This window comes from Ascaphus truei, chromosome 10, assembly GCF_040206685.1.
Source record: "Ascaphus truei isolate aAscTru1 chromosome 10, aAscTru1.hap1, whole genome shotgun sequence".
In the NCBI taxonomy this organism is placed as follows: Eukaryota; Metazoa; Chordata; class Amphibia; order Anura; family Ascaphidae; genus Ascaphus; species Ascaphus truei.
This window is the reverse complement of record NC_134492.1, coordinates 64018730-64162908: the sequence shown is the minus strand read 5'-3', so window position 1 is coordinate 64162908 and position 144179 is coordinate 64018730. Positions and strand designations below refer to the sequence as shown.

General features: G+C 48.1%; 1 protein-coding gene across 3 annotated transcripts; it reads left to right on the top strand.

Moving 5' to 3' along the window:
• The first annotated feature begins 60138 nt into the window (after positions 1-60138).
• Positions 60139-129713, top strand: LOC142504017 (putative ferric-chelate reductase 1). Of its 3 annotated transcripts, none has more exons than XM_075617114.1 (6): positions 60139-60198; positions 100287-100485; positions 119522-119661; positions 125311-125402; positions 125571-126024; positions 129075-129713. In XM_075617114.1, exons 1-6 carry the CDS (start codon positions 60142-60144, stop codon positions 129138-129140), a joined length of 1008 nt encoding a protein of 335 aa, XP_075473229.1. In that variant the 5' UTR covers positions 60139-60141; the 3' UTR covers positions 129141-129713. The 3 variants fall into 3 exon arrangements, with proteins under 3 accessions (XP_075473229.1, XP_075473231.1, XP_075473230.1); XM_075617116.1 differs by lacking the exon at positions 60139-60198 and adding an exon at positions 71206-71476; XM_075617115.1 differs by lacking the exon at positions 60139-60198 and adding an exon at positions 84120-84233.
• The last annotated feature ends 14466 nt before the right edge of the window (positions 129714-144179 follow it).

The following is a 144179-nucleotide window of genomic DNA, read 5'->3' as shown; positions in this document are numbered from 1 at the left end:
GTGTCTTCAGATTGTGCTTTTGAGCCACCGGCACTGTGGTTGTTTCGAGGGAGCCGACTGTCCGTCTCCGCGTGGTCATCGCGTGTCTGCCCTATCAGTGTTCTAACCTGTCGTTGTCTGTGCCACTGCCCCGAAAGGAGAGCGCATCTTCTATTATCACTGCAGAATATTGGTGGCACTCACCCCAGGGATGTCAGATTGGTCTAGCCAAGGGGCCCATACTTTTAGAAAATTTGTGCCGGTGTCATTGACCAGACTCGTCAATTGTTCCATCCGGCAAACATACCAAATTCTGTTCCGAATTTTCATCATCGTGGGTAAGTCTGGTTGCTTCCACAATGCCGCGAGTTCGCACCTCATGGCTGTTGCAAAATGTGCAATCAGTTTTTGTGCCGGTCTGCCTAGCCCCCGCCTGCGCCTGCCCAGCAGGAACAGCCAGGGGTCCAGGGGGACCGGTCTTCCGAGAATTCTCTCCAGCCAATTTTGGATTTCCTCCCATAAAGGTGCCACTTTGGTGCAACCCCACAGCATGTGCAGCAAGTCTGCTTGTTCCCCACATTGTTTGGGACACAATGGGGGGTAACCTTTCACAAACTTTGCTAATCGGATTGGGGTGAGGTACCACCTCATGAGGACTTTATATGCGTTCTCCTTCAGGGTCGTGCAGATCGAGCTTTTGGCCGCCGCCAGCACTATTGTGTCCCAGTCTTCGTCTTCTAGGGTCTCCCCTAAGTCGTTTTGCCATGCCTGTCTATAGGTCAGTTTGGTATCGTCTGTGGTCTCAGGGCAGACTACCGCTCTGTAGATCGTAGAAGTAAGTCCCGAGGTGTCCGTTCCCCTAGAACACAGCTGCTCAAAATTGGTACGCTTCGGGCGTTTAGGGATTTTGTTATAGAAGGCTCTAATCTGAAGGTATCTAAAGAATTCGGAATTTGGTATCCCCGTTTCAGATTTAATTTGGTCGAATGATTTTAATAGTGGGCTACCTTTCAGATGTAGAAGCCTCGTGAGGCCCTTCGTTTTCCAGGCCCCCAGGTGTCCACCCGGCATGCCCGGAGCGAAATCAGGGTTCCCTACAAACGGGGTCATATAAGTGTGCTGGGTGGTAAGCGCACATCTGAGTCTGGTGTCCCTCCAAACTGCCAACGAGCTCCTCATAGTTGCAAGCGGTATCCCTAGGGATTTTTGTACTCTCTGTGGAAGCCAGATTAAGTCCTGTAACTCCACCGGGGAGCTACATTCACGTTCCAGTTCTACCCACCTTCGGAGAACCGTCGGCAAGTGCCACTGTACGATTTGAGTCAATTGTGCTGCACGGAAGTAGGCCATCAAGCAAGGTACCCCTAGTCCTCCTCTTAGAGTTGGGCGAATTAATATATTAGCTTTGATACGGGGCTTCTTATTACCCCAGACGAATTTCACCATTGAGGACTGCAAGCGGAGGATGTCAGCCCTGACCACCTGCACCGGAAGTGTCTGAAATAGGTACAGGATTCTGGGGAGGAGGTTCATTTTAAGGCATTGGATCCTGCCGATCCAGGAGATTGCATAGCCTGACCAGAGTCTGAGATCCTCCATCAGGGTCCTTATCAGTCTGGGGTAATTGGCTTTATATAAGGCGCTATATTCTTTGGTGATATTTACCCCTAGGTATTTAATCGAGGAGGCTTGCCATTTGAAGTTAAAATTTAGTTCTATCAATTTTGCGGTAGCCTTTGGCAGGTTTAAATTTAGAGCTTCTGACTTAGTTTGGTTAATTTTGAACCCCGAGATCTTATTAAATTTGTCTAGCAGGCTGAAGACGTTTGGCAGGGAGGTAAGGGGCTTTGTTAACATTAAGATAATGTCGTCCGCATACAGGGCCACCTTGTGTGACTGGTCGTGAATTTGGATACCTGTTATATCTGGGTTATTACGAATATGTGCCGCCAAGGGCTCTATGCATAGCGCGAATAGTAGAGGGGACAGGGGGCAACCCTGTCTGGTGCCACTCTGTATCGGGAACTCCTCCGAGGGGAAGCCCTGGTGCCGGACCCTCGCCCTCGGTTCATGATACAGAGCTAGAATGGCGCTCAGCATTCTCCCTCCCACGCCGAACTCCCCAAGCGTCTCTTTAAGGTAGGGCCAATCAATTCGGTCAAAGGCTTTTTCGGCATCTAAGCTAAGTGCCATAGACGGGCTATTCTGTTTCTGGGCCAAATCTATTAAGTCTATGATCCGTCTAGTATTATCAGCCGCTTGCCTCCCGCAGATGAACCCTACTTGATCTGGGTGGACCAGCTTGGGCATTACCGTGTTTAAGCGGTTTGCCAATAGTTTGGAAAAAATTTTAGTATCTGAATTGATTAGTGATATTGGCCTATAGCTCTTACAGTCAGCTGGGTCCTTCCCTGGTTTGGGGATCACTGATATGGACGCTTGGAGCATTTGGCTCGGTATAGGGGCCCCATCTAAGAATGAGTTGTATAGCCTAGTCAGGTGAGGGACTAATAATTTCCGAAATTTTTTGTAATATAAGTTAGAGAAACCATCGGGGCCTGGGGCCTTCGATGACTTCAGTGATTTGATTACCTCAGATATTTCCTCACCTGAGAAATCCACCTGCAGCGCGTCCCTTTCCAATCTGCTCAATCTGGGCAAATTTGCCTCTTTCAGAAACGTCTTCAGCTGTCTATGAGTGGTCTCGCAATGGGAGACCTTCGCCCCATCATATAGGGTCTCATAGTATGTTTTGAACTCTTCGACAATTTGTTTAGGGTCAGAAGTGAGGCCACCTTTATTAGTTCGAATTGACTGTATGTGGAAGTTATTACTCCTATTCTGGAGTTTACGGGCAAGCGGGGTATCTGGCTTGTTGGCACGTTCATAGAATTTCCGTTTAGACCAAGTCAGCTCCTTCTCAGCTCGGGAGGCCATCAGTAAATTTAGTTGCGTCTTGGTGTCTAGCCATGCCTTAAGGGTTTGGGCTTGTTTCTTTTGTTTGTGTAGGGCGGAGAGGGTTTTTAGGTCTGATTGTAAGGGGGGGGGGAGGGGGGGGCGAGGGGGGGGAGGGGGGGGAGAGGGGGGGGGAGAGGGGGGGGGTAACCGCAACCTTGGTCTGTATGTCTAATGCGTTTGTCTGAGATTGTTGTAGAGCTGAGTGCTCATGCTTCTTGCATTGACTTAATGCGCAGGAGGGGGGGGGAGGCAAGGGGGGGAGGCAGGAGGGGGGGGGTGCGTGTGGGCAAGTCGCTGGTAAGTTTGAACGTGGGGGGGGGGGTGTGCTTGTGGGCAAGTAGCTGGTAGGTTTGAACGTGGGGGGGGGGTATGCATGTGGGCAAGTAGCTGGTGGGTTTGGACGTGGGGGGGGGGGGTGTGGGCAAGTAGCTGGAGAGTTTGAACGTGGGGGGGGGTGTGTGTGTGTGGGCAAGTAGCTTGTAGCCATAAGTAGCCGGTAGCCATAAGTAGCCAAGCGCTCCCGGTTTCCACCTCATCATTTACAGCCGGGGAAGGGAAGGGGAGGGGAAGGGCGAGGGAGAGATCGGCTGTTGCCGCTATAGTCCTATCTCTATCCCTGCCAGGACTGCACATCCGGTTCCGGTGGCAACTGGCATCCGGAGGCCGGAGCATCGCGGGATTTCCTGTGTCCGGTCGGGTGTGCCCCATCCAAGATGGCCGTCTTGCTGCTTCCGGTGACGTCCTTCCGGGTGCCATCATTGAGTCGCTGGACGTCGGGGGAAGCGGATGTCTCCTCGTGGGCTCTTCCCGCCAAACGACCTTCACTTCCGGTAGTTGCTGGTGATCCCTCCATGCGGTCTGGCGGCGCCATCTTCTTGGTCTTGCGTGTCACGGGGATTTCCTGGAATTCTTTTCCCTCGTTACAACCGGCACTTCAGGTAAGAGGCTCCTCGTCTATTATTCTTCTTTTAGGAGCAGTTGTCCAGAGATCTCCGGTCAGTGCTGGGACGTCTGCAGTGCATTTCGTGCACTTTTTCAGGGTAGTTCTGGTGAGGGTCAGGGAAAAACTAGGGCCTAACTGTGGCCAACTCGACTTTGTCCTTTAGGGCGCCACTCTACACCTCCTCCTCCGTCGCCCGGGTCTTGCGATTTTTGGGGCTCGGGGATTTTTGCCACTCAGCAGGTGGACTCCGCTCCCTGCTGTTATTGGAGACAGGGCCGTCCTCCAGACCTAGGTTGCGGAGGAACTCTGGGGCTTCCTCCGGCTCCTTCATCGAGATGGCCTTCCCATTCCGCAGGACCAGTAGTCCAAATGGGAAGGTCCACCTGTATCTTACTGCCCTGTCCCGCAGTATTTTCGTAACTGGTTGGAGCTTCTTACGGCGAGACAGGGTAATAGGGGAGAGGTCCTGGTATAGTTGGATGGCTGTGCCTTCGAAACTGCATGCCTCGGGGCCCCGGGCTGATTGGAGCGCAGCTTCTCGGGTGCTATAATAGTGCATCCTGGCGATAATGTCTCTAGGGTGGTCGGGGGCCACTGGCCTACTCCGGAGGGCCCGGTGGCAACGGTCCATTGCCAGCTCTAACGCAGGTACCCCCGGTAACAACACAGACAACCAGCGGGTTATAAAGTCTTTAATATCCGCCACGTCTTCAGAGATGCCTCTGATGCGGAGGTTGCTTCTGCGGTCTCTGTTCTCCGCGTCTTCCTGCCGCTCAGCCAACTCCGCTATTTGCGCCTGCAGGTGGTTAGCTCTCTTCTCCGCCTTTCTCGCTGCAGTGTTGGAGGCCGCCATGCTGTCTTCTAATGCCCCAGTGCGTTCTCCCAGGCCTTGGATTTCTTGTTTGAGCTCTTGTATTTCGGCACGGAAGAGCGACTTCATATTAGCATAGAGCCGGTCGAAGTCGCATCTTCGTACCGGGAGCTGGCCTGCCGCGTCCTCTCTCTCCTCCTCCCGATCGGAGTCGGATCCCGCTATGGAGCCCGGCGCCATTTCAGCCTCGGCCCCCCGCGTTGCGGCTCGGCTCACATACTTGCGCATGTCGCCGGTAGATTTTTTTTTGGTATGTTGTGGGGCCATCCTGATGTGTTCCCCTGTTCGTGCGTAGTGTTTATTGTCGGGAAAAATGATTTTTAAATGTTGGTCTGTCGTTGTTTTATGTGGCGGGTGCGGGAGCTCTCAGCTTAGGCTGCTACTCTCCTCGTCATCGCGCATGCGCCTCCCGCAGTGAGGCTTTTAAGCTCGGCTATGGACGGATTCAAAACACAATGGCAAGATTCCAAAAATTAAAGACAGCCGCATGAAGTTCAAAGCTAAAGACATACTTTAATTTCAAAAGGCACACATCAAAATAATACACCCCCAAATACAGTACATAAAAAGCACACAAATCAACCATGTGCAGTCAATCGCACAAGGTCGCAGACAAAAGCTACAGTAAGATGTTTTTTGCAGGCTTGTGGAGAAAAAAAATTACAATAAAAAAAAATTCTTAATTTTTTTTTGGTCACTCACTCAGGCAAGCAAGCAGTGGTGGGCGAAGTTACAGGTGCATGCGCAAGCAGGAATGTGATTGAAACCAGACACACGTTCAAAGGAATGGTGTGGGAGAGATGTGCTGCATTGCACAGAAGATAAGAAGTTGAAATACCCTGCAGTGCAGTTAATTATCCTGAGCGAGGGGAGAGCGCTGTATATGCAGAAATGTGACACTGTTACAGTACTGTACACGCCTATGCGTTTCAACAATTTTCAAACGAGACATACTGTACAGTACAGCACTGCAAATGCATGTATACTTTAAATATGTGTAACGGGTTTTCTGAACCGGCCTGACCCACCCAATCTCACATTGGCCCCTGTGGTCTAACCGGTCCCCATTACAGTGTGATAGTGTCTGGTGGTGCACCTGTTGGCAACAGGACTCCTGAGTCTCCCGCATGATGGTGTGTAGGGAGGACCCGTCCAGACAGGCAGCTGAGGTAGTGTGCTGAGTCCTACCTAGTTCCAGTGCAGCGCCTCCACCTCATCAGGGTCCCTTCGGTCACTTGGGGATGGTCCTGGCGAGGAACTCCTCTGTGGTGCTCCTCTCTGTACATTCACTCCACACATGTACACGAGAGGGTTTGTGATTAAGAGCATCTTTATTGGTTGAGGTGGGCTAGCTGCCCCTCGCAGTAGCTTCTCTAGCCACTCATCATCATTCAGTGCTTCCCTTTGAAAGGTGTAATTCTCCTTTAATAGGGATTCCCTATCCCAGCCGGGATGTCCTTACTCTGTGCCAGGTCCCTGGACACAGTCTTCCTACTCAGCTACTATAACATAACGCTACTCAGACTTCTGGCAGAACTACTCAGAACCACGCAGGACACAGAACTAACTTTTAGACACAGTGCTGTGCCTTATGTACACTCTGGAAGCTGACACACCTCTGACCTCACTAACCATGGAGTCAGAGCCTGTGACCACTCCCATCCATACACAGGGCACCCCACCAGGGTGTGAGGGCAAACCTCCATAATTACTGCTGGCATGCCCACAACTTTCCAGGCCTTACTGTCAGCAGGAGAGATGACTGTAGCCATTTTACATGACCGCTACATATGCAAATTTACAATTACTGCGCGTGCACAAACATACTGTGTACTGACGTAGGTTGAACCGCGAAGGTATTAGACTTCCAAGACAACAGCTCGCAAACGCCCCCTGAGTTTTTACACGGCATTGCAGTATTGCAGACAGCGAGAATAAAATGCTAATATCACGAGCGCGAAAATAACGCAGTTCACTCCGGGCGAAAACAACACAAAACCGCACATAACCGGGATAATCTGAAAATCGCGGATCTAGCCGATTTAGACTTAAGGCGGTCGCCACTGTACCCCCGGGTGACAAAGACCCGAGGCCCGAGGGTATAAATCCAGAACATCTCCCTACGATTGAGGGTTGCTTCTCTATTACCTCCCCTAGTCTTGGACAGAATCTGCTGAGCACCTTCATCACCCCATCCCTTAAAGGGCTTTTATTAAATACGAAAGTGCCTGGCTGGGCACGGGTTGTAGTACTCTGGAGTCATAAAGCCTGACTCGACCCCCTTTTCTCTCTCCCCCCCTTCATCTCTCCACCCCATTCTGCGCTCTCTCTCTCTCTCCCCCTTTCCTGTATCTCTCCCTCTTTCCTCTCTCCCACCCCCTCTGTGCTCTCTCCCCCTCATCCTGTCTCTCTCCCACCTTCCTGTCTCCCTCCCCTTCCTCTCTCCATCCCCCCTTCCTCTCTTTCTCCTTCCACTCCCTCTCTCTCGCCCTCTTTCTTTCTCGCCCTCGTCCCCTCTCTCCATCCTTCCTCCTCCTCTCCCCCCTACTCCCCCTCCCTGACTCCCTCCCCATTTCCTCTCTCCCTTCTCCTCTCTATCTCCAACCCTTCCTCTTTCTTTATCCCTCTCTTTTCCCCTCCTTCTCTCTCTCGCCTTCTTTCCCTCTCTCCCTCTTCCCCTCTCTCCTCCTCTTCCTCTCACTTCCTCTCCCCCCTACTCCCCTTCTCTCTCACTCCCTTTCTCTCTCCTCTTCATCTCTATCTCCTCATCTCTCTCCCGCCCTCATCTATAGCCTCTCATCCCCCCCATCTCTCTCCCTCCCTCCCATTACTTTCCTTTAATATAGTAGCTTACGATGTCCCCAATTCTTTCCGTCTCTCTCTCTCTCTCTCCTTTTCCAGCATTCTTACTTTCAACTCACTTCCTCTCTTTCTTTCTTTGACTGATTTCTGTATAACCGTTATAGCTGCTTTAAGGTGCAAAAAGAAATGAATTAATAAATAACCATGCATTGATTCAACTGATGATTACTGTAAGAAATATTACGCTTTCTGATGGGTGTGCAGGACTACAGAAAGGAAAAAACCTGGGCACTGCGGATTTCTGCTTAAAAAATGTATTTGTGAGCCAATGATGTATGACGTTTCGGCCTCAAGGTCCTTTCTCAAATGCAAATGGCATAGTGAACAAACAGCATTAAAAAGTTCCTTAAATAGACCCCACCACATGTGTCTTTAATTGTCTCTGACAGCCTTCCTTCAATGATAGTCCGTCACTTTTCAGTGATGCATGGGCAGTTCCTCCTCCTCATTTGTTGATCCTTCTCTCCCAGTCAGTCTCATGATCTCTGTGATGTCATTATCGTGCGTCCTCAATCCTATTGGTGCCGTGACGCGCGTGACGTCATCACGTTCCTAGTCCAGTGTTGTCCCGCCTCCTTGGTGTGTTGCCATGCCCTTCCAATGATGCATGAATATTCTACGCTTCTTCCAGACGTGGGGCGGTGCTTGCAATCCGATTGACGTCACCAGTGACTAGAGCCTCCCCTTCATGTGTTGCTCCTCCTCCGTGACACTTCGTTTTGCCCTTATGATGCTGCATGTATTCCAGACTTGGGGCAGTGCTTATAAATTAGTGTCTCCTCCCCGATTGATGTCATCAGAGATTGAAGTCTCCAAAATGTGTCCAGTATTGGAAATGTCAGTGAACAAAAAGGAGGCTTTTAGAGAAACATCCATTCTACCCCATGAATAATTCGGAAGACTTAGAGTGCAATACTTAACCCAATTACAAATTAAAATCTGCATTTTCTTTAAAAGATGCTTTTTATAAAACGAAGCTTTAATTTAAAATAATCAAAAAAACTGCAAAGGTGTGTATGATATGATGTCCCATATGAGTAACCATACAAACCAGAACACCAATCAAAGATTTCCAACAGCAGCAGGTACAGGGTCATCTCTCCGTAAGAAAGCAACCTAGGGATAGATTGTCATTAAGCCCTCTCGGAAAGACTGTATCCAACGTGAATATCCAATAGGCTTCACGTTGTAATAAAAGTGCATCCCTATCCATCCCTGACATGCTGTTTTTTTACTTGTTCTATACCCATTATTCTGAGTGAAGTCACTGAGTGTCTGAATTCTCTGCAGTGTTTAATCAAATCTGTTTCCTCAGTTGCATTATTGATCTTACTTTTATGCTCAATATATCTTGTTTTAAGCATACGTTTTGTCTTGCCTATATAGCATAGACCGCAAGGGCACCTGATCTTATAAATAACCGACATGGTAGTACAAGTTATTCTCCCTTTGATTTTGTATTTCTTCCCACTCCTGGGGTGGGTGAATTCGGTACCCGTATTGAGGCTGTTACACACTGAACAGTTGCAACACCGATAGCAACAAGGCTTTGGGTTATCCAAGAAATGGGGCACAGTAAAAGCCTCCTTTCTGTCTGCGCTAATCAATTTGTCCCCTCTGATATGCGAATCTTGGTTGCAATCTGCAGGCCTCTTTAAGGGTACTATCACTATTTAGGATTTTCCAGTGTCTCAAAATGGTTTGTCCTAAAAACTTACTGGCTGTCGTATACTTTGTTACAATTGTTATCCTCTCTGGATCATCCTGCTGTCTGGTATGCACAATCGGACGAGTGAACGCCTTCTCAACCGCTGACTTAGAGTGCCCTCTGGAAAGAAACCTAGATTTAATCTCCTCATATGTCTCTTTAAGTTGAGCCGGTCTGTCAACAATTTTTGAGGCTCTAACTTTCTGTGAGTATGGCAACATCTGTTTACGAGAATCAGGGTGAAAACTTTTTGCATGCAATGTGGCGTTCCTGCCTGGGGGTTTCCTATATAAATTGGTGTTTATTTTATTCCCACTTTTAACTAGCAACACATCTAAAAATGAAATTTGTGTGCCGCTCCAATTTTTTGTGAATCTTACAGGGGTTTCCAGTGCATCTAGGTAATAAAAAAATTCCAGGAGTTCATCTGATGTTCCTTCCTAAAGAAAGAACAAATCGTCAATATACCGACAGTAGTACAGTATTTTTAGGAAAAATGGAGAATCGTAAATATTTTTCTTTTCAAAATCAGTCATAAATAGATTGGCATATGAGGGTGCCACATTACTTCCCATCGCCGTCCCTGATATTTGCAAATAAAAATCCTTTTCAAAACGAAAATCATTTTTATATAAGATAAAATGTAGCAACAACAGAATATTATCAACTGGGTGTCCCATAAATTGTGCCTCGCTCAGCCTTTGTCTCACTACATTCAGACCACCCTCATGTGGTATAATGGTGCAGAGATTAGTAACGTCCATTGTCACCATGAGGTAGGTCTTAACCCCAAGATCTAGCGCTCTTATCTAGTCCAAGAAATCAAAAGTGTCCTTTACATAAGAGTCCTCTTTCACCACCAGGGGCTGTAGAAAAGAATCTACATAAATGGCCAGTAGTTTGTTGATAGAATTAGTCGCCAAAATAATTGGCCTCCCTGGTGGATTATAGAGGCTCTTATGTATTTTAGGTAAAGTATAAAAAAGTGGTCTGCGTGGATTTTTCATAACCAGGAACTCAAACTCTTTCTCCTGCAACCAAGAATTACCCATTCCCAAGACCAGAATATTCTTCAGCTCCATCTGATAGCCCATAGTGGGATCTCTTTCTAACTTCATGTAACACTGCTCATTGCTGAGTTGTCTCATAACTTCTGCCCGGTATTGCGAGTAATTTTGTAGAACCAGTGCCCTCCCTTGTCTGCTTTTTTAAAGACTAATTCTTTCTTATCCATCAAATCTTTTAGAAGTTTATTTTCCCCTATTGAGAGATTGTAGGCGACATGATGGCTCTTAGCATGATACACCCCTAGATCTCTTTTTACCAATCCCATGAAAATGTTAACCGAGGGATTTCTGTGTGGTGCAATAAACTTGGATTTTACTTTACATACCTGCTGTTGTTGCTGCTGCTGTGGGTTCTCTGCTGTGTTTGGCAACCTACTGGAGAAAAAAAGATTTGAGGTTAAGCTTTCTCTCTAGTTTGAATAATTTGACCTCACTGTCGAATCGACTGGGTAGGGTAGTGGGTGCAAAAGATGGACCTTTGGACAGGATGTTGATCTCCGCATCTGTAAGTAGATAATCCAACATATTAATTACAAGGTTCTGTGGGTGTTCTGTTGCCGTGGGCGCAGCACTGGTGGGGTCCTTATGCTGCCCTCGTCCCCTCCTTGTTTTTATTCTTTTTGTTTTTTTAACATTACTATATCAAATACACCACCCACCCCCTGTGCCCCCAACAACGCCCCTAACATACAGTACATTTTTTCTATGCACAGGAATTATACTACATGGCCCTATACTATGGCCCTCGGGTGGTCCCCGCTTGCCTGCAGTACCAATTCTGTGCCCCAAAAAACAAATAAAAAATACATAAATACTTTTAAATAAATACACCCCCCCGCACCCTAAGGCCTTGCCTCCGCTGCCTGCTACAGCGTCTGCTGTGGCAGACGCTGCGCTCACGAGAGCCCTCCCCACAATGGCACCGGGCCCGCTGCGAGGGGGGGCCGCAGCGCTCGCGCGAGAGCTACTCCTGCTCTCAATAGAATTGAGAGCAGGAACTCGCGTCGAGCGGCTAGGCACGTCCCCCGGCGGTTCAGCCAATGAGGGCGAACCTGCCGGGTGACGTCATGGCCGCGCCCCCGTCACTCCTCCACCACGCCCCCCCCCCCGGTCTCTGCTCCTGCAGTGAGCTGCAGACCGGGGAATCGCCGGAACGCGCAGCCAAAAGCGCGGCCGCGCATTACAGCGCCGTGACCGGGGCCTTAGCCTTAGACATACAGTGCAGTATCCACATATGGATAATAGTGTATTTGCCTATTTAAAATACAATAAGCAGCAGAAATAAAATAAATACATCTTGCACTCACCCCTGCCAGGCACCCACGATGAAGGTCATCCTCAACCGAGTTTTACGCATACACAATCAATTACAAAATGGCGACGCCCTGCAAAGGGAGTCGCCGGAGACCCTGGCGACCCGCTCGCACCTTCCACAACCCCCACCGCAACTGACGCGCACCTGATCGCTCCCCCCAGCATCACCGCCGAGCAGCCGCAGTGCCCCAGACCGCAGGCAAGGGGAACAGGAGGGGAAACACCAGGCTACACATTAGAGCTCAAAGTAACACCATCAACCAAATCTAACTTCCAAAAATAAGCCACTCTTAAAAAGCTCAAGCCCCCCCTGAAATAAACTATTGAAAACAATACTAAAAATTTCATCTAACTAAATAAAATTAAAATTTACATTGCAGAAACAACCAGCAAAATAGATTAAAAATATATCAAGCCAAACAAGCATTTGCAATACAAGCATTGATTGTCCCTGTATGTATATATATCCATATGGATATATGTAGTAGTTTTCCCTGTGTCTTGAAATCAGCTCTGCTGTGCAGAGCTCAAGACCGGTCAGCTCCAAAGGTCAGCTCTCAGTCAGAGCTAAGGAGTCACTTCCTGTCTCAAAGGCAGGCTTTTTGTAAACAATCTAATCAGGCAGGTGGTGTTTAGTAATTAACTACCACACTGCTAGATTAAAGGCACATTACTGAACAGGGATAAGTCCCCTGTTACATACCTCCCATGTTTGTGGGAAGCTCGGGCTTACCACGGCCAAAGCCCATCCTTCCACTCTCATTCTAGATATCTCTGTGACTTGAATGAGAGTGGATGGAGGAAGAGAACCCTCTGTCCCGCTGGGATTGGAGCCCTTTCTCCAGTTTATTTTTGTCTCCTCCCGAAGATGCTTGAGATCAGCACTCCTCAGTCGCTCGAGGAGGACTATTTCCACATAAAGTCTTTTTATCGCGTGCGCGGTCTTGAGATTTCTGTTGCGTCAGGCACTCCTCTTTTTGTAGACAAAGTGTATGGCAACAGTTGTAGAGCAGTTAGGACTAGCCCTTAGAGTTATCTGCTCTTGAAGTGGTCTTTCTGCAGCTTCTCCACACCACGGAGTCGCCAGTTCAGCTTCTTCAGCTAAGGATTCTTCTGGCTTTGATTCTGCACTCCTACCTCTGTTTGTTGCCTGTTGGGCAGCTGTAGGTTTGGCTAGTGCTTTCTTTGGTGCCTCAAACTTTGTAATTTTGTTTTGAAGTTGCGTGGAGTCCCCAACTCTCACTGTACCCTTGTCCTTGCGGGCATTAGTTACTGTGGGATACTGGTGCTTGGGCAGTGCTAATACCTTTTTCCGTATTGGAGGAATCTGTATCAGAGTCTCCTTCATATTCTGGAGCTCTGTAATTTTTGTCGTCAAGGTTGCCGCTGCATCTGTTTTCTCCTTGGTGTACTGACTCAAGGGAATGGAACAGTCTCTCTGTCTCTCCAGCTCTTGCTCCAGTTTCTGAGCCTTCTCACGCTCCCTCTCATACAGAGTCACCTGGTATCGAAGCTCCGATTCCAACGATGCTCTGAAGACATGCAGCGTAGCCTTTAGCTCCTCATACTGCTCTGTGGGGACGTACTGGGTATTCAGACGTTCCTGCAGCGCTTGTACCTCTTTAGCAGCCTGCAGTTTTTCTTCCTGTAGCGTTTGCTGCTTCTCCTCAGCACACTGGAGGTGTGTACGCAGACCTTGCAGTTGGTTCTGCAGTCGGTGCTCTGCGTCAAACTTTTCCTTGACTTCTGTTAACTGAAAATTTTCTTCTTTCAGTTTTAAGTTTTCTCTTTTCAATCTTGAATTTTCTCCTTTTTCAGTCTCTGTATTCTTCAGGGCCTCTTTGCAGTCCTCCTTCCATTTACGCACATCTGCTTTGAGAATGACACTCTCCTGGCGTGAGACTTCCTTCTCTTGGTTGAGGGTTTGAAGCTCCTTCTGAGAGACTTTGAGATCTGTTTCAAGATTACCAATAGTTTCTTTAGTAATGTCCAGCTCCTCAGTGAGACTGTGTAGTTCCTTTCTGGAAACTTCAAGGTCTGTGCGGCAGCTGTTGGTCTCATGATGTGAGGCATCCAGTGCTCTGCGGAGTGTCTGAACCTCTTTCTGAGATACGTCCACCTCTATCCGGACACTGTTGACCTCCTGTTGTGAGGCATTCAGCTCTATGCGAAGAGTGTGAACCTCTTGCTGGAAGACTGTCATCTGCTTCAGCGCCTCCTCATACTTCCGCTTTAGCGTAGCCACCATTTTATCAGATTGGCTCTGATTTTCATCCATGGCGGAGATAGTAGCCTTTGCAGTATCTAGCTCAGTCTTGAGATCCTCCAATTCGGTCTTGGCCGCAGCGTAAATTGCGAGCACAGTCTTCTGTAGCTCAGCATTATTTTTTCTCTCTCTTCCTAATTCTTCACAGAGCAGATCACAGTCATGCCTGGCAATTTTCAGGGCGTCTTCAGGGCTGGTCAAGGGATCGTCACTCACTGGTTCTGGCTCCACTTCCCTGGAATGACTAGTTGAGGGCTCCTCACTGTTGGCACCGGACAGACACTTCTTTGGGGTACACGACTTCTGCCTTGGGCCCTCTGGACATTCGGTTACCCGCGGGACGAATTCTCCATTTTCTCTAGGCTGCAGGGCAACACGGTCCCCCTTTTCCTCCACAGGATCTGCGGATGTGTCTGTTCCTTCCACGGTAAGTGAAGAACTGCTTTTCTTTTTCCGCCTTTTGATTTGGATGACACCGTCCCTTCAGGGATATTGGGGTCTCCATCTTCATTTGAAATTTTAGCAGATTCATTATATACGCCAGGCTTTTCTTGCAGCTGCTTTAGCTGACAGAAATATTCGGTGATCCACTACTCCCGCTCTGTCTCCTGCTGATCATATTCGTCATCAAAGGGAGCGGTCTTTTCTGTTCGTGTCGAGTTCAGGCACCCCCACCATTCTTGGGGTGTTTTGTGGGTGTGACTCGGTTCGGGTTCCCCGTAAGAGATGTCTTCCTCTTTATTAGACTGGAAGGGCCACTCTTCCGTGGGGTAGGGTTCATTACAGGAACGCTACATCTTGTCCTCCATTTTTAGGCTATCAGGTGTAATTTTCTTCCTGACCTCAGGAGGCGCTATTGCAGCTGTTGCCACTGTATTTGCTAGAACCCCCAATTGTGGTAGTCCTACAGATGGGCATATTTTGCTTGTAGTGGTCGTAGCTCTCACAGGCATCTCTGTAGACTTTTCTTTCTTGGGTAATTTTTTTTTTCAATATCAGCAGTACTGTGCATGCATTTTCTTTTATCAGGTATACAAGATGTGCAGTTGCTAGGTAAAAAAGTCTATTTGCTATACACCATTTACTTGCTAGGTGCAATCCCTACGCTTCAGCAACAGAATTTGGTTTTCTGCCTGAGTTCAGTAATTTTCAGTCTCATCTTTGGGTATTATGGCATTCACACTTCACACTTTGGGTGTCTGTTTTGCTCCCAAGATAATAGGCATACTTTTTTACTTGCAGAAAAAAAAACATTCTTTGCAGTGGACTCAACACTCCGCAATTGGCTTTGAAAAACCTTTTCCTTTATAGGGCAATTTTACACTCAGAATTTGTTTGCTAAAAATTCCCCTGCTTCAGCACAGTCTTGTATCAATTTTCACACTTTTCTGCATATACTCCATTCACAGCTGGTAGCCCTATGCGGTGTGGCAACCTTTATTTGCAAAATCAGTACCATTCGTGGGTCACCATCTGTATTCACTGCTTCAGCGAAACTTTTGAAAACAACAAACACCTATCCCTTTTAAGGGCTGACTCACTTCTTGAACCCTGACTATGGCTGGAAGGCAAAACCCCTATTTCAATTACCATATTACGCTTTGTGATAGGCAAATAAAGTTTTAGCTGCTTCAGCAGTCTCTCTCCTCTTGGGATTGGGGCAAAGAATCCATCTGTGGTTTTGTAAGTTTCAACGCAGTGTAAGTTTCAGTGGTGTGTCCCTTTAACTCTGATCTCTGCTGCATGAGTTTTTTTTTTTTTTTTTCCCTCAGACTGTTTGTAGGCAAAAAGCATAAAAAAAAATTCACATTAAAATCTCCGGTCCTTTTTAACTACAAGGACACCTCTTGTCCCACCTCGGACACCATATGTAGATGGACGTTCACAGAGGTACACAATTAGGAGGCTTTATAATGTGAAATTAAAATAGGCTTTATTGTGCCTTTTCCTTTTCATCAGGAAATTATCCAAACACAGGGGGGGGGGGGGAACAAAGCTTCCATTCACTTGGGAGTTTTTCTAGTGAAATCCTATGCAATTAGTTCACATCTCCATTAGTTAAGCATGTCTTGCAGCCCCAAAACATATAGCATGAAAATAAGCAGATATAAGCAGTCTCTTAAGAATAAAAGTCTTATCTGTTTCTTGGAGGGAAAATCTTTTCACTTCCTGGTTCAGCTTCAGGTGTAGTAGTTTTCCCTGTGTCTTGAAATCAGCTCTGCTGTGCAGAGCTCAAGACCGGTCAGCTCCAAAGGTCAGCTCTCTGTCAGAGCTAAGGAGTCACTTCCTGTCTCAAAGGCAGGCTTTTTGTAAACAATCTAATCAGGCAGGTGGTGTTTAGTAATTAACTACCACACTGCTAGATTAAAGGCACATTACTGAACAGGGATAAGTCCCCTGTTACAATATACCTAAATACAGGGGCAATAAATGGTCAAAAAACAATTCAATGACATTAAAATTCAAAATGCATAACAACCATATATTTTCCCTGTATGTATGTACAGCCATAGGGACATACATGTAACGCTTGCGCGAACCCACAAACAGGACAAGACCCCGGGACTGAGGTGGGAAGGTGCCCGGCAGGTGGCAGTTGGCGTTGCCGGGTCTGGGCAGGAGAAAGAGGGTTAATCCAGTGATTCTTGCCGAGTCCGGGGTTATAGAAAGCTGCGTAGTTGAAGTCCGTAAGCCAAAGGTCTGGGAGTAGAGAGGTACATGTCGTCGAGGGTAAGCCGGGATCAGAAAGCCAGAGAAGGTCCGTAAACAAGCCAGGTCGGTACACAAAGGGTTAACTCTGCAAAACACACTGGAGAGGCTTCACACACAAGGTTCACACAAAGGCTACACTTAGTTATGCTCAGCAATGCAACTGAGCACTAGCAGGATATTTATACAGGAAGGAAGCCAATGCATAGGGGGTGGAGCGGATCAGGGCCCCAGCGGAGAACAGGATAGGTCGCAGGAGACGAGGGCTCGTTAAGGCTTGACTCGCAGCTGGGGATCATTGCGCGGCGTCGCGCGGGCACACCGCGCACGGAGGAGGTGCGGTGTGTAGGAGGGGGCAGAGCAAGGCTCCATGGTGTCGCATAAAAGGAGCGCGTGCGCGCGCTCTGTAACAGGAGCGGGGTAGCGCGCACGAGTGACAAGGGGAGCGGAAGCAGCAGCGGTACTTTGGTTAAGAGAGGAGGGAACACGTCACAAGGGGCGTGTTCCCCGGTTCCTCACAGTACCCCCCCTTGAGGATCGAACTCCGGACGATGGAATGGCTTGTCTGGGTATCTGGTGTGGAACCTTCTGAGCAAGCCTGGTACGTGGATCTGATCCTGGTGTCCCGCGATGTGGGGGACGGCGGCAGGGGGTTCCGGGGGACCCGGCGGACCCGGCAGCGGTAGGGAGAGCGCCCCGATCGGAGGGCGCTCTTCCGCTGCTTCGGCGCGCGCCCGTCACCCTCGGGCGCGCGCCAGGCTACTGCTGCGGCCAAGAACGGGCAAATGCTCGAATAAACTTGGCCGCAGCAGTAGCTAGTGTGGCAGAATTAGGAAGACCTTTGAGAGGTATGAAGTGCACTTGCTTGGAAAATCTATCCACTATAACCAGAATCGTTTTCATACCGTTAGAAACTGGGAGTTCTACAATGAAATCCATTGAAATATGTGTCCAAGGATGTTCCGGAATAGGCAGTGAACGTAGCAGACCAGACAGCTTATTACGGACGGACTTGTTTTAGAGCACAGACTGAACAGGAACTGACAAATTCTTTGATATCGTCCAACATTTTGGGCCACCAGAAGGTGCGTCTAATTAGATCCGCAGTCCTCTTCGTCCCTGGGTGACCAACTGACCTGGAAGCATGACCGCATTCGAGAATCTTCCGGTGGAATTTTGATGCAGCATAAAGGCAACCTTCGGGGACCTCTAATCCCTCGGGAAGTTGAGTCTGAGCCTCTAGGATCTTGTCCAGGATATCAAAAGAATTTGCTGAAATTATGTACTTTGATGGAAGATTTTTTTCTGGAATGTCTTCGGATTTATCCTCCGTGATAAAATGTCGAGATAAGGCATCCGCCTTCAGGTTCTTAGTACCAGGGATATAAGAAATCACATAATTAAACCTTGAGAAAAATAGTGCCCAACGGGCCTGACGTGAACCGAGACGGCGAGCACCTTCAATATACAGTAAATTCTTGTGATCGGTTAGGATTAGGATAGGTCAGGGGTCATCAAACTCTTAGTCCAAAAGAGCCAAATATGCATAGAACAACGATTTAGAATTTTTCAAAGAGCCACAAATATATTTTTACAAGTACGGTTGATTTAAGAAGACAGTGAATTGCTAACACATTATAAGTATTTATTTATTATGTGGAGAAGGTTTCCAGAATACAACTAAAGTAAATATTCAAAAAATATATTTCTTGACATTGTTAACATTATAAACCTTTACAATTTAACAGAAAAAAAATTACACACAATGCACAAGCATTCCTTAAAACTAATGCGAACAATGTCCTTGCATTTCCTTGGAAAGTTTATGTATGTTTGGTATGTTCCCTTATGTTGTCTGCAATAACAGATAAAGAAAACACACCATTGCGCAGTATACAGACTCAATTGCCCCAACCTGAAGAGGAAAATCTTCCTCCACCTTGATCTCCACGGGCCCCTCGTGGTTCCTAAGGTGGCTCTCTTCAACTCGTCTGCGTCGTCCCAGTAGCAGCATACACCGCAACAACCGTGGTTGGAGAAAATTGAAAGACAGCCTAGTGTACTCCGCAAATTTTATTTAACAATGTTAAAAAGCAGCGCTGTTACACTCACATTTTGCGAGGGCAAACATGCCGCTCAAGAATGCCGTCCGCAGCCTGTGTCCACTCGATGGTGTGTTGTTCACGACGTCGCGCGCCAACCGATGACGTCAGCGGCGCAGCGCCCGAAGTTCTCCCCACACCACGAGATGCAACGCAGGTGACAGCTTACAATGTGCACTGTACTAGGCTCCTCCTCTCTACGTGGAGATCAAGGTGGAGGAAGAGAGCCAAAGAACAGATTCTCTCCCCCGAATTAACAAGAAAATATCCTGTAAGTAGGGATTTTCCTCTTCAGGTTGGGGCAATTGAGTCTGTATACTGCGCAATGGTGTGTTTTCTTTATCTGTTATTGCAGACAACATAAGGGAACACGCCTAGAGGAAAATCTACCTCACATTGTTGATGAATCATTCTACTACCAGGACTGACTTTTCAAACAGGACTGTCTTTCGATATGGTACTGTAATTATCATCACCACACTTTGCGCCGGGGACATTTTTTGTATTTGTATCTGTATGGTATTGGATTTGAACAATCCATTGTTTATTGCCCCCTTGGCTGCATATGTAATCACATTGTAATCACTCAATTGTTGTTATCACACCAATAGTCTATCACTTGGATCAAGCGCTGGTAGAGAGTTTTTTTTAGTTAGTTTTGTATTCATGTTTGGTATGTAACTTGTAGTTTTTAATTTTAAGCACAACTTCAAGTTCTCATCAGTTATTTGGCTTCTTAATATACTCTTTATATGATTCATGCTTGAAAATGATTGTTCACATATATGTAGAACCGAAGATGGTAAGAACAGCAAATGTAAAAAAAATTTCAACTGATCATATGAGTTCGGAAGGCTATTCCAAGTATTAAAAATCATTGTGTCTGCCTTGTGTAGATCTTTTAGAGCAGCCCACTTGTGTTGTGAAATTAGATTGCTTTTTTCTTTCTCTAGATGTTCAAGTTCAGTATCAAAACGTACAAATTTGGATCTCCATAACTCTTTGCTCGTTAAGTTCACCAATTGCATTTCAAAAGTGCCCTTGTCAATATCAAATGGAGAAAAATTTAATTCGTTGACATTGGCAGTGAGAGGATTTGTAACAAAAGCTGGGGTCGCTTTACTATTTTTAAATTCCTGAAATCTTGGCAGAAAAGATTCCCTCATATTTATAATAGCTGTCCTGAAATAATCAACGTTAATGAGTGCATTGTTTTCTCGGCGATATTTTGACAATTCTTCAAAATGAATTAAGGTTCCCCTCTCTAAATCTTCAGCAAAAAGAACCAATTTCCTTTCGAACGAATTCACTTCTTCTAGCATCGAAAACGTAGTGTGTCCTTTTCCTTGTAATTTACGATTGAGCTGATTTAGTTGTGATTTGATGTCCACCATGAAATAAAATTTTTGCAACCACTGGTCGTCAGTTATTTATAAACCAGGGAAAGATCCGCAGATTGCCAAAGTTATAGACCAATCTCCCTCATTAATACGGATGTTAAATTCTACGCCAAACTATTGGCCAATAGATTAAGTCATATCCTGCCCAGACTCATTCATCCAGATCAAGTCGGTTCTATAATGGGTAGACAAGCTGCGGACAACACCCGACGAATCATTGATCTGCTAGAAATAGCCACTAATCAGAAATTAAACGTTATGATGTTGAGTCTGGATGCGGAAAAAGCGTTCGACAGGATTGACTGGCCATACTTAAAACAGACGCTCGGGGCTTTCGGCTTTGGGGAAAGGGTGAGTAGGGCGATAATGTCGCTATACTCAGGCCCCGCTGCCAAGGTCATACATCAGGGGTTCCCCTCTAATCTATTTCAAGTTAAAAGTGGCACACGACAGGGGTGCCCGTTATCCCCCCTGTTATTCGCCCTATGTATGGAGCCTTTGGCAGCGCAGATCCATAACAACCCGGATATATCAGGGATTACGGTACATTCACAAGCACATAAAGTTGCCCTGTATGCAGACGATATAATGCTGCTGATCTCCAAGCCTCTAACCTCCCTGCCGAACCTATTTGACCTGTTGGATAAATTCAATAGAATATCAGGATTCAAAATAAACCAAACCAAATCCGAGGCCCTGAATATCAGCCTCCCAAAAGAAACCGAAAAGCTACTGAGTCTGAACTTTAATTTTAATTGGCAACCAAAACATATTAAATATCTAGGAGTCTACATCACCAAAGATTACAGGGGCATCTATGACGCTAATTACCCTAAGCTAATTAAGACACTGAACGCAGATTTAAAAAAATGGATGCCCTATAAGATCTCCTGGATAGGTAGGATACATAGTGTCAAGATGAATCTCCTCCCTCGTATCCTATATCTGTTTCAGACTCTACCGGTGCCACTTAGACTGAAGGACATACTCTCACTTCAGTCTGATATCTCTGAGTTTATCTGGGGAGGGAAAAAACCGAGAGTAAATAAGACAATTATGAAAAAAAACACACGGACAGGAGGCCTAGCGGTACCTTGCCTGGTCTCTTATTATAAGGCTGCGCAATTGTGTCAACTCACACAATGGCAGACCAACCCTGCACTGAAAAGATGGGTGGATCTGGAAAAGAGGGCTTGTGCCCCATTAGAGATAGATAATTTGCTATGGTTACCCAAAACAGCTATTAAATGGGCTGAACGGCCGCTCTCTTCGGTGGCCAACTCATTGTCGGTTTGGGAGACCGCGAAACATAAACATGCCCTGACCTCAAGACGCTCCATGATGTCCCCTTTGTGGGGCAATCCTGACTTTGCACCGGGACTAGTGGCAAACGCCGCAGGGCATTGGAAAAGATACGGATATCTTAGGCTAAGAGATCTGGAAGGTATACCAAACAGGGTTAAATCATTCGAACAAATCCGGTCTGAGAAAAATGTCCCACACTCCGAATTCTTCCGCTACCTCCAGGTCAGAGCGTTCTTTGCCAAAAATTCTCCCTTCCCACCCCTAACCACTTTCGAAAAGCTCTGTCTGACGAAAGCAGACACACAGGGACTTACATCGCAGATTTATAAAGAAGTGGTCGGTTCTGGGAGCTCACAGCAACGACAAAAACTGGCGTACCAAGTTAAATGGGAAACAGATTTAGGGGAGGAATTGGAGGAGGATGACTGGATGGCTATCTTAGAGGCTACTGCTAAGAGCTCCATATGCACCACTTTGAAGGAGAATGCATATAAAGTACTGATGAGGTGGTACCTCACCCCATTAAAATTATCAAGGTTTGTCACAGGATACTCCCCGCTGTGTCCCAAACAGTGCGGAGAATCGGTGGACCTGTTGCACATGCTGTGGTCTTGCCCTCGGATCTCACACCTGTGGGAAGAGATTAGACATTGGATCCAGAGGATTTTTGACCTCACAATTCCCCCTGATCTGTGGCTGTTCCTGTTGAACAGACCATGGAAGGGCCTTTCAAAATCAGGCAATAAACGAGTTGCACATTTTGCAACAGCAACGAGGTGCGAGATTGCAGCTATGTGGAAACAACCAGAGATCCCAAATATCCCTAAAATTCGGAATCGATTATGGTACATATGCCAGATGGAAAAATTGACGAGTCTGGTCAATGACACTGGCAACAAATATCTAAAAGTCTGGACGCCTCGGCTGGAACAGACAGACATCCCGGGGGTGGAGGTAGCCACGATTTGGCATTGATAATCCCAAGTGCATTCTCGTTCAAAGAGCGCGGACCGGATTACGAGACCTAGTTGAGGGCATACCTTGTGAACACTGCGGGCGGCCCAAGAGGCTTGCAAACAAATTGTCCATAGCAAGTCAGCCAGCCACTTATGGGAAAGAGGCTGAGTAGAGTGCCTGCGCCCCCCCCTCTCTCCCCCTCCCCCTCCCCCCCACCCTCCCCCCCGAATTTTAATTTTTGATTCCCCCAAGGTTAAATTGCCTAAAGATCCCGGCTGGTATCAGAGACATTATGTTTACATGTGAGCACTAGTTGCACCAGTGGGAGAGTCTAAAAGTATCGTAATTGATTGTAATATGGTGATTGTTCATGTTATTTGTATTGCGATGCTATTTATACTGAAAATTTTCCAATAAACTTGAAGTTATAAAAAAAAAAAACATCACCTCTTGAAAGCCATCGCACTTTGTTATGCAGGAAAAGGTCTTGATATTCGTTATCCATTTCACTCAGAAACTCTTTAAATTGACGATGGGTAAGCGCGTTTGCCACAATGCTGTTGGTAATCTTAATGACCAATTCCATAACTTTACCAATTTCTTCTGGAAATGTCTGTGCACAAAGCGCTTCTTGGTGGTTTATACAATGGAACGTAAGTACCTCGTGATTAATTTTTCCTTTTAAAATTGAAACAAATCCTTTTCTCACCCGTCATACTTTTTGCCCCATCGGTTGCAATTGACACAATTTTATTTAGTGGGATGTGATTTTTTTTCCATGCATTCAGTGACAGCTTTTGCTATGTCCTCTCCACGCGTTTGGCCCTTGAGTGGCAATAATCCCAGAAGTTCTTCTTTAGGACCCCCAGATGTTACAGCACACAAAAAGGGAAACTTGGGCTGTGTGCTTTATGTCGCAAGACTCATCTACCGCAATTGATAAATATGAAGCAAATTTTACGTCTTCAACTTGTTGGTTGGTCACATTTAAAGACATTTTAACAGTTCTATATTTTACTGTATTTGCAGATAACGGTAACGCTTTAATATTTTTTAGAATCTCTTCTTTGTTTTTAAAATTCTGAAAAAGTACTTCAGATGCATTTATAAAACAAGTTTTTATGTACTAGCCATCTGTGAATGGTTTTCCTCTCTTAGAGATTTCCTGACTCACGATACTCACGATACAGCTTACAAGATTAACATTATTGGAAGGTTTCATCCATGAACTAAATACAGAACTTGATTTTTCATATTTTTTCTGAAGTTCTTCAACTGCTTTCTTTCTTGTGTCACCGACAGTATATGTGCTCGCGAATGAGCCGTGTTTTTTCGTGAAGTGTCTCTCCAAATTTGACTTCTTGTTATGCGCCAGTTTTTCTTGGCAAATAAGACAGGTCGGAAGGCCATCTAAGTTCGAGATAAACGCGAAAGACTCAGTCCATTCCATTTGAAATTCACGGTGTTCATCTTCTGTTTTTCTTTGTTTCTTTTTTGAAGCCATGTTGGAGGGCGTCTAATTTTTTTTATTTAAATATTAAATATAATAAATACATGATTATAAATGTAATATTTTTAAATATTAAAAGCATGCATGAGACGCTTGCATTTTTTATATAGAAAATTATAATGGCAATAATACCTGTGATGAGCAGACTTATAACTTGTAATACAACTTGGTTGAGGTGCGGATTCAAAATTAATGTACATATAAAAAATACTCCCACCTCGCCAACAGATATAAAATATACCCCCAAGCCCTCCCCCCCCCATCACATCAGGCTGCCCCCCCATCACTATTCCCCCCCCCCATCACATCAGGCTGCCCACCCATCATTATTCCCCCCATCACATCAGGCTGCCCCCCATCATTATTCCCCCCATCACATCAGGCTGCTGTTATGCTGTGCTCACCACGGACAAGGAGGGACCCCGAAACTGAGGTGAGATGGGTAACAAACTGCACCCACAGCCACGGGGACACGCCTGGAAAGTGGAAAATAGGCGTCTGGAACCGTCTGGAAGTATAAGATAAAGTAAAATACTCGCCAGACGAGAAGGGAGGTTCCAGAAGATAGGTGGTACCGAGAGCCTGGGGTCCAGAGCCGGGAGGTAGGTCGGAATCCGCAAGCCGAGGTAAAGGGGTTGGGGAGTCCAGGAGGTCAGGATACAAACCAAGGGTAGAAGTCCAGAGCGGATCCACAGCCAGGCCGGTTCGGAACACAAGGGATCACTAAGGAGACAAAGAGACAGGAACTGAGGCAGGCACGACCCTGGTTAACACAGGTGATACAAAGCTATGCTCAGCCAAAGAATGAATGGCTGAGCAAGGTATAAGTAGGAGGAAGGACCAATAGGGAGAGGGGGAGTAACGAGGGAGCGACCCCAGGGAAGATAGGGATTGGTAGGGAGAAACTTACCACAGCTGCGCTAGATGTGCAGCTTGTGAGCGGTGCACGCGCATCAGGCGTGTGCGCCGTGCGGGAGAGGCGCGCACGGCCTCAGCTGGGGGCGGGAACTCCTCCTGAGGGAGGACGTAAAGGTCCTCGGCCGTGCGCGCGCATGCGCGAGATCAGTAGCCGCCGCGGGAAGCGGAGAAGATGGAAGATCCCACCCGCGGTGGCATTATTCCCCCCCCCATCACATCAGGCTGCCCACCCAACACATCAGGCTGCCCCCCCATCATTATTCCCCCCATCACATCAGGCTGCCCCCCCATCATTATTTCCTCCCCCATCACCCCATCACATCAGGCTGCCCACCCATCATTATTCCCCCCCATCACATCAGGCTGCCCACTTCTGTCTCTGCCGGGGTGTGTATGTGGGCTCCGCTCCCGCTCTCTTCTCCATTGGACCGCCCCCCCCGGCCCCCGATCATAATTTTATTCATTCCCCCCCTCCCGGCTCCCGATCATCATCTTATTCATTCCCCCCCACCCCCGGCCACAAATGCCGTCCTTACATTTTTGCAGGATGCAGACTTCTGTCTCTGCCGGGGTGTGTTGGCGGGGTATGTGGGCTCCGCTCCCACTCTCTTCTCCATTGGACCCCCACCCCGGCTCCCGATCATCATTTTATTCATTCCCCCGGCCCCCGATCATCATCTTATTCATTCCCCCCTCCCCAGGCCACAAATGCCGTCCTTACCTTATTGCAGGATGCACACTTCTGTCTCTGCCGGGGTGTGTGGGTGGGGTATGTGGGCTCCGCTCTCATTGGACCTACCCGGCCACCGGCCAGTCTCCAAGCGCCGTGCTCGAGGCCGCCGTCACCCACGCGCTTTCTTCTGCATCGTGCCTGCCCTGCAAATCTAAATCATTAGGAGAGCCGCACAAAAGTGCACCAAGAGCCGCAAGTGGTTCGCGAGCTGCGGTTTGACGATCCCTGGGATAGATTGTTCTGTTCCCTCGAGAAGGTGCCTCCATTCCTGTAATGCGAGCTTAATAGCTAACAGTTCTCTGTTACCTACGTGGTAGTTTTGTTCTGCGGGGGAGAATTTCTTGGAGAAGAAGCCGCAAGGATGTAGTCTATCCTGAGGGGAACGTCTTTGTGAAAGCACTGCTCCAGCTCCGATGTCGGAAGCATCAACCTCTAGTGTGAAAGGGAGGGTGTGATCAGGGTGCTGCAATATGGGAGCGGAAGTGAAAGCCTTTTTAAGAGATTCAAAAGCCTGACAAGCTTCTGAGGGCCAAGAAGTGGAGTCTGCACCTTTCTTGGTTAGACCAGTAATTGACGCTACAGTGGCAGAAAAATTACGAATAAACATGCGATAATAATTGGCGAAGCCCAGGAACCTTTGAATGGCTTTAAGAGAATTACAGTAGGCGGGGCCATTCTAACACTGCCTTGAGTTTTTCGAGATCCATAGAAAAACCTTTGCTAGAAATAATGTAACCCAAAAAGGAAGTAGAAGTCTGGTGGAACATGCACTTCTCCATCTTGGCATACAAACGATTCTCATGAAGGCGGGACAGTACAAGCTTGGTATGCTGAATATGCTCTGACAGGGACTTTGATAAAATAAGAATGTCAACGAGGTACACTACAGTATAACAAAGGAATTGAGAACATCTCGGAATATCTCGTTTACGAACTCTTGAAAAACTGCTGGAGTGTTACAAAGTCCAAAAGCCATCACTAAATATTCATAATGGCCGTCACGTGTATTGAAAGCCGTCTTCCACTCATCTCCTTGTCTGATCCTAATAAGGTTGTAAGCACCACGGAGGTCTAGTTTGGAGAAAATGGTAGCCCCTTGTAGACAATCAAAAAGTTCAGATATGAGTGGCAAGGGGTAGCGATTTTTCAAGGTGATCTTGTTTAGTCCCCTGTAGTCTATGCAAGGACGGAGAGAGCCATCCTTTACAAAGAAGAAACCAGCCCTGGCTGGGGAAGTGGAATTTCTTATAAAACCCTTCTGTAAGTTTCTTGGATATATTCGGACATGGCTTTAGTCTCGGGAATGGACAAAGGGTAGGACTTAGCTTTGGGAAGGATGGCACCGGGAAGAAGGTCAATAGGGCAATCAAATGGGCGCTGATGGGGAAGAACCTCAGAACGAACTTTATCGAACACATCAAGAAACTCGGAATACCCTTCGGGAAGAGAAGTCTGAAAAAAATCAGTAGCTTCCAGACCTGCTAGGGAGAGTGTAGTAGGGGCTGACAGATTCTTGGAAAGGGAAGGCCATTTGATAGGTTTTTAGTCAGTCCAATCAACCAGGGGATTGTGTAATTGTAGCTAAGGGAGGCCCAGAATTACCTGCACAGAAGGGGAGTGAATAACATCCAAGGATATCTCCTCTTTATGGCCATAATCCGTGGAGAGGGTAAGAGTAATAGTCTCCAGGGAAATAAAAGCTGGCTGGAGGGGACGTCCGTCAATAGCTTCGAGACCGATGGGCACCGACTTCTTCACTAATGGAATTTTATGTTTGGTTGCAAATTCTTGATCAACAAAATTTCCCCCAGACCCGGAGTCGATGATGCGGAGGCGGATACGCGGAAGTCAGGACCCTCGAGAAGAATAGGCAGCATTATTCTCTTTGGCAAGTTTTCCTTAAGAGAGAAGAAAGAGGCAATGGAACCCAGTGAGACCCTCTCATACCTTATTGGGTGTTGACAGTTTTCCGGGCTTGTGGGACAGTGAAGAGCCATGTGCCCAGGAAGTCCACAGTAGAGGCACAGACCCTTGTGTCTTCGACGTTGTTTCTCAGTAAAGGAAAGTTTATGACTTACCACAGGCATAGGTTCGGGAGGCTCAGGAGCCATTCTGTTAGTGGTAGGAAAAACAGGAGCAGACGGTAAAGGAGAGGAAGATCGGGTATGGTGGCACTCAGTCCATCTTTCTTGGAGGCGTTGATCAACCCTGATACATACAGAAATGAGGTCCTCCAGCGCGGAGGGTCGTTCATGAGCAGACAGCTCGTCCTTTAAAGTCCCGGAGTGACCCTGCCAGAAGGCTGCTGTCAAGGCCTCATCGTTCCAACCAGTCTCTGTGGCAATGGTCCGGAACTCAAGAGCGTATTTTGCTACTGTCCTGTGCCCCTGTGAAATGTGCAATAGAGATGAGGCAGCAGTGACCTTTCAGCCTGGGGTATCAAAAACCTGTTGAAATACCTTCTTGAAACTAGCAAAGTTCTGAGTAAGTTCATGTCAAATTCCCAGATGGGGGAGACCCACGCCAGTGCATCCCCTGTCAGTAGGGCAATAATATACGCGACTTTGGATCTGTCTGAAGAGAAGCGGGAAGGGGTTAATTCAAATTGGATGTCGCACTGATTAAGAAATCCTCTGCATCCTAACGGATCTCCAGCATAACGGCTAGGAGTTGGAAAACGGGGCTCCAGGGGTATAGTTCCCTCAGTAGGAGGAGCATGAAAGGTTGGTGGCCTAAGGATACGAGACGGGGTTAATTGTAAAGAGACTGTAGATAGCTGTTGAGCTAATTCAAAGACTTGTTTGTCCAACAATTGGAAGTGCTCAGCAATAGAGGCTGCAGCTTGGCCCACCTCAGGGGGGTCTATGTTTGTTGGGCTGAGCATACTGTAACGCTTGCGTGAACCCACAAACAGGACAAGACCCCAGTACTGAGGTGGGAAGGTTTAGAGCCACACACCCACAGCAGCGGGAGCGTGCCCGGCAGGTGGCGGTTGGCGTTGCCGGGTCTGGGCAGGAGAAAGAGGGTTAATCCAGTGAAACTTGCCGGGTCCGGGGTTATAGAAAGCTGCGTAGTTGAAGTCCGTAAGCCAAAGGTCTGGGAGTAGAGAGGTACACGTCGTCGAGGGTAAGCCGGGATCAGAAAGCCAGAGAGGGTCCGTAAACAAGCCACGTCGGTACACGAAGGGTTAACTCTGAAAAACACACTGGAGAGGCTTCACGCACAAGGTTACATAGTTACATAGTAGATGAGGTTCAAAAAAGACGTACGTCCATCAAGTTCAACCTATGCTAAATTTAGACCACAGATACTTTACCCTATATCTATACTTACTTATTGATCCAGAGGAAGGCAAACCTAAAACCCCATTAAGGGGAAAAATTAATTCCTTCCTGACTCCAAGAATTGGCAATCGGATTAATCCCTGGATCAACATCCTTCCCATGTATACTTATTTGGTATATCCCTGTATACCTTTCCCATCTAAAAAGATGTCCAACCTTTTTTTGAACAAATCTATTGTATCTGCCATCACAGTCTCCATGGGTAATGAATTCTACATTTTAACTGCCCTTACTGTAAAGAACCCTTTCCTTTGTTGCTGGTGAAATTTCCTTTCCTCCAACCTTAAGGGATGGCCCAGAGTCCTTTGTACTGCCCGTGGGATGAATAGTTCTTTTGAAAGCTCCTTGTATTGTCCCTGAATATATTTGTATATAGTTATCATATCCCCTCTTAGACGCCTCTTTTCTAATGTAAATAAATCTAATTTAGCTAGCCTCTCCTCATAAGTTAGAATGTCCATCCCCTTAATTAATTTGGTGGCTCTTCTATGCACTCTCTCTAGTTCCATAATGTCTTTTCTTAGGATTGGTGCCCAAAATTGTACTGCATATTCAAGGTGTGGTCTTACTAATGCTTTGTAAAGGGGCATAATTATGTTTACTTCCCTTCCATCCATTGCCCGTTTGATGCAAGATAAGGTCTTGTTTGCCTTTGCAGCTACTGCATGACACTGGGCACTATTGCTAAGCCTGCTGTCTACAAGGACTCCTAAATCCTTCTCCATCAAAGATTCCCCCAATATATCTCCATTTAATTTGTAAGTCGCCTTTTTATTCTTGTATCCCAAATGCATAACCTTACATTTATCTGTATTAAACCTCATTTGCCATTTACCTGCCCACGTTTCCAGTCTCTCCAAGTCCTTCTGAAGAGAAATTACATCCTGCTCTGATTCTATTACCTTACACAATTTAGTATCATCAGCAAAGATGGAGGCTTTGCTCTTGATCCCAACCTCAAGGCCATTAATAAACAAATTAAAAAGCAGGGGTCCCAGTACCGATCCTTGAAGTGTACGGATGTATGCTGTTTCACTGTTGGGTATGCTGTTGCTGCACTTAAAGAATAAAGACCAGTTATTGTTTTATATTCCTGCCTGAGGCTGCAGTTCTTCAGGAAGAGGAGGGGGTGGGGGAGTGGGGAGTGTTTTCCACAGGGGACTGCAACTATCTAGGCCCTGTGGGAATGGAGGCGCTGTACCACCGAGAGAAGAACTAACCCAGTACCAAAAGCCTGTCCTATTTATCGCCACTACCACTGGCGAATGCTCAGTGCCTTCTGTGAGCCTAACAGGTGGCACCAACAGAAGGTAACAGCAGTAAATTTCCCTTAGAGCGTGGGAACATGTGTTACATTGGAAGGCGCTGCTGAGATTACCATCAGGACAGGCTTTCCAGAGAAAGAATGGAATATGAGCTGAGGGAGAAGTGAGTTCAGTCACTGTACCCTAGCTAAGTATACCCCAGCAGAGTGAGCTACGCCCTGATGTACGGTCCAGGGGGCTCTAATACCAAAAATCCTAGTTCATGTCAGAATCAGAGGTGCTTGAAACCCACCGTATCAGGGCCGCTGCAAGAGGAATTATGGGTGGTAGACCTGGGATTGCTGGGGCTCTTGAGATGTGAGAGGCCAGAATCGCCTGTAGGGGAAACCATCACGTGAATATCCAAAATAAGTACAGTATGTGTGGGTAGTGTCTGAGGAGGGGCTCTTGAAATTCAAGAGGCCAGAACCTCTGTTTGAAGAGCTGCAGCAATACTATAGCGGTCCCCAGCACAGGGAGCTACGTGTGGTAGTGTCTCAAGCGGGCTTTATGTTATCTTAAGGACCGGATCCCCGTGAAAGAGAGCTACAGCATGTGAAATAGCGGTTCCTGCCAAAACGGTAGAACCGCGTGGCAAGATTTGCAGTGTTGAAAGCTTTTTTTCAGTGCAAAACTATCTGGGTTTGACTTGAAACCAAAGCTCTGCCCACTGTAAGGGCTGGTTTTGGCGTGAAAGATGGAGCTGCGCCCACAGTTAGTGCCTGGACTCCTGGATCCGGGTAAAGAGAATAGTCCAGGCAAACGGTCTTATCACAAAGAAGAAAATTTAATCCAGCATAAATCCAACGTTTCGGCTGCACACAGGCAGCCTTTGTCAAGGTGAGAGCCGAAACATTGGATTTACAGTATGCTGGATTAAATTTTCTTCTTTATGATAAGACCGTGTGCCTGGACGATTCTCTTTACCCTGATACCACTTGGGGACCTGGCAGGACGACCCCCTTTGGTCAGTGGGCACCGGCAGGTGACATTATAGTGCTTCATTGATTGTGTGCCAGGACACCTCTTTCTATGGACTCCTGGATCCACCAGGGGGAGGAGGCACAATACTAATCAACTATTGAGTGTCACCACTAGGGGCATAGCTAGACATGAACTACCGTGCCCTCGGTTGCACATGGTGAGGTCAAGGAGCAGCAGGAGCTATACTAGACTGTTCTGCTTACCACCACGAACATGGTTGAGTGTGCGGTATCCCACCCTACACCCTACCCGGAGACTTATTGTTGGTACGTGAATGGAGAAAACTTCCTCCAGTGCATTTGTCCCAGCAATGATTGCCCAGGCAGAGGCATGAGTCTGAAGTCAAAATGCCAAAGATGTGGGACTCCCTACCTTAAGCCCAAGGTGTCGGCACCATCCATGCCGGGCCAGACAGAGGTGCGGGTCTTCTACAACACATTGTGAGTTGGAGAGAATTTGTGCCACCCTGAGCGGAGAGTAGAGAACGCGGCCTATCTACAAACGTATGAGGTCTGGACTGCAGAATCGGGAGTGGACGCTGCAAGGGAACTGTGTGTCCCTGCACAAAACTACCTATGAGACTTACCTGGAGAGATGACCGTCCCAGAGGAGGTGGACGCACTTCCGTCGGTGGTGTAAGAGCGGGACCGCTGCTTGCCGAGTGCCGTCAACGTTGCCAAGGTGTGCTGGTCATCTTCTCCATCCAGAGGGTCTGAGGCTGCGTCAGAGGAAAGTGAAGAGGGGCTCTGTAGGCGGACGCTCACAGAGGTATACAAGGGAGACTGGTTATGGTGAAATTAAATAAGGCTTTTATTGCGCCTGTTTCCTTAACATCAGGAAACAATCCAAACAAGGGTAAACAAAGCTTCTATTCACTTGGGAGTATTTCTAGTGAAATACTATGCAATCCACCACTCCCTTTAGATAAGCATGTCTCCCAGCCCCAAACATATAGCATGAAATGAACAGATATAAAAAGGCTTATAAATGAAAGTCTTATCTGTTAGCTGGGCTTCTGTAGGGGAAGCATCTCTGCTCTCTTGGAACCGCACCCTTGTGTGCACAGGAAATGTCAGGCTCAAGGTTAGAATCTTGCCCCCTTTGTCTTGTGATCAGCTTGTCGCTCAAGACATCTGCCCTTCCTTGGTTCAGCCCAGTTGTGGACTAAAAAATCTCTGCTCTGTCTCCAAGTTCAGCTCAGGTGTGAGCTAAGGAGTCTCACTTCCTGTCTCAAAAGACAGGCTTTTCTAAGCAATCTAATCAGGCAGGTGGTGTTTGTTAATTGACTACCAGCAGTTAACCACTACACTGCTGGATTAGAGGCACATTACCTGAACAGGGATAACTCCCCTGTTACATACCTCCCCTGTTTGTGGGAAGCTCGGGCTGGCCACGGCCAAAGCCCATCCTTCCACTCTCATTCTAGATATCTCTGTGACTTGAATGAGAGTGGATGGAGGAAGAGAACCCTCAGTCCCGCTGGGATTGGAGCCCTTTCTCCAGTTTATTCGCGTCTCCTCCCGAAGTTGCTTGAGATCAGCACTCCTTAGTCGCTCGAGGAGGACTTTTTCTAAGTATAGTCTTTTTGCTATGTGCGCGGTCATGAGATTTCCCTCGCATCGGGTGCTCGTCTTATTGTAGGCAGACTGTATGGCAGTAGTTGCAGAGCGTTTAAAAACAGCCCTTTGAGTTTTCTGCTCTTGAAGCTGTCTCTCTGCCCTTTTCCCACTCAATGGGGTTGCTAGTTCAGCCTCTTTGGGATTAAGTTGTAATTCCACACCCACTTCCAGAGAATGTCCCATCTTTTCAGCATCATCAGCTAAGGATTCTTCTGGTTTTGATTCAGCACGTGTACCTTCTTTTATTGCCTGTTGGGTGGCTTAAGGTTTTGCTAGTGCTTGTTTAGGTGGTTCACATTTTGCAACCTTGTCTTTCAGACGAGCGGTATTCCCAGCTCTCACTGTACCCTTGTCTTCATGGGTTTTTGTGGCTTTGGGATACTGACGCTTAGTCAGGGTCAGTACTTGTCCTTGCAGAACTTTCATCTCATCCGCGAGAGATCCCTGTTTTTTGAGTACGTCTTGCAAGTCTCTTCTCAGGGAATTTATCTGCATTCTTTGCTTTCTCTGAGCTTGCTTTCACATTTTTATTGCATTGTGAAGCACTATGAACTTCTTTGCTTGGGCCACAGTCACTTGTTTCAGTTTCTGGACCTTCTTGTGCTCCCTTTTGTGCTGAGTCACCTGGGTTCTAAGCTTGGCCTTTAGCGTTGCTTTGGTGACGCTCAGGGTAGCCTTCAGTTTCTCATGCTGCTTTGCGGGGACATACTGGGTAATCAGACGTTCCTGCAGCACTTGAATTTCTTTAACAGCCTGCAGATTGTCTTCCTGCAGAGTTCGCTGCTTCTCCTCTGCCTTCTCGAGGTGCGTACGCAGACCTTGCAGTTGGTTCTGCAGTCGGTGCTCTGATTCTAACTTCTCACCTTCCAAAAGTCTACACTGGCGACACACTTTATTCGAGCTCGGCTAGTCCCACGAATTCGGGTATACCCGGGTGTATTGAGGTTTGTGACTGTTTTCTGCCCGAGTGCATTGAGGTATTTTCCAGGCAGGGATTGAAGCATTTTATTCCCGCTGGCTGCAATACTGCACAGTATATATATATATATACTGCATTACAATTCATGAATTTATGCCATCTGGTAGACACACGAAGCATTTAAATCCTAATCATTATCATTTAACAGATCAGCCGCCCGTCAGCCAGGCATGAACCCAGGCTGGGAAGGCAAACGCAACGGGGCTTGTCAGAGGTGAGGAGCGGCGCATTCCAGGTATCTGCCAGGTACATACTGGGTATTTGCTCGAATAAAGTGTGTCGGTGCAGTATTTATTTCTTTACGCTCGTGCAGCTTTTCATTTTTTTCCTTGACGTCGTTTGTCGTGACGTCATGCAGTCCTCCTTCCATTTATGCATATCTGCTTTGAAAATGACAGTCTCCTGGCATGAGACTTCCTTCTCTAGGTTGAGGGTCTGAAGCTCCTTCTGAGAGACTTGGAGATCTGTATTAAGATTGACAATCGTTTCTTTAGAAACGTCCAGCTCCTCAGTGAGACTGTGTAGTTCCTTTCTGGAAACTTCCAGGTCTGTGCAGGAGCTGTTGGTCTCATGATGTGAGGCATCCAATGCTCTGCGGAGTCTCTGAACCTCTTTCTGAGATACGTCCACCTCTGTCCGGACATTGTTGACCTCCTGTTGTGAGGCATTCAACTCTACGCGAAGAGTGTGAACCTCTTGCTGAAAGACTGTCATGTGCTTTAGCACCTCCTCATATTTCCGCTTCAGCTTAGCCATCATTTTATCAGATTGGCTCTGCTTTTCATCCATGGCGGAAATAGTAGCGTTTGCAGTATCTAGCTCAGTCTTGAGATCGTCCAATTCTGCCCTGGCCAAATAGTAAATTGTGAGCACATCTTTCTGTAGCCTCATGTTATTTTTCTGTAGCTCTGTGTAACCATCTTTCTTTTGTTTCAATTGTTCACGGAGCATATCACAGTCATGCCTGGAATTTTTCAGGGCATCTTCAGGGCTGGTCAAGGGATGGTCACTCACTGGTTCCGGCTCCACTTCCCTGGGATGGTTGGTTGAGGGTTCCTCACTGTTGGCACCGGACAGACACTTCTTTGGGGTACACGACTTCTGCCTGGGGCTCTCTGGATATTCGGTTAACCGCGGGATGAATTCTCCATTTTTTCTAGGCTGCAGGGCAACTCGGTCACCCTTTTCCTCCACAGCATCTGCGGACGTGTCTGTTCCTTCCACGGTAAATGAAGAACCGCTTTTCTTTTTTTTTTTCCGCCTTTTTGTTTTGGATGACTCCGTCCCATCAGGAATACTGAGGTCTCCTTCTTTATTTGATACTTAAGCAGCTTCATTATATACGCCAGGCTTTTCTTGCAGTTGCTTTAGCTGACAGAAATATTGGGTGATCTGCTGCTCCCACTCTTTCTCTTGTCGACCATATTAGTCATCATAGAGAGCGGTCTTTTCTGTTCGTGCTGAGTTCAGGCACCCCCACCATTCTTGGGGTGTTTTGTGCGTGTGACTCGGTTCGGGTCCCCCGTAAGAGATGTCTTCCTCCTTATTGGACTGGAAGGGCCACTCTTCCATGGGGTAGGGTTCATTACAGGAACGCTGCATCTTGTCCTCCATTTTGGGGCTCTCAGGTGTAGTTTTCTTCCTGACCTCAGGAGGTGCTATTGCAGCTGTTGCCACTGTATTTGCTAGAACCAATTGTGGTAGTCTTACAGGTGGGCATATTTTGCTTGTAGAGGTCGTGGCTCTCACAGGCATCACTGTAGACTTTTTTCTTTTTCTTGGGTAAGTTTTACAATATCCAGCAGTACTGTGCATGCCTTCTCTCTTTAGGTATTCTGGATGTGCAGTTGCTAGGTAAAAACTTCTGTTTGCTTTACACCATTTACTTGCTAGGTGCAATCTCTCTGCTTCAGCCAAATAATGTGATTTTCTGCTTGAGTTCAGTTTCAACTTTGGGTATTATGACATTCACTCTTCACACTTTGGGATACCTTTTACACAGCTCAGCAATTCCTTTTTTCTAGTAGGCAATTTTACCCTCAGCACTTGTTTACTGAAAATTCCCCTGTTTCAGCACAGTCTTGCATCAATTTTCACACTTTTCTGCATATACTCCATTCACAACTGGTAGTCCTATGCGGTGTGGCAGCCTTTACTTGCAGAATCAGTACCGCTCGTGGGTCACCATCTGTATTCACTGCTTCAGCTAAACATTTGAAAACAACAAACGCCTATCCCTTTTAAGGGCTAACTCACTTCTTGAACCCTGATTATGGCTGGAAGGCAAACCCCCTATTTCAATGACCATATTACACTTTATTGTGATAGGCAAATAAGGTTTACCAGCTGCAGCAGTCTCTCTCTCTCTCCTCTTGGGATTGGGGAAAAGAGTCCATCTGTGGTTTTGTAAGTTTCAGTGCAGTGTAAGTTTCCTGCCTGGGTGTGTATCACTTTAACTCTGGTCTCTGCTGCATGAGATTTTTTTTTTTTTTAATGTTGCTCAGACTGTTTGTTGGCAAACAGCATTAAAAATAATTCACAGCCAAACCCCGGGTTCCTTAACTTCAAGGACCACCTCTCTCGTCCCACTTCTGACACCATATGTAGGCGGACGCTCACAGAGGTATGCAAGGGAGACTGGTTATGGTGAAATTAAAGAAGGCTTTTATTGCGCCTGTTTCCTTAACATCAGGAAACCATCCAAACAAGGGTAAACAAAGCTTCTATTCACATGGGAGTATTTCTAGTGAAATACTATGCAATCCACCACTCCCTTTAGATAAGCATGTCTCCCAGCACCAAACATATAGCATGAAATGAACAGATATAAAAAGTCTTATAAATGAAAGTCTTATCTGTTAGCTGGGCTTCTGTAGGGGAAGCTTCTCTGCTCTCTTGGAACCGCACCCTTGTGTGCACAGGAAATGTCAGGCTCAAGGTTAGAATCTTGTCCCCTTTGTCTTGTGGTCAGCTTGTCGCTCAAGACATCTGCCCTTCCTTGGTTCAGCCCAGTTGTAGACTAAGGAATCTCTGCTCTGTCTCCAAGTTCAGCTCAGGTGTGAGCTAAGGAGTCTCACTTCCTGTCTCAAAAGACAGGCTTTTCTAAGCAATCTAATCAGGCAGGTGGTGTTTGTTAATTGACTACCAGCAGTTAACCACCACACTGCTGGATTAGAGGCACATTACCTGAACAGGGATAACTCCCCTGTTACAGGCTCTCCATCGTGATGCTCTGGCCGGAGTGTCATCCAAGTGCTGCCGCCGTGGTGGTGCAAATCACCAAGGGTGAGCGGGAACTGTATCCTGTATCTGTGATGTTATCGGAGGCGACGGCCCTACCCAAGCGGAGCATCCCCAAGGCCTTGGATGATTCTCGTGAGGCGGAGTTGGAGATGCCTGCTCCCATCTGGGAGGACCACACAGATGCCGAGGACCAGCGGAGCGGTGAGGATGCATTCCCTTCCCAGGTTCCAGAGATGGCAGGATACTTCCGCTCAACTGGGACCAGCGGAGGATTCACAAAGGATTCCTTTGTGGGTGTACCGGGTGGTACTTCCTGCCCTTCAGCCGATATTACCACCCTTCCGGTGCAACCAGATGTCGTCAGCACAGAGGCGGCTACCGGTACAGTTGAGGACATTGAGACACCTGCTCCGTTGAGTAAAGCCCCGACTGATTTATTTTTGCGACGGCACCGCCACTGAGTCAAGGGCCAAGGACGTAAGGCCCCTATGGACCCTGACACGCATAAAGTGCTGGCAGTAATGGGCCGCGGTAGGCGTAACGTGACTGAAACACCCAGAGATATTGCGAAGCCTAAGACCTCCATAGACATTGCACGGGACTCAAAGATGTAATTAAATCTTTCCAGGACTGGAAAAGCTGAGCTGGGTTTGATGATGATGATCCTTCAGGGGGAGGGATGGCTCAGTATATTACTTTCTCAAGAGATTGGTCATATCGGTCAGAGATCAGGAACACTCTCTAGGGCAGTTTCTATGTTTGATGTATCTGTATCAAATGTGGGATAGGTATTATCATGGTGGGACCCCATTTTTCAAGGGTATGTTCCCCATATGAACCTGTAGACCACCAGCATCCTATATGCTCCACCATCTCCCTGTTAAGACCCAAATGTATTGCCTCAGTTGTGGCCCCTATATGAAAGGAGTGTGTCCCAAAACTTGATGCTCAACCCCCACTCTAACCAGGCACTTCTTAAGTACGCCAACGTAAAAACGGCGAGCCAGACTGGTGTATCAAGAAAGCACCATCCCCCCTTGTCCTTAATGCACCAACATCAAACGTACTGGGCATAACTGACTGTGATGAATCAAGTCTGGCACTATTTAACGCCCCTTTCCTATCAGTTCAGTTTTGGACCCACAAAGGATGATCTGGATCCTAGTTCTGATGATGCAAAAATCACTGACCAATAAGTCCCCCGGACAAACTTTTGATGGCAAAACCATCTCCCGTACTCAGAAATCTTCAAAAAACACGAACGTGGCGGCTGCTCTTAACAAGGTGGCATCGTAGGCCGTTTGGCAAACACCATCTGTTTCATAGAGCAATTTCTTTAATAGGTGATGCAAACATCACTGACCGATGACCAAAATGCGCTTGCGTGCATCCAGCCCTGGAAATATTCTTCGAACCAGAGAATTCTTAGTGCTTTCCCCTGAACTTTGAGAAAAATGCCACTTCCGCTCAAAATGCACTGACTGTGGGATTGTCATCCCGTGCCGGTACTTACGCACGGACAAAGATATCAGCATGGGAATTCCAGAATGGGGCGGGTTCCACTGCCTCCATGATCTGCAGTACCCAGCCCAAGAGCTTGGGGCCACTGATCCCACCACCAGCTCCCTCATAGTTCGGCTAACATGCTCCACAGGCTAGGCGTGCATCTTGTTCCGGTGTCTTCTTCCCTTGGCGTCAGCCTCCTGAAGAGACACCCGAGATCAGATCAGATCATTTGTACGCTTTGATAAAGCGCTTTTCTTCATGCTTTGCCATTGTGCCTATTAAATAATCTTTCATTTATGCATCCAGCTCTCACCTCATTATTGCTCTGGTCTACTATTTTTTCAATCTTCACTAGCCTCCGGGACAACTGTAACTATTGCGTTCTTTGACCCTGGTATATGCACTGCCTAAAACCGATGTTAAAATGCGGAAAAAAATAACGAATTACAGGAAAATAATTGTATTAACCACCGCAAGTACCCCTGAGTTGTCGGACTGCAAAATTATATGTGGATATTTAAGGATATCGCCCCAAAGCTTCACAGTGACCACTGCAGGGACCAGCTCTACCTATTACAGGGGATTTCTGCCCCTCATCAATCCACCCACTCTGCGCACCAACAATCTGCTAAAATCGTGCCACAACTGATGGACCCAGATGCATCCATGGAGAGCTGGAGATCCCGATCTGATTAAAAACCAGCTCCCAACCAAACAGATCTCCCATTGTGAGATGGCAAATAAACATTTCATATCATCAATTCCTCCTTCAGAACTTTTCGCAAAATGATGGTGTTTCCGAACCCCCCACCCCAAGCCAGGCGCCTTGAGAACAGCCTGTCCATTGGGAGCATTTTGTGCATGGAGGCTAAATCAGGGGTACTCAACTCCAATCCTCAAACCCCCCAAAAATGTGAAATTTTAAGGATATTCCATCGTCAGCACAGGTGGCTCAGAGGCTCAGTTTTCCACCTGTGCTGAAGCTGGATGGCAATACAAGGATACTAAAACAAGCGCTAGACCAATGTGCTAAAACAGTGCAGTGCACGAAAAAAGCTGTGAACAAACAAATAATAAAGTCCCCAGCGCTAAAGTCCAAGATACCGTGATCTTTAAGGCAGTCTCTAGTCTTTAAGATGGTGGTTGGGCTCTGGTTTAGATGCTCCAGATGGGATAGATGTCCTTGATGTAGATGGATACACCGTCTGAAATAACAGATAAGCAGACACACCTGATTGCGCAGTGTGTTATAGCAATCAGAGCCCTATCTAAGATGTGAAAGAATCCTACTCACATAATCAACGCCAATATGTTCAGTGGAGAGGATCTGTGCTTGCTCCCCTTCTAATCCGCTCCTCACACAAACCCCACGTGGAGACAGCTTACAGGAGACAGCTTACAGGATACACCCTCTATCTTCAATGGCGTCGGGGATGCGTCCGTTAACGACACCTCCACCAATGTGAGACAGGAATACGTACAAGATAGTGTAGTATGAACAGACCTTTAATGCTTAAAACACTATAAAACGTGATAAAATACACTCACATGGTGCAATAACAGATGGTATTGCTCAATATGCCGTCCGCAGCTTGCATTTCCTAACACCACACCGGAGAGTATCACTGCACACAGACACGCTGTCGACTTGGCGTGTGACGTCAGTGCTTTAGGAAGCTCTCCCTGCTGCAAGGTCCCCTAGGCCTTAATATTGAGTTTGACCTTGCAGCCTTTTTGAAGGACTCTTAATCTATCCTTGCCAAGCAGAGTGGGATATTTTATGTAAAACATTCAGGGATTGCATTTATTGAATATATTAATTTTATAAAATGTGATCTATACCATGATAATTCATGGCTGTTTATATATAATTATGATTGTTTTATTAATTTATTTTATTTGTTCTTAATTTATCCGTTGTATTGTTCTCATTCATTGCATAATATGTGGGTGTTTATATGCAGTATGGCAAGGCATTAACCCCGATCACGCTGTTAGTGTCAGAGCTGATCCTCCTTGATCAACATTGCAGCTAAGCCCCACCCCTAGTAGGAGGATCTCTCCATTTGGGTTTGCATATAAGGCATCACACACTAAGCTCCACCATCCCCTGACGAAGTGACCACGTGTCACGAAACGCGTAGGGAGGAGGAGCTTAGTCATTGAACCATCCCAGCCACTGTAGTCCTGCCGCAGGGAGAGCTTCCTAAAGCACTGACGTCACACGCCAAGTCGACAGCGTGTCTGTGTGCAGTGATACTCTCCGGTGTGGTGTTAGGAAATGCAAGCTGCGGACGGCATATTGAGCAATACCATCTGTTATTGCACCATGTGAGTGTATTTTATCACGTTTTATAGTGTTTTAAGCATTAAAGGTCTGTTCATACTACACTATCTTGTACGTATTCCTGTCTCACATTGGTGGAGGTGTCGTTAACGGACGCATCCCCGACGCCATTGAAGATAGAGGGTGTATCCTGTAAGCTGTCTCCTGTAAGCTGTCTCCACGTGGGGTTTGTGTGAGGAGCGGATTAGAAGGGGAGCAAGCACAGATCCTCTCCACTGAACATATTGGCGTTGATTATGTGAGTAGGATTCTTTCACATCTTAGATAGGGCTCTGATTGCTATAACACACTGCGCAATCAGGTGTGTCTGCTTATCTGTTATTTCAGACGGTGTATCCATCTACATCAAGGACATCTATCCCATCTGGAGCATCTAAACCAGAGCCCAACCACCATCTTAAAGACTAGAGACTGCCTTAAAGATCACGGTATCTTGGACTTTAGCGCTGGGGACTTTATTATTTGTTTGTTCACTGTTTTGTATCAGGTTTTGGAATTACCTGTTATTATTGTCACCTAGCTGCTTTTTTTCTCTTTTTTCTCTTTTTTTCTCACAGCATTGTGCAAGTCATTTTGTTATCATTTTGATGTTGCACGAGCACTTATCGTTGTTTTAGCACAAATTGCTATCACTTAGCTTAGTGTAGGTTAGCGCTTTTGGAGGGGTTAATTTCATTGTTTTGCGCACGAAAAAAGCTGCCTGGTTTTCTACTATGGGAACTATCTCAAAAATACCCAAAAAACAACATGAAAATACAAATATAGAAATACAACCTGGCGCATGTGTACATAAATTATGTGAATAAACAAAATAAATGTATATAATCCATAAAAGGATATGGGTGACTGAAGTGAGTAGAGTCCTTTCTTCCAGACTTGAGTGGTTAACGAATAGAGAATGGACTCAGTTCTCAAAGCACGCAGAGAAGATTTTCCTCTTCACAGCAAATACTGTCCTATAGACTGAGACATAAACCGGGGACAAAACATTGCGCAGTATTGTTTTTCAGCATTGAAGTCCTCACATATGAAACTCAAACAAATGCCCACTTATTAGAGGTAGGTAGGCAGCATGCAGTGGAGAGAAACTGTATATGGGGTCTTCTAGGTCCAAACGTTTTCAGGGTCACACGAACCCCACGTGGTGTCCCCGATTCCGATGGATGTAAAAAGAACCTCCTTCTCAGGAAAGATATCTCCTGAACCTGTCCCAAAACTCCTGTATCTTAATAGGAGAAGCTGCATCTGAAGATATTTTCCTCTTGTTTGCTCCTAATAAATGAAAAGGAGATGAACGGTTGGGGCCTCTCTGTATCCACAAGGAGCATGAATCGCTCCCCAGGATCTTCTCAATCCTTCCTCCGTTGCTGCTCCCTTCCTCCGTTAACACACGAGAACACTTCTCTGCTCCCGGCAGGGATCACAAGCCTAGGTTTGGATGACACATTCATTGTGCTGAAGCTGGGACTGATTGAGCCACCTGTGCTGGAGCAGGGATATCCATAAAACCTGACCTGTTGGTGGGGATTGAGGACTGGAGTTGAGCACCCCTGGACTAAATTACGTAAAAGTGACTGAAGCGTATGTAAAGCGCTAGATCAGTTAGATCCTGTGAGGAGTTTTTGCAATATGAGCAGATGCACCATATTGACGAGTCGCTTTCAATGCCCAAAAATTTTATTACAGGCACAAGATGTCCCGGTTTAGTCTGAACAGTCCCGGTTTGTTAAACTTTGTCCCGGGTCACGACTTTTATCTTAAATGTCCCATTTTTTTTGCAACAGCGCCGGCCGCGTATGCGCGCTTGCCTTTCATATATTTGTGTTTGTAGGGCATGTTCTATAAATACGCTTGTGTTGTGCCCCATTTGTCTGACCTGCGGCCACGTGTTCAGCGAGTGAGATAGCACCGATCATAACCGGGTGTGGGACTTGGCGCCCGGCCTGAGCATATAGACGTGAGTCTAAGGAAACGAACGAGGGGTTACATACTGTAATACTTACGAAAGAAACAAAACACAGTGTAGGTTGTCCTCCTCATTGAGGCCTTTTGGTTATAAGGTATCCAGTGTATATATCCAATAAGCTTCCCTTTTAATAATAATAATAATAATAATAATAATAATAGCATGTTCTTGTATAGCGCTGCTAATTTTTACATAATGCTTTACAGAGACATTTTGCAGACACAGGGCTCGATGCAGTAAGGCCCGATAAAATCTTTTCTCCAAGTGTGGCGGATAGGTGGGGATCGGCCTTTTTTTGGTGATTTGCCCTCGCAGTATTCAGTAAGGGCCGAATCCTTCCGATCCCTGCCGAAGCACTGCGAAAGCAAAGCTGCAGATGAGCCTGTGCCGATACAGCCTGGCTCCCGATAAGCCTTCTGATAGGCCTTTGGTGGCGATAGATGTTTGCAGCAGAGAGAGACAAGCCGCTCTCTCAGCGCAAACATCTGCAACAAATAAAGTATTTTTTTTTTTTCCCAATGTTTTTATTAGGCAGTTAGTTAATACAACATTCTCGACAGATATCATAGCCTAACAATTTTCCAAAACATCTTTTTTTTTTTTGGGGGGGGGGGGGTAAAAGAATGGCAACCGAAGTTGTCAGGGAAAGAGGGGAGTGCCTTCTTAGAGGGGAGGCAGAGGGGGGGGGGGTGGTATGGGTGGTGAGGGGGTGTGAGGGAGGGGGGGGAGGTGGGGAATGGGGGGTGGAGGGGTTTTGTCGACCCACTTGGCTGTTGAAGTTTTTCTGATGAGAGTCGTTTGAGTGTTCCCTTATGGAGGGGGGGTGGGCCTCAGACCCACCTGGGTTGGTTGGTGCGCTCTGGTAAATTGGAACCAGGATTCCCAGATACCCTCAAAGGCCGGAGTTTTTTGTCTAATGTGGGCAGTGAGTCGCTCCATGGTCATCACTTCCCCAACTCTTTTCTTAATCGTGTTTAGCGCTGGAGTGGTTGTTCTCCTCCAGGAGGCCGCAATACAACATCTCGCCGCAGTGAGAATGAAGGATATTAATTTCCTGGTGGGTCGAACAATATTCGACATAGGTGCGGCCAACAGGAAGGTCAGTGGTTCAATAGGAACTTCTAGGTCGGTGACCTCTTTTATCAGAATTTGGACCTTGGCCCAGTATTTCACAATTTCTGGACAGGTCCACCAGATGTGGGCCATGTCCCCTCTATTACCACAGCCTCTCCAACATTGGTCTGATGCCAGAGGGTAGATCTGGTTTAATCGTGCTGGGGTAAGATACCAGCCAAACATGATCTTATAAATGTTTTCCTTGATTGTGGTGCAAAGGGAAGTTTCTGAGGCTGCCTGCCAGATTTCCTCCCAAGTCTCTCTTTCAATATTAACGTTTAGATCAGCTGACCATCTGAGCATGTAATCGTGCTGTGTGGGGGACGTTGAGCGCATTAAGATGTTGTATATGTCCGAGATAAGTCCCTTCTGGTAAGACTTGTCCTCACACAGGAGCTCAAACGTAGTGAGAGTGGGGTATTCTGGATGAGGGCATGCAGCTCTGACAAAGTTTCTAATTTGTAGGTATTTAAAGGTGTCCAATTCTGTGATTGTAAATTTGTTCCTCAGTTCTTGGTAGCTCAGGAGCTTCCCTAGGCTCAGTACGTCGGCAATCGCCTCTATACCCCGTGTGTGGAAGTAGGCGAACAGTTTAGATCCGCATCCTGGGGGGAATTTGGGGTTATTAACGAGGGGGGTGAGTTGTGAGCTTGTGGAGGAGAGGTTAAATTTATGTTTGCATCTGGACCAGGTGTCCCACGTGAAACGTGAGGCCTGTAGTTTCAGGTTGTGTAAATGGCCATCACCTCTGTTCAGGCTCCAGAGGCAGGCTTGCAGAGAAGGCAATTTGGCACATCGAGTTTCCATTCCCACCCAGCAACATCGGGTCGGGTCTGAGTTCCACATTACTACCTGCCTGAGCTGAGCGGCTAGATAGTATTTATATAGATCAGGTACCCCCAACCCTCCTCTGGATCTAGTGGTCATCAGGACTGATCTGGCGACCCTGGGTCTCTTGCCCTGCCAAATGAAGTGGAGTAGTTTATTCTGTATAAATTTTAGATCGGCGGCCGGGACCTGGATTGGGAGGGTCTGGAATAGGTAAAGCATTCTTGGGAGTATATTCATTTTGGTAGAGATCATCCTCCCGATCCATGAGATCTGATAACCTTCCCACCGATCTAGATCTTTTTTGATCTGGTCCCATAGTTTCGGGTAATTATCCCTATATAGGTCCCGATAGTGTCTAGATACATTAATTCCCAGATATTTAATGCATGAGGGACACCATCGGTAGCTAAAATTTAGTTTAAGAAGTTTGACTACGGGGTCGGGGAGGCTAAGATTTAGGGCCTCTGATTTGTCGCTGTTTATTTTATACCCTGAAACCTTTCCAAACTCCGTCAGTTCCATCTGGAGGTTGGGGAGGGAAGTTAGGGGTTTGGTCAAGGTCAGGATAATGTCGTCAGCGAATAGGGAAATTTTGTATTGTTCAGTGGCAATGGGGATACCTTGGATGTTCGGGTTTTGTCTTATTTTAGACGCCAGTGGTTCAATCGTGAGAGCGAAAAGGAGAGGGGAGAGGGGGCAACCCTGTCGGGTGCCATTTCTAATGTGGATTTGTTCCGGTCCTCCGCCAGATAGTTTAACTGAGGCGGATGGATTTTGGTAGAGCGCTTGGACACCCATAAGGAAGGAGTCCCTGAATCCGATTTTTTTTAATGTTTGATTTAGGAATAGCCAGTCAATTATGTCAAAAGCCTTCTCTGCATCCAAACTTAATAGCATAGCTTGTGAGTCTGTGAGATGGGCATGGTCGACTAAGTTAATGATTTTACGGGTATTGTCTGAGGCCTGGCGGCCCAGAACAAACCCGACGTGGTCCATGTGTACTAGTCTCGGGAGGATTGGATTAAGTCTGTTCGCCAGTATTTTACTGTATAGTTTTAGATCGTTGTTCAACAGTGAGATTGGTCTATAGCTACCACATTGTGTGGGGTCCTTCCCTTCTTTGAGAATTATAGCCAGATTGGCGGACGACATCGAGGATGGGATAGGACTTCCTTCCAGAAATGAGTTGAACAATTGTAGTAGGTGGGTGGACAGGATGGGGAGAAACTTCTTGTAATAGGCATTCGTGAAACCATCAGGGCCCGGTGCTTTAGAGATTTTGGAGGCCTTAACGGCCCTTTCTAATTCTTCCGCCGTTATTGTGGCGTTCAGGAGAAGGTTTTCCTCCTCTGTTAGTGAGGGGAGGTCGCATTCAGCTAGATAGTCAATGGCAGCCGATAGCTCCTTCGGGTCTGGGCTAGCAGAGTGAGCCCTTAGGTTGAATAATTTAGAATAAAATTTAGTAAATTCCTCTGCAATTTTTTTTTCGTTATATAGAAGCTCACCAGCACTATTCCGGATCGCCGTTATTTGAGATCTTTTTTGTATGCCTCTTAGCCTGCTAGCAAGAAGTCTGTCGGCCTTGTTCCCTTTATCATAATACCTCTGACCCGTCCATTTAAGAGCTTTCTCAACATTGTCCATTTGAATTATTCTTAAGTCGCTTCTGGCGGAAGTCAACTGTTTATAAATTTTCCGGGAGGGGTTATTTTTATGTTGTTGTTCTAGGCTGATTATTTTGTCTGTTAGCTCTTTGGTTTGTTTGAGTTTAGTTTTTTTCCGATGGGAGGCAATCGAGATGAAATGTCCTCTGATTGTCGCCTTATGGGCTTCCCACAGGTTTGCTGGAGAGGCGACAGTGCCTATATTTATCCGGAAATATTCCTTAAGGGATTTTTTGAGCTCCCGTACTGTCTCCGAGTGATTCAGTAAGGAGTCGTTAAGTCTCCAGCAATATGAGGTTGTTTTCACGAATGGAATGGACAGGGTCATGGTGATAGGAGCGTGATCTGACCACGTAATTGGGCCAATATCGGTGTCTAAGGCGGCTTCTAGGATGTTCTTGGTAGCAAGGAAATAGTCTATACGGGAATATGTCTGGTGAGGGGCCGAGTAAAAGGTATAATCCCTTTGCCCCTGATGCTGTGTTCTCCATATGTCCAAAAGTGAGAAGTCCCCCATAATGTCCTTAAATTTTTTCCCCAGTCTTTGTGACTGGGTGGAGTGTTGTCGCCCTGGGAGGCTTGATTTATCTTCTTTGGGGTTGAGAGCCATGTTTAGATCGCCTGCAATTAGTAGTGAAGATAAGTATTGGGGGTCAATTTCATCCAGAACTGTTTTTAAGAAATCTGTCTGGTTCTCGTTTGGGGCATATAGGTTAATAAGGGCGATTGCCGAGCCTGAGAGCGAACCGTAGACCACAATAAATCTTCCCTCTGGATCTGCCTGGATTTTAGTTAGATTAAATGGGGTACCCTGACGAATCAGAATGGCAACCCCTCTGCGTTTACTACTGTATGAAGAGAAGTAGCTCAACGGATACTAATGCTGGAATGTTTTGGGCGGTTCCTGAGACGTGAAGTGTGTCTCCTGGAGGAAAACAACATCGCCCCCCAACCTCTTAATTTCCTGTAGGGCCAGGCGTCTTTTTTTGTTATTGTGGAGGCCCTTGACGTTTAGGGAAACAAACCTTAGATCTTTTTGGTGGGACATTCTAGTTGGTATTAGTGTTTGCTGTGCGTAAACTCTGAGTTGCAGTGATAGCTGAACAGCCAAATGGGGCGGGGGGTAGGGTGGGAGGGGATCCGCTGGGATAGGGTCAGCGGGGGTAAGAAGGAAGGAAGGTAGACCCTATTGGGGTCTGGAAAGTTTGAAACCGGTCTGACTTACAGGCCGGTTAGGGTGGTATAAGACCCTAGGGGGCGGGTCCGACGACAGTCTCCAGTGAAGGTGGGCCGAGGAGAGACCCTTAGCTATTGGGAGTTACCGCCGACTCATCTGACTCATGTGTGTCCCAGGTGATTGGACTTATTTCCTGCGTGTGCTTTGTGGAGGATTGGAGGATGGGGGGGGGAGGGGGTAAGCGCTGGGTGGCCCCATACTGAGGGTGGGCGGTAGGGGAGGGGAGTGAATGGGTGGGGGGGGAGGGTTCAGGGGTAGGCGGGAAAAGGGTCAGTTCATGGGTAGAATCCGCATAGTGTGCATCCAACCTCTACGCTGCATATCAGGTGAATATTATGTGTACGTTAACAGATTGGTTAGGTGTGTACAGGGTGGGAATGAACCTGTGATCTCTTGGGCACTCCTGGGGCGGTGAGGTTCGGGCGTGTCTCCTCCGGGGAGTGTTCCTTTGGGGAGAAAAGAAGGGGGCGGAGGGGGGGAGGGATGGAGGAAGGATGGGAGAGGGGGGGGGGTGAAGGGGAGTGGGATGTGGGTGGAGAGGGGGTTGGGGGGGAAGGTCAGGGATGAGAAGAAAAAAAAAAAAAAAAAAAGGAGGGGAGGACAGTTCGGACATTTATCCTGCTTATTTTCCATCATAGACATTATACCTCTTAGTAGGCGAACAGTATATTTACAGATCTAGACAGTTTGATTATATACAGTATTGAGCTAAAGCAGCTTGCTCTTGGGCTTCCTTGGAGTGGTGAGAATCAAGTGTTTCTCGACAGGGAGGTGAGCCTTGGGCGGGGAAGGAGAGGGGGGGGGAAAGTTAATTATAGGGATAGGGAGGTGGGCTGGAGAGAGGGAGGAGGGGGGGCTGGGGGGGTGGTGGGGCTGGGGGGGGGGGGTGGGGAGGCAGAGGAGGGGAGTGGAAGGGGGAGGGGGTTGGGGGGAGTAGGTATGGGGGGGCAAGGGGGGTGGGGTAGGGGGTGGGGAAGGTGTAGAAGCTTTTCGCATAGATATTCTGCAACAGAAACATTTCATGCAATAAACCGTATATCAAACAAACATAGCGTGTGCAGTGTTAGTCTAGTTAGACATTTACATAATCCCGTACATTTCGGAGAGGAAACTATTATCTCTTTGACTCCTGTTGAGCAGGGAAGGTCCAGGGAGGGGGTGGGTATGCGCTGGGAGGGAAGGGGGGGGGGAGGGGAAGAGGGGAGGTAATGAGGGAGGGGGTATGGGAGGAGAAGGGGGGGAGGGGATGCAAGGGGGGAGGAGGAAAAGGGGGGAGGGAGGGGGGGGAGGTAAGGGGGACGGGGGGGAAGGAGGTGAGGAAGGGGGGGGGGGGCTGGGGGGGAGGGGGCGGGGCTGGGGGGAAGGGGGGGAGGGGGGGGAGGGGCTAGGAGGGGGGAGGGGGGGGGGCTGGAGGGGAGGGGGGCAGGGGGGAGGGAGGGGGGGGCTGGGAAAACAAAAAGGGGGAGGGGGCTATGGGGGAGGGGGGCAGGGGGGGCTATGGGAAAGGGGGGCGGGGGGTAGGGGGGGCTGGGGGGGAGGGGAGGGGGGGGGAGGGGGGGAGGGCTGGGAGGAAGGAGTGGTGGGTATGGGGGGGCAGGAGAGGGGGGGGTAGGGGGGGGGAGTGGAGGTGGAGAGGGGAGGGGGGGGCTGGGGGAAAGGGGGGGAGGGGGGGTGGCTATGAGGAAGGAGTGGTGGGTGCGGGGGGGTAGGGTAGGGGAGGGAGGGGGTGGGATGGGTGGGGGGGTTGAAGGGACTTTTCGTGTTCATATTCTGCACTAGGTACATTTCATGCACTATACCGCATATCCGGCAAACCAGGCGAATTCGAAGTTAGCCTAATTAGACATATACATGTTCCTATACATTTTTGGGAGAGAGAGTTATCCCCACTTGGAGTTCTGCAGAGCAGGTGAGTTCCAGGGTAGTTTACCACAGGGGTGCTCCCCATCTGTGTAGGTAAGGCAGCTGTAGGGGGTGGTATGTACCTGCAGGAAGGGAGGGAGGGGGGGGGAGGTAGTGAAAGGGGGGGTAGGGGGAGAGGGGAAGGCAGGGGGGGGAAAGGAAAAATGAGGGGAGGGGAGGGCGGGGGGGGGGGAGGAGGAGAGGGGGAGGGAGGGGGGGGTGAGGAAAGGGGGGAGGGGGTTGAGGAAAGGGGGGCGGGGAGGGGAGGGGGAGGGGGGGAGGTAGGGGCCACATCCAGGTTAATGTGCTGTGGGGGTGAGTCTCTCAAAGGTGGGTGCATTGAGGTGCTTCATCTGTACCAACCCGGTCTTCTAATGATCATCTGCTGGATATCTGCTCAGGTTTGTACAGTCCGGGTTCTTGTCTGGGGGGGGTGGGGGTAGGGGGAGGGCAGTCACGGGCAGGGGGAGGCGGGTTGACAGGACTCCCCGCGAGAGCGGGGGGAGAGAGAGCTGGGGGATCCGGAATCGGGAACCAGGAGTCAGGCGTGGGCGGGGAAGGAAAGGGATGACCGGGATGTAGGCATTGGTTGGAGTCTGCTGATCCTCGCGGGCAACCGTAGACCCGCTCTAGTGAATCCCTCGTCGCGGGCGGGAACCTGTCGCATCCTCCGATGACGTCAGCTGGTGCTCGTCTGGGGCAGCGGGGAGCGTCTTGTTGGTTTGAGTCCTCCCCCGACGCCATCTTGTGGAGACAGCCAGGCAGCCGCAGGGCGAGGAAGATCCACGTGGGGCGGAATGGGCTCACCCGTCGCCATCTTAAGGGATCCGTGGAGTTTGAGGCAATTTTCAGCTGGTCGGGAGCTCTGGACCTCTGTAAGGTAGCAGAATCGGCTTTTCGGGGTCCCGCAATCTCTGTGATATTCTTGAGGTGGTTGGGGATTGGCACCGGACCTGCGCCCGGACACCGTCCTCAGCAATCCCTGGACAGAGGGGTGGCCACGTGTGGAGGTATGGCTGCTCCCGTCGCCATTTTGGGGGGCAAAATTTTCCCTTTAGGTGCTGTTTTCATTTGTTATTTTATTGTGTGGTTGGGGGTTCCACAGGTGTGGGTTGTGTTTTGTGCTGGGTAAATCCTTATCTTTCCCGGGACTGTCTTTGTCCCGTGATCCTCTCCGATGTTCGAACAGGGACGTCCCCTATTTCACGTGGCTGACCCTCCGGTAGGTGTTTCGTCTGGAAGGGCTCTAGCGGGAGTCCCAGGGCTTTGGCAACGTGCTCCATATCCTCGGGTTGGCGCAGCATGAGGAATTTGCCCTTATGGGAGACCACCAGTTTGAAGGGGAACCCCCATTTGTAGGTTATTCCCTTCTCACGTAGGAGCAGAGTCAGAGGGCGAAGGGCTTTGCTGCGGTCCACGGTCCGCTTGGACAGGTCAGTGTAGACCTGCAGTTGCTCGCCTCGGAACGCGATCGTGTTCTTCCCTCTACTAGCCGTAAGCAGCTTTTCTTTAGCTGAGTAGCTGTGTAGGCGCACGATCGCGTCCCGTCGGCGGTTGGGGTCCTCAGAGCGGGGACCCAGGGCCCTATGCGCCCTATCCATCTCCAGATCCCGCGGTTCAAGCTCAGGGCATAGGAGGAGGAAAAAATCAGACAGGTAGTCCCGCAGGTGTGAGGGTAATACTGCCTCAGGGATGCCGCGGATGCGCAAGTTCTGGCGGCGATCCCTATTCTCCTGGTCTTCCTGTCCGTCTTTTAAGGCGTTTATCTCGTGGCCCAGGCGTATTATTTCATCGTCTGCTTCGGATTGGTGGTGTAAGGCCTCATCTAGCCTAGTCTCCAGTGTGGTAGCTCGCTCCTGCAGACCATGGATGTCCTGTCTGATTTCTGCCACAGCCTCTTTTATGTTTGCTTGTAGGGAACGCTGGAGCTTGGTGAGTAGCCCCTCCAGATAGTCCTTAGTTATGCCTCCGTCCACGGGTAGGGTGGTCTCAGGGGGGCTTGATGGGTCCTGGGGGCCTTGTTTGCCTCGCTGGCCTGGGGTCTGGGGGCCATCTTGCTTCTTACTTCCCGCCTCAGCGGGCCGCTTTGCGGGCGTAAAGAAGTTACCCACTCCCTGGGTTGAGGGGTTTTTCCCCTTAGATGTCATCTTGACAGGTTTAGGGACTTATTTGTGAGATTTGGGAAGTTTTTTAGTGGGCTAAAACTCCTGCAAATTAGAGTTTAGTCGGAAGGGTCTCTGGAGCTCTTCCTTCAGCCGACCGTCCTGTGTGACGTCATAGACACGCCCCCAAATAAAGTATTTTTAAACAACTTTTACTCCTAGTGTACATGTGCAGGGGGTCTCCGGAGTTGAACCACGTTGGTTTCAGGTCGGGGGACCCCCTGCTTCCCGAGATACAGGCCCCTTTATGAGGTGCCGGTATCCCTCTGCGTTTATAGGTCCCGATCACGTGACCGCGGCATGTAAACAAAGCAGAGGGATACCGGCACCCCCTAAAGGGGCCTGTATCTCGGGAAGCAGGGGGTCCCCGGACCTAAAACCAAAGTGCTTCAGCTCCGGAGACCCTCTGCATCTATACTATGAGTAAAACACACACATCAATAAAGATTCGTTCCTTACCTTACAGGGTATCTGCTACGGTAGCGAAGCAGCATTAATATTTATTTAATAATACTGTACTGTGAGCAGGGGGTCCCCCGAGTTGAACCGCATTACTTTGTGGACCAGGGACCCCCTGCTTCCCGAGTTACAGGCCCCGGAATGTGTCATCGGATGGCAGTGTCGCCGCTATCTTTATAGCGTCCCATTCGCGACGTGCCCGCTATAAATATGGCGGCGACACTGTAACCGATGCCCCAAACCGGGGCCTGTAATTCGGGAAGCAGGGGGTCTCTGAGACACAAATTAATGCGGTTCAGCTCAGGGGGCCCCCTGCTCCCGCACAATAGTATTAAAAATACATAAATGCTGCTTCATTACCATAGCGGATAGCCGCTAAGGCAATGAAGGGGTTAAGGCAGAATAGCATGTTTATTGGGGACATTTGCCCCCAATAAACATTGCAATAAACAACATACACCCCCTGTGTATGTAAAATACATAAAAACAATAAATACATTAAATACATATAGTACTCACCACCCATGTTCGGCTGCCACGATGAAGGCCATCCTCATCTTCATCCTGCCCATTCCCCATCCGCTTCTGCAAAACAGACACAAGAATTAAAACATCCAATGTAATGTCCCCTAACCCCTTAATCACCATAGCGGTTATTAAACGCTACAGTCATTAAGGGGTTAACCCACCATCACCCACATACCCTCCCCCACTAACCCCCCCAACCACCCTCACCCACTACCCACAGGGGAGTCCTACCAAATACCCTTGGGGCCAATACCCCCTCCCTCAGCACATACTGTACAATAATGTGCCAACTAACTATTATCCACATAGGGATAATACATTATTTGGCCATTATTAAACACATTCAATACCGTAATAAAATAAAGAAAATTGTACTAACCTCATCAATAAGAAGGCTCCGTCGCCAGCATCATCCTTGGGGTCCGTTGCCAAAATAATAAATAGGCAATACATCTCAATACCATTCACATACCAATGAACCCCTTAATCACCTTATCGGGTACTAACCTCAAAGGTAATTAAGGGGTGAAGCCATCCTGCAATGGCAACACCACTTATGCATAACATCCTCAATGAATTAAAAAGCAATTTCCTAACCAAATCTCATTTAATCATTCAATCTGAAGGCTCAAATGCCACTTAAAACATTGCTTTTACAGTGTATACATGTAGCATAACATGTAAACTACATGTACACGCTGCAAATCAATGTTAACAATACAGTAATCCAACTCAAATAGCCTGACATCACAAGAACTATATTATGTAAGCAAATAAAGTCACCATCAATGAATAAACACACATGAATTACATCCCTAAACAATTAAAATACCATCCATACCAATTACACAATTAACTATAGCTATCGTAACAGAGAACAACTTCAAATCATACAAAAAAGGACACCAACATTTACAATATACTAAAGCAACCCTCTCCATAACCTACAGTACAGCATAAAGCCCAAAACTTACATCTCTCTAAAATAAAATACATTTAACACACATCTATGCATAGCAGCATAGCCACAATGATTTACAATGCAGAAAATCAAGCTTTAACAACACTATCATTTCTTACCCTGTATGTATATATCTCTCTAGACATACATACATACATACAGTGGCAAGAAATGAAATGGATTAAAAAAAATGATGACATGAAAAAGCAAAAAAAAACACATTAACATTAAATACATTTCTTTATTTAACTTACCATTACTTGCCCCCACCGACTCCCGTTGATCAGCTTACTCACGAACCAATCCACGAACAGGAACCCATAAAATAAAAAACCATAAAATAATAAACATTAAAATAATAAAACACGACAATCCAGGGGTCTTCTAGTTGTAATCCATCTTCATCTGTATTCTTCTACCTTCTTCCAGGGTCGCCCTGGTCTTCTTTCTTCAGAGGAGGTCCTTCCTCCTCGGCGTCTGGCTTCAAAATGAGACGACATAGGCTTTTAAAGGCCTATGAAGTCACATTTTCGTCATATGGTTCCCACGCCCTGATTGGGCCGTGAAAACCATGTGTTTTGGCCGATGTAAAAAAAAATGATGACGTCACTTAAAGGCAATGACAGCACAGCCAATCAGAATGGCTTTGCTGCAATTGCCTTTAAGATGACGTCATGAAAGACACATGGCCGGACTCACATGGTACGGCAGCCAATCAGAGCGTGGGAAGTCTATCCCTACTCTGATTGGTTCAAGTACCATGTGACAGAGGCTTGGGGGAGAAAGGATGTGACGTCATTGAAAGCCTCTGTCACATGGCCGTGGGAACCATATGACGAAAATGTGACATCATAGGCCTTTAAAAGCCTATGTCGTCTCATTTTGAAGCCAGACGCCGAGGAGGAAGGACCTCCTCTGAAGAAAGAAGACCAGGGCGTGGCCGCAGATGGGGAGAAGACCCCAGAAGAAGGTAGAAGAATACAGATGAAGATGGATTACAACTAGAAGACCCCTGGATTGTCGTGTTTTATTATTTTAATGTTTATTATTTTATGGTTTTTTATTTTATGGGTTCCTGTTTGTGGATTGGTTCGTGAGTAAGCTGATCAACGGGAGTCGGTGGGGGCAAGTAATGGTAAGTTAAATAAAGAAATGTATTTAATGTTAATGTGTTTTTTTTTGCTTTTTCATGTCTTAATTTTTTTTAATCCATATCATTTCTTGCCACTGTATGTATGTATGTATGTCTAGAGAGATATATACATACAGGGTAAGAAATGATAGTGTTGTTAAAGCTTGATTTTCTGTATTGTAAATCATTGTGGCTATGCTGCTATGCATAGATGTGTGTTAAATGTATTTTATTTTAGAGAGATGTAAGTTTTGGGCTTTATGCTGTACTGTAGGTTATGGAGAGGGTTGCTTTAGTATATTGTAAATGTTGGTGTCCTTTTTTGTATGTTTTGAAGTTGTTCTCTGTTACGATAGCTATAGTTAATTGTGTAATTGGTATGGATGGTATTTTAATTGTTTAGGGATGTAATTCATGTGTGTTTATTCATTGATGGGGACTTTATTTGCTTACATAATATAGTTCTTGTGATGTCAGGCTATTTGAGTTGGATTACTGTATTGTTAACATTGATTTGCAGCGTGTACATGTAGTTTACATGTTATGCTACTGTACATGTATACACTGTAAAAGCAATGTTTTAAGTGGCATTTGAGCCTTCAGATTGAATGATTAAATGAGATTTGGTTAGGAAATTGCTTTTTAATTCATTGAGGATGTTATGCATAAGTGGTGTTGCCATTGCAGGATGGCTTCACCCCTTAATTACCTTTGAGGTTAGTACCCGATAAGGTGATTAAGGGGTTCATTGGTATGTTAATGTAATTCAGATGTATTGCCTATTTATTATTTTGGGAACGGACACCAAGGATGAAGCTGGCGACGGAGGCTTCTTATTGATGAGGTTAGTACAAATTTCTTTATTTGATTACGGTATTGAATGTGTTTAATAATGGCCAAATAATGTATTATCCCTATGTGGATAATATTTATTTGGCACATTATTGTACAGTATGTGTTGGGGGAGGGGGTATTGGGCCCAAGGGTATTTGGTAGGACTCCCCTGTGGGTAGTGGGTGAAGGTGGTTAGGCCTCAGGGGTGGGGGGTTAGTGGGGGAGAGTATGTGGGTGATGGTGGGTTAACCCCTTAATGACTGTAGCGGTTAATAAGACTGAATCTGGCCTTGTTGAATTGATATATAAGTATGTTCCTGATGTTGAAACCCTGTGTATAAGACTGAATCTGGCCTTGTTGAATTGATATATAAGTATGTTCCTGATGTTGAAAAACTGTGTATAAGACTGAATCTGGCCTTGTTGAATTGATATATAAGTTAGTATGTTTGAATGTAAAAAGTTTTTTTTTTTTTTCCTCTTAACTCTGTTCTGTTAATTGACCAAATGGAACAAGCTGACTGATTGGGGAGGGGGAGGATCATGTGACTGTTTTTTGTGTATAATACTAACACCTTTGCTGCATTGGGCAGTGAGGCATTAAAAGTGAGCTTTTTAAGTGATAAAAACAGTTAGACTACAGTTTGACTAGAGGTGACTGGGGACTGGATCTACTGCACACACTTTTACTCAAGACAACAAACGGTAAGCTATTCAGATCACACTATGATCCCATGCTTGTTAGCCTGCATAGTTTAACCCCCCACCCCTTTACAAGTTCTTTCACTGCAGCCTCTCCCAAAACTGACTGCACAAAACACTGAAACCCTGAATTGACCCTAGCATTGCAATGCAGCAAAACACTTAACAAGGTACAGGCCCACCCCTGCTGTTTAGTCTGCACACACTCACTCTGCTCACAACAGCTCCTTGCAGCACTGCCTACCTCTGGCATCATGAACCTGCTATGTCTTCTAACTTTTTTCTTTCTCCTGGCCTCATGGAGATGTTACTCCCTCTATCCACTACAAACTCCTCCATCCTGGCTCACACCCAACATCACCATACACCCTGGACTACTCAAAAGCCTTGCACTATCTACTGAATGTTGGTGGAGAACTCTAAAAAACAGCACACCAACCACTGCTCACTCTAATGGAAAACACCACAAATTTACAACTTGCAAACAACTACCCAAATTTCTACTCATACTATTACTCTCTCTAGCAGGTGATATTGAAACTAACCCAGGTCCTCCCATTTCAGCTCTGTCCCATGCCCCTGAGAATTCCACCTTTAAATTCCAAAAAGGGCTATCTGTCGCCCGTATAAACATCCGGAGCCTGCTGCCCAAACTGGACGAACTAAGGGCATGGTGCCTTATGCATAAACCCAAAGCCATCGTTCTTACAGAAACATGGCTATCCTCTAAAACCCCTGATGCAAATATCGCCATTCAGGGATACTCCATTTTTAGGAGAGATAGGTCAAAGAGAGGAGGAGGGGTGTTATTTTATATTGCAGACACCTTACAATTTACACTGTTACATTGCCCACCAAGTCCACCCTCTTTTGAAACTCTAGTTGGCAAAATCTGCCTCCCCTTTTCTAAGCCCATCTTGCTTGCTGGCATCTACCGCCCCCCTAAAGCCCCTCTACAATCCTTGACTGATATCACCAAATTTCTTGCCTCCATTTCCTCTCTGAATGAGAAGAGTGAGCTGCTAGTTCTAGGGGATTTCAACTTCAATTGGCTTGACCCTAAAAACCACAAAATCCAGATAGAACTCAAGTCACTTAACCTATCGCAACTCATTTCCCAACCCACACGAATAAACCTGAAGTCGCATAACCATTCCTTGCTAGACTGAATTCTCTCCTCAAACCCCAGCAGAATCCAATCCTCTGGCATCCTTCCTGATATTTTCAGTGACCATGCAATAGTGTACTGTGTAAGGAAAATTAAACCGCCCCATTCAAGCCCTAAAGTTCTCCTCACTAGAACATTTAAAAACTTTAACCCACAACAGTTTCTGGATGACCTTACCAACTGCCCATGGCACAGAATCGATTTAATTCCCGACCCTGACTCTGCGCTCGACTATTTCCAATCCGAGTTCTTAAAACTCTGCGATACCCATGCTCCACTACGCAAAATAAGGGTACGGGGGGCCCACCTTCCATGGGTTACACCTGACCTTATAGCACTCTACCAGTTCAGGGATGCCTTGTGGAAAAGCTACAAAGTAACTGGCACTACCAAGGATCTCAATCACTACAGATGCCTGCGGAACGTGTGCACAAGGCAAACAAGGCATGCAAAAGCACAATATTACTCTGACAATCTCCACCAAAATACATCAAACCCAGCTAACTTCTGGAAGGTTATCAACAATATATTCCAGCCTCCTAACCATCAACAACCAAGTAATATCACTAAGGGGGATATTACTCTGACAAACCCCACTGACATTGCAAATGCATTCAATGATTACTTTGTGGGGTGTGCAACTAACTTATTAGCGAAACGCAGCACAAACCCCAAACCTGAATCTCATCCTGGGAGTACCCCTATAGTCCCACCCCCTCCCAACACTGCCCACAATTTTCAATTTAGCCCAGTATCTGAAGAGGAGATTACACAAGCGCTCCTCAAACTAAAACTAAGCAGCCAATGTGGACCCGACTTACTACAATCTAGGTTCCTACGACTTGGTGCCCCAGCCATTGCCAAACCAATTGCGTCCATAGTCAACTCTATCCTGTCTGCAGGCCATATCCCTAAGACCTGGAAAACTGCCAGAGTTGTCCCAATCTTCAAAAGTGGGGACAAAAACACTGTCTCAAACTACAGGCCAATCTCACTTCTCCCAATTCTATCCAAAGTTATGGAAAAATGTGTCTACTCCCAATTAAGCAATTTCTACACCAAGACAAATTTCCCTAGCCAATTCCAGTCTGGGTTTCGTCCCAAACACTCCACCGTAACTACCCTGCTAAAAGTTTGCAATGAAATCCAGTGCGGAATGGAACAGGGACAACTCACTGGTGCAGTATTCCTAGATTTTGCAAAGGCTTTTGACACAGTTGATCATGTTATCCTGCTTAACAAACTCCAGAGCTCTGGAATAGGGAAACATGCTTTAAACTGGTTTCAGTCCTACCTATCAGGAAGATCCCAACATGTGTCCATCTCAGGCTCTAACTCCAACCCCCTGGATATCACCTGTGGTGTCCCTCAAGGCTCTGTTCTGGGGCCCCTACTCTTCTCAGTGTTCATTAATGATCTTCCCACAGCTTGTTAGGAAGCCTCAATACACATGTATGCAGATGACACAATCCTGTATGCACACAGCCATAGCCTCTCTGACCTTCAACACATACTTCAGTCTGACTTTTTGAGACTCGAAAACTGGATTTCCCAAAACAAACTGTTTTTAAACACTGACAAGACGGTAACAATGGTATTTGGGACCAAGACTAAATTTGTAAAGCTTCCAGTGACTGAGCTCCTGATTAGAACCAACGCTAAAACCACCCTAACACCTGTCACTAGTTTTAAATACCTGGGCTTATGGTTTGACTCCCACTTAACATTCGGGATGCACATTGATACCCTGACAACCAAGACCTATGCCAAACTAGGGGTACTTTACAGGAACAAATCCTCCCTAAGTCTCCTGGTCAGAAAGCGTATTGCACAGCAGATGCTAATGCCAATTATTGACTATGGAGACATAGTATATGGCTCGGCTCCTCAAACCCACCTTAGCAAACTTGACACCCTCTACAATTCAATTTGTCGTTTTGTTCTCCAATGCAACTACAACACACATCACTGCGAAATGCTCAAAGAACTAGATTGGTCATCACTAGAGTCTAGGCGCAAAGTTCACCTTTCCTGTCTCACCCTCAAATACTTTCTGGGCAAGCTACCCAGCTACCTGAACAAGCCCCTACCACATGCAGTACTTATCACCTGAGATCAGACTCCAGAAGACTATTCATGGTCCCAAGACTCAACAAAGTATCCGGACGTTCCTCCTTCTCCTTCCGTGCACCCCACAACTGGAACAACCTACCAGAGACTCTCATATCCACCACCAGCTTAAGTTCTTTCAAATCTAAGGCTGTCTCACACTTTAATCTGGTCTGTAACTGTTTCATACGCTCATAATATATATTTTCTTTAACTGTGCATGGAATGTCTTGTATATAATGTATACCTTGTTCATTTATGTAACTGTATTTGTAACCATGTATTATTTTGTTTTACTCTGTGCCCAGGACAAACTTGAAAACGAGAGGTAACTCTCAATGTATTACTTCCTGGTAAAATATTTTATAAATAAATGGTGATTAAGGGGTTAGGGGACATTACTTTGAATGTTTTAATTCTTGTGTCTGTTTTGCAGAAGCGGATGGGGCATGGGCAGGATGAAGAGGAGGATGGCCTTAATCGTGGCAGCCGGACATGGGTGAGTGCTATATGTATTTAATGTCTTTATTGCTGTGTATGTATTTAAAATGGGCACATTCACTACTATCCATTTGTGGATAATAGTCATTGTGCCCATTACTATACTGTATGTTAGGGGGGTATAGGTGTTGTTGGGGTCATATATATATATATATATATATATATATATATATATATATATATATATATATATATATATATATTTATTTAGTTAGTGTGGGGCTGGTGTGTATATTTTTTATTATTGTGGGTAGTGGGGGTGGGTGAAGGGGGTATTAGCCCCAACGGTGTTTTTTTAGGGCTTGCGGGTGGGTAGCGGGAGGCCTTAACCCCTTCATGACCGCTACGGTTGTGAAGGGGTTAAGTGCCCCCGCAAGCCCCCCGCACGTCCTAAACTCACACCCAGGGCCAAATACCCCCTTCACCCATCCCCGCTACCCACAATAAAGCTGGCACGGTGGGTTAACCCCTTCATTGCCTTAACGGTTAGCCGCTAAGTTAATGAAGTGGCCTTTAAATGCCTTTTTCCTGCCTCGGATGCATGCCGGGGGGGTCCGGTGCGGGTATCAGCTCCGGAGACCCCCGGCATCAATCACAGGCACGAAAAAGGGCTGATTTTTTCTAAGTGTCGCCCTTACCGATGCTTCTCCTCCAGCAAGTTGCCAACTTTAGTTGGCAGGCTGGATTGGCCATAAAATCTCCAATCTGGGGTGCCGACCAGCACCGAAAAGCTGATCGGGGCTTACTGAATTCAGCCGGGTTCAAAAAGTGCCGATAAGTGGCTTATCGGCAGCCGGCTTCCGATAACTTTTTTTTCGGAGGAAAAGTTGCAGATAATTCCCACTTATCGGCGCTTACTGAATCTGGAAGGAAAAAAATGGCTATAAAATGCCGAAAAAGCCTTATCGGGGCTTACTGCATGAGGCCCACAGTCCTTTGTTTTCATGTGTAATTTCCCACATGGGCATGCAGGGCGTACACGACATGCGCTGTATCACAGGTGCAGAGATTTTGTCATATCAGTGTTTTCCCTGTAAGGGGATGATTGCAATGATCCACCCTAATGAAACTGCTGCAGTGTCCCTAGTGGTGACACGGGGAAGTGCCTGGCTCTGGTTGAGCTGAGACACCAGATTGTGTTGGAACATGATGCACTTTGCAGGTATTCCTCTCTTACCTCCGTTATCTGTCTTGACTTTAATTAAACAGCTACCATTGCTGATACGGCCATTCCCATACTATGACTGCACACCGCACAGGCTCAATGTTAGGGATGGGAGAGAAACGATTAAATTCCATTACCCGGAATTCTGCGGATCATTTTGACAAATCTCTCCTGTCTGTCCCTGCTTGTTTCTCTCTCCCCCTCACTCCCCTCTCACTTTCTCTCCCCCACTCTCTCTGTCTCTGTCTCATCCTGTTTTCACTAAAATCATTAAACAAACAATTATGACCAATCTGACATGATTCACCTCTAGACAGATCACTGCATAATGTTTATTACGGGCTAATTACAGCAAGCACAGCGATTTCCCTTTCCGATCTAAGACTGAGCTGACGGTGGCGGCGGCGCTACATGTGCGCGCTTGCGTCCGTGCGCACTTCAAGGACTCCTACCTGATTGCCTATGGTAGTTCCTCAAGTGTGCGCAGCGCTGTGCAGTGCAGCGACATTTTGCCGACACAAGAAAAATTGAATTTCGCGCTACTGTAGCGGGACATCTGTGTCCCTTGAGCAGGTTCAGCCAATGAGGGCGAACCTGCTACGTGACTTTTTTCTCTCCTGACAAAGGATAACCTGTATCCTCGCGCTGCAATTCTGTATATACAGGCATACCCCGGTTTAAGGACACTCACTTTAAGTACCCTCACGAGTAAGGACATATCGCCCAATAGGCAAACGGCAGCTCGCGCATGCGCCAGTCAGCACGTCCTGAACAGCAATACCAGCTCCCTACCTGTACCGAAGCTGTGCGCAAGCGGGGAGACTATAGAGCCTGTTACACATGCGTTATTTACATCAGTTATGCACGTATATGACGACTGCAGGACAGAATATGCATCGATAAGTGGGGAAAAGGTAGTGCTTCACTTTAAGTACATTTTCACTTTACATACATGCTCCGGTCCCATTGCGTACGTTAATGCGGGGTATGCCTGTGTTACATACATGCTCCGCTCCCATTGCGTACGTTAATGCGGGGTATGCCTGTGTTACATACATGCTCCGGTCCCATTGCGTACGTTAATGCGGGGTATGCTTGTGTTATATAGTTACATTCTTCCGGTCCCATTGCGTACGTTAATGCGCGGTATGCCTGTGTTACATACATGCTCCGGTCCCATTGCGTACGTTAATGCGGGGTATGCCTGTGTTACATACATGCTCCGGTCCCATTGCGTACGTTAATGCGGGGTATGCTTGTGTTACATAGTTACATGCTCCGGTCCCATTGCGTACGTTAATGCGGGGTATGTCTGTGTTACATACATGGTCCGGTCCCATTGCGTACGTTAATGCGCGGTATGCCTGTGTTACATACATGCTCCGGTCCCATTGTGTATGTTAATGCGGGGTATGCCTGTGTTACGTAGTTACATACATGCTCCGGTCCCATTGCGTACGTTATTGCGGGGTATGCCTGTGTTACATACATACTCCGGTCCCATTGCGTACGTTAATGCGGGGTATGCCTGTGTTACATACATGCTCCAGTCCCATTGCGTACGTTAATGCGGGGTATGCCTGTGTTACATACATGCTCCGGTCCCATTGTGTACGTTAATGCGGGGTATGCCTGTAGTTACATAGTTACATACGTGCTCCGGTCCCATTGCGTATGTTAATGCGGTGTATGCCTGTGTTACATAGTTACATACGTGCTCCGGTCCCATTGCGTACGTTAATGCGGGGTATGCCTGTGTTACATACATACTCCGTTCCCATTGCATACGTTAATGCGGGGTATGCCTGTGTTACATACATGCTCCGGTCCCATTGCGTACGTTAATGCGGGGTATGCCTGTGTTACATACATGCTCCGGTCCCATTGCGTACAGTATGTTAATGCGGGGTATGCCTGTGTTACATACATGCTCCGGTCCCATTGCGTACGTTAATGCGGGGTATGCCTGTGTTACATACATGCTCCGGTCCCATTGCGTACGTGCTCCGGTCCCATTGCGTACGTTAATGCGGGGTATGCCTGTGTTATATACATGCTCCGGTCCCATTGCGCACGTTAATGCGGGGTATGCCTGTGTTACATACATGCTCCGGTCCCATTGCGCACGTTAATGCTGGGTATGCCTGTGTTACATACATGCTCCGGTCCGATTGCGTACGTTAATGCGGGGTATGCTTGTGTTACTTACATGCTCCGGTCCCATTGCGTACGTTAATGCGGGGTATGCCTGTGTTACATACATGCTCCGGTCCCATTGTGTACGTTAATGCGGGGTATGCCTGTGTTACATACGTGCTCCTGTCCCATTGCGTACGTTAATGCGGGGTATGCCTGTGTTACATACATGCTCCGGTCCCATTGCGTACGTTAATGCGGGGTATGCCTGTGTTACATACATGCTCCGGTCCCACTGCGTACGTTAATGCGGGGTATGTACAGCTCTCTGCATAATACATCTTTCTTTCTCTATTCAAATTGATAGCCGTTTCTGACAATTTTGCTAATTTAGACTGTTGCGGGCCCCTGGCCTTTCGTTCCTTCCGGAATAGGTGCCCAGATCCCCGTCCTAGCTGTGCTAGCACCTTTCCAAATCTTAAATCATTATAGTAGGTGGGTGACCCCCATACCCAATCTTTTCAGTTAGGCCAGGGGGGCTCAACTCTAGTCCTCAAGCCCCCCAACAAGTCAGGGTTTAAGGCGATCCCAGCTTCAGCACAGGTGGCCCAATCAGTGGCTCAGTCTTCGACTGATTGAGCCACCTGTGCTGAAGCAGGGACCAATTGAGCCACCTGTGCTGAATCAGGAATATCCTGAAAACCTGACTGGTTGGGCGTCTTGAGGACTGGAGTTGAGAAGCCCTGAGTTAGGCGACAAGGACGCAGGGCAACTTCTGTAATGAAGGAATGTGCTGCATGTGCTACTAACTCCATCACAGACACCCCCGCCTCCCCACAGCACAGACATCCCCTCCCCCACAGCACAGACACCCCGCCTCCCCACAGCACTGACACCCCCTCCCCCACAGCACAGACACCCCCTCCCCCACAGCACAGACACCCCCCATCCCCCACAGCACAGACACCCCCTCCCCCACAGCACAGACAGCCCCGCCTCCCCACAGCACTGACACCCCCTCCCCCACAGCACAGACACCCCCGCCTCCCCACAGCACAGACACCCCCTGCCCCACAGCACAGACACCCGCTCCCCCACAGCACAGACACCCCCCTCCCCCACAGCACAGACACCCCCACCTCCCCACAGCACTGACACCCCCCTCCCCCACAGCACAGACCCCCCCCCTCCCCCACAGCACAGACACCCCCGCCTCCCCAAAGCACAGACACCCCCTCCCCCACAGCACAGACACCCCCGCCTCCCCCACAGCACAGACACCCCCGCCTCCCCACAGCACAGACACCCCCGCCTCCCCACAGCACAGACACCCCCTCCCCCACAGCACAGACACCCCGCCTCCCCCACAGCACAGAAACCCCCGCCTCCCCACAGCACAGACACCCCCCTCCCCCACAGCACTGACACCCCCGCCTCCCCACAGCACAGACACCCCCCTCCCCCACAGCACAGACACCCCCGCCTCCCCACAGCACAGACACCCCTTCCCCCACAGCACAGACACCCCCCTCCCCCACAGCACAGACACCCCCCACCCCCACAGCACAGACACCCCCTCCCCCACTGCACAGACACCCCTACCCCTCTCCTCCCCCACAGCACAGACACCCACGTCTACCCCACAGCACAGACACCCCCTTCCCCTCCCCCACAGACACCCCCCACCCCCACTGCACAGACACCCACGTCTACCCCACAGCACAGACACCCCCTTCCCCTCCCCCACAGACACCCCCCACCCCCACTGCACAGACCCCCTCTCCCCTCCCCCACAGCTCAAACACCCCTCTCCCCTCCCCCACAGCACAGACACCACCCTTACCCCCACAGCACAGACACCCCTCTCCCCCTCCCCCACAGCACAGACACCCCCCTCCCCCTCCCCCACAGCACAGACACCCCCTTACCCCCACAGCACAGACACCCCTCTCCCCCTCCCCCACTGCACAGACACCCCCGCCTCCCCACAGCACAGACAACCCCCTCCCCCACAGCACAGACACCCCCTCCGCCACAGCACAGACACCCCCCACCCCCACAGCACAGACACCCCCGCTCCCCCACAGCACAGACACCCCCGCTCCCCCACAGCACAGACACGCCCCACCCCCACAGCACAGACACCCCCTCCCCCACTGCACAGACACCCCTACCCCTCTCCTCCCCCACAGCACAGACACCCACGTCTACCCCACAGCACAGACACCCCCTTCCCCTCCCCCACAGACACCCCCCACCCACACTGCACAGACCCCCTCTCCCCTCCCCCACAGCTCAAACACCCCTCTCGCCTCCCCCACAGCACAGACACCCCCATCCCCTCCCCCACAGCACAGACACCCCCCTTACCCCCACAGCACAGACACCCCTCTCCCCCTCCCCCACAGCACAGACACCCCCCTCCCCCTCCCCCACAGCACAGACACCCCCCTTACCCCCACAGCACAGACACCCCTCTCGCCCTCCCCCACTGCACAGACACCCCTCCCCACCTCACCCACAGCACAGAACAGGTTAGGTCAGGTATGTTTTTTGCTAAATACGACTAATAACAGGTTCAAAAGAAAGAAAGCACTTTTATAAAACTGGGAGCGTCCCCAGCAGCTTTGTAATATCTCATAAATTAGAGGGATGGGCACAGGTTTTACTTGGAAGGAATGGTTTGATCTTATAGTAATAATATAATATATTATTGTGACGGTTCAGGAGATTCCTTCCCCTTCATGTGTCCCTGACGTCCCACGCTTGGCTACCCTCTCTGATCCTTCCCCTGCTAGCCTCCCTTCCTTTACCCACACCTGTCCTGCTCCGGCAGCCTCTGACGCTATCCCGGCGCCAGTGCGCACTCCCCGCAAGGCTCGCGCACCCACTCGGTCCCCGGCCCCCTGCTTTAGCGTTCCCTGCTCACAGCCCCCCTCGGTCTCTACTCCTGCCCCCTTACCTCCGGCGGCTTTCCCCTCCGTTCCTCCCTCATCCTCAGCGGGTGTCCCCGCGCCGAGGCGCTCCGTGCGCCTCGTGATGCAGCCTGTGCGCGCGCACTCTAGAATTACAGAGGGCACGCGCACACGCGTCTCTTCTAGGTTTTCTCAACCTCCTGGCTCCTCCTCTCATGCCCTGCAGGAGATCTTTCTCACTGGCTCACCTGTCTCCTCCTCACCTATCCCTGCTGTCTCCCACTTCACCCTCTGCTCCTCCTCTCTCTCCTATTGGTGTTCCCTCCTTTATAACCCCTGTCTGTCCTTTCTCTCATTGCTCTGCATAGTTCTTGTTATCTCTGTGTGTGCAGTCCTATGCTTGGCTCTCCTCTGTGTTCCAGCTTTGTTCCTGCTCCTGCGTATCCCTGGATTTCCCTTGTTTGACTCCTGCTCGTCCTGGACTACTCTGCTCTCTGTTGCCCTTGAACCCTGCTTACGAACTCTACCTTGCTGACCTCTGTGACCCCTGGACTTTGGCTTACGAACTTGACGACTCTGACTTCTGGATCCCTGGACACTGGCGCACGGACACCACTACTCTTACTCTGTACTCCCAAGGCGTTGCAAGTATCGCTAACCATCTTTCAACAGGCCCGGCAAAGCCATACCACACTCCGGGAGCACCCTCACTGCTGTGAGTGCGTGGCAATACCCTTCCCACCTCAGTACTGGGGTCTGGCCAGGTCTGCGGGCATACAGGCGTGACAATTATGTGTGTGTAATATGGGTATTTCTGTCATCTGGGGAACAGCTGGGATGAACCTTTTATTACACTGTGCTCCCCCTGCTAGAAGATATGTGAACCCCTAATTAATAAATCTTATTCCCGACTCATCAAACTAATGATAAGAAACCTGTGTGACCAATCCCATGCAGTACAGTGTTCTGAGCGCGGGAGGGGGGGGGGGGGGGACACTGGAAACTGCTCTCAGTGTGTGCAGGCAGCTTGGGGGTTATAGCTGTCACTCACTGCGGGAGCTTCCAAAGTCATGCCCCACAATGCCTTGCTGCTGTAGATGCAAATCATTGTGGGCAGGGCCGCCGACAAGGGGGGGGAGCGCCAGGACAAGTGTCCCGGGCCTGGTGGCTGTGGGGACCCGGCCGACGCTAGAAGTTGGTCTCGGTCAGACAGCCTCTGGTTGCCGTCGGGCCTCGGCTCTCTCCAGCTTCTGCGGGCCTCCTGCCGGGCCGGCCTCTCCCGTGCCAGGGTCGTCTCTCCGTATGTGTGGTATGTATTTGGGGGGGGGGGGGGGGGGTAGTGTTGTATGCAGTGGCAAATTTCACTGGCTAAAATTTGGAGGCGGCAAAAATGTCCGCCCCTTTATACAGTACTTTTGCCGCGCTCTCGGGCCTGGTGGGAAGTCACTTAGCTTTTGCAGACGCCTCCTTGCTGCCGCCTTCCTTCTCCTTCTGAACCACAGCATCAAATGACGCCGCGGCAATGCGAAGTCGCGTCGTCAAATGACCTCATGACTGTAACATAAGTATTATATGTGTACAGTGGCGGCCGAGCTAAGTCTACAGCGGCCGCCACCGCAATCCCCGTCCAGACGTGGCTGGGTCCCGCCGCATGCCGCGCGTCACTGATGCGCGGTCACGAGTGCCAGGGAGCGTGCGCGCATGGCGCGCGTGCCCAGGGTTCACCCGAAGGTGGTGGCGGGGTAAGGGGGATGTGGGAGCAGAGGGGGACCCCAGGGGACCCGGAGAAGAGGGGCAGAGCAGAGCCAGAGGTCGGGGAAGGAGGGAAAGGATGCGGGGAAGATGCGGCAAGATGCGGCTGGCGCACGGTCAAGTTCGTCGCCAAGCCGCGGGACAAGACGGGTAAACGTTAGATTAAAGCTGGTCGCAGCAGTATATAATACCTGTATACAATAGGAATGTGTAGCATGTGTATGTAGCTAGGGAAACTTGTATACATATGCCACGCCCAATAGCACTCCATTTTGACACTTATATACATATATATATTTTGTGGGGGCTCATGAGGTTTCCAAAAAGAGCTTGCTGGGGTTCTGTGTGTTGTTAACCCATTCTCAGCTGTTCCAGCTGGTGGAGGTTAGTGGCTCCTCCTTCCCAGGTGTTAAGCCCCTCCCCACTTCCCTAGTTAGTAGGTCCTTTCATTCTGCTGGATATAGACCCACTGTGGTCTTTCTCCCTCCTAATAGAGGTAAATGAGAATTTTAATCCTAATAGAGGTATATTAGTATTTTATCTGGTAGTGTTAGGACTTGCGAACAGGTGTCTGCCTTGTCTTGTCTCGCAAGCTTACAACGCTTTGGCCAAAGGGTTAAACTAAATTACCCTATTTCAAGAGAATATATAAGTATTTTACTGTGTATTTCTGTCATGTTGGATGTAGCATTGGGCTTCTCTGTTAGCGAGGGAAAGTACCTGCGCTGCCGTTACCTGAGTGGCTAACAGGAGGCCTGATCCTCCTCTGAAGGGAGCCTGGGGTGACCTTGTTCACTATAACGCAGCGCCTCCACCTGGGAAGGATTCTCACACAGTAGAATAGCCCCTCCCAAGACAATACAGCAATAAATAAACACGCTTGGTACCATAAAGGAATATTTACTGAACACATTAACACCGCTAAACAAATATGCAACACAATACACACAATATGAACCTCGGGGAGTATCCCCACACTATGTGGGGTGCGGTGGCACCTGTATCCCAAGTGTCCTTCCCCAATGTCAGCCCCCACCCAAAATTGTAGGGAGTAGCGCTACCCCTGTGGACCATTGGTGCACGTGTTGATACCTCCCTGGGCACTCCTGTACCCAGGTGTCACCGCCTGGAAATGGATCAGTCAGGTCAGTCAATGGATCAGTCACCGGTCTCACCATAAGAGTCTCTGATACATAGGCCTGGGTCTGGTCCCAAACCGCATGCCAAGCACACCGCGTGGCGTCCGTCACCAGCGTACTGACACTCTCTATACAGCTACTGGGGGCAGCTTCCCTATCTATGGGCCTTCCCTGCAGTAGCCACAACCTGTGGGGAATCGGGGCCTAGCTGGGACCTAGGGGAGATCTGGCCTAGTCCAGCGGAGCACAGCTCCCTGGACACTACCTTCTCTTCCTGCATCCCTGCTCCAACTGGCGTCTAGGCTGATTCACATCAAACCTAACTCTGCACTGCTCGTGAATGCTGCAGCCCTATTGTCTGTGCTGCACCACTTGATCTGCAGCCCTTAAGGCTGCTGGGATGTGTAGTTCCCCCACAGAGCCTCCTTCAAGATGGCCACCGCTTCTTTGGTGTGTCTGCGCTTGCGCACCGGTCTCAAATGGCCGCCGCGACCTCTGGGCTCTATACGCATGCGCAACTTGTCTTCTGCGCATGCACAGCAACAAAGATGGCAGCGTCCCGTACCGGCGTCCACCACGGAGCTCCGAAGCTCCCGCTGCGCCGGAGAAGGCCCCCGCAATGCTGCTGGCACCTAACAGTAGCCTCCCGCTTCCCCGAGCCGCATTGGAGGTTAGGGGGGAATGGGGACGCAAGGGGGACCCGGCTACATGTATATAATAAATGTATATGATATGAATATGTAGTATGCATATATAATGTGTGTGTGTATAATATAGTATTGGTATTTAATGTGTACATATAATATGGATATATGATCTGAGTATTTAACAGGTGTATATTATGTGTATGTAATATGCGTATGTATTATGCTTATCATAACTTTATTTAATATAACATTATTTCATATAGCGCTTTTCTCCCAATGGGACACAAAGCGTCACAATGACAGTATATAGCGCGCGGTACGCTGCACACAGGATTGTTACAGACACAGTCCCTGCCCGCAGAGCTTACAATCTAGTCTTTAGGTGAAAGAGGCACAGGGAGATAAAGTGACTTGCCCAAGGACACAAGGCGGAGACACCGGGGACTGAACCAGGTTCCCCCGCTGCACACTCGTGTATATACTGTAGTATGTGTATACAATATAATATGTATATGTAAGGTGTATATAATATGTATATAATGTGTGTGTGTGTGTGTGTGTGTATATATATATGTGTATATATATATATCAGTTGGTGGTTGTGACAGTAGGGGTAGCCGGCCTTTATAATAAAGTGAAGCCAGGAGGGCTGCCCCTAAAAACCGTGTGTTAAGAGCTGAGTGTCAGCTCTTGGGTCTAGTAATGTACCTTGTTATGTTTCCCTGTAACTCTGTTGCCTTTTATACTGTCCCCTGCAGGGTTATAAGCTAGGGATGCCATGTGTGGGTAGGGTCCCTGTTAGGAAATAGTTGCAGGACCAGGACTTTGGGAACAGAAGGTTAAGGGTGGCATTAAAATCTGTGTAAAGTATTGCAGACCGGAGATACCAGCAATACTGATATTTTACTCACAAATTGTGTAGGATTGGCACCTGTACCATGTGATATGTTCCATGAGTAAAAAGGATGTGACATCATCCCTTAAAGTGATGTCACATCCTTTTTACTCATGGAACATATCACATGGTGCAGGAGCCAATGGGATTGTCTTCAATCCCATTGGCTGGAATACCATGTGATATAGCCATGTGGTTTTAAGGATGTGATGTACCTCCCTTGGAGAGGTTCCTTAAACAAAAGCAAAAAAAGAGGCGGGCACATGATACAGCGTCCAATCAGATTGGAGCTGTACCATCTGACCGTAAAATGTCACAGGCCCTTTATAAGGCTTTTTCCGTCTAATTTAAGATCAAGAAGCCGACGAGACAACATCCGTTGTGGATTTAACATGGGGTTTTGGATTGAAAGAAAGAAGATTCAAGATTAAAGAAAAGAAGAAAATGATGACAGATAAAGATAGAAGACGGTGAAAAATGATCAAAGACAGAAGACTTTTTTTAACTGTTGCTGCTCTTTAAGGTGGATGGAGAAGGATTGTGGGTGATGACATCGCGGGTCGAGAGCTTCTTGATTTGCCGGGATTCGGAGGGTGAAGACTTCTAAACGTAAAATAAATATTGAATGTATGTAAATATCTTTTAAAAGTTTTTTTTTATTGTATTTATTTAGTTTTATGTTTTTGATAGCCCATAGACTGCTAAAGTATTAATCTGTGCCCCTTTAGGGTACAGATAAATACAGTGACAGGCAATGCATTTTTTGTCAAATGCTTGTCTCGAATTGATTATTTTTTCTATTTCTGTTTTGATTAAATAGTTTTGCATTTGGATGGCTTGTTTTTAGTACATTTTAGACTTGGTTAGTGGTTTAAATTAATCCATAGTTTTGTTGGCTAGTGGTTTAATTTGTTTAACTGATTTGTTGGCTAGTTGTTTAATTAATTTAATATTTTTGTTGGCTAGTGCTAGATAGATACATTTAATTCATGTGTACTATTAGGCTTTTTAGTTCTTTTATTGTTGGGATGTTTAGGTGCTTGTGTATTTCTTTTATTATTGTGTATTTTTGGATTTAATTATTTTTATTAGGTTAACCATTGAGTGCTATAGTGGCTTATCATGCCCATATTATATGGGTATGATGTACCACTGTGCCAATCAATGGGTAGAGGGTGGGTATAGTGGTCCAGGGGTGGGTGGATAGGCCTCCTGGGTTGTTAGCAGGGGAGGGTGGGTTACCCCCTTAATACCATAGTGGTTATTAATCGCTAAGGTGATTAAGGGGTTAGGTGCCATTAGATTGTATTTTTTCTAGTATTCTTTCTGGCATCGGAGAACATGAACCTGCAGTATACTGACGAGGATGACCTTCATGATGGCAGGGGTAAGTAGAAAGTTTTATTTACTTTATATATGCCGGTTGGCTAATGTTTTATTTTGAATGGGCAAATTAGCTACAGTATTATCCATATCTGCATAATAGTTATTTTGCCCATTACTGTACGTGTTGGGGGTAGAGGAGGTGGGTAGTAGGGTTGTTGTGTGTATTTTTGTATATTGTGGGTAGCGGGATTGGGTGAAGGGGGTTTTAGCCCCAAGGATGGATGTTTAGGCCTACTGAGTGGTAGCGGGAGGGGTTAACCCCTTCATTAACTTAGCGGTATTAACTGCTATGGTAATGAAGGGGTTAACTCCACCCGCAAACCCCACCTCCCCCCACAGCAAGGCCTAAACGCACACCAAGGGCAAAATACCACCTTCACCCACAACCCGCTAACCACAATAAATCGGGCACTGGTAGTTAACCCCTTCATTGCCTTAGCGGTTAGCCGCTAAGGTAATGAAGTTGTCTGTAAATGCATTTTTATTGCATGCGGTTCATGCCAGGGGTCTCTGGTGCTGATATACATGGGTATCAGTTCCGGAGACTACTGGCATCAATCCCATGCAGGAAAAATGCATTTTTTTTGTAAGTCCTCTCTCGCTGCCTCCCAGCGGCTTCTCCCCAGCCTCACGCCAACTTTTCCTGACGTGATGATTTTAGAAGAAAATCGCCATTCTAGAGCAGCGATTAACCTTCGATAAACTAATCGAGGCTACTAGAATTGCACCACTTTCAAAACCTGCCGATAAGTGGCTTATCGCCCTTCGCCCGGCAATGTGTTTTGGACGGCTACAAAATTTGTCGATTCATGCCTTTATTGCCCACTTATCGAGGCTTATCGAATAGATTGCAGTAGGCATTGTGGCCAAGAAGTGCTCAATAAGTGGCTTATCAAGGCTTCTAGAATAGGCCCCGTGGTTTGTTATGGAAGCCCAATGTAATGTATAGGAAAAACTTGCACTGTTTTTAGTTTACCTGTTCCCTTTTCCCCATAAACATGAGTCTTTGGGAGTGGGAGATTTCAGTGGGTTATTTGGGTCAAAATGTGCTTAGATTTTGTGTAGGAGTTCAGGGGACAAAGTTACCGGTGGTACCGTAATTCTCCCTGTCGTGCAGGCATGATTTACGGTTAAGCGAGGTGAATTACACCTGGGCTACACAGTGTCCCCCAGAATCCTTGTTTTCGAGCCCAAGGATCCCAGACCCGTTCCCCAAGAGATACGTGTTTATTAAAACAGTGTTTTATACACTATGTATTAAACTCTAGGCAGTCAGCCCAGGCATCTACATAGGTGCTGGGATGTCTGCATAGAGTCAGTAGGTCAAAGGGGGAGAAGTAGAAAACAGAGCAAATAGCGCACAGCCAGGGAGTCAGGTGGTAGATAAAAAGTAAATTCCATTTATTTCAGTGCATGACTGATAAAATCATCACCCCAGGGGGAAAAAAATACACAACCTCCTACGCGTTTCGGACCGGTAGGTCCTTTATCAAGGAGTATGGGATATAGAGCAAGTAGGTGTCTTATATACCCCTAACTAAATCACAATGATTAGAAGCACTCGTGAGAAATCAAACTGCCCCCTAAGCGTGCATGCACGTGACGTCACGCGAGGCGCCACCACATCAGGCACAAATGCCAGTGGGTAGATACGCCCCCCCGCTCGCTCGCGCATGCTCACCTTAGAGACGGAATAAATCAACTGAAGTCACAAGCCTGTAACTATGCGATATGTTCCGCCCCACGTGACATACCTTTAGGCCACCGATTGGCCCGAGCGCGCCGCCACTCCGCCAATAGGAAGTGAGGCTGAAATGGCAACACGCCCACCCCTCGGTCCCTTCAGGAAAGCCATGAATGAGCGTGAGTCAAACCACAATAAACAATAGTCACCCTACAAAATAAAGTTGATAGAGTACAGGAATACATATCCCTATATTTATTAGTAAACAAACAGGGTGCCTCATAAACGGGTATCCGACCCCAATTGCTCCATGTCCCAAAATTACAATATACATGAATAAAAACAAACCCCTGTCACTACATTGATACCTAAGTAACAACGGAATTAATACAAGCAGTACAACAACCACAATCATTAGAAACACATTACAATACATTTATGCATTAAAAATATAACATTCTGCTATATGTCTATGAGTGTTCATCATCAAAAGAGTGATGAAAATATGAATCAACAAAATAGCTTTCCACTAATTTCTAACAGAAATATAATAATGAATCTAATAGCCATAATATCCAATAATTTAAATGGATGTTATTAAATGGATATTAATAATATTCTGTGGTATACCCAAAGTGAATGATATGCATGATGGATATTCTACCAGTCGTCAAATTCTACTATCAGTACACAGTGCATAAAGTCTGGAAATGACCCCTACTGGGTAAAGATGAGGAAAGATCAACAATATTCAACGATTTAAAAAATGGCTCAGGTTCCACTCTATGTTTAGACCGTAGGGGGTTCTGGTTTGTAGCATAAAAATCCAATATGCCTCCCTGCGGTCCAGCATATTGAGTATGTCGCCACTTCTCTCAGTAGCAAACACTTTTTCAATTCCTCTCACCATTAATCCTTTAACCCCCCCTTTATCACATTGTGAAAAGTGCTTCGAGACTGGATGTGAACAGACACAAAGGGGGAGAAGGGAAGTCCAAGGTGTCAGGACAGCTGGCAGGTGGGGAAGGGCAGAGGAACATGTCTGTGGCTGGGCTCCAAGCGGGGGAGACCCGTTGTAGTGGGCAGACATTGTGGCGCCTGCCCAGCGGGCAGCATTGGGCTGACATTGAAAAGTCATTGCCAAGACGGAGCTCGTAGGCGCGATTTCCATTGAGCAGGTCATATTTCCTGCTTTGCCGGCATCCTGAATCTAGGCACACCCCATCCTCTGATTGGATAGAGCAGAGTGAGCCCCAGGCTCGTGATTGGTAGTTGCGGACAAACCCCCTCTCTGATTGGTCGCCAGTCTGACTTCCATAAGGAAGATAGCCCAGCGGGGTCTATGTAAGAAGACTGCCCGATTAGAGAACCAGATGATCTGTGGCTTGAATTGGTGAGGCAAAGGCGGGCTTCTGAAAGTTGCTCTGTTGCGAATAGCAGAGCAACCGGCTTCATTTTTGGAGCTGGGAAACACTGCCTAGCTGAAACTATGTCAGAGGCGAGGACCAAGTTCTCAGACTAGAACGTAGCGGTCGTGGTTGGGTATTCTCCCCGAAAAGTGTACCACGGAGCTCTGGACTAGGTCCCGGTCAGGGTAAGCCTTCCTAAGTGGGCGCCCTGCACCTATTTGAGTCTAGATTTCGACTCCAGACCCCCAGTAAGTGTGTGTTTTGTCTGTATTTTGTATATCAATTGTGTGTACGCGAGTTTCACCCGAATAAACCTCATTTTATTCCACTACCTTGTTTTGCCTAGTGAATGATCCCAGAAGGTTAAAAGTGTTAAAAGTGCTGGTGTCCCGTGACAGTGGTACCTAGTAAATACAGGACCTAGTTACTGCACTTAGCGCATGCGTTCCTGCTATCAGGGAATCAGGGGGTTACCCATACAAGAGCCAGGCTGACCCAAAATGTATTCTGGTCGGGGGTGTCAAGGGAGGCATCGGCGTTCTGCCATACCTATGATACCTTCCAGTGAGGCAATCGAGCAAAGGCCCCCATTGTCACATCCGCAGCTACTCCGGTCACGGACCGCCCCACTGACGCGTCACACGGCGTTCCTATGCGCACACGCACGGCTAGTGCAGTACACGCACGCTCAGTGAGAAGCTGCCAGCACCTCCCACTGGGAGGGAACTCGGCCGTCCACCCGCGTGACGTCAGCGCTCTGCGACGCGCATCGCGCACGCGCGCGGGTTGCTCGGCAACCAAGGCAATCACCAGGAAAGCATGACCTGCAGGCTGTTTCTAATTACTGCTGCTCGGACACCATTGGAGGACCGGATCACACCCCTGCAATGTAATTGGATCCTCCCTGCATATACTGCACCGACACACTTTATTCGAGCAAATACCCAGTATGTACCTGGCAGATGCCTGGAATGCGCCGCTCCTCACCTCTGACAAGCCCCGTTGCGTTTGCCTTCCCAGCCTGGGTTCATGCCTGGCTGACAGGCGGTTGATCTGTTAAATGATAATGATTAGGATTTAATAGGCTGCAATGCTTCGCGTGTCTACCAGATGGCATAAATTCATGAATTGTAATGCAGTATATATATATATACTGTGCAGTATTGCAGTCAGCGGGAATAAAATGCTTCAATCCCTGCCTGAAAATACCTCAATGCACTCGGGCAGAAAACAGTCACAAACCTCAATACACCCGGGTATACCCGAATTCGTGGGACTAGCCGAGCTCGAATAAAGTGTGTCGCCAGTGTATACCTGCTCCTGTCTGGCATTCCTTGCTGAGCATAAACTCCTGTTTATGCATTGTGCTCACCGCTGCTGTTTTGTGTTGCTTGAACTTTGCTTGGCCTGACCTGTCTGTTTCCTGATACTTGAACCTGGCTGTTCTATTGGACTCCTACCTTCTCCAGCACTTTGAACCCGGCTTCGCTCTCGACCATTCTACCTTCTATTACCCTGGACCTTGGCTACGGAAATCTACTATCCTCTACTCTCCAATCCCGGATCACGGCAAGTACCCTGACTACCCTGACCACTCCAACCCTACGACGCGGTACGACTTGGACTACGCATTCCGGACAGGACTGCATGGTTGTGGGTCGGTGCCTTTCTATCCCCACCTCAGCCCCGCGGTCTTCCGTCCTGTTTGTGGTGAGCGCAGCGTGACACCCATGAAGCTTCTCCCAATTATTGGGGAACCCTTCCAGCGGGTGGCGGTAGATATCATCGGACCCCTGATGATCCCAAGTAGGTCAGGGAAAAGTTATATTTTAACAGTTGTGGACTTTGTGACCCAGTACAAAGAGGCAGTGGCTCTTTCCTCCATTGACAACCAGAACGTGGCCGAGGCGCTCATATATTTTTTACTAGGGTAGGTTACCCTAGTGAGATCCTGACTGAGCAGGGAGCACAGTTCCTGAGGGAGCTGCTCCAAAGTCTCTGGGCTGCGTGCTGGGTCACCCCTCCCTGCTCGACCCCCTACACCCTCAAACCAATGGATTTTGTGAGTGGTTCAATGCTGCAGGCATTTGTGGAGGCCTGTGGAGGGGACTTGGAAGCATACCTGCAGCATCTTCTGTTCACATACAGCGAGGTGCCACAGGAGTCTACTGTACCTCTACCGGCTTTTCAAGCTTCTATACGGGCGCCAGGTCCGTGGACCACTCTGATAAGATTAGCGCAAGCTAACCTCAAGGGAACTCAGATGAGGCAAAAGCACTGGCATGATAGAAATGCCAGTAGTAGAAAGTTCATTCTGGGGTAGCAGGTGCTTGTTCTAAATCCAACTTGCCAGAATAAGCTCCTGGCTGCCTGGTCTGGCCCGTACCCGGTAATCCGACGAGTGAACAAGTCAAATTACGTGGTAGCTCTAGATCAGGAGTTAGGTAGACACTGGAGCTACCACATCAACATGCTAAAAGAAAACCATGCGAGTGGGGTCGGTGGTGAAGGTGGTGTGTTGCCCACCATCGGGAGACACGGCGAGCAGAGCTCTGCCCAATCTCCTAAGGAAAACTAGGCAGGGAGGCTCTGTAAAAGACATAGGGATCGGTCCCAGCTTGTGGCTTCCCAACGAAAGCAGCTGCGAGAGTTGTTAGGAAGGTATGGGAGTCTGGTCACGGACAAGCTGGGATGAACACACCTCACTGATCATCCGGTCAACCCTGGTGATCAGAGGCTCCTCCATAAGTCAACATACCGAGTGTCTGTGGAAGTAAAGCAGAGCATGGAGAAGGAGATTGCAGAGATGTTTGAGATGGGAGTGATTTCCAGGTCACAGAGTCCCTGGGCCTCACCAGTGGTCCTTGTCCCCAAAAAGGACAGAACCACCCGGTTCTGCATGTACTACCAGCAGTTAAATGCCCAGACCATGTCAGTTGCTTATCCCATGCCTCGGATGGATGAGCTGTTCGAGGCACGGGAGAAGTCTGTCTTCATCACCCCAAGTGGCTTGTACAAATTTTTAGTCATGCCCTTCGGGATGAAGACAATGCCGGCTACCTTCCAGAGTCTGGTCAATCGCCTGCTGGAGGGTATGCAGGGGTATGCCCAGGGGTACTTAAACAGCCTAGCGGTCTTTAGTAATTCCTAAGTATAGTCATGCGTGGTGCTATAGACTGTTAACAGAACAATATGTATAGGTAATGAAGATTATTCCGGTGTGATGCCTGGAGTATATATCTTGAAAGGAGGTAGGGTACTGGGTGTGGTATCCTGGATGGGTAATGCCTTGTCTTTTTTTCTAACCATGACCATTAAATAATTTTATGGATAACGCACTTTCCGCCTAATTTTTTGGACATTTCCGGTTGTGTTCTGCCACTTCCTTTTCCTATTTGCATTTAGTAATTTGTAGGCTAACCATCTTACCCATGTAGCGGTGGTCCCAGCCCACATTCAGGAGGCCGGACTATCGCTAAAGCCGGCTAAGTGCCAAATAGGGATGGCAGAGGTTGTATACCTCAGGCACAGGGTAGGCATGGGGCATATAAAGCCTGGTTCCACCAAGGTGAAAGCCATTGTGGGGTGGTTGGTTTCAAAGACCAAGAAACAGGTGCTAGCTTGTCTGGGGACCGCAGGGTATTACCGCAAGTTTGTACCACACTACAGTGCCCTTGCCAAACCCTTGACTAACCTGACTAAAATGAGGCTCCCTCGCATGGTAACCTGGTCACTGGATTCTGAGGGTGCTTTCTCAGCTCTCAAGTCTGCCCTGGCAAGCGCTCTGATTTTGGCAGCTCCTGACTATGACAAACGGTTCCTGATTCAAACTGATGCCTCTATCTTTGGTATCGGTGAAGTGCTGAGTCAGGTGGGTGCTGAAGGGGTTGAACACCCAATCGTGTACCTGAGCTGCAAGCTATTACATCCGGAGGCTGCTTATGCTACGGTTGAGAGTGCTTGGCCATAGTAGGAGCCCTCCGGAAACTCCAACTGTATTTATATGGCTGCCCTTTAACGGTCATTATGGACCACAATCCCCTGAGCTGGTTGCAGTGGGTGTGACGGTCGTGAGGATTTGGCCCGGGATTAAAAGGGTTACACCCCAATTGGCCACCCTCTAACCTCACCAGGGAGACAAGGGGTTAACTGGGCTGAGGCCCAGACGTGTGATTTAACCCTTGTCATCACCTGAAAATGTATATTCCCTGTTCCCCCATGTTTTATTGTTAATCAGTGTCTGCATCACACACACACTGGGATCCATATAATAGTGGTACTGCTGCGGCCAAGTTTATTCGAGCATTTGCCCGTTCTTGGCCGCAGCAGTAGCCTGGCGCGCGCCCGAGAGTGACGGGCGCGCGCCGAAGCAGCGGAAGAGCGCCCTCCGATCGGGGCGCTCTCCCTACCGCTGCCGGGTCCGCTGGGTCCCCCGGAACCCCCTGCCGCTGTCCCGCGATCGCGGGACACCAGGGCTCCCTCGGGGAGCCCCTGGACGCGCGTGCAGGGGGCGAACGCTCCCGAAGACGCGTGACCGCGCGTCTATGACGCGCGGCACGCCGAGGGGCGGCCACTAGCAAGCCGGGAAATCTCCCGGCTTGCGGTACCGGCCACACTTTAATAAAGTGTGTCGGTAGTGTATAGTGATTATAGCCCTTTGTGTAACTTTCCCGCCTTTTCAGGCACCATTTTGCAGGTTCCCATAGGCCGCCATTAGGGCTCAATGCTTTCTAATGGTGAATCTTGCTGTGGAGTCCTGTTCCTGAGAAGACCAGCAGATGGCGTCCGAGAGGGAGAGCGGCGGTTTCCCATTGAAAGTCAATGGGCTCATTGACTTCAATGGAGAAATCCTCGAGAGAACTTTCCAGGAAGAAGTTGGCAGCCGTCCAAACCGCTTAACCGCAATGCGGATACATTTTCAATAGGAGAGCTTTGATCACTTACAAGTCAAGTTCAATGACAAGTGGCGTGGGAATAAACAGTTCTAGGGCACCTAGGGATAAAATTCTTTCTGTCCCTAGTTCCTAGACCTCCCTCCACTCGACCACAACCGGGTCCCCGTATCCTGGACCCCCGATAAGGGTCGAACCGAGAAGAGCGGGCTGCGCCATAGGTTCCAATGGCGGCGGCAGAAACAGCTCGAGAAAACGACTAAGTGTGAAAAGCTGAATTTTGGTATTCCATAGCTCCGGTTCCGGAGGGCCCAGCGGATCGGGGTTTGGGGTGTCTGTAGCCACTGCTCCGGCATAACTGTAGAACCATCCTTGACCCGCTTGGACCAACTCGACAGAGTATGGACCCCCTTGAAGGTTCGGGACTTTTCCCATAGACTCCAATGGCGGGCAAAACCCATTGACCGGCTACGGCGGAAAACTCCCATTGACTTCAACGGCGGCATCGCCCCGTTGAAATTCTAAGGCGGGGATTCCCATAGCAGCCAACGGCGGCAGTTTGCCATTGAAAGTCTATGGCGGCGAGGCCCGTTGGTTTCAATGGGGATTTAGTGAAAAACCGTGATTTAATTTACAGCGGAGATTTGTGTATTAAAATGTAAAACGGTTTTAAGTGTATTTGTGTATCTCCGGTTTCCCAGGTCGTAGCAGGTCGCAAATTGGACCATAGGGTGTCCCAGTTCCGGCATTGAGAACTGGGAAGTTTGGACCTGCTGGACCCCAAGCAACCGGATATTTTAATATGTTCATGTTTTATCCAACATACTGTGTTTCAAGGTATGGGTAAAACCCAGAGTAAATTCCTTTGCATACCAGGGTAGCATATGGCCTGAAAGGCGACCCAATGTCTAGGACTTAAGTATGTTTCAAAGGATTTTGTCACCTCTACTGTTTGCATGAGGGTGGAGACTACTCAAACCACAGCAGTCTTCAAGTGTTCCAGTTCACACCTCACAACAAAGAATTTCCTGCCAGGTACTCAGTTTGGTAGACTAGCTGGCATTCCTGAGGTAGAGGATGGGTTATAGAAATGAGACCCCAGAGCTCTACTGCGCATGTCCCAACAAGCAGGGGGGCATGGATCAAAATGTGTTCCCAGGTTAGTGAGTGGCTGGAGGTAATTGAAAACCAATCACCTGTACTTAAGATTAAAGATAGGACCACAAAAGGTATATAATCTGTGGTCAACCCTTTATCCAGTTGTTCAGTCTGTTCTATACCATCTTGATTGCTGAGAGAAACGCTATGCACTGTCTTCCTGCCAGAGGTCTTTTCATGTCTTTGGTGTCTTGATGACTATGAAGAGTGCTGTATGAACTGCCAGTCCAGATATGACTGCTTCATCATTTCCATTTTAAGTAAGTGTCTATATTTTGCCTGTTATTTGTACATTATTGTGTGTTCACCTTTATCAAGGAATAAATTATATTTTATCATATCTAAGTCTCGTCCCAGTTCAGACCCAGGTATATATATATATTTATATATATTTTGTGTAAATTGCAGCCTGCCATAAAGTCACCGTGACAGTGGGTCTCAGGGGATAATGCCAAGCTGCTGCGGTGGAGTCTGACCATACAGGAATATGACTTCACCATACAGGATAAGAAGGAGATGAGCATGACAATGCCAATGGACTTTCTCGGCAGGACAATCTGGGGCAGGCTAAGCTCTTACCTTCAAGTGTCATGCTTGGGGATCAACCGGTTGGGCTTGCTATCCCAGAGCTCTGCACTTAAAGGGTGGAGTTGTGATGGTAGCAGTAAATGGGACTGCTTTTAATAAAGGTCAAGCCCGCCATTACCCCTTCCTGTCAATATTACATTTGTATTATGTTATACTGTACAGTATATATCTGTAGTGTAAGCTTGGTTCCAGCTCTTCAGGGACCAGGTTAATGTTATGTTCAGGAGAAATGTTTCAAAGTGTTGACCTTTCCATGTAACATTCTTCATGTAACTCTTTTGTTGTTGCATTTCTACCCACCAATCAGGGGCTTGGTCATATTGAAAACACCTGGTCTCAACTCCTTTTTTATGTAACCATGTTATGCCATGGGGTGTTAAAGGTAGTGAGGGAGGCCCCTAGTTAGCTGGGCGTTGCTGTTAGCTTTAGCTTTCCGCTTTAGCTCAAGATCGATGTTCCAGTGGGGATTCCAGCTGCAGTGTCAACTCCAGTGTTGGTGCCAGGCTTTGAGTCTTGTTCCAGAGGACACAGCATGGAAGAAATAACAGGGGAAATCTCTTTTGAGAGGTCCCTGCGCTTTGGGTTATAGAGTAACCCCAGTCTCCCAGTTGTAAGTGTGCGTTGTTTTACTGTGAATTGTTGTGGATACTTTTTTCCAATAAATTCATTTTTGTTACGCTGTGTTTCTGTCCAGCAAATTGATCCCTGGTGTGATAGTCCAGGTCTCCCGTGACAGAGGTCCTTAGCTGCCTTACATCATATTACAATATCGTATTACATTGTCATAATATATGATATTATGTTACATTGCATTATGTCGTCTTATTTCATATCATTGCAAGGATCCGCGCTGCGGGTATACCCGCGTCCAGCGCCTCCTTACCTTTTTCACAGGCCGTTCAGGCTCCCTGGCGGTGTTCCCCGCTGCTGGCTGCTGTCCCCGCACCTCCAGGCCACGCGCGTCATCCCTACGGGCGCGCGCGGACCCAAGTCGCCATTAGTTGGAGCCGGGCGCCTGACTCCGCCTACGCTGACGCGGTGCGCGCACCTTGCGTGTCTCCGCCCCTGCCCTGTCAGCTCCGCCTCCCACGTTCCTCTTCCTTACCTGACCCTTCCCCGGTCCGTCCCTCCTGCTCCTCCCCTTCTTCCGTCTACTCCCAAACCCTCCGGTACGGCACTCCCATTCTCCGCCCCCTCTGACGCGGCGCACATACCTTACACGCTCCTTCCCCATCAGCTTTGCCTCTTAGGTTCTCCTTCCCTTTCTGTCCCTTCCCTTGTCCGTCCCTCCCCTTACTCTGACCACTCCCCAGGCCTCTAGCAATTCTCCTCTATCTGGGTCTTACCTAGGTCACTTGTCTGTTCCTCCCCTCACTCCCATTGGTCTCAAACTTTCACACTCTGCTCTCCTATCAGGTATTTCTTCGGGCCGCTTCTCCGTCACTCCCCTTTCCCTGATTGGTCCCAGCCCCCTATATAATCCCCCTTTACCATTTCCTCTTTGCTCTGCGTAGCTTCTGTACCTTGGTGCTGTCTGCTGTTGCCTGGCCTCTCTTGTCTTTCAGTGCTTGCTCCTGTCCCTGGAAATTCTGCTGACCTCCCTGGATTTGACCTTTTGCTTTGGACTCTACTACGCTGCTCTCTGGAACCCTTTTGACTTTCTATGCTGCAGACTTCCACAACCCTTGGACACGGCACACAAACAATCTACTTCGCTGCTCTCTCCACTCCCACGACCCAGGCTTACGGACAATCGACTACGCTGCCCTCTCCAACCTTCGACCCTTGGCTTACGAACTTTACCCTTCTACGCCGGAGCTGTCAAGTACGGTATCATTTACATTCTTGTTACCCGGACTACCTACGCTACTACCACACTCCGGCCGTGCCCCGTTTACTGTTAGGTGTGTGGTTTTACTCCTTTCCACCTGTCCTGGGGTCTCGTCTGGCTTGTGGGCAGGCCGAGCGGTACAATCATATATTGTCTACAGGACGCGCGTTTGCGTACATCTTCCTCCTCTCCGCATACATCTAGTGCCAGAATGAGCTGCGTTTGTTACACACAATTACACTCCAGTCTGGACCCAATGATAATTGCATGGCAGCGCTGTGACGGGTCCCTCCCAGGCCCCAGGCTGCATCAGTCTATACATGGCTTTGCCTGTCAGTGTATATAAGGAGAGTGTTCCCAGAAACAGCTCAGAGAACTGTATTCATCCCACCTGTGTGAGCTGCACATCCACCTGTCCCTCCGCTCTAATCGCAAGGTAAGGACTGTCCCATATCTGCGTCGTCCTTACAGATCCCCGGGCAGGTTATGTATCCGTCATTGTGGTGCAAACAACAACAAAATAACAGGTTTCTCATCCCCATGGATTTTTTTTGTACTATTTTTACGCCCGTTTTGCAGCCAGGAGACTTTGATAATTAACGCCGGACTTTCTTATTGAAATAGTTATGGTCAAAAATGTATCTGTAGGTAACACTACAACAGGGGTGCTCAACTTCAGTCCTCAAGGGCCACCAACAGGTACAGGATGTCCCTGCTTCAGCACAGGTGGCTCAGTTATTTTTGATTGACCCACCTGTGCTGAAGCAGGGATATCCTTAATAAGAGACCTGGAGTTGAGCACCCCTGCTCTACAACCTCTCCGCCTGGGCGGGGGGCACAGCCGGGTTTGGGTCTCTAGTTTTTTGCCCCACAGTTGTAGCCCTGAGACTTTGTTGCAATGTGCCAGGGCCGCCTGGCTTGTTAAGGTATAGATGGGTACTGAGCCTCTCCCTGTGTGTATGATTTAGTCCATTGCTGGGTTATCCTGGACAGAACATGACAGTGCAAAGTGACAATGAATTAACTGCATGATCCGGGGCTTAATAATTAGGGGTTCATGCAATATGCTCCGTGTGTTTTTTAAGAAATCAGCTCCTTAGTATTAGATACTTACTAAGTTTTCATTTTTTAAATTCAACTCTTAATGCCATTATTAATGAGTGTTAATACTCTGAGCATCCTCTGATTCCTATAGCAGGTTTTCCTGTTTGTGATCATCTGTTGCCAATGTTCCCAGCAGTATGAGCTGCAAACTGTAACAATAGACAATGTTACCTTAGTAATATTAGGATGCATTGTAGCTGCTGAGTGACACTGACTGAAGGATTGGTTTGAAACTGAAAAGCAGCCATTTAGTGATACTGGATCTTTATCGATCGATCACGGGAGAACGAATTGATCTGCAGCTCAAGGTAATCAAAGGCAGCCTAAATTTAAATAAATTTTAGACTGCATTTTTAAAAGGGTCACATCAGTATAACATGTGTCTTACAACGGTAATCAAAGGCGGCCTATATTAACCCACATTTTTTAACAATGTTTAAGCAACGCTTGGACGGCCTCTTAAAGGGCTTAATGTTCTCTATTTACATCTCAATAGAAGAGTGTGAGGCTCAGGGAGCCACGCCGCCTCAGCGCGCTCAACACTCACCTTCACCGCCGCGGGCTCCTCCGCGCCGCTCGCTCCCGCCTCTTCCCATGCCGGGCGACCGCCGCTGCACTAGCGCGCATGCCTGCGCGCTCTAGCCCTGAAGACTTGCCTTCCTACTCTTACAGGTTCTCCTTGCACCTGCACTCTGCCTACCACATCCCCTGTGGACACACCCCCACGTTGCAGGTTTCTCATTGGACGCTCTCACCTACATTTGCTCAGCTGTGCCACTGGCACTTTGGCTGAGCATAGTACCAGTTGCGCCGTGTTTACCTATCCTTGCCTCTACAGTCTTGCCTTGCCTTGCTGACCCTTGCTCTGTGCACGGACATGGGTGGCGTTATATCTATTTCCCACCTCAGCACCGCTGGTTCGCCTTGTTTGTGGTGAGCACACCCTGACAGAGCATCGATCGCTGCTGATGTTACATTCTGTTGCTTCCCTCTAAATATAAACTTTGTTATTAAAGAAAGCCCAAACCCCTCTCACCCTCCTGTCACGGGAGACCACCTTTTTACTGGGATCATTGATTGAGCAAAACAAGATAAGTGAAATAAATCATGAACGTATTCACATGAAAAGGCATACCCACAATGTTACACAAACTACATAAGAAGGGCACACTTACTTGGGACCTGGCAAGAAAACTAGACTTTCCTAACTAAAACAGACGTATAACAAGAATCTTTAGTTGACCGGGACTTAGCCCAAAAGTTCCTGGAACTCAAATCGGCATGAAGTTCCTGACGCCACCGCTGGATCTGCTCCGGAGCACTTGAAATCGCTTCACCGGGAGTTAGCTCCAAACGTCCTGGAACTAAAATCGACTTGTAATCCCAGCCGCGACCACTAGGTTAAATTCTCAGAACTTGGGCGCAAAAAGCGGAACTAAAAATATTTCACCTCGGATTTCTGAAGCCAGTATCTTCGCTATTTGTGTCAGAACATCTTTTTGGACATTCAAATTTGCTGCTGCTGTTCTGGCCCTTAGAATCTGCTGTCAGGATTGGCTGAGGGATTCTTATAGTATTTCTCAGTTCATTCATGAAATACTACAGCCAATCCGAGCGTGGGAACATTCTTACCAGCCAATTAGAGCGCTGCCAGCCTACTGAAGCTGGGCAAGCATGGATTCAGAATCAGCCAAGGGTTTGGCACCTCTGCCACTTCGTATTCAGAAGCCACCTACTGATTTGGACTCAATGTGTGAGTTGGGGCAAATGGTGGTCCGATGACTTCCATTCACCCCAGGACGTGAGTACTTGAGCCGAACTCCGGTACCCAAAGGGCTTCCACACCTGGCAACCTCTGAGGCTTTCATGTCCTGAGTCTGAGTCTAACGCGTAGCTCACCACAAACGAGGCACGACGCGGGTCTGAGGTAGGGATTGGTATAGAACGCCGACCACAACCGCGAGGGCGCGTCTAGAGTGTAGGATAGTCTTGCAGGCCGGATCAGGGTAGTAGAGGACAGCGTAAACGTGATACTTGCCGGGGCTAGGAGTGTAGCGTAGTGGATCGTTGGGTTACGAAGCTGGGGTCAGGATTGGAGAGAGTAGCGTTGTCGTAGAGCCTAAGCCAGGGTCAGTGCAGGAGAGAGCAGCGTCGTCGTATACAAAGCCTGGTCGGTGCAGGAGAATAACACAAGGTCCAAGGTTCCAGGCAAGGTCAGGCAGCAAGGTAAGGCAGACAGGCACAGAGTAGCGAGGGTAAGTGTCACACACAGAAGTTATGTTCGGCGAGGTATGGGAGCACAGAGAGCATATTTAAAGGGCTTCCCACCAATGGGAGATATCCAGTAAGTAGGGCTGCGGTTCCTGATAAGTTGCTGGATCGTGCAGGTGCGTCCTATTGCACAGCCAATTGAGACCGCATCAGAGAGTGCGCGCATGCTGCGCGCAACCCGCGCATCACGCGGGTGACCCGGTCGCACGCCGTCTTGGCACGCCACGACATCTGCGCAAGTACGGGGGCGGAGACCTGAGGCAGGGCCTACGGGAACAGAGGAGGAGCGCGGAGCGCGGAGCACAGTTGCGCTGTATAGCTCTGACGTCAGGACGGGGCGGGAATGAGAGGCATTAACCGCAGACAGACGGGGAGACCGCGCACTGTGAATGCGTCGCACGTCAATGCCAGAGGACCAGGAGCGCGCCCTGTTAGCCTCTCTTGAGTGCCATACGAACTAGATGAGCGAGAAAGGGTTAAGGGGACAGAAGCACCAGAACGGCGAATGCTCACACTGAGGAGTCTTATTGGCACCAAGCTTGGTAGCCAAATGGTCTCTCAGAACTTTGGATCTGAAAGTTCCAGCTCATTGTGACGTTCGTGAGGATTTGGCCCAGGATTAAAGGGGTTACACCCCAATTGGCCACCCTCTAACCTCACCAGGGAGACAAGGGGTTAACTGGGCTGAGGTCCAGAAATGTGATTTAACCCTTGTTATAACATGAAAATGTATATTCCCCTGTGTAACTGTATTGTGTTATGCTGGTGTTTGCACTCACACATACACTAGGGTTGCTGTGGCAGGGAAAGGGTTAATGTTAAAATAGTGATTATAGCCCGTTGTTCCCTTTTTCCCACCTTTTCATGCTCCATTTTTCAGCCGTCTAAATGTATATTCCCCTGTTCCCCATGTTTTATTGTTATATCAGTGTCTGCAACACACACACTGGAGCTTAAGGGGTTAATATTATATGCAGTACTGAATAACAGGAGCCGTTTCATGAAAACTGGTAATTTGGGAACGGAGTAAGCCAGCACCCTGATTCTTGGTGGGTAGCCTCAGGGAAACTCCCCAAGAACACACCTATTAAAAATATAACTTTGTCATAAGGGAAACATATATTTTTGATAAAGTGCCTTTCTGTTTCAGTTTAAAAAAAAAAATGTGTACAGGCAGGATGCTAGGGTCTCTGCCTGCCCTTTGTAATGCATGAGGAACAAATGTTATGCATACCAGACCAAATGTTTTTGACACCTATGAGCTGGGTCACTTGCCAAGAAGGACAGCTTGCTAGAATTTACATAGCCCTGATCAAAGGCTAATTATCTAATTGTTTATGCGGGACCCAGGAACTGAGTGGGTTGTGAGCGTTAAAACTCCCAAGTACAAACCAAGGTATCCCCCCCCCCCGGGGTCCCTGCTTCAAAGGATTTATTGATGGGGGCAAGGGGGGGGGCTACCCAAGGAGAAAATCAGAATGAGTGACCTTATTAAATATAAGAATATTATGAGATGTCCTTGGCTGAACATGCTAAGAGTTACATATGTGTATTCGTGAGACCAAGCCCCACCTGGTGAGTCTAAACACTTGATATCTACCAGCTACTACGAGCCAGATATTAATATCTCCCTTAAGTTTAATATTACACTGTAATGTTTAGTCTCTGTGGGAGCGTCAGGCATGACGGAATGTATTAATATGTCTCACATGCCAGTAAGTATCACTGAACTAAAGTTATGAAGTTATGAAGGTATTTACCGTATATATGGAATCTTGGTCCTATTCTGTTATGGTAAATAAGCAGGAAGAACATCCTGCTGGAATTTACAAAAGCCTGGTGATCAAAGGCTAAATTGCCTAATTGTTTATGCTTGGCCCAGGGACCAAAGGAACTGACCAGTTTAAGTGTGATATTTCACACTAAACACTGGAAGTCCAAAATCAGCTTCAAAGAGCTTCAAAAGGACTTTTGCTAGATGGCTCGGCGCCGTGAATGGGAGAGAAGGGTTAAAATGATATATAAGTCAGAGTTCCCCCTTACTCATGGTCTTCTGATATCATCTGAATTGCTACCTGACTGCTGAGATAAATGCTATGCAATGTCTTGGGATGATTGCTGTATGAACTGCCAGTCCAGCTGGGACTGGTTCATCATTCCCATCTTTAAGTAAGTGTCCATATTTTGCCTGTTATTTGTACATTTTTGTGTGTTCACCTTTATCAAGGAATAAATTATATTTTATCATATCTAAGTCTCGTCCCAGTTCAGACCCAGGTATATATATATTTATATATATTTTGTGTAAATTACAGCCTGTCATAAGCTATCGTCACACTCATACTACTGTGCACAAGCATATACGTTTTAAAACACCCTGTTTAATAAAAATATACACTCTAAACTTTCTAAGTCTCTTGGTTATGGGGAATAGAATACGAAATTGCACTTTTATTCCTACGAGCCATATTCCCCACACACGTATGAAAATAGACTTATAAAAATAGTATACCTCAATACCGTATATATGGTTACAGTACTCCAGAAACCCAACATAGGTTCTGGATGACCTGGGCATTACCTTAGGGACCCCTTGACATGTTCAGGGACACCTCACATCCCCATGCCCCATTTACCTTTCTGGTCTGTGCTGAAGCAGGGAAGCCTGGCGGTGAGTCGCCTAACTGATTCCTGGGTACATTTTTTGGGTATCCAGCAACTCTGGGCCCCGACTAGCTAGGCACATTCTGACAAGACTTTCTCCGCAAAATCGCCCTTGAAACTTATTGCCCAGCAATCTCTGCTCGCTGGCACAGCTGGAAAGGTAAAAACACAGACATTCTTTATTGTCGCATAATTTACAGACATGCATTTACAATCACTGACTCAAGAGCTGACACTCCCGCACCCCAATACATGGATCAGAGGTAACCAAATGGCCTGAAACCTTTATTGTGAGTCTGGTTACCCCCTCACTGTCACACCTCCTCAACCTGTATACTACAGCATGGCGTCTGTCACTAGACAAGGAAGTTTTGAACAATACAGCTCCCGTGCCCAGGACTTTCACAAGAACCTGATGGATGTTGGGATTTCTATGAGCCGATACTTGCAGCTCTCCATACTGTAGGTGGCATCATATGTTTAATTCCTTAGTGTTTTCCTCATAAAACCCGGTGAGGTTTGGAAAGCTGTGCCCATGAAAATGTAATCTATGTGGAAATCTGATTTTGATCCGCTCTTAGTAGTATCTCCATTTATATATATATGTCCCCTCAAACTTACCTTCAAATAAATTAGGGAGAGATGCTGAAAAAGCAATATATGCTAAGGACTATGCAAAGTATATTTAAATGACTGTCACTGTCACAGGAGACCATGCAATGTACACCATTTTACCAGGATCATGCATTAAGCAAATCAAGTTAATTAAATAAATCGTAAATGAATTGACAGGAAAAGGCAAACACACAATGTTACACAAACTAAAAGACAAACTTACTTGGGAATTGGGGTACAAACCTAGACTCTCCTAGGTGTAGGGAATCCTAACCCTGATAACAGTTGCAAAAACAGGACAGAAAATATTCCAGCCAGCTTTCGCTGAAGCAGCCTTTTTCTTGCTGGAGACTTGAAACTGGAAACTAAGAATCTTAGAGGACTGGAGAACTATGAGAGACCATGGAGAACCCACTATCTGATGGGCGCAAAGGGTTATAATACCTCTGACTTTCAATCACAGAATACTATCCCCCTATCAGAAGCGTGAGACATTTTTCGCAGCCAATCAGAGACAAGCTGGTAGACAAAACAGGGTTTCATGGAAATCTGAATGAACCAAGGGGCATGTGCAATTTGGCACCTCCGGCCCTGGTTGCCTCAATACCACCCACGGTGACAGGCTCCTGCAAGTCTGGTGGGGCAAATGGAAAAGCAAAGAGCGTCCATTGATCTCAGGATGTGGATACTTGAGTACTTCCCTACTGTCCAAATGGTCTTGACACCTTGGTCATCCACTGGGGCTTTCGTCTCCAGATGTCCTGCCAGACCTACTGGCACCACTTGGTATCCCCAGTGGTCTGTCAGAGCATTGGTTCTGAAAGTCCTAGCTCATGTCTGTGCACAAACAGATATGTTTGAAAACACAATGTTCCATAAAATGTACACTTTAAAAATATCCTAAGTCTTTTGGTTATGGGAAATAGAATAAGAAGCTGCACGTTATTTCTCACTAGCCATATTCCCCACACTCTATACAATAAACTTAGGACTGGACTTTAAAAAGTTCCCTCACAACCTTATAGATGATTGGAGTACCCCCAGAACCTCTAAGCAGGTTCTGGGTTACCTGTACAGTAACTGGGTATCCCCCTGAAACTGGGGACCCCATATAGTTACAGGGATACTTTACATCCCTTTGCAGCATTTACCTTTTTGGGCTGTGCTGAAGCATAGTTGGAGCACATCAGAACCCCTGTAGAGGTTCTGGGTGACCTGGATATTTACTGGGTATCCCCATTAACCTATGGACCCCTTGACTGTTTCAGGGAAACCTCACATCCCTATGCCCCATTTACCTTTCAGTGCTGTGCTGAAGCCGGGACCCCTAGGGGTGAGTCACGCAAGCTTTTTCAAGTGGAGATATTACCGAGACAATGTGTCTACATGCATCCAGGTAGTTGTGTGCCAAACAGAGCACAGCCAGCGACTTGTAAACTTGATAATAAAAGATCCCAGGCAAACTCCAAAATAAGCAGATCAAGTATTTATTGCAAGCTTCCAAAAAGCATGGATTACATATAGTTACATAGTTACATAGTAGATGAGGTTGAAAAAAGACGTACGTCCATCAAGTTCAACCTATGCTAAATTTAGACAACAGATACTTTATTCTATATCTATACTTACTTATTGATCCAGAGGAAGGCAAACCAAAAAACCCATTAAGGGGAAAAATTAATTCCTTCCTGACTCCAAGAATTGGCAATCGGATTAATCCCTGGATCAACATCCTTCCCATGTATACTTATTTGGTATATCCCTGTATACCTTTCCCATCTAAAAAGATGTCCAACCTTTTTTTGAACAAATCTATTGTATCTGCCATCACAGTCTCCATGGGTAATGAATTCCCCATTTTAACTGCCCTTACTGTAAGGAACCCTTTCCTTTGTTGCTGGTGAAATTTCCTTTCCTCCAACCTTAAGGGATGGCCCCGAGTCCTTTGTACTGCCCGTGGGATGAATAGTTCTTTTGAAAGCTCCTTGTATTGTCCCTGAATATATTTGTATATAGTTATCATACGCACCTACGCGTTTCATGCCGGAGCACTTTATCAAGGTGTAAAGTAATACTAAACTATCTGCATTTTATACATACCTGGTTGATCCTCCACGCTGCCGAGGGTGACGTCATTGACGCGCGACCACCACTGGAGTCGCGCTGACGCGACGTGATACCTCATTGGCCCAAAGGGGCAACTGGTACATTTTTTCTAAAACAAACTTTATTCATACAAACAAAAGGAAGTAAAATGGACAAAGATTAAAAAGTAAAGTTACTTTACACTTAAATATAAATAACAAAAGATAATCAGACCTTAGTGTAGTATCAAAAACTAAACTATGAGGTAAATAAGAAGAAAAAAATGAAAAAAAGGATTAAAATGCAAACATCTTTTGTCATTGCTGAGAGATTAACCTACACATATTGTAATTAATTCAAACAGAAATAATCACAAAGTTAACATAAATATCATAAAAACATATAGTAAGTACATAAACAAATATGAATCTAAGCTGGAAAGAAATAGTGAGAACCTTAATATTCATATTTATGGGGAACGTTTGGAAAATAATAATAGCAGAAATAAAAGCATATAGCATCATCATCCAGATTTTAAGGATGTGTAAATTGTAGCATATCGCTAGTAATGATTTGTCATAAATATTATACCAAACGTTGCTTCACATACTACAGAACAAGAAGATGTTATCAGTACAAGATAACCTATAGAGAACATAATAACACAATAACATTATCATATGGTCAATTAGCACGGGATAATTATTTTATAATGTCAACGCACTTGAATGAATGTTGACTGGACCCCATGATGTTAAAGCCATATATATATATATATATATATATATATATATATATATATATATATATATATATATATATATATATATATATTATTATTATTATTGAAGGTAGTAGTTTTCAAGCAGAGGTGACTAAGGGCAGGCTGTGGACTTCAGGAAATGCAGAGTTGCCCCTTCACTGGAGAATTGCGACCTCAGCAAGAGAGAAATGAAAAATACTACCTTCTTGTGAGTAGGCTGCTCATAGGGGCCAAGATTCCCTAAGGACCTTTTTATTGGTTACATCTACACTTAGATTGTTGTTTTTGTGTGTTTATATTCCCCATGCTCCCCCTGGATCGTGAGAAAATTGTCCTTGTTCTTAATGAAAAGATCCAAAACGCTTCACGTTTATCCAATATTTTCATCCTATCACCACCACGTGGTGATACAGGAATCTGTTCTATGCCCTGAAAGGTAAAACGGTCAACATTACCATTATTACAATTTGCAAAATGTTTGGACACAGGATGATTTTGGTCTTTTTTGGCAATAAATCGGAGGTGCTCCATAATCCTAATTTTTAGGCATCTGGTAGTCCTACAGACATACTGCTGACCACAAGCACATGTTAGTAGATAAATAGTAAATGCTGAGTTACAATTTATAAATGTATGGATTTTATAGGAGATTTTTGTAACAGATGATGTGAATATGCGTTTTTGACACATTCTGATGCATATTTTGCAATGATTGCATGCAAAAGACCCCTTGGGTAATGTAGAACAATGATCATTTTTAAGTCTAAAAAGACTGAGAGAGTATGTTGGCTATTGTTTTGGTCCTTTTGAAAATAATATTCGGACCTACAGATATAAAGAGTTTGAGTACAGGGTCAAGTGAAAGAATACCCCAATGCTTTTTTATTATTGATTTTATAGATTCCGCTTGTTTACTGTAGGGTGTAATAAATGAGGGACTGTCATTAAGTGGAACCTTTTTTGGAGCACGTTGTAGGAGAGAATTTCTGTCCATTAACGTAACTTCTTTAATGGATCTATCTAGGTCTCTGTGGTCATACCCCCTACTTAGAAAGCGCATATACAAATCTCTAGACTGAGTCTTAAACTCTTCTTCAGTAGAACAGTTTCGCCGTACCCTCATGAACTGGCCTATGGGTATCCCCCTGAACAGGGCTTTGGGATGGTAGCTCGTCTTTAGAAAGGTGTTGCGTGAGTTAGGTTTGTGAAAAAGAGTGGTTTGAATGTGAAGTGCATTGTCAATGTATAAACATAAGTCTAGGTAGTGTACAGTATATGGTTAAGTGATAAGAATAAGTGAAAGAAAGATTGAGAGTATTGTGAATTGAGTATACCAATGAACTGTATGAGTGTGGAAATGTCACCCTCCCAAATGAACAACATATCATCAATGTAACATCTAAAAAATAAAATGTGCTCCCTAAACTTGTTCATATCTCCAAACACGTGGAACGTCTCCCACCATCCCATGAAGAGATTGGCATAGGATGGGGCAAAGCTAGTCCCCATTGCCGTTCCACGTGTTTGGAGCTAATGAACTCCATCAAACATAAAGAAATTGTGAGAGAAAAGAAATTGAATGTACTCTAAAATAAAAGTGATATGTGCTGGTGCTAGATCAGAACGTGTGAGAAAGTAGTGAGCAGCTACCAAGCCCTGCTCATGGAAGATAACAGTATATAGGGACGTGACGTCAAGTGTCACCCATATTAGATTACGTTTCCACTGGATGCCTTCAATGTTTTTGCGTAAGTCCCCACTGTCCCGAATGTAAGATGGCAACTGTTGCACGAGGGGCTGGAGAAAGCAGTCCACATACCATGAGAGACCATCTCCCAAAGATTCAATACTAGAAACAATCGGCCTCCCAGGAGGGGAGACCAATGTTTTGTGAATCTTTGTGAGATGGTGAAACACGGCAGTAACAGGAGTAACATTGTATAAGTAATTCGTATCGTCATGATTCAATACTCCCAACATAGAGCCTATGTCTAGAAGATCTTTCAGTTCTTTTTGGAATCTTAGGGTGGGATCTGCTGGTAGTACAGCATAGGAACAAGTATCACCAAGTTGGCACATTGCTTCCTTGTAGTAGTCATCCCTATGCTGCACTACAACGCCCCCCCCCCATTTATCTGTATTCTTTATTACCAATAAGTTATTGGCCTTAAGGTCCTGTAAAGCTTTAATTTCGTTGTTAATGAGATTCTCATTATGTGACGTTTTACGAACTGTGTCAAAAGAAAACCCCTTTTGTAACAATCTAAGGTCCCTCTCTACTAAGTTCTCAAAGGTAGAGAGAAATGTACCTTTTACTTCATAAAGTTTATTTTAGAAAAAATGTACCAGTTGCCCCTTTGGGCCAATGAGGTATCACGTCGCGTCAGCGCGACTCCAGTTGTGGTCGCGCATCAATGACGTCACCTTTGGCGGCGTGGAGGATCAACCAGGCATGTATAAAATGCAGATAGTTTAGTATTACTTTACACCTTGATAAAGTGCTCCGGCATGAAACGCGTAGGTGCGTTCATGTAATCCATGCTTTTTGGAAGCTTGCAATAAATACTTGATCTGCTTATTTTGGAGTTTTGCGTGGGATCTTTTATCATCAAGTTTACAAGTTGCTGGCTGTGCTCTGTTTGGTACACAACTACCTGGATTCTACTTTCTACAGACTGCACGCCGTGGATATACTGAGTGTTCCTGCAATTTACAGGTAATGAGCATCAATGCCATGTAATTATTCCTGTACTGGACATTATTTCCTATATTCCTGATACTTGGGTTTATATGTATGTGTCATCATATGTGGCAGTCAAGCAGACACCATTAGGCACACACCCCTGTTATCCTTTTAGTATGCAGTATATGAACACTCTGTTATTATCATCTGGACATTCATTGGATTGATTCATCTTATTTGAAGCCACACTTGATTATTTAGAGCACCACAACACCCATTGTTGTATTACATGCATCCATTAATCCAACCTGATTCCTGTATACATTTTAAGGGGATACAAAGGGGCTGATGGAGCACTGCTACCGATATAAATATAGTACCCACATAATATACCTGTTAATTGCAGGTGGTGCTCCCTGGAGTCAATAAGTACACTATATGCATAGAAGAATAGATGTCAGTCCCATAGAGCAGGGCCTACTAAAACTCCAATATGGGTCACTCACGTGTGAGTACAAAAATATAAACTTTATTAAACAAACAACTGAATGAGGGCAAACAGACTAATATAATAAAAACACTACCAACATACAGTGAACCATCTCCAAAGGCTAAATTAATGCAAAAATATGCAAATAGCAATGAAGTGATAATAGAGGCTCCTATGTAAATCACAGATAAAGGGAAAAATACCTATTATGAGCCCTAGTTCACTTAAAACCGCTACAAATATAAATAGACCTCACATAGATTCCAGTACATAGGAAGAGGACAATCCATAGTATGTGCTTCACCTAAGTAAGAAGTTACATGTATGTAACTAGCTGAAAACGTAGGGTGTCTTCGCTCACCGTCTCCACGCTGGGTGTCTTCGCTCACCGTCTCCATGCTGGGTGTCTTCTCTCACCGTCTCCACGCTGGGTGTCTTCTCTCACCGTCTCCATGCTGGGTGTCTTCTCTCAATGTCTCCACGCTGGGTGTCTTCTCTCACTGTCTCCACGCTGGGTTTCTTCTCTCACTGTCTCCACGCTGGGTGTCTTCTCTCACTGTCTCCACGCTGGGTGTCTTCTTTCACCATCTCCACGCTGGGTGTCTTCTCTCACCGTTTCCATGCTGGGTGTCTTCTCTCACCGTCTCCACGCTGGGTGTCTTCTCTCACCGTCTCCACACTGGGTGTCTTCTCTCACTGTCTCCATGCTGGGTTTCTTCTCTCACTGTCTCCATGCTGGATGTGTTCTCTCACCGTCTCCACGCTGGGTGTCATCGCTCACTATCTCCACGCTGGGTGTCTTCGCTCACTATCTCCACGCTGGGTGTCTTCGCTCACCGTCTCCATGCTGGGTGTCTTCTCTCACCGTCTCCACGCTGGGTGTCTTCTCTCACCGTCTTCACGCTGGGTGTCTTCTCTTACTGTCTCCACGCTGGGTGTCTTCTCTCACCGTCTCCACGCTGGGTGTCTTCTCTTACTGTCTCCACGCTGGGTGTCTTCACTCACCGTCTCCACGCTGGGTGTCTTCTCTCACCGTCTCCACGCTGGGTGTCTTCTCTCACCGTCTCCATGCTGGGTGGCTTCTCTCACCGTCTCCACGCTGTGTGTCTTCTCTCACTGTCTCCACGCTGGGTTTCTTCTCTCACTGTCTCCACGCTGGGTGTCTTCGCTCACCATCTCCACACTGAGTGTCTTCTCTCACCGTCTCCACGCTGGGTGTCTTCGCTCACCGTCTCCACGCTGGGTATCTTCGCTCACCGTCTCCACGCTGGGTGTCTTCGCTCACTGTCTCCACGCTTAGTGTATTCGCTCACAGTCTCCACGCTGGGTGTCTTCGCTCACCGTCTCCATGCTGGGTGTCTTCTCTCACCGTCTCCACGCTGGGTGTCTTCTCTCACCGTCTCCATGCTGGGTGGCTTCTCTCACCGTCTCCACGCTGTGTGTCTTCTCTCACCGTCTCCACGCTGGGTTTCTTCTCTCACTGTCTCCACGCTGGGTGTCTTCGCTCACCATCTCCACACTGAGTGTCTTCTCTCACCGTCTCCACGCTGGGTATCTTCGCTCACCGTCTCCACGCTGGGTGTCTTCGCTCACTGTCTCCACGCTTAGTGTATTCGCTCACAGTCTCCACGCTGGGTGTCTTCGCTCACCGTCTCCACGCTGGGTGTCTTCTCTCACCGTCTCCACGCTGGGTTTCTTCTCTCATCGTCTCCACGCTTGGTGTCTTCGCTCACCGTCTCCACGCTTGGTGTCTTCGGTCACGTCTCCATGCTTGGTGTCTTCACTCACCGTCTCCACGCTTGGTGTCTTCGCTCACCGTCTCCACGCTGGGTGTCTTCGCTCACCGTCTCCACGCTGGGTGTCTTTTCTCACCGTTTCCACGCTGGGTGTCTTCGCTCACCGTCTTCACGCTGGGTGTCTTCTCTCACCGTCTCCACGCTGGGTGTCTTCTCTCACCGTCTCCACGCTGGGTGTCTTCTCTTACTGTCTCCACGCTGAGTGTCTTCTCTTACTGTCTCCACGCTGGGTGTCTTCTCTTACTGTCTTCACGCTTGGTGTCTTCTCTCACCGTCTCCACGCTGGGTGTCTTTGCTCACCGTCTCCACGCTGGGAGTCTTCTCTCACCGTCTCCACACTGGGTGTGTTCGCTCACCGTCTTCACGCTGGATGTGTTCGCTCACCGTCTCCACGCTGGGTGTCTTCACTCACTATCTCCACGCTGGGTGTCTTCGCTCACCGTCTCCACGTTACCTCCATCTTCAGATCTAGATCGGCTCTGCATTCAGAAGTTATTCGCACAACACTAGCGGCAGCAAGTATTGGTAGCGCTATCCCTCTTGCAGAACTTTTTGGTTGCTATTTGATTAACCCGGCATAGAACAGCTGATGTCGCTGCTTAGACCTGCTATTGCTGTAGTGTTTTTATTATAGTTAGCCTGTTTGTCCTCATTCAGTTGTTTGTTTAATAAAGATTATATTTTTGTACTCACACGTGTGTGCCCCATATTAGAGTTTTAGTAGGTCCTGCTCTATGGGACTTATTACATCTCTTCTTCTCTGTATACATTTTTAGGGGAACCAGCAACTCTGAGCCCTGACTAGATAGACACATTCTGACAACACTTTCTCCGCAAACCCCCCTGAAACTCATACCACAGCAATCCCTGTTTGCTGAAATCCCTGGAAAGGTAAAAACACAAAAATTCTTTATTGTCGCATAATTACAGGTTATGCTTTTACAACAGTTGGGTCCAAGAGCTGACACTCCTGAACCCCAAAACATGGATCAGAGGTAACCAAACGGGTTTAACCTTTATCAGTGAGCCTGGTTACCTCTTCACCGTCACAGTCACACCTCCTAAAATATATCCTTAAGACCAATAAGTCTAAGGGCCCCTGTGATAAAGGGGGTACCAGTGCCGGTCCCAAAAGGATCAGAACCCACAACGTATTCAGGGCAGCAGCTCTAGCATTGAACTAAACCAGATGCTGGGAAACTGCACAGTCACATATCTCCCAGGTGTCTAAGGTGGGCTCAGGTGTCTCATATCTCTCAGGTGTGCTCAGGTGTCTCAGAGAGGAAATGGCCGGCTTTTAATGGAAACTAGGGGAGGGAGATACAGGTGTGCGTAGTATAGCTAATTTGCCTCCCATTCCACCTCTTCCCTTTTCCTCTCCATCCTACCTCTATCTCCTCCTTCTCCTCCCCTCCCCTTCCCCCCTCCCCCTTCTCCTGCCTAGATCACTTGCATGTTAAACCTTGCGGTTTGTCACTTTTATTTTTTTTACAGAGGACACGATTTGCAATACAGAATAAGGGTTTTTCTCACACTCACACTTCTGAACAAGCCAACCCGTGCGCTTTCACAAGGACAACGTCGGAGCTACTAGAACAGGCCCCTATGTTTGTAGATTATAGAACTTGAAACACATCAGGGAATAAATGGTTAAATAAAGCCCAAACCTCACTGTATAGAATTGGCATTTAGTGGTTACATTGATGTTGAAATAATAAAACTTCTTTCCCTCCCCCATTATCCCTACTTCAAAAATCTCTCCCCCCATTATCCCTACCCCAAAAAAACTCCCATTATCCATACCCCAAACCTCTCTCCCTCATTATTCCTGCCCCAAACCTCTCCCTCCAATTGTCCCTGCCCCAAACCTCTCTCTCCCCCATTATTCATGCCCCAAACCTCTCCCCCCACCTTATTATTCCTGCCCCAAACCTCTCTCCCCCCTCAATTATTCCTGACCCAAACCTCTCTCACCCCTAATAAAAACATCTCTAACGAAGGTTGCAATTTTCCAACAGATGGATCCTTCATTACATAACATTATGATCCTGCTGGGTGTCCTCTGCCCCCTTCTTACTGATGCCTACCCAAATGGAAAAGTTGAGGAAGCCTGCGTCTCAATGGAGCCCGGTCATGACACATTAAGCCAAACCTCCAGCGCTCCTTATACTCTGACCCTGTCTAAGAACAGCTACAGTGACGGGGAAAATCTCACAGGTAAATACAGACACAAAGCTCTCTCATTAGCTGTAACAAAGCGGCAAGTCCTTATCAGGGAGAAGGACAACAAGCGTATATGGTGTTTTAATGGTCGTTATTAAGGGCTTGATTGATTAATCATTCCTATTCCAAATGTCAGTGTTTTTCCGTATTGTGAATGCTAGCAGGCAGCACTTAAGGTAATAAAACCCAGTGACTATAGTATATATCTGCTATATATGTTGGAAAGATGTGTGACTGTCGCTAGGCATTTGGGCATCTCTTATCATACCCACATTTTGCATGATGGTTCCTAACATCCAGGAGCAGGTTTGTGTCTGTTTGGATACAAATCACAAATAATGTCACTGAAGACATCACATATGACATCACAAATGACATCAGCAATGACATCACAACTTACATGATACCACCACACAACCCTCAAGCTACCACGTACTATTGGTCATTCTGAAAATCCAAATACAGGAGCAGCCAAAGATCTCCCAGAGCGCGAGATCAGAGTTTGGGGCGGGAGTACAATGTCCCACACACGCAGAATTAGAGGCTCTCTGTGTTTGGGGTGTGAGTACAATGTCCCACACACACAGCATTAGAGGATCTCAGTGTTTGGGACGAGAGTACAATGTCCCACACACAGCATTAGAGGCTCTCTGTGTTTGGGGCGTGAGTACAATGTCCCACACACACAGCATTAGAGGCTCTCTGTGTTTGGGGCGTGAGTACAATGTCCCACACACACAGCATTAGAGGATCTCGGTGTTTGGGACGAGAGTACAATGTCCCACACACAGCATTAGAGGATCTCAGTGTTTGGGACGAGAGTACAATGTCCCGCACACACGCAGCATTAGAGGCTCTCGGTGTTTGGGGCGAGAGTACAATGTCCCGCACACACAGCATTAGAGGATCTCGGTGTTTGGGACGAGAGTACAATGTCCCGCACACACAGCATTAGAGGATCTCGGTGTTTGGGATGAGAGTACAATGTCCCACACACACGCAGCATTAGAGGCTCTCGGTGTTTGGGACGAGAGTACAATGTCCCACACATGCAGCATTAGAGGATCTCGGTGTTTGGGGCGAGAGTACAATGTCCCACACACGCAGCATTAGAGGATCTCGGTGTTTGGGATGGGAGTACAATGTCCCACACACACAGCATTAGAGGCTCTCGGTGTTTGGGGCGAGAGTACAATGTCCCACACACACAGCATTAGAGGATCTCAGTGTTTGGGACGAGAGTACAATGTCCCACACACGCAGCATTAGAGGCTCTTTGTGTTTGGGACGGGAGTACAATGTCTCACACACACGCAGCATTAGAGGATCTCGGTGTTTGGGGCGAGAGTACAATGTCCCACACACACGCAGCATTAGAGGATCTCGGTGTTTGGGGCGAGAGTACAATGTCCCACACACACGCAGCATTAGAGGATTTCGGTGTTTGGGGTGAGAGTACAATGTCCCACACACGCAGCATTAGAGGATCTCTGTGTTTGGGGCGAGAGTACAATGTCCCACACACACGCAGCATTAGAGGATCTCGGTGTTTGGGGCGAGAGTACAATGTCCCACACACGCAGCATTAGAGGCTCTCTGTGTTTGGGACGGGAGTACAATGTCCCACACACACACAGCATTAGAGGATCTCAGTGTTTGGGGCGAGAGTACAATGTCCCACACACGCAGCATTAGAGGATCTTGGTGTTTGGGGCGAGAGAACAATGTCCCACACACACACAGCATTAGAGGCTCTCGGTGTTTGGGGCGAAAGTACAATGTCCCACACACACACGCAACATTAGAGGATCTCAGTGTTTGGGGCGAGAGTACAATGTCCCACACACACGCAGCATTAGAGGATCTCGGTGTTTGGGGCGAGAGTACAATGTCCCACACACACACGCAGCATTAGAGGATCTCGGTGTTTGGGACGGGAGTACAATGTCCCACGCACGCAACATTAGAGGATCTCGGTGTTTGAGGCGAGAGTACAATGTCCCACACACACACGCAGCATTAGAGGATCTCGGTGTTTGGGGCGTGAGTACAATGTCCCACACACACGCAGCATTAGAGGCTCTCGTGTTTGGGGTGAGAGTACAATGTCCCACACACATGCAGCATTAGAGGCTCTCGTGTTTGGGGTGAGAGTACAATGTCCCACACATGCAGCATTAGAGGATTTCGGTGTTTGGGACGGGAGTACAATGTCCCACACACGCAGCATTAGAGGATCTCGGTGTTTGGGATGAGAGTACAATGTCCCACACACACACAGCATTAGAGGATCTCGGTGTTTGGGATGGGAGTACAATGTCCCACACACACAGCATTAGAGGATCTCGGTGTTTGGGACAAGAGTACAATGTCCCACACACGCAGCATTAGAGGATCTTGGTGTTTGGGACAGGAGTACAATGTCCCACACACACTCAGCATTAGAGGATCTCGGTGTTTGGGACAGGAGTACAATGTCCCACACACGCAGCATTAGAGGATCTCGGTGTTTGGGGCGAGAGTACAATGTCCCACACACACAGCATTAGAGGATCTCGGTGTTTGGGACGAGAGTACAATGTCCCACACACAGCATTAGAGGATCTCAGTGTTTGGGACGAGAGTACAATGTCCCGCACACACGCAGCATTAGAGGCTCTCGGTGTTTGGGGCGAGAGTACAATGTCCCGCACACACAGCATTAGAGGATCTCGGTGTTTGGGACGAGAGTACAATGTCCCGCACACACAGCATTAGAGGATCTCGGTGTTTGGGATGAGAGTACAATGTCCCACACACACGCAGCATTAGAGGCTCTCGGTGTTTGGGACGAGAGTACAATGTCCCACACATGCAGCATTAGAGGATCTCGGTGTTTGGGGCGAGAGTACAATGTCCCACACACGCAGCATTAGAGGATCTCGGTGTTTGGGATGGGAGTACAATGTCCCACACACACAGCATTAGAGGCTCTTTGTGTTTGGGACGGGAGTACAATGTCTCACACACATGCAGCATTAGAGGATCTCGGTGTTTGAGGCGAGAGTACAATGTCCCACACACACGCAGCATTAGAGGATCTCGGTGTTTGGGGCGAGAGTACAATGTCCCACACACATGCAGCATTAGAGGATTTCGGTGTTTGGGGTGAGAGTACAATGTCCCACACACGCAGCATTAGAGGATCTCTGTGTTTGGGGCGAGAGTACAATGTCCCACACACACGCAGCATTAGAGGATCTCGGTGTTTGGGGCGAGAGTACAATGTCCCACACACGCAGCATTAGAGGCTCTCTGTGTTTGGGACGGGAGTACAATGTCCCACACACACACGCAGCATTAGAGGATCTCGGTGTTTGGGGCGAGAGTACAATGTCCCACACACACGCAGCATTAGAGGATCTCGGTGTTTGGGACGAGAGTACAATGTCCCACACACACACAGCATTAGAGGATCTCAGTGTTTGGGGCGAGAGTACAATGTCCCACACATGCAGCATTAGAGGATCTTGGTGTTTGGGGCGAGAGAACAATGTCCCACACACACACAGCATTAGAGGCTCTCGGTGTTTGGGGCGAAAGTACAATGTCCCACACACACACGCAACATTAGAGGATCTCAGTGTTTGGGGCGAGAGTACAATGTCCCACATGCAGCAGTAGAGGATCTCAGTGTTTGGGACGGGAGTACAATGTCCCACACACACGCAGCATTAGAGGATCTCGGTGTTTGGGGCGAGAGTACAATGTCCCACACACACACGCAGCATTAGAGGATCTCGGTGTTTGGGGCGAGAGTACAATGTCCCACACACACACGCAGCATTAGAGGATCTCGGTGTTTGGGGCGTGAGTACAATGTCCCACACACACGCAGCATTAGAGGCTCTCGTGTTTGGGGTGAGAGTACAATGTCCCACACACATGCAGCATTAGAGGATTTCGGTGTTTGGGACGAGAGTACAATGTCCCACACATGCAGCATTAGAGGATTTCGGTGTTTGGGACGGGAGTACAATGTCACACACACGCAGCATTAGAGGATCTCGGTGTTTGGGGTGAGAGTACAATGTCCCACACACACACGCAGCATTAGAGGATGTCGGTGTTTGGGGCGAGAGTACAATGTCCCACACACACGCAGCATTAGAGGATCTCGGTGTTTGGGACGAGAGTACAATGTCCCACACACACGCAGCATTAGAGGATCTCGGTGTTTGGGGCGAGAGTACAATGTCCCACACACATGCAGCATTAGAGGATTTCGGTGTTTGGGGTGAAAGTACAATGTCCCACACACGCAGCATTAGAGGATCTCTGTGTTTGGGGCGAGAGTACAATGTCCCACACACACGCAGCATTAGAGGATCTCGGTGTTTGGGGCGAGAGTACAATGTCCCACACACGCAGCATTAGAGGCTCTCTGTGTTTGGGACGGGAGTACAATGTCCCACACACACACGCAGCATTAGAGGATCTCGGTGTTTGGGGCGAGAGTACAATGTCCCACACACACGCAGCATTAGAGGATCTCGGTGTTTGGGACGAGAGTACAATGTCCCACACACACACAGCATTAGAGGATCTCAGTGTTTGGGGCGAGAGTACAATGTCCCACACACGCAGCATTAGAGGATCTTGGTGTTTGGGGCGAGAGAACAATGTCCCACACACACACAGCATTAGAGGCTCTCGGTGTTTGGGGCGAAAGTACAATGTCCCACACACACACGCAACATTAGAGGATCTCAGTGTTTGGGGCGAGAGTACAATGTCCCACATGCAGCAGTAGAGGATCTCAGTGTTTGGGATGGGAGTACAATGTCCCACACACACGCAGCATTAGAGAATCTCGGTGTTTGGGGCGAGAGTACAATGTCCCACACACACACGCAGCATTAGAGGATCTCGGTGTTTGGGGCGAGAGTACAATGTCCCACACACACACGCAGCATTAGAGGATCTCGGTGTTTGGGGCGTGAGTACAATGTCCCACACACACGCAGCATTAGAGGCTCTCGTGTTTGGGGTGAGAGTACAATGTCCCACACACATGCAGCATTAGAGGATTTCGGTGTTTGGGACGAGAGTACAATGTCCCACACATGCAGCATTAGAGGATTTCGGTGTTTGGGACGGGAGTACAATGTCACACACACGCAGCATTAGAGGATCTCGGTGTTTGGGGTGAGAGTACAATGTCCCACACACACACGCAGCATTAGAGGATGTCGGTGTTTGGGGCGAGAGTACAATGTCCCACACACACGCAGCATTAGAGGATCTCGGTGTTTGGGACGAGAGTACAATGTCCCACACACACGCAGCATTAGAGGATCTCGGTGTTTGGGGTGAGAGTACAATGTCCCACACACACACGCAGCATTAGAGGATGTCGGTGTTTGGGGCGAGAGTACAATGTCCCACACACACGCAGCATTAGAGGATCTCGGTGTTTGGGACGAGAGTACAATGTCCCACACACATGCAGCATTAGAGGCTCTCGTGTTTGGGGTGAGAGTACAATGTCCCACACACATGCAGCATTAGAGGATTTCGGTGTTTGGGACGAGAGTACAATGTCCCACACATGCAGCATTAGAGGATTTCGGTGTTTGGGACGGGAGTACAATGTCCCACACACGCAGCATTAGAGGATCTCGGTGTTTGGAATGAGAGTACAATGTCCCACACACACACAGCATTAGAGGATCTCGGTGTTTGGGATGGGAGTACAATGTCCCACACACACAGCATTAGAGGATCTCGGTGTTTGGGACAAGAGTACAATGTCCCACACACGCAGCATTAGAGGATCTTGGTGTTTGGGACAGGAGTACAATGTCCCACACACACGCAGCATTAGAGGATCTCGGTGTTTGGGACAGGAGTACAATGTCCCACACACGCAGCATTAGAGGATCTCGGTGTTTGGGGCGAGAGTACAATGTCCCACACACGCAGCATTAGAGGCTCTCGGTGTTTGGGGCGAGAGTAAAATGTCCCGCACACGCAGCATTAGAGGATCTCGGTGTTTGGGACAGGAGTACAATGTCCCACACACACAGCATTAGAGGATCTCAGTGTTTGGGACGAGAGTACAATGTCCCACACACGCAGCATTTGAGGCTCTCGGTGTTTGGGGCGAGAGTACAATGTCCCACACACACAGTATTGGAGGCTCTCGGTGTTTGGGGCGAGAGTACAATGTCCCACACACACAGCATTAGAGGATCTCGGTGTTTGGGACGAGAGTACAATGTCCCACACACAGCATTAGAGGCTCTCTGTGTTTGGGACGGGAGTACAATGTCCCACACACACACAGCATTAGAGGATCTCAGTGTTTGGGGCGAGAGTACAATGTCCCACACACACACAGCATTAGAGGATCTCGGTGTTTGGGACGAGAATACAATGTCCCACACACACAGCATTAGAGGATCTCGGTGTTTGGGACAAGAGTACAATGTCCCACACACGCAGCATTAGAGGATCTCGGTGTTTGGGACAGGAGTACAATGTCCCACACACGCAGCATTAGAGGATCTCGGTGTTTGGGGCGAGAGTACAATGTCCCCCACACGCAGCATTTGAGGCTCTCGGTGTTTGGGGCGAGAGTACAATGTCCCACACACACAGCTTTGGAGGCTCTCGGTGTTTGGGGCGAGAGTACAATGTCCCACACACACAGCATTGGAGGCTCTCGGTGTTTGGGATGAGAGTACAATGTCCCACACACGCAGCATTAGAGGATTTCGGTGTTTGGGGTGAGAGTACAATGTCCCACACACACACACGCAGCATTAGAGGATCTCGGTGTTTGGGGCGAGAGTACAATGTCCCACACACACGCAGCATTAGAGGATCTCGGTGTTTGGGACGAAAGTACAATGTCCCACACACACGCAGCATTAGAGGATCTCGGTGTTCGGGGCGGGAGTACAATGTCCCACACACGCAGCATTAGAGGCTCTCTGTGTTTGGGACGGGAGTACAATGTCCCACACACACACGCAGCATTAGAGGATCTCGGTGTTTGGTGCGAGAGTACAATGTCCCACACACACGCAGCATTAGAGGATCTCGGTGTTTGGGACGAGAGTACAATGTCCCACACACACATAGCATTAGAGGATCTCAGTGTTTGGGGCGAGAGTACAATGTCCCACACACGCAGCATTAGAGGATCTTGGTGTTTGGGGCGAGAGAACAATGTCCCACACACACACAGCATTAGAGGCTCTCGGTGTTTGGGGCGAAAGTACAATGTCCCACACACACACGCAACATTAGAGGATCTCAGTGTTTGGGGCGAGAGTACAATGTCCCACATGCAGCAGTAGAGGATCTCAGTGTTTGGGACGGGAGTACAATGTCCCACACACACGCAGCATTAGAGGATCTCGGTGTTTGGGGCGAGAGTACAATGTCCCACACACACACGCAGCATTAGAGGATCTCGGTGTTTGGGGCGAGAGTACAATGTCCCACACACACACGCAGCATTAGAGGATCTCGGTGTTTGGGGCGTGAGTACAATGTCCCACACACACGCAGCATTAGAGGCTCTCGTGTTTGGGGTGAGAGTACAATGTCCCACACACATGCAGCATTAGAGGATTTCGGTGTTTGGGACGAGAGTACAATGTCCCACACATGCAGCATTAGAGGATTTCGGTGTTTGGGACGGGAGTACAATGTCACACACACGCAGCATTAGAGGATCTCGGTGTTTGGGGTGAGAGTACAATGTCCCACACACACGCAGCATTAGAGGATGTCGGTGTTTGGGGCGAGAGTACAATGTCCCACACACACGCAGCATTAGAGGATCTCGGTGTTTGGGACGAGAGTACAATGTCCCACACACACGCAGCATTAGAGGATCTCGGTGTTTGGGGTGAGAGTACAATGTCCCACACACACACGCAGCATTAGAGGATGTCGGTGTTTGGGGCGAGAGTACAATGTCCCACACACACGCAGCATTAGAGGATCTCGGTGTTTGGGACGAGAGTACAATGTCCCACACACATGCAGCATTAGAGGCTCTCGTGTTTGGGGTGAGAGTACAATGTCCCACACACATGCAGCATTAGAGGATTTCGGTGTTTGGGACGAGAGTACAATGTCCCACACATGCAGCATTAGAGGATTTCGGTGTTTGGGACGGGAGTACAATGTCCCACACACGCAGCATTAGAGGATCTCGGTGTTTGGGATGAGAGTACAATGTCCCACACACACACAGCATTAGAGGATCTCGGTGTTTGGGATGGGAGTACAATGTCCCACACACACAGCATTAGAGGATCTCGGTGTTTGGGACAAGAGTACAATGTCCCACACACGCAGCATTAGAGGATCTTGGTGTTTGGGACAGGAGTACAATGTCCCACACACACGCAGCATTAGAGGATCTCGGTGTTTGGGACAGGAGTACAATGTCCCACACACGCAGCATTAGAGGATCTCGGTGTTTGGGGCGAGAGTACAATGTCCCACACACGCAGCATTAGAGGATCTCGGTGTTTGGGGCGAGAGTGAAATGTCCCGCACACGCAGCATTAGAGGATCTCGGTGTTTGGGACAGGAGTACAATGTCCCACACACACAGCATTAGAGGATCTCAGTGTTTGGGACGAGAGTACAATGTCCCACACACGCAGCATTTGAGGCTCTCGGTGTTTGGGGCGAGAGTACAATGTCCCACACACACAGCATTGGAGGCTCTCGGTGTTTGGGGCGAGAGTACAATGTCCCACACACACAGCATTGGAGGCTCTCGGTGTTTGGGGTGAGAGTACAATGTCCCACACACACGCAGCATTAGAGGATCTCGGTGTTTGGGACGAGAGTACAGTACAATGTCCCACACACGCAGCATTAGAGGATCTCGGTGTTTGGGACGAGAGTACAATGTCCCACACACACACAGCATTAGAGGATCTCGGTGTTTGGGACGAGAATACAATGTCCCACACACACAGCATTAGAGGATCTCGGTGTTTGGGACAAGAGTACAATGTCCCACACACGCAGCATTAGAGGATCTCGGTGTTTGGGACAGGAGTACAATGTCCCACACACGCAGCATTAGAGGATCTCGGTGTTTGGGGCGAGAGTACAATGTCCCACACACGCAGCATTTGAGGCTCTCGGTGTTTGGGGCGAGAGTACAATGTCCCACACACACAGCATTGGAGGCTCTCGGTGTTTGGGGCGAGAGTACAATGTCCCACACACACAGCATTGGAGGCTCTCGGTGTTTGGGATGAGAGTACAATGTCCCACACACGCAGCATTAGAGGATTTCGGTGTTTGGGGTGAGAGTACAATGTCCCACACACACACACGCAGCATTAGAGGATCTCGATGTTTGGGGCGAGAGTACAATGTCCCACACACACGCAGCATTAGAGGATCTCGGTGTTTGGGACGAAAGTACAATGTCCCACACACACGCAGCATTAGAGGATCTCGGTGTTCGGGGCGGGAGTACAATGTCCCACACGCAGCATTAGAGGCTCTCGTGTTTGGGGTGAGAGTACAATGTCCCACACACGCAGCATTAGAGGCTCTCAGTGTTTGGGGCGAGAGTACAATGTCCCACACACGCAGCATTAGAGGCTCTCGGTGTTTGGGACGGGAGTACAATGTCCCACACACACGCAGCATTAGAGGATCTCTGTGTTTGGGGCGAGAGTACAATGTCCCACACACGCAGCATTAGAGTATCTCAGTGTTTGGGACGGGAGTACAATGTCCCACACACACGCAGCATTAGAGGATATCTGTGTTTGGGACGAGAGTACAATGTCCCACACACACAGCATTAGAGGCTCTCGGTGTTTGGGACGAGAGTACAATGTCCCACACACACGCAGCATTAGAGGCTCTCAGTGTTTGGGGCGATAGTACAATGTCCCACACACACGCAGCATTAGAGGCTCTCGGTGTTTGGGGCGATAGTACAATGTCCCACACACACGCAGCATTAGAGGATCTCAGTGCTTGGGGCGAGAGTACAATGTCCCACGCACGCAGCATTAGAGGCTCTCAGTGTTTGGGGCGAGAGTACAATGTCCCGCACACACACGCAGCATTAGAGGATCTCAGTGCTTGGGGCGAGAGTACAATGTCCCACGCACGCAGCATTAGAGGCTCTCAGTGTTTGGGGCGAGAGTACAATGTCCCACACACACAGCATTGGAGGCTCTCGGTGTTTGGGGCGAGAGTACAATGTCCCACACACACAGCATTGGATGCTCTCGGTGTTTGGGATGAGAGTACAATGTCCCACACACGCAGCATTAGAGGATTTCGGTGTTTGGGGTGAGAGTACAATGTCCCACACACACACACGCAGCATTAGAGGATCTCGGTGTTTGGGGCGAGAGTACAATGTCCCACACACACGCAGCATTAGAGGATCTCGGTGTTTGGGACGAAAGTACAATGTCCCACACACACGCAGCATTAGAGGATCTCGGTGTTCGGGGCGGGAGTACAATGTCCCACACGCAGCATTAGAGGCTCTCGTGTTTGGGGTGAGAGTACAATGTCCCACACACGCAGCATTAGAGGCTCTCAGTGTTTGGGGCGAGAGTACAATGTCCCACACACGCAGCATTAGAGGCTCTCGGTGTTTGGGACGGGAGTACAATGTCCCACACACACGCAGCATTAGAGGATCTCTGTGTTTGGGGCGAGAGTACAATGTCCCACACACGCAGCATTAGAGTATCTCAGTGTTTGGGACGGGAGTACAATGTCCCACACACACGCAGCATTAGAGGATATCTGTGTTTGGGACGAGAGTACAATGTCCCACACACACAGCATTAGAGGCTCTCGGTGTTTGGGACGAGAGTACAATGTCCCACACACACACACGCAGCATTAGAGGATCTCGGTGTTTGGGGCGAGAGTACAATGTCCCACACACACGCAGCATTAGAGGATCTCGGTGTTTGGGACGAAAGTACAATGTCCCACACACACGCAGCATTAGAGGATCTCGGTGTTCGGGGCGGGAGTACAATGTCCCACACGCAGCATTAGAGGCTCTCGTGTTTGGGGTGAGAGTACAATGTCCCACACACACAGCATTAGAGGCTCTCAGTGTTTGGGGCGAGAGTACAATGTCCCACACACGCAGCATTAGAGGCTCTCGGTGTTTGGGACGGGAGTACAATGTCCCACACACACGCAGCATTAGAGGATCTCTGTGTTTGGGGCGAGAGTACAATGTCCCACACACGCAGCATTAGAGTATCTCAGTGTTTGGGACGGGAGTACAATGTCCCACACACACGCAGCATTAGAGGATATCTGTGTTTGGGACGAGAGTACAATGTCCCACACACACAGCATTAGAGGCTCTCGGTGTTTGGGGTGAGAGTACAATGTCCCACACACACACACGCAGCATTAGAGGATCTCGGTGTTTGGGGCGAGAGTACAATGTCCCACACACACGCAGCATTAGAGGATCTCGGTGTTTGGGACGAAAGTACAATGTCCCACACACACGCAGCATTAGAGGATCTCGGTGTTCGGGGCGGGAGTACAATGTCCCACACGCAGCATTAGAGGCTCTCGTGTTTGGGGTGAGAGTACAATGTCCCACACACGCAGCATTAGAGGCTCTCAGTGTTTGGGGCGAGAGTACAATGTCCCACACACGCAGCATTAGAGGCTCTCGGTGTTTGGGACGGGAGTACAATGTCCCACACACACGCAGCATTAGAGGATCTCTGTGTTTGGGGCGAGAGTACAATGTCCCACACACGCAGCATTAGAGTATCTCAGTGTTTGGGACGGGAGTACAATGTCCCACACACACGCAGCATTAGAGGATATCTGTGTTTGGGACGAGAGTACAATGTCCCACACACACAGCATTAGAGGCTCTCTGTGTTTGGGACGAGAGTGCAATGTCCCACACACACGCAGCATTAGAGGCTCTCAGTGTTTGGGGCGATAGTACAATGTCCCACACACACGCAGCATTAGAGGATCTCGGTGTTCGGGGCGGGAGTACAATGTCCCACACGCAGCATTAGAGGCTCTCGTGTTTGGGGTGAGAGTACAATGTCCCACACACGCAGCATTAGAGGCTCTCAGTGTTTGGGGCGAGAGTACAATGTCCCACACACGCAGCATTAGAGGCTCTCGGTGTTTGGGACGGGAGTACAATGTCCCACACACACGCAGCATTAGAGGATCTCTGTGTTTGGGGCGAGAGTACAATGTCCCACACACGCAGCATTAGAGTATCTCAGTGTTTGGGACGGGAGTACAATGTCCCACACACACGCAGCATTAGAGGATATCTGTGTTTGGGACGAGAGTACAATGTCCCACACACACAGCATTAGAGGCTCTCGGTGTTTGGGACGAGAGTACAATGTCCCACACACACGCAGCATTAGAGGCTCTCAGTGTTTGGGGCGATAGTACAATGTCCCACACACACGCAGCATTAGAGGCTCTCGGTGTTTGGGGCGATAGTACAATGTCCCACACACACGCAGCATTAGAGGATCTCAGTGCTTGGGGCGAGAGTACAATGTCCCACGCACGCAGCATTAGAGGCTCTCAGTGTTTGGGGCGAGAGTACAATGTCCCGCACACACACGCAGCATTAGAGGATCTCAGTGCTTGGGGCGAGAGTACAATGTCCCACGCACGCAGCATTAGAGGCTCTCAGTGTTTGGGGCGAGAGTACAATGTCCCACACACACAGCATTGGAGGCTCTCGGTGTTTGGGGCGAGAGTACAATGTCCCACACACACAGCATTGGATGCTCTCGGTGTTTGGGATGAGAGTACAATGTCCCACACACGCAGCATTAGAGGATTTCGGTGTTTGGGGTGAGAGTACAATGTCCCACACACACACACGCAGCATTAGAGGATCTCGGTGTTTGGGGCGAGAGTACAATGTCCCACACACACGCAGCATTAGAGGATCTCGGTGTTTGGGACGAAAGTACAATGTCCCACACACACGCAGCATTAGAGGATCTCGGTGTTCGGGGCGGGAGTACAATGTCCCACACGCAGCATTAGAGGCTCTCGTGTTTGGGGTGAGAGTACAATGTCCCACACACGCAGCATTAGAGGCTCTCAGTGTTTGGGGCGAGAGTACAATGTCCCACACACGCAGCATTAGAGGCTCTCGGTGTTTGGGACGGGAGTACAATGTCCCACACACACGCAGCATTAGAGGATCTCTGTGTTTGGGGTGAGAGTACAATGTCCCACACACGCAGCATTAGAGTATCTCAGTGTTTGGGACGGGAGTACAATGTCCCACACACACGCAGCATTAGAGGATATCTGTGTTTGGGACGAGAGTACAATGTCCCACACACACAGCATTAGAGGCTCTCGGTGTTTGGGACGAGAGTACAATGTCCCACACACACACACGCAGCATTAGAGGATCTCGGTGTTTGGGGCGAGAGTACAATGTCCCACACACACGCAGCATTAGAGGATCTCGGTGTTTGGGACGAAAGTACAATGTCCCACACACACGCAGCATTAGAGGATCTCGGTGTTCGGGGCGGGAGTACAATGTCCCACACGCAGCATTAGAGGCTCTCGTGTTTGGGGTGAGAGTACAATGTCCCACACACACAGCATTAGAGGCTCTCAGTGTTTGGGGCGAGAGTACAATGTCCCACACACGCAGCATTAGAGGCTCTCGGTGTTTGGGACGGGAGTACAATGTCCCACACACACGCAGCATTAGAGGATCTCTGTGTTTGGGGCGAGAGTACAATGTCCCACACACGCAGCATTAGAGTATCTCAGTGTTTGGGACGGGAGTACAATGTCCCACACACACGCAGCATTAGAGGATATCTGTGTTTGGGACGAGAGTACAATGTCCCACACACACAGCATTAGAGGCTCTCGGTGTTTGGGGTGAGAGTACAATGTCCCACACACACACACGCAGCATTAGAGGATCTCGGTGTTTGGGGCGAGAGTACAATGTCCCACACACACGCAGCATTAGAGGATCTCGGTGTTTGGGACGAAAGTACAATGTCCCACACACACGCAGCATTAGAGGATCTCGGTGTTCGGGGCGGGAGTACAATGTCCCACACGCAGCATTAGAGGCTCTCGTGTTTGGGGTGAGAGTACAATGTCCCACACACGCAGCATTAGAGGCTCTCAGTGTTTGGGGCGAGAGTACAATGTCCCACACACGCAGCATTAGAGGCTCTCGGTGTTTGGGACGGGAGTACAATGTCCCACACACACGCAGCATTAGAGGATCTCTGTGTTTGGGGCGAGAGTACAATGTCCCACACACGCAGCATTAGAGTATCTCAGTGTTTGGGACGGGAGTACAATGTCCCACACACACGCAGCATTAGAGGATATCTGTGTTTGGGACGAGAGTACAATGTCCCACACACACAGCATTAGAGGCTCTCTGTGTTTGGGACGAGAGTGCAATGTCCCACACACACGCAGCATTAGAGGCTCTCAGTGTTTGGGGCGATAGTACAATGTCCCACACACACGCAGCATTAGAGGCTCTCGGTGTTTGGGGCGATAGTACAATGTCCCACACACACGCAGCATTAGAGGATCTCAGTGCTTGGGGCGAGAGTACAATGTCCCACGCACGCAGCATTAGAGGCTCTCAGTGTTTGGGGCGAGAGTACAATGTCCCGCACACACACGCAGCATTAGAGGATCTCAGTGCTTGGGGCGAGAGTACAATGTCCCACACACACAGCATTGGAGGCTCTCGGTGTTTGGGGCGAGAGTACAATGTCCCACACACACAGCATTGGAGGCTCTCGGTGTTTGGGATGAGAGTACAATGTCCCACACACGCAGCATTAGAGGATTTCGGTGTTTGGGGTGAGAGTACAATGTCCCACACACACACACGCAGCATTAGAGGATCTCGGTGTTTTGGGGCGAGAGTACAATGTCCCACACACACGCAGCATTAGAGGATCTCGGTGTTTGGGACGAAAGTACAATGTCCCACACACACGCAGCATTAGAGGATCTCGGTGTTCGGGGCGGGAGTACAATGTCCCACACGCAGCATTAGAGGCTCTCGTGTTTGGGGTGAGAGTACAATGTCCCACACACGCAGCATTAGAGGCTCTCAGTGTTTGGGGCGAGAGTACAATGTCCCACACACGCAGCATTAGAGGCTCTTGGTGTTTGGGACGGGAGTACAATGTCCCACACACACGCAGCATTAGAGGATCTCTGTGTTTGGGGCGAGAGTACAATGTCCCACACACGCAGCATTAGAGTATCTCAGTGTTTGGGACGGGAGTACAATGTCCCACACACACGCAGCATTAGAGGATATCTGTGTTTGGGGCGAGAGTACAATGTCCCACACACGCAGCATTAGAGGATCTCGGTGTTTGGGGTGAGAGTACAATGTCCCGCACACACGCAGCATTAGAGGCTCTCTGTGTTTGGGGCGAGAGTACAATGTCCCACACACGCAGCATTAGAGGATCTCAGTGTTTGGGGCGAGAGTACAATGTCCCACACATGCAGCGTTAGAGGATTGAACACTTCAGGACCTCACAGACAATGTATGGAAAGAAAAAGTTGCATGGTGCTCTAAACAAAAATCACAGCTAGAAATAATGGTAACTTTGAATGTACAGCGGATTACAACTCCAAAGAAGGCAAAATATTAGGCTAGGATATTAGATTACACCCATATACCTGTTGGATGTGTAACTGGAAAATAAAGTCCCACATGCAATGAGGTAAGGACAGTATACACCTGCCGGTGTCCAGCATTAGTACAACATCATGGTAATAACATGGGGTAACAGACAAAATCCTTGCAGCCACTTATGGAAAAGGAGAGTAAAAAGGGCTCATTTAAGAGTGTAACTCACGCAATTGTAGAGCCTGGTATATCACTTCTCCTGGGGTGTACCGTGCCTCCGTTATCAAGGTGATAAAGGGCCACAAGCCCGAAACGCGTAGGTGTTCTGTTTTTGTACTTTTGATCCATTAAACTTTTATTGTGGGAACGCACCTCTGTGTTAACTTTTACTTCCGTGGAACCAGTGCTTCGTTTTTTTCTCTCTCTGTTCCTCACAGACAATGAAATGATTCTGGGTGCAGTTGGTGTATTTCTAGCCAGGGGTTTCGCATTAAGAATCTGAAAAATGAAGTTATACGTTTATACATCTTAGTATTGTTTAGTTTCTTAGAATTCCCGAGCAGCTCCTCGGAGCAGGGACTCCTCTTCCTAAATGTTACGTTTATGTCTGAAGCACTTATTCCCATGACCTGTTATTTCTATTTGTTACTAGTTGATATACCCAGCGTTGCCCGCGTTTAAATTTTCCTGCTCCCCCCCTCTCTACGCTCCCCCCTCTCTCTCTCGCTCTCTCTCCCCATTCCCCTCTTTCTCTCTCCCCCCGTTCACAGCATTCCGCCCCCCCCCTACACATGAATGCAGCCCCCCCTCCCCCCTGTTCATAGCTCCGGTCCCGTCCCCCACCGTTCACAGCTCCGCGCCCCCTGTTTACAGCTCTGATCCCCCCCCCCCCAGTTTACATCTCCGGTCCCCTCTGAGGCCCATGGAGCAGCCTTCACTCTCTCCCCCGGAGGGCGGGAGGGTTGTTTGGCCTCTCAGTGTTGGGTGGGGGGGCGGTGTCGGGAGGTTTGCGTGGCGCTCGCTCACTGGGGGTGCGGTTGGGAGGATGTCTCGGCAGCGGTGGCTCACTTGGGGAGGTTCCTTACCGGCGGGGGTGTCTCGCTGTAGGGTGTTTATCGACGGTGGCTGACTGCCGTGGTGGGTTCTTTGGCAGTGGGTCATGGGGGGGCTGGTTGGTTGTCGGTAGCTCACTCACTGTGGGGCTGGTGGGTTGGTTATCGGCGGCTGTCCGCTGCGGGGGTGGGCTGCGGTTTGCACGACGGTCGCTCTGGTATTCCCCCCCGTTCACAGGTCCTGTCCCCCCCAGTTCCCAGGTCCGAAAGTGGCCCTGGCCGCAGAGCCGCTAACAGAAATCATGGGGCCCAGGACAAATGAAAGGAGCAGGGCCCTCCTCCCCAACCCATAGCGCACCTAGCACGGATTTTTTTTTTTTTAGCGCGCAACGTTTAAATAACCCCCAAATACATATAGAAAAAACCCCCACCCCTCCCCCAATACATATAACAATATACCCCAAATGCCACCAAAAACATATACAAAATATACCTCCACCACCCAACACATATTAAAATATTCCCCAACCCCCCAATACATATATAAAATACACCCCTAATACAAATAAAACTGACACTTACCTTGTGGATGGTCTCAGGTTAGGGCTGGTGGTTGGGGTGGGGGGGAGGCTGCGGGAGGGGGGGGCGGTGTGCCGGTTGGTTAGGGAGGGCCGGTGGCTGTGAAGGGGGGCCGTTGCTATGGGGGGCGGTTGGCTGTACATACAATACATATATAAAAGAACCCAACCCCCACCAATACATGTATAAAATACCCTAACCCCTCAATAAATTTATAAAATACCCCAAGTCCCTAATACATTTATAAAAGACCCCCCAATTCATATAAAAATCAGACTTACCTTGGGGCTGAACTCAGGTCAGGCCGGTGGCTGCAGGGGGTGGGTGCCGGTGTGCTGCTGGTGGGTGCCGGTGTGCTGCGGGGGGGATGTGGGTGTGCTGTTGGGGGGGGTGCTACATGGGGGACGGATGCTGCGGGGGGTGTGGGTGTGCTGCGGGGGGGGGGGAAGGTTTGCCAGGGTGCTGTGGGTGTTTTTTGTGTGCAGGGGGGGGGGGGGGGGCGGGTGTGCTGCTGGGATGGGGGGGCCTGATGCTGCAGGGGGTTTGGGTGTGCTGCAGGGGGAGGGAGTCAGGGAAGGTGTGCCGGGGTGCTGCAGGTGCTGTTGGTGTGCGTGGGGGGGGGGGAGTTGCTGCTTTGAGGTGCGGGGGTGCTGCGGGGGGGGGCAATGCTGCAGGGGGAGGGAGCCAGGGAAGGTGTGCCGGGGTGCTGCAGGTGTTGTTGGTGTGCGCGGGGGGTGCGGGTGTGCTGCAGGGGTGTGGGGGGAGGGAGTGCTGCGGGTGTTGTTGGTGTGTGCGGGGGGTGCAGGTGTGCTGTGGGGGTGCTGCAGGGGGGTGCGGGTGTGCTGCGGGGTAGTGTGGGTGTGCTCCGGGGGGGGCCCGATGCTGCGGGGGGGGGGGGGGAATGTGTGCCAGGGTGCTTTTGGTGTTGTTGGTGTGCTCGGGGGGGTGCGTGTGCGATGCGGGGGGGTGTGGGTGTGATGTGGGGTGTGTGTGTGTGATGCGGGGGGTGCGTGTGTGATGCGGGGGGGTGCTGCGCGGGGAGAAGGTGTGCTGCAGGTGTTGTTGGTGTGCGCGGGTGTGCTGCGGGGTAGAGTGGGTGTATCACACAGCAGCTCTACACACACACAACACTGCAGCTCTACACACACACACACACCACACACACACACACACACACACACACACACACACACACACACACACACACACACACACACACACACACACACACACACACACACACACACACACACACACACACACACACACACACACACACACCAGCCACTTACTAAACATTGCAGACTTCCCCTCCCCCAATTCAACTGAATCTGCTCAGAAAATATGTCAGCTTGGGAGGGGGAGGAGTCAACCCGTGGCTGATACGTCCTGACCAATCCCCTACCCTGTCTCAGAGCTGTTACTTCATACAGACGAATCCCCTGCCCTGTCTCAGCTGTTCTGAAAACTGATTGGCTGGAAATAAACACTTTGAAAACTACACATTACAAGTTGCTTAAATTCCGGGCATTACTGATTGGATAATGCCCGGAATTTTAACCAATCAGAAAGCAGGTTTTTCAATAATGCCCTGAATTTTACTGCTTTAGCCTATAATATAGGATAACTGTCCAGTTTATGGGACACACTGTGTAAGGTCTGGGTATATACTGGTGTACAGCTTCTCTCTCTCTCTCCCACGCTGCAGTGACTCTCAGTAGTAATCAAGGAGTTGCCCATTTTAAAGGTTTCCTGATCCAGGCTCGTGCTGGCAGCAGTAACACCCCACTGGGCTCCTTCCAGATCAGCGGCTCAGACGCACAGGCCTTGACGTGTAGCACTCCGGCGGTGAGTCTCCGCCATTTTGTTATTACATTTCTGGAGGGCTCAGGACAGGTTTATGCAACAGAGAAATGTATTGGGGATAACGTATTCAGGGTTTAGGAGCACTCACGGTATAGTATTCCTGCCACGGCTGCATAGAGGATCACGTAGCCAGGAAGGGAACTTGTACTATATGTAGTAAAGGAAGAAGAATCCAGGTGCCTGTAGGCGGACGCTCACAGAGGTATGCAAGGCAGACTGATTATAGTGAAATTAAATAAGCCTTTTATTGCGCCTTTTCCTTAACATCAGGAAACCATCCAAACAAGGCGTAAACAAAGCTTCTATTCACTTGGGAGTATTTCTAGTGAAAAACTATGCAGTTCACAACTCCCTTAGATAAGCATGTCTCCCAGCCCCAAACATATAGCATGAAATGAACAGATATAAAAAGTCTTGTAAATAAAAGTCTTATCTGTTCCTTGTGGTTTGGAGGGGAAATCTTCTCTGTCCCTGGTTGCTACCTTTTCTTCAGGGTTTGTCAGCATTCAGGTTTAGAAATTTCCCCTGTGTCTTGAAAGCAGCTTTGCTGTTTCTTCTGGCAGGGCTCAAGACAAGTGTCTCCAAGTTCAGCTCAGGTGTGAGCTAAGGAGTCTCTCTTCCTGTCTCAACAGACAGGCTTTTCTAAGCCATATAATCAGTCAGGTGGTGTTTGTTAATTTGCTACCAGAAGTTAACCACCACACTGCTGGATTAGAGGCACATTACCTGAACAGGGATAACTCCACTATTACATACCTCCCCTATTTGTGGGAAGCTCGGGCTTGCCACGGCCGAAGCCCATCCTTCCACTCTCATTCTAGATATCTCTGTGACTTGAATGAGAGTGGATGGAGGAAGAAAACCCTCAGTCCTGCTGGGATTGGAGACCTTTCTCCAGTTTATTCGTGTCTCCTCCTGAAGGTGCTTGAGATCCGCACTCCTCAGTCGCTCGAGGAGGACTTTTTCTAAGTATAGTCTTTTTGCTACGTGCGTGGTCATGAGATTTCCCTAGCGTCGGGTGCTCGTCTTATTGTAGGCATACTGTATGGCAGTAGTTGCAGAGCATTTCAAAACAGCCCTTTGAGTTTTCCGCTCTTGAAGCTGTCTCTCTGCCCTTTTCCCACTCAATGGGGTTGCTAGTTCAGCCTCTTTGGGGTTAAGTTGCAATTCCACACCCACCTCCAGAGAATGTCCCATCTTTTCAGCTTCATCAGCTAAGGATTCTTCTGGTTTTGATTCAGCACGTGTACCTTCTTTTGTTGCCTGTTGGGTGGATGATGGTTTTGCTAGTGCTTGTTTAGGTGGTTCAAATTTTGCAACCTTGTCTTTCAGATGAGCGGTATTCCCAGCTCTCACTGTACCCTTGTCTTTATGGGTTTTTGAGGCTGTGGAATACTGACGCTTAGTCAGGGTCAATACTTGTCCTTGTAGGATTGTAATCTCATCCGCGAGAGATCCCTGTTTTTTGAGTGCGTCTTGCAAGTCTCTTCTCAGGGAATTTATCTGCACGCTTTGCTTTCTCTGAGCTTGCTTCCACTTTTTTATTGCATTGTGAAGCACTATGAATTTCTTTGCTCGGGCCACAGTTACTTGTTTTAGTTTCTGGACCTTCTTGTGCTCCCTTTTGTGCCGGGTCACCTGGGTTCTAAGCTTGGCCTCTAGAGATGCTTTGGTGACGCTTAGGGTAGCCTTCAGTTTCTCATGCTGCTTTGTGGAGACATACTGGGTCATCAGACGTTCCTGCAGCACTTGAACTTCTTTAACAGCCTGCAGATTTTCTTCCTGCAGAGTTCGCTGCTTCTCCTCGGCCTTCTCAAGGTGCGTACGCAGACCTTGCAGTTGGTTCTGCAGTCGGTGCTCTGCTTCAAACTTCTCACCTTCCAAAAGTCTATTTATTTCCTTAAGCTCGTGTAGCTTTTCATTCTTTTCCTTGACTTCGTCTGTCAACGGAAATTTTTCTTCTTTCAGTTTTAAGTTCTCTCTTTTTAATCTTAAATTTTCTCCTTTTTCAGTCTCTGTACTATTCAGGGCCTCTTTGCAGTCCTCCTTCCATTTACGCACATCGGCTTTGAGAATGACAGTCTCCTGGCTTGAGACTTCCTTCTCTAGGTTGAGGGTCTGAAGCTCCTTCTGAGAGACTTTGAGATCTGTATCAAGATTGACAATAGTTTCTTTAGATTTGTCCAGCTCCTCAGTGAGACTGTGTAGTTCCTTTCTGGAAACTTCCAGATCTGTGCGGCAGCTGTTGGTCTCATGATGTGAGGCATCCAGTGCTCTGCGGAGTTTGTGAAACTCTTTCTGAGATACGTCCACCTCTGTCCGGACATTGTTGACCTCCTGTTGTGAGGCATTCAGATCTACGCGAAGAGTGTGAACCTCTTGCTAAAAGACTGTCATCTGCTTTAGTGCCTCCTCATACTTCTGCTTCAGCTTAGTCATCATTTTATCAGATTGGCTCTGCTTTTCATCCATGGCGGAAATAGTTACATTTGCAGTATCTAGCTCAGTCTTGAGATCGTCCAATTCTGTCCTGGCTGCAGAGTACATTGCGAGCACGTGTTCCTGTAGCTTCACGTTATTTTTCAGTAGCTCCGCGTAACCATCTTTTTTTTGTTTCAATTATTCACGGAGTATATCACAGCCAGCCTGACATTTTTCAGGGCATCCTCAGGGCTGGTGAAGGGATCGACACTCACTGGTTCCGGCTCCGCTTTCCTGGGACGGTTGGTTGAGGGTTCCTCAATGTTGGCACCGGTCTGACACTTCTTTGGGGTACACGACTTCTGCCTTGAGCCCTCTGGATATTCGGTTAACTGCGAGACGAATTCTCAATTTTCTCTAGGCTGCAGGGCAACTCGGCCCCCCTTTTCCTCCCCAGGATCTGCAGACGTGTCTGTTCCTTCCACGGTAAGTGAAGAACCGCTTTTCTTTTTCCGCCTTTTTGATTTGGATGACACCGTCCCTTCAGGGATACTGGGGTCTCCATCTTCATTTGAAATTTTAGCAGCGTCACTGGATCCACCCAGCTTTTCTTGCAACTGTAATAGCTGACGGAAATATTCAGTGATCCACTGCTCCCGCTCTTTCTCCTGCTGATCATATTCGTCATCAAAGGGAGCGGTCTTTTCGGTTCGTGCCGAGTTCAGGCACCCCCACCATTCTTGGGGTGTTTTGTGGGTGTGACTCAGTTCGGGTTCCCCGTAAGAGATGTCTTCCTCTTTATTGGACTGGAAGGGCCACTCTTCCGTGGGGTAGGGTTCATTACAGGAACGCTGCATCTTGTCCTCCATTTTTAGGCTATCAGGTGTAATTTTCTTCCTGACCTCAGGAGGCGCTATTGCAGCTGTTGCCACTGTATTTGCTAGAACCCCCAATTGTGGTAGTCCTACAGGTGGGCATATTTTGCTTGTAGAAGTCGTAGCTCTCACAGGCATCTCTGTAGACTTTTTCTTTCTTGGGTAAGTTTTACAATATCAGCAGTACTGTGCATGCATTTTCTCTCATCAGGTATACAAGATGTGCAGTTGCTAGGTAAAAACGTCTATTTGCTTTACACCATTTACTTGCTAGGTGCAATCTCTCATTAGGTATGCTGAATGTGTAGTTGCTAGGTAAAAACTTCTGTTTGCTTTACACCATTTACTTGCTAGGTCAAATCTCTCTGCTTCAGCCAAATAATGGGATTTTCTGTTTGAGTTCAGTCTCAACTTTGGGTATTATGACATTCACTCTTCACACCTTGGGATACCTTTTATACAGTTCAGCAATTCCTTTTTTTCTAGTAGGCAATTTTACCCTCAGCACTTGTTTACTGAAAATTCCCCTGCTTCAGCATAGTCTTGCATCAATTTTCACATTTTTCTGCATATACTCCATTCACAACTGGTAGTCCTATGCGGTGTGGCAGCCTTTACTTGCAGAATCAGTACCGCTCATGGGTCACCATCTGTATTCACTGCTTCAGCTAAACATTTGAAAATAACAAATGACTATCCCTTTCAAGGGCTAACTCACTTCTTGAACCCTGACTATGGCTGGAAGGCAAACCCCCTATTTCAATGACCATATTACACTTTATTGTGATAGGCAAATAAGGTTTTACCTGCTTCAGCAGTCTCTCTCTCCTCTTGGGATTGGGGAAAAGAGTACATTTGTGGTTTTGTAAGTTTCAGTGCAGTAGTGTGTATCACTTTAACTCTGATCTCTGCTGCATGAATGTTTTTTTTTTTTTTTTTTAAGTTGCTCAGACTGTTTGTAGGCAAAAAGCATAAAAAAAATTTCACAGAACAAATCTCCGGTCCCTTCTAACTTCAAAGACCACCTCTCGTCCCACTTCGGACACCATATGTAGGCGGACGCTCACAGAGGTATGCAAGGGAGACTGATTATAGTGAAATTAAATGAGCCTTTTATTGCGCCTTTTCCTTAACATCAGGAAACCATCCAAACAAGGGGTAAACAAAGCTTCTATTCACTTGGGAGTATTTCTAGTGAAATACTATGCAGTTCACAACTCCCTTAGATAAGCATGTCTCCCAGCCTCAAACATGTAGCATGAAATGAACAGATATAAAAAGTCTTGTAAATAAACGTCTTATCTGTTCCTTGTGGTTTGGAGGGAAAATCTTCTCTGTCCCTGGTTGCTACCTTTTCTTCAGGGTTTGTCAGCATTCAGGTTTAGATGTTTCCCCTGTGTCTTGAAAGCAGCTCTACTGTTTCTTCTGGCAGGGCTCAAGACAAGTGTCTCCAAGTTCAGCTCAGGTGTGAGCTAAGGAGTCTCTCTTCCTGTCTCCAGAGACAGGCTTTTCTAAGCCATCTAATCAGGCAGGTGGTGTTTGTTAATTGACTACCAGCAGTTAACCACCACACTGCTGGATTAGAGGCACATTACCTGAACAGGGATCACTCCCCTGTTACAGTGCCCCAATGGTCTTTGGGGAAGAGAAAATGGTTTATTCAAGCAAGATCAATGTATCGGTCTTGACACGGGTTCCAGAGTGACCTAAACGTTGATCCTGCTGGAATAAACACCTTGTTCTTCACCAAAAACCATTGGAATGCCCGTATTCTTCTTCCATTCGAGGGAAAGTAGACATTGGGCAGCTTTATATTACAAGCAGATTGAAGAGGCGTGGATGCCGCCATCACTCCAAGTTCCTGGGTTTGGGGTTCCACCAGTAGACTTTTGAGGCACCTGTGGAAGACAAGAACGAGCTGAAATGTTCGTGTGTGAAATCTAAAGGATGACCAAACACCTTTGTTTCAATCCATCTAATTTTCCTGTAAGTCCTTAGGACGCATAGAGACAAAGGATGAACCTAAGATCGCACCGGATCATCAGTACGGATACATTGTATTAGTGCCATCAAACTTAGGCCATAGAGCACGTGACTGTGCGCAAGATGAAAATTATTTTGCCACGTGACGGCCAGGTCAAGTGAGCGGTTCAGCTAAAGAGGGCAAACCAGGTCCTTGACGTCACGGCCACGCCTCTGACATGCCTCCCATTACACGTGTCATAGACATTTTACAGTCGACGCATCGCTCAAGCAACAGGCGCACGTGATACCATGCGTTCCTTCACGCGTGCCTACCATATCCACGGCCTAAATGTCTCTTCTTTTCCCACAGAGCGCAGTGAGTCATACGTCTGACAACAACAAAGCAAGTGTGCAGGTGACGTGGGTAGCACCAAGCACCAACATCCCAGATATTCAGTTCAGGTAAATCCCTGGCCAGTGCCCCCTTCTGACACCTGAGAGAATCACTAATCGAGAAGATATTCCTACTTATACTAACTCTAAAAACCTGCTGTCCAAACATTTCACTGTCTGAGAATGTGCAGCTTGTGACCCGAGCAAAACATGTCTCATTAATCTGTCTGTTATCAGGGCCACGGTTGTGCAAGTAAAAACGATCTACTGGAATAATGTTCTTGGTCCAAAACTCACATACATCAAAGTACCTGCCAGCACCAACGCAACAGCGGCGTCCGGTGCAACAATGACGTCCGGGACCACAGCAGCGTCCGGGGCAACAGCAGCGTCCAACGCAACAGCGGCATCCAATACAACAGCGACATCAGTGGCGTCCGTGGCATCAGTAAAGTCCGTGGCATCAGCGGCATCTGGATCATCAGCGGGGTCAGGATCATCAGCGGGGTCAGGATCATCAGCGGGGTCAGGATCATCAGCGGGGTCAGGATCAGCAGCGGGGTCAGGATCAGCAGCGGGGTCAGGGTCATCAGCGGCATCCGGGGCATCAGTGGTGCCCGGGGCATCAGTGGCATCCGGGGCAACTTCGGCTTTAGGTGGACATGGTAAACACAGCGGATTCCGACTCTTTGTAAGTAGGATAATGTATATTTTTCTTTCATGTTATAATGCAAATATATTATTGCTTAGCCCTGTCCAACTAGAAGGATAGCCAAGAGGGGTCAAACAGAGGACATCTAGTCCCTCTGACCCTTCTCCCTTCCCGTCCTGTTTGAGGTAGACGGTAATTAGTCAGGGCAGGTACAGTACCTGGGCAGAATACCTGTTCAACACACAGAGCACGAAATACTCGCTGAACCCTGGGTAAGTACAGGTAGCTGCACTAGGGGTAAAACATTCATACAAACCACCAAGAAAACACCTCAGGAGAGAGATGATTTCAAACCCCAAAAACATGCTCTCATAGTGCTGCAGTTTGCTGGTTACAAAGTGCTGGGATAGTAACATAGGATGAGAGAGGTAGATGCAGAGTCAATGTGAGGGGTAGGCCAGACATCTCTGCATGGACAACCTGAAGTTACAGGTCAGTAAAGAATTGCACCCGTACGGGGTGTGGCGATGGAGGGGAGGGGGGGGGGAGGAGACTGGGGGAGGGGGGGGGAGATATGAAGTGATACTGATCCTGGGTAAATTCTATGTACAATATATTTCACTCATCCAGAATGTTGATGAGTGACAATTACTGATAGAAAAGAGACAACTGTATTGATACAATAAATACAATAATTCAGCATGGAACTATAGAAGTGGCCATGTACAGTAATACAGGGCAACAGAAGAAAAACATCCTACAGTCGTCAAAAGGTTTCCTCGCCCCCAGGGCAGGAGCAGCTGCAGCTTGGAGAGCTGCCACAGCTCAATGTGTTGGGATTACATTCACTAGAGATACATTTGGTGAGCACCAGGAAGTAAGATACAGGTGCTTGCTCAGTCGAGCGGAGATAACTGGATACTCGTGACAACAGAATCCAGACACAGTAATCTGGATTACAGAGGCAGCATGGAACCGTAACAATTCTAATCATACACCAAAACTGATACCCTGTGATTAACTTAATTGCATAGAAAATCTGATTTATGAGGAGAGGCTACAGTAGCTTATTTAGATTTATTTACATTAGAACAGGGGCATCTAAGAGGGGATATGATAACTATATACAAATATATTATGTGTCAATACAAGAGCTTTCAAAAGAACTATTCATCCCACGGGCAGTACAAAGGACTCGGGGCCATCCCTTAAGGTTGGAAAAAATTAGATTTCACCAGCTGCAAAAGAAAGGGTTCTTTACAGTAAGGGCAGTTAAAATGTGGGGATCATTACCCATGGAGACTGTGATGTCAGATACAATAAATATCTTCAATAAAAAGGTTGGACATCTTTTTAGAAAGGGAAGGTATACAGGAATATACCAAATAAGTAAACATGGGAAGAATGTGGATACAGGGAGAAATCTGATTGCTGTTCGGATTCTGTTCTGATTGTGAAGCCGGCCAATCAGTTTAAAACCGGAAGAAAATAGGCTGTTACTGGGTTCAGGAAGGAATTCATTTTTCCACCTCGGGAGATATCATTGGATGATATGTCACTGTGTTTTTTTGTTTGCCTTCCTCTGGATCAATATACTGTAAGTACGGATATAGGATAAAGTATCTGTCATGTAAATCTTAGCATGGGTTGAATTTTTTCAACCTCATCTACTTTGTAACTATGTAAGTACGTAACATTGCGGTAATAACGCTTGTAATTTCTTTTTCCCGGGTGCGATATTAACTCAACTTCAACGGTCATTCATGTATCTGGCCCTTAATATCTCCCACCACCACACCCAGGTGTGTAATATTCTTCACATACCTGTAAATTCAGGTTCTCATGCAGAATACCTGTTACCTAGTCTCTGAGTTGGGAGTGTTTGGCTGAATTTAGTTGAAAAAATCAGGCGTGGGGGTACAGCAGGAACTCTGGGATACTCCCTTCTCTCAGCCAGGAGGGATCTGGCAGTGTGATTATCTTCCCACCCTCGCCTTCGCTTTCCTGTGTTCAACAGACAATCATTATAAGGCTGGTTTGGGATGCCATGTTTGTACGCTTGTCATCTTGTTATTTTATATAAGCTATGGCTTGTCACAGTATGCCTGGAGTCCCTGTCTAAGGTAAGGGATTAGATATGGGTTACTTGGTCCCCTGTTGGAGGCGGTTGGTAAGTAGTAGGGGAAATTGGCCTTGAGGCAGTTCCTGATGCTGCTTAACTTTTGATGGACATTACATATTTATAGCCTCTTTGCATGAGACAATTTTAGGGTTTGGCCACAGTGCCGGCCTGTCCATTACGCGAACCTAGGCAGTCACCTAGGGCGCCAAGGTCCTAGGGGCACTTTAATAATAATAATAATAATAATAATTTTTTCCTCTTATTATTTTGTATTTATTTATCTTTTTTTTTAGTTATTTTTCTTTTTTTTGTCCAGTATTTTGGCACCCTATTATTTTTATTTTGTGTCGCACTGGGCTGCGGTCGCACCCCCTGCAGCTCTGATAGCTACGCCACTGTTTATTTTATTTTGGGGGCGCAAATTTAAAGTTTTGTCTAGGGTGCATGAAATCCTTGTGCCGGCCCTGGGTTTGGGTATTATTAGTTGGGTCCAGATTTTGGTGTTAATATTGGTATATGTTTGTATTGTGGTTAATAAATGTTTTGTCCTTTACCTCCATCAGGGTGTCAGTGTCCAGTTTTTTTAGGGTCTCAGCAAAAACAGAGACATCAAGTTAAAGTTACACAAGTGCTCACACTCACATAGAGTTATTTTACAAGATGGCACCTCTACTACACTATTTTCTATTCAGGTTACTCTTGTACACGAGGAGGCCCGTCTAACATCGTATTGTGTTATTATCCCTACCAGCATTAAATGGGTTAAACATTGTCTGTGCAGAGTTCTAGTTCCTGAATTGCTAATGGACAAATGGAAAAATGGAGATTTGTTGCAGGTTGTGATACCTTTTAATGGACAGCCAGGTCCCTTCATTGGATGTACTGGTGACCAACATCATTGTGAGCATTTCTATACTATACTGGAACTTTCACTGCATAGAATTGACTTTCCCTGCTTGTCTTTCAGGCTCCTGCCCTGTACGAGCTCACGTTCTACGCCATGATTGTGGTGGCCGCCCTCCTCAGAGTCTGAAGATAACCTCGTTCTCAGTGACGGAGACAGGTTCCAAGGATGAAGACTCCATGTATTATGGACTATAGTATATAACTATCATATTATGGGCCATATTTACTAAGCCACGTTACTCCACAGGACACCTTCTGTTCTGGAAGACACCTTACATTCTGTTAAATAATAATCATTCTTATTATTATTTCTTGTTCAGAAAGATTTCAAAACTTCAGAAGATGGTTTTCCAATTGACAGTCAATTTATTCTTACAAAGTTACTTACAAATGAAAGTTGATAACAGACATATGCTTCTGCTGTTAATTCATGGAACGAAGGATGCCTTGTGTCTCACACGTGGCTTCGGTGGTACTTGCAGTGAGTGTGTGTTCTTGACTAGAGACCAGGAGCAAAGAGAAAGTTGCTAAATGGTAACTGGTATTAAGGGTTATTAAACTCTGTCCCTTCCTGCCTTGTGTCTATGACAAAGACATGTTCCCCTGCTGCAGAGTCTGATTTCCTGCAAGGCCTTGAAACACTATACTAAGCCAAACCCCCCACCACCTGTAATGAATTAAAACCTCATTTGAGATTCAGTTCCCTTTGTTACATAAAAATTCAAAACCTTAGAACTCTATTCTCATGCAATGGTTTCCATATTAATTCTCATTCATCCATTTTAATACATATAGATATATATATATATATATTGCATTACATTTTATAGGTGCCATTTGTGAGTAAAAGTGTATATGCTGTTAATGTAGATTGATGCTGAGAATCAGAGCCCATGGAAAAGATGATACAACATTTCGGAGACACATCACACTTTACAATGTGGGTTCGGGTGTTTATTTCGTATTTGTCATGAAAGATTTCTATTAATGAATGATTAATCTTGGGATCACGCTGCTTGTGGTCCCAAAGCTCCTGGGACCAGAAAAAAAGTGGAGGGGACAGATTGAAATTAAATGTATTGTGGTGTGGAGGAATGGACTGGCCGGTGGAATGGTACATGAGGTCGTGGCCGTCCCACTGCAACAAACTCCCTGCCGACGTTTAACCGCAGGGGGACTCCCTGCAGTATCTGCTCCGCCATTGGTCCCTCCGCTGCCGGCCGCTTCTACAGGAAGGTAAGTGTTTGGGTAGGGGGTTAACTTTAGGGGTTTAGTGGTTAGAGTAGGGGGATAACGTTAGGGGTTTTAGCGGTTAGGGTAGGGGGATAACTGTGATGGTTGGAGGTAGCTGGCTTTCATTAATAAATGTGAAACCCGGCTGGTTGTTTCCAGAGACCGTGGGTAATGGGCCGAGAGGCTTAGCTTGTGGGTCCAGTAAGGTAAAACCATGCATTTTCTGTAACCATTGTCACAGGAGACCAGGCAATTTACACCTTTTTACCAGGATCATTCATTGAGCAAAACAAGTTGTTGACATAAATTGTAAATGTATTCGCATACACACAGTGGAACACAAAATACAGGAAAAAAGACACTTACTGGGGGTCTGGGATCGAAAACTAGACTCTGCTAGGTGCAGGGAACTCTAAATAAGAGTTTTCCCCTGACTGGGACTTAGCCCGGAATCTCCTGGTACCCAGGTACCCAAATTAGCGTGAAGTTCCACACGCCACCACTCCCCTGTCTCCGGAGGACTTGGTTTTTCTTGACCGGTCTTACTGTAGTTCCAAACTATCTGGACCTAAAATCGGCCTGAATTCCCATCCGCGATCGCTACGTTAATTTCTGAGAACTTGGCCGCGAAAAGCTGGACTTTTTTCCGGACACACTTTTCTGAAACCGGTGCTCTGCTATTAGCACAAGAGCCCTTTTGAAAAGCCCGCCCGCGCTCATTTTTACTGAAGACACGAATCTGATTGGTGCATTGATCCTTATAGTATTTGGATCTCCATTCACAAAATACAACAGCCAATCAGAGCGTGGGAACTTTCTCAAGCTACCAATCAGAGACAAGCCGGTAGAAAAAGCCGGGTTAGCTGGAAATCTGAATGAACCAAAGGGCATGCGCATGTTGGCACCTCCAGCCCTGGTTCCCTCAATGACACCCATGGTGACAGGCTCCTCCAATTCTGGCAGAACAACTGGCAGCCCATGGAGACTGCCATTGATCCCCGGACCTGGGTACTTAGCCTTTTCCTGCTGCCTGTTTGCCTTTCACACCTCTGGCATCCTCTGACTGCTCTGAACTCCGATGTACATTAGACTTACTGGCACCAACTTGGTAGCCCTGGCAGTCTATGGGACACCGGTTCCGAAAGCCCATTACATTACAGTACACAACAGTACGTTACAGTGTGTTACAATGTATTAATAAACTATCCTTTAATAAATCCCTAAGTCACTGGGTATGGGGAATAAAATAGAAAGGTGTACTTTTATTTCTATCAGCCTGTATTCCCCACACACTTTCTTATGGACTTAGCTGGGACTCTGAGAGTCCCCCTACAACCCTATCTATGGTTTGGGATACCCATTAACCCAATACTGGTTCTTGGATACCTGGCACTAAATGGGGTACCCCTATGTTACCCCAGGATTCCCGCAGCTACAGGGATACTTTTCATCCATGAGCCTCTTTAACCTTTACGGGCTATGCTGAAGCAGGGAACCCTAGCGGTGAGTCGCGGTTACGTTTTCAAGGGGTGATATTGCTGGGACAATGTGCCTACATGTATCCAGGAATCAGGCATGATTCCCGGGTTACAGTTTTAGGGGAACCAACAATTCCGGACCCGACTACCTAGGCACATTCTTTCAACAATTCCCCCAGAAAACACCCCTTGAAACTCATGCCCCAGCAATCCCTGCTCGCTGACATGCCCAGAAAGATAAAAACACAGAAAATATCTTTATTACAATTCATGCATTTTAAAGATACATTTTTACTAGGTCCAAGAGCTACCTCTCTTGAACCCTTATATATGGATCAGGGGCAACCATTCATGGGCTTGACCTTTATTGAGAACCTGGTTACCCCCTTACCATCACAACCATGTTCCCATATAAGGTTCCCTGCAGGGTTTTGGATAGGAATGCCAAGTAGGGTTGTGATTTCCCCCAGGAGATAGCTGCAGGAAGGTGACTTTGGAAGCAGGGTGGATATTGGGGATCACGTAGGGTTAAAAAAAGTGTATTAAGTGTTTCTGACCGGAGTTGCCGGTAGTACTGTTATGTTACCCGCAATTAGTGTATAAGGATGGGTTTAACAATGGAAGTCCCATGTAAAGTATAGCAAAAACCTGACCTGTTTGTGGGCTTTTGGGGTTCCCGGTGTCTGAGAGACATGAGATTTTGGGAGTGTAAGTTTTAGATGGGATATTTTGGTGGAAATGTATTCCCTATGTTTGCAGGAGTGCAGGAGTACGAAGTTACTGGAGGTCCAGTAATTCTCCCCGACGTGCAGGCATGGTTTGTGGGTATGCGGGGGGAATTACACCGGGGCTGCACAGTGTCCCCCAGACTCCTAGTTTTCGAGACCAGGTATCCAAAACTAATTTCCCTCACATATATAAGGTTTCCCAAGAGATATGAGTTTATTAAGATAGTGCAGTGGTGCGTAAACTGGGGGGATTTTTCTTGGGGGGGGGGGGGTGCGGGCGGTTGCAGAGGCACAGCACTCTTCCCCAAGGCATTTAAATTAAATGCCGGGGGACCGTGCGAGGTCTATGCAACTTCAACTAACCGGGATTCAGCCGGCTTGGGTCACGTCGCCATGACAACACGGCGTAAAATGACGTGGCGGGTCATGTGACGTGATGCATTGTCATGGAAATGTGCATCGAATGATGCGGCGGGGTCACGTGATGTCACGTGAGGTGACCCTCGTCGTCATTTGACACAAGGTCACTGGGGAAGGAGGACGCAAGCTCCGGAGCCAGCACACAGGAGGGGGGAGGGGGAAGGGGGCGCCACAGAAAAACTTTGCGCACCCCTGAGATAGTGTATTGTGTTTTATACATTTTGTATTAATGTCTATACAGCTAGAGGTGGATTAGCATTACAATGCAACCAGCCCAAGTATGGGATTCCCTGTGCAAAGACATGCAGGTTTGTGGCACATGGTGAGGGGGAAGGGCTGTTGACTGGCTATCATCAGGAAAGCCTTTGTTTCACCTAGACGTATACCTATACATCTAGGTGAAACAAAGGCTTTCCTGAAGATAGCTAGTCCACAGCCCTTCCCCCTCACCATGTGCCACAAACCTGCTAGTCTTGACAGCAGGTGTTATGGGGCTTGCCAGGAAAATGGTTGCTGGGTTCAAACCCAAAGGCACGATTTTCATTGGCATGTTTTTTAATTTCCTCCTCTTCTCATTGAATGCACAACCACAATCAGTGCTCTAATTGGCTGCCAGCCCTTTCATTGTTAGCGTTAGGCATCAATCCCTATATAAAGGGAGTGCAGTGTAGCAGATAGCTCTCTTTTTGTTGGAGATTTTAAGAGACAAGGAGCTGCTGGCAGGCTTCTCAAAGGTGCTTCTGTGTGAAAGAGATGTACACACCAGCAGAGAAGCATGGAGAAATCCAGCCAGCAGGCTGGAACCAACTGGAGCGATCAGGGGAACCCGTTTTGATGAAGCAGGCGCCCTGCAACTAGGAAAGGGCTAGATCTCAACCCCCAGACCCCAGAAAGATTGTGTGTTTTCTGCATTTTGTGTTTCTGAGGTCTTCATCCGAATAAACCTCATTTTATTTCACTGCCTTGTTTTGCCTATTGACTGATCCCTTAAATATAAATGTGTTAAAAGTCTTGGTCTACTGTGACAACAGCTTTAGGGGTTTTAGTGGTTAGGGTAGGGGGATAACCGTCATGGGAGACCAGAACTTTGAACACCTTTACCACCAGATCACTATCACCCGACAGGACACAATAATTGAATAAACTAAAGTTTATTCTGGCAAGCCAGCAAACACACAAAATACACAATAACAATGTACAATAACAATGTGCCTCAGCCTGGGGGAGATTAATCTAGCCTCAACTAGGTGCAGGGGCTTGCTTTAGTAGGTTTGCCCTGAACAGCTTTTTCTCCGGCTTCTCAGTGCTATTTCACACAAAGCACATTAGAATCGCCTGCCAGGCGTGATGTCACCGTCTCCGTTGGAACTCCAGGATTTGTCTAGTGCTCTGATTATCTGTGCACCTTACATAAGCCTCGGTCACCTATCTTTTGCTGGAGCAGAGGCCGCCAATCAATCACAGCACGGATCATGATGGTGCATCAATCAGAGGACGAGTCGTCGTCCGACTGCACCAATCAGAGAAGGGGCCGGACCAAGGACTGGACTGCCCACCGGAGTGTGAGCTATGGGCTAGTAGGAAATTTGAACTGGTCACTGGGAATCGTGCCAACCGGACTGAGACCCAGCAACGGTTCCCCTGGCCAGCCCCATACCCCCTCCGGGATAAGTGCCTCAGTGTCTAGGGGGAACAAAGGCTCTGCACTGCAGAGAGCCAGATCCCAGAGCTGGTTACCAGCCCTTCCCCGCTTGCCATTGTCCCGATGCTTAACTGCTCCCAGCCCCTGTCATGACCCAGCATTTTTCTGAATGCAGCTCAGCTAAGTGAATGACTGGGTCTGCATGCAGAGAAATGATAACAACATTACTGGCTTACTAACTATATGGGGAAAATACACAAACACAGGGAATAAAGTGCTTTTATACATATACAAACAGCGTTCCCCAAGTCGCACAGTTTTCGCCTTCCAGTTATCACTAAGTGATTAGCTCTTTTCTGGAATGAGTTACACCAAATATTACAGTACATTCCAGCAAAATGAGCCTCACAGACGTGGCCATTACACACGGTATTGGAGCAGCCAGCCGGGCTTCATCTTTATTATGTGAGGCTGGCTACCCCTACAGTCACATTTTCATATCTTCAATATGAAGGCTCTGGGGTCGCTACCCCATCAGATGGCTCCCCAAGCATGAAGACTCTTGAAGTTCTGTGGTTGAGTGAACTGTGACCAGGCACGCTTTCAGAGCCTGGAACGCTGCTCCACACTCGGGGGATCAGGCTGCCAGCACCAGGAGCCGTTTCTTGGTCACCTCAGTCAAGGACTTGACCAGGGCGCTACGTTTCGACACAACCTCAATCTCCCCCTCCAAGCTTCTCCCCTTTTCTGGAAGAGGTTACACATAATAAATAGCATTCTGGCCAAATGAGCCTCACAGAGGCGCCCATTACACATGGTATTGGGGCAGCCAGCCAGGCTTCACATTTATTATGTGAGGCTGGCTGCCCCGATCATCACAGTCACTATTACCTGATATATATTATCTATATATATATAAGTCTCAAATAATGTTTGTGTGTGTACTGTATGTCTGCTGGACAGCTCATTGGCCTGTGGGCCAGGCAGGGAGGAGCCAGGCAGGGAGGAGAGAGACACACGCACACTCCCCTCACACCGTGACCACGTGCGCCTCTGACCAACACGACCAGCACCACACACACACACACACACACACACACACACACACACACACACACACACACACACACACACACACACACACACACACACACACACACACACACACACACACACACACACACACACACACACACACACGTGGTGGGTGTTGAGGTTTGACCTTGCTTGGCCTCACTCTCCCCCGTCAGCCGGACCGCACCTTCTACACACCTCCCCCTCTCCCGGTGCCCCTCACTCTCTCCCCCCTCCCCCCACCTCACCCAAACCCGGACGCTCCGCAACATCCCCAGCCGCACCATCACCCTCACGTGCGCCGCCCTGCACCGGCTCCCGGACGGAGGGGAGGTGCGGCCCTCCTGCTCAGCAGCAAACTCCAAGCTCCTCCCCCTCGCTCCCAACGAGGAACAGAGGGGAAGCGCGGCGCGGCCCTCCTGCACTCACCCTCATGTGCACTGGCTCCCGGACGGAGGGGAAGCGCGGCATGGGTCTCCTGCCACTCTTGCTCCCCCGCCAACTTCCCAAACCCACCTCATGCCCAAGCCAGATGCCACAGGGATATCAGTGCCAGGAGGGGAACCGTCTGCCGCCAGGAACCACCACCCAGTCAAGGTAAGTCACCCACCATCTCCCACCCACCCACTGTCACCCAGTCACCCACCGTCTCACACCCACCCACTGTCACACAGTCACCCACCATCTCCCACCCACCCACTGTCACCCAGTCACCCACCGTCTCCCACCCACCCACTGTCACCCAGTCAAAGTCAACCAGTCACCCACACACCCACCCAGTCACCCACACCCACCCAGTCACCCACACCCACCCAGTCACTCACTCACCCACCCAGTCACTCACCCACCCACTTTCACCCAGTCACCCACTCACTCAGTCACCCACCCAGTCACCCACTCACTCAGTCACCCACTCACTCACTCAGTCACCCACTCACTCACTCAGTCACCCACTCACTCACTCAGTCACTCACTCAGTCACTCACTCACTCACCCAGTTACCCAGTCACCCACTCACTCAGTCACCCACTCACTCAGTCACCCACTCACTCAGTCACCCACTCACTCACTCAGTTGCCCACTCACTCACTCAGTCACCTGCTCACTCGCTCAGTCACCCGCTCACTCGCTCACTCACCCAGTCACTCGCTCTGTCACCCGCTCACTCACTCAGTCACCCGCTCACTCACTCAGTCACCCGCTCACTCACTCAGTCACCTGCTCACTCACTCAGTCACCTGCTCACTCAGTCACCCGCTTACTCAGTCACCCGCTCACTCAGTCACCTGCTCACTCAGTCAACCGCTCACTCAGTCACTCGCTCACTCAGTCACCCACTCACTCGCTCAGTCACCCGCTCACTCACTCAGTCACCTGCTCACTCACTCAGTCACCGCTCACTCACTCAGTTACCCGCTCACTCACTCAGTCACCCGCTCACTCACTCAGTTACCCGCTCACTCACTCAGTCACCTGCTCCCTCACTCAGTCACCCACCTGCTCACTCACTCAGTCACCCGCTCGCTCACTCAGTCACCCGCTCGCTCACTCAGTCACCCACTCACTCGCTCAGTCACCCGCTCACTCGCTTAGTCACCTGCTCACTCGCTCAGTCACCCGCTCACTCACTCAGTCACCCACCCGCTCACTCACTCAGTCACCCACCTGCTCACTCACTCAGTCACCCACTCGCTCACTCAGTCACCCACTCGCACACTCAATCACCCACTCACTCACTCAATCACCCACTCACTCAGTCAGTCACCCACTCACTCACTCAGTCACTCCACCCACTCAGTCAACCTACTCACCCACAGTCACCCACCCACCCAGTCAGTCACCCACTCACCCACTCACCCACCCATTCAGTCACCCACTCACCCACCCATTCAGTCAGTCACCCAAAACCACCCACCCATTCAGTCAGTCACCGACCCCACCCACCCACTCACCGACCCCACCCACCCACTCACCGACCCTACCCACCCACTCACCGACCGACCAAAACCCACTCACTCACCCACCCAACCCAGTCACTGACCCACCCAGTCACCGAACCCAGTCACCGACCCAAAAAAAGTCACCCAGTCACCGACCCACCCACCGACCCAAAGTCACCCACCCACCGAACCAAAGTCAACCGACCCAAAATCACCCACCGACCCAAAGTCACCCACCCACCGACCCAAAGTTACCCACCCACCAACCCACCGACCCAAAGTCACCCACCGACCCAAAGTCACCCACCCACCGACCCAAAGTCGACCAACCCAAAGTCAAAACCCACCCTCCCAAAGTCACCCACCCACCAACCCACCGACCTAAAGTCACCCACCCACCAACCCACCTACCCAAAGTCACCCACCCACCAACCCACCGACCCAAAGTCACCCACCCACCAACCCAAAGTCAAACCGACCCAAAGTCAAACCGACCCAAAGTCACCCACCCACCCAGTCACCGACCCACAGTAACCCACCCACCCAGTCACTGACCCAAAGTAACCCACCCACCCAGTCGCCGGCCCAAAGTCAACCACCCACCCAGTCACCAACCCAAAGTCACCCACCCACTCAGTCACCAACCCAAAGTCACCCACCCACTCAGTCATCGACCCACCCACCCACTCAGTCAAGTGTCACCCACCCACCCACCCACCCACCCACTCAGTCACCCATCCACCCACACAGTCACCCACACACTCAGTCAACTCAGTCACCCACCTAGCTGTCAATGGAGGGGGAAGCCCAACCCTGTCGCCCGCCCCCCCAAAATTACATCCCGGGCAACGCCGGGTATATCAGCTAGTATTATATATTATATGGCTTGCTACCCCTAACGTCACAATAACTTTAGGGGTTTTAGTGGTTAGGGTAGGGGGATAACTTTAGGGTTTCAGCGGTTAGGGTAGGACGATAACTTTAGGGGTTTTTGTGGCTAGGGGGATAACTTTAGAGGTTTTAGTGGTTAGGGTAGGACGATAACTTTAGGGGGTCAGCGGTTAGGGAAGGGGAATATCATTAGGGGTTTTAGTCATTAGGGTAGGGGGATAACTTTAGATTTTTTTTGCAATTAGGGTAGGGAGATAACTTTAGGGGTTTTAGTGGTTATGGTAGGTGGATAATTTTAGGAGTTTTAGCGGTTGGGGTAGGGGAATAACTTTAGGGGTTTGTGGTTATTGTAGGGGGATAACTGTAGGGGGATAACTTTAGGGGTTTGTGGTTATTGTAGGGGGATAACTTTAGGGGTTTTAGTGGTTAGGGTCGGCGGGTAACTGGGATTTTCAGCGGTTAGGTTAGGGGGTATAACTTTAGGGGTTTTAGTGGTTAGGGTAGGGGGATAACTTTATGGGTTTTAGTGGTTAGGGTAGGGGGATATCTTACTTTAGAGGTTCAGCGTTTAGGGTAGGCGGATATGTTTAGGGGTTTTAGTCATAAGGGTATGGGGATAACTTTAGGGGTTTTAGCGGTTAGGCTAGGCGGATAACTTTAAGGATTTTATTGGGTAGGGAGATAGTTTTAGGGGTTTTCGTTGTTAGGTTAGGGTGATAACTTTAGAGATTTTAGCGGTTAGGGTAGGGGGATTACTTTACGGGGTTCAGTGGTTAAGGTAGGGGGATATCTTTATGTGTTTTAATCATTAGGGTAAGTGGATAACTTTAGGGTTTTAGTGGGTAGGGTAGGAGGACAACTTTAGGGGTTTTAGTGGGAAGGGAAATAACTTTATGGGTTGGTTTAGTGGTTAGGGTAGGGGATAAGTTTAGGAGTTTTAGTGGTTAGGTTAGGGGGATAACGTTAGGGGGTCAGCGGTTGGGGAAGGGGAATATCTTTAGGTGTTTTAGTCGTTAGTGTAGGGGGATAACTTTAGGGAATTTACAGGTTATGGTATGGGATAACTTTAGGAGTTTAATGGTTAGGGCGATAACTTTAGGAGTTTTGGTTGTTAGGGTAGGGGGATAACTTTAGAGATTTTAGTTGTTAGGATAGGGAGATAACTTTAGGGGTTTTAGTGGTTAGGGCAGGGGGGATAACTTTAGGGATTCAGTGGTTAGGGTTGGAGGATATCTTTAGGGGTTTTAATCGTTAGGGTAGGGGGATAACTTTAAGGTTTTAGTGGTTAGGGTAGGGGGATAAGTTTAATAGTATTAGTGGGTAGGATATGGGGATAACTTTAGGGGGTCAGCAGTTAGGGTAGGGGGATAACTTTAGGGATTTTAGAGGTTACGTTGGGGGATAACTTTAGGGGTTTTAGAGGTTATGGTAGGGGATAATTTTATGAGTTTAAGTTGTTAGGGTAGGGGGATAACTTTAGGGGTTTTAGTGGTTATATCAGGGGGATAACTTTAGGGTTTTTAGTAGTTAGGTAGGGGGATAACTTTAGGGGTTTTAGCGGTTAGGGTAGGGGGATAACTTTAGGGGTTCAGCGGTTAGGGTAGGCGGATATCTTTAGGGGTTTTAGTAGCTAGGGTAATGAGATAACTTTAGTGATTTTACCGGTTAGGGTAGAGGGATAAATGTAAGGGTTTTAATCATTAGGGTAGGGGGATAACTTTAGGGTTTTAGTGGTTAGCGTAGGGGAAACAAATAGTTTGCATGAACGAGTGGACTTTGACCTGGGATATTCTGTCTGGGCCTGTGAGATCTGTTGCAGCAGTGAAGAAGAAACTGCAGAAATTATTTGAGGAGATGGAATGATGGGCCCCTGCTCTATCTACTTGGTGTCGTTTGGGGAGAATTGGCTGGATAGAGCATCTACTTGGATGTTCTTGGATCCTGGACGATAGGAGATCACAAAGTTGGACCGAGTGAAGAAGAGATCCCACCTCGCCTGACGCGTCCCAAGTCTTTTTGCTCCTTCAATATATTCTAAGTTCTTGTGATCTGTAAAGATTGTGATTGGAGAAGTTGCCCCCTCAAGCAAATGTCTCCCTTCTTCTAGAGCAATTTTCATGGCCAGAGGTTCCCAATTCCCAACATCATAATTTCTTTCTGCGGCAGAATTTTTTTTTAGAAAAGAAGGCACAAGGGTGGAGTTTCCCATTAAATTCCTTCCTTTGAGAAAGAACGGCTCCGGCTCCCAGATCAGATGCGTCCACTTCAAGCACGAAGGATTTCGTAGGAACTGGATGGATCAGCACAGATGCTGACGAAAAAGCGAAATTGAGCTTCTCAAAAGCTGGAAGAGCCTCAGTGGGCCATATCTTAGGGTTCACCCTTATCTTAGTAAGAGCTATATTGGGTGCAACCATCTTGGAGAAGTTCCTGATAAAACGTTGGTAGTAGTTAGCAAACCCAAGAAATCGTTCAGTTGGTTTGAGGCCTGTCGGAAAGGACAATCCAGCACTGCCGATACTTTTGCACGATCCATCTCAAAGCCAAGGGAGTGAGATGAAATTCCCAAGGAAGGAAATCTTCTTATGTTCGAACTGGCATTTCTTGAGCTTGGCAAAGAGGGAGTGGTCCCGAAGTCTTTGGAGGACCAGTCTAACCTGCGCCCGATGTTCAGACAAAGAACTGAAAAAAATAAGGATATCATCCAGATATACCACGAGAAATTGGTCAAGTAGATCCCGGAAAATGTAATTAATGAAGTTTTGAAATACGGCCGGTGCGTAGCATAAACCGAATGGCATGACTAGATATCCATAGTGGCCATCATGGATATTAAAGGCTGTCTTCCACTAATCACCCTCTCTGATCCGAATTAGATTATAAGGTCTTCGAAGATCCAGTTTGGTGAAGATTGTAGCCCTGCGTAAGCAGCCAAACAGTCCAGGAATGAGGGGTAGAGGATACCGATTTTTTACGATGATTTTATTTTGGCCTCTGTAATCGATACATGGCCTGAGAGAACCGCCTTTTTTGGACATGGATAAGAAACCCGCACCAGCGGGAGAAGTTGATGTATGAATAAACCCACGCTGAAAGTTCCCTGAAATGTATTCCCGCATAGCCTTGGTTTCTGGTTCCAAATGGGGGTAGGTGTGGCCTCGAGGAGGGATGGCCCCTGGGAGTAGATCGATAGCACAATCATAAGGTCGGTGTGGCGGTAACTCCTCTGCCTGTTTTTTGTCGAATACATCGGCAAATTCCTGGTAAAAAACTGGAAGGCATGATGAGGAAATCTCAGTAGGTAGCCGAACCTCGGCGATGATGCGAGACACCAGAAAACATAATCCATGGCACTTGATTGGTTGCCCAATTGATTTTAGGATTGTGGTGCCACAACCAGGGAAGTCCTAGAACCACTGGAGTCGAGGGAGAGCAAATGACGTAGAATGACAGTTTCTCTTTGTGAAGTGCCCAAACCATAACCAGCAAAGGATTAGTCTCAAGGGTGATGGTCTCAGGTATCAGAGGAAGGAAGTGGATTTCTGTGAATATGTGGTCAATCAAATTCCCTGCAGCTCCTGAATCCACAAACGCCTGAGTGAAAATGGAGGCTGGTCCCCAGGAGAGTGAAACTGGGAGGAGCAGCTGTGAATGTTGTGACAGAGAAGGAATAAAAGAAATGCCCAGAGAATATTCTTCTATCTTCACTGGGCACTGGAGTTTTCCCGATTAAGGACAATTTCGGGCAAGGTGACCTTTGAGCCCACAGTACAGACAGCCCCCTGACACGTCTCCTAGTTCTCTCCTGCTCAGGCAATTTGGCATCACCTAATTGCATCGGTTCCTCCATGGAAAGAGGTGTAGAAAGAGGGTTCTGAAAGTGGGGGACAAGCTGGAGTTTTGGGAATTCGTCTCGCTCTGTCTGTCGTTCTCGCATCTGGAGATCCATTCTGATACAGAGAGCAATGAATTCCTCCAGATCCTTGGGGGTGTCCCGACAAATCAGTTCATCCTTTAAACCCTCAGAAAGTCCCTGCCAAAATGCTGCCAGCAGAGCTTCATTTTTCTAGCCTGTCTCCGCAGCAAGAGTTCGGAATTCAATGGCATACTGACCCACAGTACGGGTTCCTTGCCAGATTCGAAGGAGCGAAGCAGAAGCAGAAGAGCCGCGACCAGGAGTGTGAAAAACTTTTTTGAAGGCTTGGAGAAAGGCAGCGGCAACATTAACCAGTGGGAATTCCTATTCCCAGAGAGGGAGGCCCAAGCCAAAGCCTCATCCGTCAGTAGGGAAATTATGTAGGCTACCCTGAATCGATGGGTGCAGAACATGGAGGGCTGGAGTTCGAACTGGATTGAACATTGGTTCAAAAATCCTCTACAAGTCAAAGGGTCCCCTCCATAACATAGGGGTGTCGGGATCTGTAGTTCTCTGTGCATAGGGGATGATGGTGCTGGTGCCAGAGATGCTGTCAGCAATGGCAGTGCAGGGGTAGAACCCACCTGAAATGTATCCAGCCGGATGATAATGTCCTGATGTCGGCTAGAAATTAGTGCCATCTGCTGGTTTTGCTGGGCGAGGCGTGTCTCATGTAGTTCCCTTGGAGAGATACGGATCGCACTACCTCAGCGGGGTCCATATTGGCCGAGCAAAATGTGACGGTGCTCATTTCAAATCAGGAAGCGGACACGCAGGGCTGAGGCTGATGCAAATAAACTGACCACAGCAGAGTCCTGTAAGAGTATCCATAGTCGGTAGCAGGCAGAGGTCAGGGCTGGCAGCAGTTGTGCAAAGTCCAGTAAACAGGCAAATGGTCAGGGCAGGCAGCAAGATCAGGGTCAGGGTCCGGGGTCAGCAACTGGGGAATCCAAACAGACGAAAGGTTAAGTTGGGATAGTGTAGACAAACAGGAACTGCAAACGTAGAACCTTGCTCGGCGACTCCCACTAGGAACTTCAGCCTTATATAGCAGGCTGCTAGTATCCAAAATGGCCACAGTGAGCAGAAAGAGCAGGTGATTTGGTGTAACGAGTGCTCACCACAAACAGGATGGGACTGCAAGGCTGAGGGGGGGGATAGTGATATACACCGACCTACAACCACGTAACCGCGTCCGTGTGCAGAGTGAAGGTTGTGTAGCCAGGTCAGGGTAGGAGAGGTCAGAATGGTTGTTATACTCGCCGTAATTTGGGGTTGGAGAAGTCGGATAGTCGTTGTGCGTAGTGGGGGTCCAGGAGTAGAGAAGGTGGGAGTCCAATCAAGGTAACAGAAATCAAGGCAGAATCAAAGAGCAACAGCAGGGCAGCAGGATGCTTGAGGCAAGCACTAAAAACATAAACAGAAGTTTATGCCAATTTGCCTAAGGGCTGGCTGAGCATATAAAGAATAGAGAGCAAATGGGAAGGCTGAAGGCAATGAGTCATCACAGGTAGACTGTGTACTGATAGGCAGGGGCAGAGTGTATCACAGCTGTGGAATAATTAATGTTGTTAACCCCTCGAGTACCCCATGTAATGCGACGTCGGTGTTTAGTGGAGACAGGAACGTTCTCCGTTGCGTCACGGGACGCAGTGTGGGGGCGGAGCTTAGGTCCGGTCTTGGCAGGAGTACTGTGCAAAGCGCACAATCAAGTGGCGTCACCCACGGCATCACTGGGCAGACCCGAGGTCCAATCCACACAGTTCCCCCCCCCCTTCAGGGGCAACCTTCGGGCATCCCAGGGATGGTTTGGAGGGAAATCTTTGATGAAAGACCTGAACGAG

Coding starts and splice junctions, on each gene's coding strand:
- LOC142504017 (XM_075617114.1), top strand. CDS start 60,142: ATGGGGCATGGGCAGGATGAAGAGGAGGATGGCCTTAATCGTGGCAGC. Junction 119,662..125,310: donor TGACGTGTAGCACTCCGGCG/GTGAGTCTCCGC, acceptor CTTTTCCCACAG/AGCGCAGTGAGTCATACGTC. Junction 126,025..129,074: donor ACAGCGGATTCCGACTCTTT/GTAAGTAGGATA, acceptor CTTGTCTTTCAG/GCTCCTGCCCTGTACGAGCT.